At 43.7% G+C, this 144,179-nt stretch overlaps 3 protein-coding genes and 1 pseudogene across 5 annotated transcripts; 2 read left to right on the top strand and 2 right to left on the bottom strand.

The window, feature by feature from the left end:
- Nucleotides 1-9,015: 9,015 nt before the first annotated feature.
- On the top strand, nucleotides 9,016-9,229 carry LOC309972992 (TP53-regulated inhibitor of apoptosis 1-like; annotated as a pseudogene). Its single transcript has one exon. The product of its transcript is annotated as a TP53-regulated inhibitor of apoptosis 1-like (transcript).
- Nucleotides 9,230-10,660: 1,431 nt separating this feature from the next.
- SNRPB (small nuclear ribonucleoprotein polypeptides B and B1) lies at nucleotides 10,661-19,074 on the bottom strand. 2 transcript variants are annotated; one of them, XM_082856672.1, is made up of 7 exons: nucleotides 18,964-19,074; nucleotides 16,568-16,719; nucleotides 14,657-14,768; nucleotides 13,441-13,593; nucleotides 12,066-12,204; nucleotides 11,620-11,745; nucleotides 10,661-10,778 (listed from the first exon to the last, which is right to left on the bottom strand). In XM_082856672.1, exons 1-7 carry the CDS (start codon nucleotides 18,964-18,966, stop codon nucleotides 10,741-10,743), a joined length of 723 nt encoding a protein of 240 aa, XP_082712798.1. In that variant the 5' UTR covers nucleotides 18,967-19,074; the 3' UTR covers nucleotides 10,661-10,740. The 2 variants fall into 2 exon arrangements, with proteins under 2 accessions (XP_082712798.1, XP_082712799.1); XM_082856673.1 differs by having other exon boundaries at nucleotides 10,708-10,922.
- A 9,607-nt stretch (nucleotides 19,075-28,681) lies between these two features.
- ZNF343 (zinc finger protein 343) lies at nucleotides 28,682-43,896 on the bottom strand. The gene is made up of 5 exons (XM_082857286.1): nucleotides 43,785-43,896; nucleotides 42,340-42,405; nucleotides 37,119-37,384; nucleotides 36,885-36,944; nucleotides 28,682-30,660 (listed from the first exon to the last, which is right to left on the bottom strand). The coding sequence occupies exons 3-5, from the start codon at nucleotides 37,300-37,302 to the stop codon at nucleotides 30,590-30,592; spliced, it is 315 nt and encodes a 104-aa protein (XP_082713412.1). The 5' UTR covers nucleotides 37,303-37,384; nucleotides 42,340-42,405; nucleotides 43,785-43,896; the 3' UTR covers nucleotides 28,682-30,589.
- Nucleotides 43,897-61,493: 17,597 nt separating this feature from the next.
- On the top strand, nucleotides 61,494-143,189 carry TMC2 (transmembrane channel like 2; the record flags this gene model as incomplete). The annotated part of the gene is made up of 20 exons (XM_082857810.1): nucleotides 61,494-61,527; nucleotides 62,099-62,146; nucleotides 81,676-81,994; nucleotides 85,004-85,156; nucleotides 94,691-94,781; nucleotides 99,751-99,832; nucleotides 100,235-100,341; nucleotides 105,112-105,210; nucleotides 108,379-108,521; nucleotides 110,752-110,899; nucleotides 116,502-116,690; nucleotides 117,808-117,987; nucleotides 119,431-119,580; nucleotides 122,152-122,280; nucleotides 123,957-124,024; nucleotides 124,844-125,083; nucleotides 133,810-133,935; nucleotides 137,272-137,350; nucleotides 138,180-138,291; nucleotides 143,092-143,189. 20 exons carry the CDS (start codon nucleotides 61,494-61,496, stop codon nucleotides 143,187-143,189), a joined length of 2,595 nt encoding a protein of 864 aa, XP_082713936.1.
- Nucleotides 143,190-144,179: the final 990 nt, after the last annotated feature.

The raw sequence follows: 144,179 nt of genomic DNA, 5'->3' as shown, positions 1-144,179 counted from the left end.
TTCCGTGAGGAAACTTTTTTTTCTCCTTTTTATGAGGTGAAATTCACCTAACATAAAATTAACCACTTTACTTTGACCATTACAACTCAATAGTATTTAGAATATTCACAATGTTGTGCACTGTGCATAGAGAGCTGGTAAGCTCTCTCTAGTTTCAAAACCCTTTTCATCACCACATAAAAACACCACATACCCATTAAGTAACCACTCTCCATTTCCCCCATTCCATCCGCATCCCTTGGTAACCTCTAATCTGCTTTCTGTCTCTATGGTTTTACCTATTCATATAAAAGAATCATATACAGAAGCAACCTAAATGTCCATCAACAGATGAATGGATAAAGATGTGGTATGGGATTTCCCTGGTGGCACAATGGTTAAGAATCCACCTGCCAATGCAGGGGACACAGGTTCAGTCCCTGGCCTGGGAAGATCCCACATGCCGTGGAGCAACTAAGGCCCTTGTGCCACAACTACTGAGCCTGTGCTCTAGAGCCCACATGCCACAACTACTGAAGCCTGCGCACCCTAGAGCCTGTGTGCTGCAACTACTGAGCCCACTTGCCACAACTCCTGAGCCCATGCGCTGCAACTACTGAAGCCCACGTGCTCTAGGGCCTGCATGCCACAACTACTGAGCCTGTGTACTGCAACTACTGAAGCCCGCATGCCTAGAGCCCATGCTCTGCAATAAGAGAGAAGCCACCACAATGAGAAGCCTGTGTGCTACAACAAAGAGTAGCCCCTGCTTGCCACAACTAGAGAAAGCCCGTGCACAGCAACAAAGACCCAATGCAGCCAAAAAAAAAAAAAAAAGATGTGGAATGTATATAGTATATACATTACATATAACATACATACAATATATGTTATATATAACATATATATGTATAAATAATGGAATACTACTCAGCCATAGAAAAAGGAGATTTTGCCATTTGCAACAACATGGATGGACTTGGAAGACATTATGCTAAGTGAAATAAGTCACACAGACAAAGACAAATACTGTATGATATCACTTGTATGTGGAATCTAAAAAATACAACAAACTAGTGAATATAAAAAAAAGAAACAGACTCACTAACAGAGAACAAACTAGTGGTTATAAGTAGGGAGAGGGAAGTGGAGAGGGGCAATAAAGTGGTAAGGAATTAAGAGGTACAAAGTATTAGGTATAAAATAAGATACAAGGATATATTGTACAACACAGGGAATATAACAAATATTTTGTTTTATAATAACTATAGGGAGGAATCAAGATGGTGGTCTGGGAAGACACAGAGTTCATGTCTCCCCACAGCTAGGGTGAACCAGTAGGACCGGCGGGTGACTGAGACAGAAAGAGAAGTGGAGGCCAGACAGGAACCGGCACCCCTGAGGGGTGGCTGAGAGGGTGGAGGGGTTCCCATGCCTGGAGGGACCCTGGGGGGCTTGGATCGGGGGGAAGCGGGCCCAGCGTTTCCCCTGCCCAATCGGCCAGGGAAGCCTGCCCTGCTCTTGGGCTGGGTCCTATGCCCTCAGAGGTCCCCTCCAGGCTGGGTTGGTCCTGGGAGTGTAGAAGGGAGGCTGGGACAGAACAGGAGAGGCAGACGGGAGGGGCCCTCCATGACCAGAGGAGCAGGAAAGGAGCAGAGGGCTTCTGCCCCACCCACTGGGCACAGGTAACCTGCTGAGTTCCCAGGGCAGTCCCCCACCCTCCAAAGCCCCCTACGGGCCTTGTGGGTCCTGGGGCATAGGAGGGAGGCCGGGGAAGTCAGGAGAGGCAGGCGACAGGGGCTCTCCAGGATGGGAGGAGCAGGAGAGGAGCGAGGGCATTTTCACTGCCCACTCGAGCCCAGGAAGCCTGCTGGGCTCCAAGGTGGGGCCCCCTGCCTGCCCTTCTGAGACCAGAGGTGGGGGGCACACCTGGGCCTATTCTGTTCTGTTGAGCCTAAGCCCCACCCTCCACAAACCTCCAACCTTTTTCAGCCCTGTGGGTACTAAGCATAGGCCCTGTGCTCCACAGCCAAGGCCTTTTCCACCATTTTTTTTCTCCTCCTCTTTTCTACTATTGTGGTTCTGATTTACCTCCTGATTGTTGTTTCATCTATATCTTTATTTTTATTTTTCTAACATAGCTGTTAGTTTCCTAGCCTAATCTTATTTTTACTTTGTTATTTTTCTCCTTTTTTTTTCTTTTGGCCACCCAGCACAGCTTGCGTGATCTTGGTTCACGAGCTGGGGGTCAGGTCAAAGTTCCCGCAGTGGGAGCACCAACTCCAAGCCACTGGACTAACAGAGAACCTCAGACGCCAGGGAATATTCATCGGTGTGAGGTCTCCCAGAGGTTCTCATCTCAGCACCAAGACCCAGCTGTACCCAACATCCTACAAACAGCAGTGCTGGAAGCCTCAGGTCAAACAACCAGTAAGACACAATCCCACTCATAAAAAAAAAAGACGGCAAAAAAATATGTCACAGATGAAGCAGCAAGGTAAAAACCTACAAGACCAAATAAATGAAGAGGAAATAGGCAATCTACCTGAAAAATAATTCAGAGTAATGATAATACAGAATCTCGGAAATAGTATGGAGGCATAGATTGAGAAAATACAAGAAATATTTAACAAAGATCTGGAAAAACTGAAAAACAAATAAACAGATGAACAACATAATAACTGAAATGAAAAATACACTAGAAGGAATCAATAACAGAATAACTGAGGCAGAAGAACGAATAAGTGAACTGGAAGACAAAATGGTGGAAATAACTGCCAAGGAGCAGAATAAAGAAAAAAGAATGAGAAGGATTGAAGACAATCTCAGAGACCTCTGGGACAACACTAAACACACCATCATTCGAATTATAGAGGTCCCAGAAGAAGAAGAAGAGAAAAAGAAAAGGTCTGAGAAAATATTTGCAGAGATTATAGTGGAAAACTTCCCTAACATGGGAAAGGAAATAGCCACCCAAGTCCAGGAAGCACAGAGAGTCCCATACAGGATAAATCCAAGAAGAAACACACCAAGACACATATTAATCAAACTACTAAAAATTAAATTCAAAGAAAAAATATTAAAAGCATCAAGGGAAAAGCAAAAAATAACATACAAAGGAATCCCCATAAGGTTATCAGCTGATTTATCAGCAGAAACTCTGCAGGCCAGAAGGGAGTGGAAGGATATACTTAAAGTAATGAAAGAGAAAAACCTACAACCAAGATTACTCTACCTGGCAAGGATCTCATTCAGATTCGACAGAGAAATCAAAAGCTTTTCAGACAAGCAAAAGCTAAGAGAATTCAGCACCACCAAACCAGCTTTACAACCAATGCTAAAGAAACTTCTCTAGGCGGGAAACACAAGAGAAGAAAAACACCCACGAAAACAAACCCAAAATAATTAAGAAAATGGTAATAGGAACATACAAATCAATAATAAGCTAGAATGTAAATGGATTAAATGCCCCAACCAAAAGACACAGACTGGCTGAATGGACACAAAAGCAAGACCCATACATATGCTGTCTATAAGAGACCCACTTCAGACCTAGGGACACATACAGACTGAAAGTGAAGGGATGGAAAAACATTCCACGCAAATGGAAATCAAAAGAAAGCTGGAGTAGCAATGCTCGTATCAGATAAAATAGACTTTAAAATAAAGACTGTTACAGGAGATAAGGACATTACGTAATGATCAAGGGTTCAATCCAAGAAGATATAACAATTATAAGTGTTTATGCACCCAACATAGGAGCACCTCAATACATAAGGCAAATGCTAACAACCATGAAAGGGGAAATCGACAGTAACACAATAACAATAGGGGACGTTAACCCCCCACTTACACTAATGGACAGATCATCCAAACAGAAAATAAATAAGGAAACACAATCTTCAAATGACACAATTGACCAGAGAGATTTAATTGATATTTATCAACATTCCACCCGAAAGTGGCAGAATACACTTTCTTCTCAAGTGCACAAGGAACATTCTCCAGGATAGATCACATCTCGGGTCACAAAGCAAGCCTCGGAAAATTTAAGAAAATTGAAATTGTCATACTCATCATACTCAATGGTGAAAAACTGAAAGCATTTCCACTATGATCAGGAACAAGACAAGGATGTCCACTCTCGCCACTCTTATTCAACATAGTTTTGGAAGCCCTAGCCATGGCAATCAGAGAAGAAAAAGAGATAAAAGGAATACAAATTGGAAAAGAAGAGGTAAAACTGTCACTGTTTGCCTCTGACATGATACTATACATAGAAAATCCTGAAGATGCTACCAGAAAACTACTAAAACTAATCAATGAATTTGGTAAAGTTGCAGGATACAAAATTAATACACAGAAATCTCTGGCATTCCTATACACTAACAATGAAAAATCAGAAAGAGAAATTAAGGAAACAATCCCATTTACCATCGCAACAAAAAGAATAAAATACCTAGGAATAAACCTACTAAGTTGACAAAAGATTTATTATCGGAAAACTATAAAACACTGATGAAAGAAATCAAAGATGACATAAACAGATGGAGAAATATACCATGTTCTTGGATTGTAAGAATCAATATTGTGAAAATGACAATACTACCCAAAGCAATCTGCACATTCAATGCAATCCCTATCAAACTACCAATGGCATTCTTCACAGAATTAGAACAAAAAATTTTACAATTCGTATGGAAACAAAAAAGACCCCGAATAGCCAAAGCAATCTTGAGAAAGAAAAACGGAGCTGGAGAAATCAGGCTCCCCGACTTCAAACTATACTGCAAAGCTACAGTAATCAAGACAGTATGGTACTGGCACAAAAACAGAAATATAGATCAATGGTACAGGATAGAAAGCCCAGAGATAAACCCACGCACATATGGTCACCTAATTTATGACAGAGGAGGCAAAAACATACAACGGAGGAAAGACAGCCTCTTCAATAAGTGGTGCTGGGAAAACTGAACAGCTACATGTAAAAAAAAGAAATTAGAACACTAACACCATACACAAAAATAAACTCCAAAGACCTAAATGTAAGACGAGACACTATAAAACTCTTAGAGGAAAACATAGGAAAAGCACTCCTTTACATAAACCACAGCAAGATCTTTTTTGACCCACCTCCTAGAGTAATGGAAATAAAAACAAAAATAAACAAACAGGACCTAATGAAACTTAAAAGCTTTTGCACAGCAAAGGAAACCATAAACAAGATGAAAAGACAACCCTCAGAATGGGAGAAAATATTTGCAAAAGAAACAACGGACAAAGGATTAATCTCCAAAATATACATACAGCTCATGGAGCTCAATATCAAAAAAACAAACAATTCAATTAAAAAGTGGGCAGAAGACCTCAATAGACATTTCACCAAAGATGACATACAGATGTCCAAGAGACACATGAATAGATGCTCAACATCACTAATTATTAGAGAAATGTAAATCAAAACTACAATGAGGTATCACTTCACACTGGTCAGAATGGCTGTTATCAAAAAATCTAGAAACAATAAATGCTGCAAAGGGTATGATGAAAAAGGAACCCTCCTGCACTGTTGGTGGGTATGTAAATTGATACAACCACTATGGAGAACAGTATGGAGGTTCCTTAAAAAACTAAAAATAGAACTATCATATGACCCAGCAATCCCACTACTGGTCATACACCCTGAGAAAACCATAATTCAAAAAGAGACATGTACCACAATGTTCATTGCAGCACTATTTACAATAGCCAGGACATGGTAGCAACCTAAATGTCCATCAACAGATGAATGGATAAAGAAGATGTGGCACATATATACAATGGAATATTACTCAGCCATAAAAAGAAACGAAATTGAGTTATTTGTAGGGAGGTGGATGGACCTAGAGCCTGTCATACAGAGTGAAGTAAGTCAGAAAGAGAAAAACAAATACTGTATGCTAACACATGTATATGGAATCTAAAAAAAAAAAAAAAAAAAAAGGTATTGATGAACCTAACAGCAGGGCAGGAATAAAGACGTAGACATGGAGAATGGACTTGAGGACACAGCAGGGGAGGGAGAAGCTGTGGCGAAGTGAGAGTAGCATCAACATATATACACTACCGAATGTAAAATAGTTAACTAGTGGGAAGCAGCAGCATAGCACAAGGAGATCAGCTCAGTGCTTTGCGACAACCTAGAGACATGGGATAGGGAGGGTGGGAGGGAGGCTCAAGAGGGAGGGGATATGGGGATATATGTATGCATATGGCTGACTCACTTTGTTGTACAACAGAAACTAACACAGTATTATGAAGCAATTATACTCTAATAAAGAGCTATTTTTAAAAAATAACTATAAATGCAGTATAACCTTTAAAAACTGTGAATCACTACATTGTACACCTGTAACTTATATATTGTATATCAACTATACTTCAATTAAAAAAAAAAGCAATCATATGTGCCCTTTTGTGTCTGGTTTCTTTTACTTAGCAGAATATTTTCAAGGTTCATCCAAGTAGTAGCTGGTATCAATACTTCATTCCTTTTATGGCTGAATAATATTCCATTGAATTTATAGGCCACAATTTATCTATCCATTCATGCACTGATGGACAGTTGGGTTGTTTCCACCTTTTGCTTGTTATGAACACTGCTATAAACATTCGTGTACAAGTTTCTGTGTAGACATATATTTTCATTTCTCTTGGATATATACTTAGCAGTAGGATTGTTGGCTCATATGGTAATTCTGTTTATCTTTTTGAGGAACTGCCAAACCATTTTACACAGTGGCTGCAACATTTTACATTCTCACCAGCAATGCACAATTCCTGTGCATCCTTGCCAACTTTTTTCCCCATTAAACCATCCTAGTGGGTTGAAGTGGTATCTCATTGTGGGTTTGATTTGAATTTAATGACCAATGATGTTGAACAGTTTTTCATGTGTCATCCGTATCTTCTTTGAAGAACTGTGTATTCAATTCCTTTGCTGACATTTTAATTGGGCTGTTTACCTTTCTATTGCTGAGTTGTATAAGTTCTTTATATAGTCTGAATATTAAACCCAAATCAGATATATGATTTGTAAATATTTTCTCCCATTCTGTAAGTTACCTTTTCACACTCTTGATAATGTCCTTTGATGCAATTTCTAATTTTGATGAAGTCCATTTTTTTTGTTTCTTGTGCTTTTGGTGTCAAATCTAAGAACCTATCACCAAACCCAAGCCCATCAAGACTTACTTATTTTCTTCTGGTAATTTATAGTTTTAGTTCTTATAGATTGTTGATCCATTTTGAGTTAATGAGTGATATATGAAGTGAGCTGGGTGTCCAACTTCATTCTTTTGTATGTGGTTTTCCAGTTGTCTTAGCACCACTTGTGGAACAGACTATCCTTTTCCCAGTGAGAGGTCGTGGCACTTTTGTGGCCACATATACAAGGGCTTATTTCTGGACTCCCAATTCCATTCCATTGGTCTATGTCTATCCTTATGCCATACCAGTTTTGATTACTCAAGCTTTGTACTAAGTTTTGAAATCAGGAAGTGTGAGACATCAAGATTGTTCTTGCCATTCAGGACCCCTTGAACCTTCAAAGAATTTGAGGATGAGCTTCTCCACTTCTGCCAAAAAAAAAAGAGCCATTGGAATTTTGATAGGGATTGCATTTAATCTATAGAGCACTTTGGGAAATACTGCCATTTTAACAAAATTGTCTTCCAAACTATGAACACGGTATGTTTTACCATTTATTTAGGTTTTCTTTCAGGATGTTTGTAATTTTATTTTTTTCATATATTTATTATCTATTTTTGGCTGTGTTGGGTCTTTGTTGCTGCGCATGGGCTTTCTCTAGTTGCAGTGACCAGGGGCTACTCTTCATTGCAGTGCACAGACTTCTCATTGAGGTGGCTTCTCTTGTTGCGGAGCACGGGCTTCAGTAGTTATGGCTTGCGGGCTCTAGAGCACAAGCTCAGTAGTTGTGGCACACAGGCTTAGTTGCTCCACGGCATGTGGGATCTTCCCAGACCAGGGCTCAAACCCATGTCCCCTGCACTGGCAGGCAGACTCTTAACCACTGTACCACCAGCGAAGTCCCTGTAACTTTCAGTGTACAAATATTTCACCACCTTGTTTAAATTGATTCCCAAGTATTTTATTCTTTTGGCTGCTGTTGTAAATGGAATTAAAAAATTTTTTTCAGATTGTTGCTGGTGTATAGAAATAGTTGATTTGTGTGCAATCTCATACCCTGCAATTTTGCTGAATTTACTTATCAGCTCTAGGAGCTTTCTTATGGATTCTTTGGGATTTTCTATATATAGGATTTTATCTGTGAAGTTTTACTTCTTCCTTCCCAATCTGGCTTTTTTCTTCCTTAATTGCTCTGCTAGACCTTCCAGTATAATTGTGAATAGCAGTGGTGAAAGTGGACACCCTTGTCTTATTCCTAATCTTAAAGGTAGTTTTCAGCCTTTCACCATTATGCTTGCTGTGTTTTTTTCATAAATCCCTGTATCATGTTTATAAATTTCCCTTCTATTCCTAACGAGCGTTAGAATTTTACCAAATGTCTTCTGCATCTACTGAGATTATATGGCTTTCTTCTTGTCGTATTAGCTTGGCATATTTGATTTTTATGGTGAACCACCTTAATATCCCTGGAGATACACCTCCATACTACAACACTAGTCTCTTCTTTTTCATTAAGGTCTCCTTTGCATTTAGAATGGTCCCCCTGCAAGGCAGTAATTTTTAAAGTATCCACTTTATTTCTGTATCCTTTAAGCCTGATGTACTACTAGAGTACTGCTTAGTGATCTATCAACTAAAGACAGACTTTGGGTGAAAGAAGTCATGGATACCCCACAAATCAAAAATTGGATTAGACTACACGTATGCATATGACCCCAGGAGAAAGTTATACCAAAACTGTTCCTCTTCCAATAGGATTAATTTCCATTTTTAGTATTTCCTTCATACTTTGTTGTAGAAAAATATGATAATCTCAAGTACTGCTCAACTGCTGTGGATGCTGACACCATGAACAGCGTAAGGGAGGCTTGCACTGACACGAAGCACAAGTGTGACCAGTGCTTCAATTGCTGGTTTGCCGAGAAGTTCCTCAATGGGGACCCATGCACCGACCTCTTCAAGCACTCAGCAGTGAGTTCAGAAAGCAATAAAGGAGGAGATTCCTATTGAAGGACTGGAGGTTCATGGGCATGGCAAAGAAAAGACTGAAAGTTCTTCTTGACCTTGACAGTCACCTTGAAAATGGACTCCTCATATCAGGAAATTGAGGACTCTGGATCATGTCAATTAAAGCTGTGAAGATAGCATGGATTTGATAAATTTAGGAGGGAGGAGTTTCCTTTCCTCCTTGGTATTTTCCTCTCACTTGTAGAAAATGATGAACCATCACTCTGAGATTTCTGGCTTTGGCATCTCAGCACACTAAATAATGGGATTATTTGGGATTATGGTTGCAATATTTGGCCTGGGATCAGGTTTTTGTTGTTGTCTGTTTGTTTGTTTTGCCGTACACAGGCCTCTCACTGTTGTGGCCTCTCCCGTTGCGGAGCACAGGCTCCAGACGCGCAGGCTCAGCGGCCATGGCTCATGGACCCAGCCGCTCCGTGGCATGTGGGATCTTCCCGGACCAGGGCACGAACCCATGTCCCCTGCATCGGCAGGTGGCCTCTCAACCACTGTGCCACCAGGGAAGCCCTGGGATCAGTTTTAAATATATCTTGTATGTAAATGCTGATAAGCTCGTCAGGATGACCAAGGTTGCCTAACCTCTTGGGCTATGCTTCAAAGGACATTCCGTACACTGTACTGGGGTTACTGTTCATGGAAGCAACTGGTTAGGATCTCTCTTTTCTCTCAGGGAGCTAATGCTCTAGAAAATCAATGCTTGGGAGCACAGTTTTATTTTTATATAGTAACTTAATTGTTAAGATTGCTGATGGACTGGGTGAGCCAAGAGAAAGACAGCTTTTAACAGTTGCCTACCTTAACAAGAGGTGTCAGATCTTATGTTAAGATGTGAAAACTTCAAGAACAGTGTGGTGAACACCATTTCAGAGCTCATGGTGTAGTTCAGGAATTAAGATCCTTGTAGTAGCTAAGGAGGAAGATCCTAAATGGCAAAGATGTGTTGTTGCCACCTTTCAACTTAAGTCAATGAATTAAGTCAACCTGTATATGATAAAAACACCAAAATGAGGCATCTGGTTAAATGTTGGGGGGGGTTGCTTTATCTGCCTTGCTTACCCACCCTGCCCTGTAATGCCTTTAATCATGAAGATGGAATAAACTGTAACATTTAGTTTCTAAAAAATAAAATAAAGTACTGCTCAAGAAGTTATCTAGATTAGTGCCTTCCAAAGAGGACATACCAATCACAACAGGGTACGAATGTTTATATCAACAAAATGATCTTTGCCAGTTTGACAAGTGAAATGTCTTCTTGTAGTTCAATTTTGTAATTCTCTTGGATGAGGCTGTGCATCTCTATACATGAATATAGTACTTTACAAGGGAAGCAGCTACAATTAGGGCTAAATTTTTTCAAGGCAACGCTTCGTATTAAGCACCCAGCATATCAAAGGTTTTTCTGAAAATAAACAAACATACCAGGTGCATTTATAATATTCTCTTAAGAGTTTATTATAAACTAGTGTCACAGGCCACAAGGAAGTAAAAGGACTATGTACAGCCTTACGGGAAACAGGCAGGGAGCTGAGGAGGGCCAAGATGAGTCTAGGGCCTTGGTGGGCGCATTCCCGGGGGAGGGGGCCCTGTAAGGGAAACCAGACAATCCGGTGAGACTCCGCGAACAACGGCTTAACAAACAAACAGGTGTGGTAACGTGGCCCTGGGGAATCGGGCCCACGCCTCTGTGGAGCTACTTCCATAACTCTGTGGCCAAGGTCAAAGAAGGCCTGAAGTAAGAGTAAGAAGTTTAGTCAGTGCCTGATCTGCAACTTGAATCCCCACCCTACCCCAGCCTCCCACACCCTGCAGTTATCAAATGATCAGAGGGGGACTCCTCTGGGGCTAACTGGGCTCCTTATGCTTATAAAGCTCATAAATGGAAAACCCGAATTAGAGACACAGTGGTCAGCAGGTTTGGCCGTGGGTTAACTTAGAGGCCACTATGGCTTGGTGGAAAGAACACTGGTCTGGACACTGAGCTCTCTGGGCCTGTTTCCTCATCTATAAAATGAGAGAGCTGATCTACTTCAGCATTTCTCAAACTGGAATTAAACAGATACACATAATAGTGTAGCAAAGCACAGAGCCCCTCCTTAATTACTAGACACTCCCAAACCAAAGGGCATAAGACCTTTGTTGGTCATGCAACAAAATGCATTATTTTACAGTGACCTGAGAATACTGCCCTGGACACTGAGCCCTGTGTACAGGGCTGCTCTCACTGTTCTAAGAGGGAGGTAAGGTCAATTTAAGAAATGCTTGTTCCCTCTTTCCTTTCTGGACAAAACTGTCCTCTAAGAGTTCACTTCCTGAGGCTTAAGGCCTAAAAGCCCAAAGGTACGGTCAAAATCCAATCTTCCCTCCATTGCCCATCCCAACATGGCTCTAGAGAAGGAAGTCAACGCAACTGCTGAAGGCACTTACCTCGCATCCCTGGGGGAGGGGGCCGCATGCCTGGTGGGGGCATGCCCATTGGAGTGCCTCGTCCAGGGGGAATCCCCATTGGGGGACCCATGGGAGGTCTCATACCAGGAGGTGGGCCCATCATGCCTGCAAGAGAAAAGCCCCAAGAATATAGCTCAAGTGTCTGTCTTGAAAAGGTAGCAGGAAACATACAAAACTGTCCACCAAGTTTTGAGACAGAAGGACCATTCCACCCTCCCAGCCCCTCCTAGCAAACCAGGACTTGAGCCAAAGAAGTGAGGCTCTTGCCCAGATAGTTCCACAGTCAGTCAGCCAAGCTGGATCTCAGAGTAATCCTGCTTAATTACACAAACTCATCATCAGTTTCAGTCAAGGTTATGTCTCATCATAAATCCAGCTAAGGCATCTTCTATCAATTAGCAAGGTTCTCCTCATGGGCTTCTCACCTGGAGGGGGTGCCCCTCGGCCCATAGGTGGGGGAGGACCCGCACGGCCAGGTGGGTACTGGGTTGGGGCCCCTGCAATACTGGCTGTGGCAGCAGCTGCAGCTGCTGCAACAGTGCCTCTTCCTTGTGGGGTCATCACCTAAGAGGACACAGGAGAGAAGTTAGGCAGAACAGTACAGTGCAATGCGGTGTCCCACTCTCCTCCCCAACTTGGTAAAGAAACAGCAGACACCAAATCCCCTAAGCTACAACTCGTGGCATCAGACTTCCTATTTAAAACTATCTGCCAGGGACTTCCCTGGTGGTGCAGTGGTTCAGAATCCACCTGCCAACGCAGGGGACATGGGTTCGATCCCTGGTCTGGGGAGATCCCACACATGCCGTGGAGCAACTAAGCCCATGCACAGCTACTGAGCCTGCACTCTAGAGCCCGTGCACCACAACTACTGAAGCCCGTGCACCTAGAGCCCGTGCTCCGCAACAAGAGAAGCCACCGCAGTGAGAAGCCCGCACACCACAACAAAGAGTAATTCCTGCTCGCCGCAACTAGAGAAAGCCTGCGCGCAGCAATGAAGACCCAACGCAGCCAAAAGTAAATAAGTAAATTTTTAAAAATAATAATAAATATATAAGTAAATAAAAAATAAAACTATCTGTCAGAGAAGATCAAGCTTGAATGCTCAATTCCCATTTTCGAGGCCTAAGTTAAGTATGCCCAATACAAATTAGATAAGGCACTTGCATTTTCAAGACTGATAATAGGTTGCAAGAGCTGTAGTACAGCTGACCTTGAACATGGATTTAAGTGCCAGGGTCTCCTTATCCGCAGATTTTTCTCAATACATACTACAGTACTACACACAATCTTGGTCGAATCCTTGGATACAGAGCGCCAACTGTAAAGTTATATGCAGATTTTCAACTAAACAGTTGGCATTCCTAACCCCTGCATTGTTCAAGGGTCAAGAATTCAAATGCTGTCATGGAAACACTTTGTTCCAATTCAGTTGGCCAAAATACTTTTTATACATCTCTTTACTTTTTTTGCCCATTTTTTGGCCACACCTCACAGCATGTGGGATCTTAGTTCCACGACCTGGGATTGAACCCATGCCCCCTTGCAGTGGAAGCGCAGAGTCCTAACCACTGGACCACCAGGGAAATCCCCTGCATCTTTAATAGTATCAACATTATTTTGTAATAGCAAGTTTTCCTTTTTGCTTGACTCTGGGACCATATGTGAAACACAGTGAAATACTGACAGCCTGACAATCATAAGTTGATTGATCACTCTGGACTCTTCCCAAACTGTGGACCCTCACTCTATCCTATATTTTAACCACCAGACGTTGGTACCCCTTCCCCAACTCCTCACCTGTTGGGATGGCCCACCAACCCCACGGACCGGCCCAGCAAGTCCTGCAGGGGCCTGGGGCATGGGAACACCAGCTGGGATTCCTCTGCCAGCAGCTCTGCCAATCCCTGGGCCCCCAGCAGCTCCAGCAAGTGGCACTCGTGCAATGCCAGTCTGAAAAATAAAGATACATGTTAAAATGCTTGTGGCCTAGAGATTTTTTTTTTTTTTCCGGTACGCAGGCCTCTCATTGCTGCGGCCCCTCCCGTTGAGGAGCACAGGCTCCGGACGCGCAGGCCCAGCGGCCATGGCTCACGGGCCCAGCCGCTCCGCGGCATGTGGGATCTTCCTGGACCGGGACACGAACCCATGTCCCCTGCGCTGGCAGGCGGACTCTCAACCACTGCGCCACCAGGGAAGCCCATGACTTTTTAAAAGTGTACAGCAACTGGAAAAATGTTTACAATATTAAGCGAAAAAGCAGAATGATATATTACATACCTATTACATGTTAAGTAAAAAAAAAAAAACATGTGGACAAAAATTAAAACAAGGTAAGAGGATTATTCCTTTAACAAACAATATATTAAAATGTAAAAGGGAAAAAAAATTTGGTTAGATCCTCTAAAGCCTCTTCCATCTCTAAAGGTAGGCTGATGTTAATGAACCAAGACTGCCTGGAATCAAATGCCAGTATCACCGCTTTCTAGCTGTGACACCTTGTGCAAGTTACTAATCCTCATTCTGTATTATCTATAAAGTGGGAATCATTTATCTCAAAAGACTGTTATAAGGATTAAATCACATACTGAAGGTACCACAGAGCTTGGCACATAGCAGATGCTTAATAAACATTAACTATTATTCTATAACTGTACAAAAAGTACATATGTATTCTACTGTTTGGAGTTATGACTTTTTATGGTCACTAAACTGTCATCACATTAAGAATTGACCCGGATGGCCTTAGATGCCTCTTCTGTTGACTCACTATGTCCATCAACTAAAGAAGAAGGGAGGGCTTTCAAGTTAGAAACACTCAAATTCTAGTTCCCTACTTCTTACTTGCAAGGTAACCTCTTTAAGATTCTGGTTTATTATCTGTAAATGGGGGACAGAAACCAGAGGATGCCTGTGAGTACTGCAATGAAAAAGAGAACCCCACACAAAGCCTGGCTCAGGTGGGACCTCCCTTGCACAAGGTTCCTGGCCTTGCACTGGCTCTCTGCTGACTTACATCTTTGGGAGGTGGTCCCTCTACTGTCATTGAGACCAGGTTCTCCCCTCGAAGTAGCACCAGACCAAGGACTCGCTTTTCTTCTCTCTCCGCTTGTTTTGAGTTCTTTGGTCTAAAGACAGGTTTAGGAGAAGGAACAAAAAAGCAAGCATTAGAAAAAGGGTAAAGTTCAAGTTCACCTACCTAAGGACACTCCAAGATTTGTTTTACACTATATCTACTGACAAATGGTACATAAACTTTCCCTAAGACAGCTCCTCTGGACAGTCTTCACAGGCTGAACTTGTAACCCCTTAGGTGGTTGTCTCCCGTGCCAATAGGATGCACAGACCAAGAGACAGGGTAAGAGTCAAGAAAGCCCAGCCCTGGCTCACTCATGTAGCCACTGTGAAAGCCTTTCCTCAGTCATCTCTTCTTTGCTATTACCCTTTTCCTCCCTCTAGCTTAATGCCTCACCAGTGCCAGAAGGCAGCCGAAACAATTCCTCAGTCAACTGAATCCCACTCATTCCACTTACATGCAGTATCCTTCTAGTACCAATTCAACCCCACAGGCCTGTAACTCCACCCCTCACCTCACATTAGAAATAGAAGTTATAAAGGAAAAGGTTAAGAGTTAACTACATAGAAATTACACCTTTGTCCTCAAAGAACAAAAAACAGAAATCTCCAAACAGCAACAACCAGAGAAGTATGAACAAAATATAAATGAATGTAAACCAGGAAAAATAACCGCAAGAAGATGGGGAAAGGAAAGGAAAGCCACAGCCAATATCCTAAAAATAAATACAAAATACCCTAATTTTTTAAAATAACTTAAAGGTTTTATTTTAGTGATATTTTATATTATATTAACAGTAGTTTTCTGTGGGTGCCATTTTTTCCTTTTTTTGACTTACCTATATCTTCTTATTTAATAAAAGCATGTATTGCCCTTTCACAATTTAAAAAAAAAACCCTTTCTGGGTATTTTAAGTTTTTTCTCACATACTTTTATGTACTTTTAATAAATATTTTCTAATAGACACTTTTTAATTATCAGAATAAAGTTAGTTTCATTTAAAAATACAGAAGAGAACAATTTGGAATAGTTCTACACTGATCTGTTGGTCACTGTCTAATGTGTACCTGGCACTCAGCCATCTCTACCACATTTTCTGTGCTGTATTTCTTGACCTCATGCCACAAAGAAAACAACTGTCCCAAAGAGAATCAAAGGGAATTCACAGCCACTGGCAACATACTATGGATGCTGCACGTGACAAAAGAGAGCTGGATGATCATGGAAGTCACGTAACTTCTCTGGGCCTCAAGATGCCTTGAATGTAAAATAGGATGAAATGCAAGACCACATCTTTTAATAGCCTAGAAGCTTAAGATCTGTGAGTCCTAAGACAAGGGAATTACCTAATAACTTATGGAATTGTATTCTCCAATTGTTTCTATAAATGCCAACAAAAAATCACTGGCCCCAAACCCACAAGGGGAGCTGAGCACTTACCCTGAAGAGGGTCAGAGGCTTCTTAAAGCAGTTTCAGACCAGGCTGCACTGGGAGAGCCCTTTAGGCTACAGCTTTACAAATAGGCAATGAGGCCAGAAAATCAAGCTCTCCCCCCTTACACACCTGTGGGGAGAACATGAGAGCCCTTTACCCCAGTACTCAGGGGCACGCAAAGTCAGAGAAACAAAAAGCCTAGCAGCCCTCCTTACAATTTGTACTCTGCTAGAAGTAGAGAGCAAGACTAAGGAAAGAGATGTCTTAGTGTCCAATATCCCCATTTTAATCTGCCCTGTAAAACAGGAAAGTAAACCAAGAGGAACTAGCTAGCTACATCACCGCCTGTCACTTGGCCCGCCCACCCAAACCACTTCCCATCCACCCAATCCCTCCCCCCACAGCCCACTCCTCACTTGATCTTCCTGAACTCATCACAGTCACAGAGGATCAAATTCATATGCTTGTCAAAAGCTTTAAAGGTGCCAATGAAGATACGGCCATCTTGCAGGATGCACCTCATCCTGTAGTCGATGTGCTGCAGCATCTTGCTGCTCTTGCCCACGGTCTGCAAGGAGAAATCAGGAAGAATGGGACTCAGCTCTTTTAGACCCACATAGCCCTGGTCCTTCCTTAAAACTTCTGCTGCAGCCTTCTTTTCCATGTCTGTCTTTCTCAGTAGTCTCAGCTCTGTCTTCCAGCCACAGACCTTTCCTGGGAATTCTCTCACATCACCCTGTTTTCAATCCTGAGCTGTTATTCTTCCTTCCCTTAAAATCATCTTTCTCGTATTACAATTGCCTTTGTCTATGCTGTGTATGTTTCAGGGGTGAGAGGGTAAGGTGGCTCCAAACTAATGAAACCCGAGTATATCAGAGATTAGCCATCTGCCATTGTGTAGATTATAGGTGCTGTCGAACACCAACATCTCATTAAAAAGACTGGGTAAAAGAGCTGGAATGGGACTGGCACTAAGAATCCAATCAATGAAGAGCTTGTTATCAGAAAGGAGCTGATCAGCTTGGAAGCGAGAATGGAATCCCCCAAATCAATAATTTGTTAGTGTGTCTCCAAGACTACCTTTAGGAGAGAAAAACTTTCTGGTGCTCAGAGTGCTAATGAGTTTGAACACATAATGAGAATATATAACCTGACATACTCCTTAATTAACCCAACAACCTATTCTGCTTTATAGCCTGGCTTCCAATGTAGTTTTGGTAAAATAGAGAGACTATATAGCCCTCACAATGAGAATGTCAAGTGCCCTTGGCAGTTACACTTCTCTCTAGAAATAAAGGACCTGGCATTTGCTTTGTTTCATCAGCCTCCTATCAGTCTGACTGGTATAGGCCAATCCTAACTCATGCAAGGGCCTTCTAAGTACCAGGCACTGTGCTTACTATTGATCTCTGTGAGCTTGGACGAGCACAGGTGCTCTGAACCTACAAATGCATGGATTGGAATCTCGACTCCTGCCACCCTGGAGACCCAAGTTATGTGGTTCAGTCTCTTTCAGATGACCATTTTAACCCAATTGTAATCACAGCTTCTAACCACATGGTCTGAACATTTATGGTAACATTTATTGGTCCATCTGTCTTGTACAGCTAATTCTTACTGGGTGCTCACTGGCAGGCACTGCCATAAACACTATTCTCTCACTTAATCTTTAACATCAGATTTTACAGATGAGGCCACTGAGGCTTTAAGAGGTTAAGCTGTGTTGGATGTTAGTCAGCCTGAATCCAGTGCCTACTCTTCTAACCAATTCTCCAAACAATACCCTACTAGGTTTCCCTGCTTCCAATTCACCCAATATATAACAGCTACCGAACAGAGTTATCTTTCTAAACACAACTAAGTTCATGTCATTTTGCTGGTTAAAATCCTTCAGTGGCATCCCTCATCACCAACAAAATTAAGTAGCATGTAAAGCCATTAATAACCAGACTCCTGCCAATTCCTCCCACCTCATTCTTCCTTTTCCCCTCCAGGAACTTTCAATGGTGCTACCCTTCATGCTTTGTTCTGGCAATCCTCCGGATCTACACTATTCCCTCCCATTTTCGCTGGGAAAACGCCTGACAATCTTTCAGGACTCTGCTCCAGAAAGCCTTCCTACCCCGCCCCCCGCCGTTACTTTTACTTAATGCTGAATTACCATTCCGAATTATACTATCCATGTCCCCAAATAGAGACTGAACTCGGTGAAGTAAACATTTCATTGTGCAGCCCTAGGGCCTGAAAAGTCAGACATACTCAAACATACATATATGCTGAACAAACGAGTTGAACTTTTCCTCCACTCGTTCATCCTCCGTTCACTCCTCCCCATCTACTAGAACCAAGACTCTAGTTTCAGACACAAGCCCTTCCACCTCTTTCCGCAACTCCTTCTCGGACTCTCACCCGCCTTCACAAGTCTGAGTCTCTCACCGGGTCTTCCCAGTAACCCTGCGGCGCTAGTACCTGCTCCGACACCCCAGACACACACACACTCATGCTGCAAAGTTTACTCAGCGCCTACGGGATCCCAAGCACTATGGTCACAGCGGCGTGGAGGACCGCAACGCAGTTCTAACCTCTCCTGCACCGAGCGACCCTGGCCTCGGACCCTCATTTCCAGCCTTCCCCTCCCCCACCCCGCCGAGCGACCAAGGTCCGGGTCTTCCCTGTCCCGACTGAGGGGCCGCGGCGGCCGGGGCCTTCACCGCCCGGAGCGGCCAACCCACGGCTTCCTTCGCGGTTAGTCGCGCTCCCCACTCCACAACAGACTCGGGAGCTCCCGCGCCGCCAGCCTGTGCCTCCTCACCATGGTGGCGGTTCTGATGGCTCCGATTCCCGCCGGATTCGCCTCCGCAGAGGCCTAGAAGCCCGCCACTAGCTCGCTTCCCGCCGCCGCTACCGGAAACGCGACCGCGGGCAAAATGGGGTAAGGTAGAAGGCTGCTTCCGGTCCCGGAGCCAGTCCCTTGAGTTCCGGCCGAGGTGCTGAGCCGTGAGCTTAGAATGGGGCGGGGCTTCGGCGGGGTTGGGGGCGGTGCTAGCGTTAAACTGAATCGCAGAGGCTTAGGATCTTCTCTGTTGGACACCTTCCTAGTTTCTGTCGGTACGAGAGCTGCTCCTCTTCACCTTCACCACCCAACCCCCCGCGCCCCAGCCCATTAATTCTCGGTCCTCATCTCCCACCACTCTACCCCAGCTCTGTCCTCTACAGCCAGTGTCCCTGCTTTTCCGTGAACTTAGTCGACCTGCTTCAGCTCCTTTGCATTTGCTGTTGCCTCTGCCTAGAATGCTAGTCGTCCAGGTATGTGCACGGCTCACGCCCTCACCTTCACGACTTAAGCTCAAATATTTTCCCACTGAGGACTTTCCTTGTCGTCCTGTTTAAAACTGCAATCTTCCCACCCATCCCTGTTTTATTTTTCTCCTTAACATTGATTGCTAACATACCATATATGTTATTTTATTATCCCTCCCCATTAGAATGTAAGTTCGAAGGGTATAGATTTTTCTTTGTGTATTATTCATTGCTGTAGTACCTAGAAGAACACTGCTTAGCACAAAACAAGGGCTTAATAAATATCTGATGAACGAATTTATCAATCCCATCCAGTCCCATGACTTTTGAATGCTACCTATATGATCGGGTTTTTCAAATTTATCCCTCTAGGACTTCCCTGGTGGCGCAGTGGTTGAGAGTCCGCCTGCCGATGCAGGAGACACAGGTTCGTGCCCTGGTCTGGGAAGATCCCATATGCCGCGGAGCAGCTGGGCCCGTGAGCCATGGCCGCTGAGCCTGCGCGTCCAGAGCCTGTGCTCCGCAACGGGAGAGGCCACAACAGTGAGAGGCCCGCGTACCGCAAAAAAAAAACAAACAAAAAAAATTTATTCCTCTGACCCTGGGCTCTTCATTTAACTCTTGGCCTTTAGTATCCATATACATGGATGTCTAATAGGTATACTAAATTTAATACGTTGAAAACTGAATTCTTGCTTCTATTCACTCTTCTTCCTAAAACCACTTCTTACCAGTGTTCCCCATCTCAGAAGTTTCTTGGTTTAAAAAACAAAACAACAGGGCTTCCCTGGTGACACAGTGGTTAAGAATCCGCCTGCCAACGCAGGGGACATGCGTTTGAGCCCTGGTCCGGGAAGATCCCACATGCCACGGAGCAACTAAGCCCGTGCGCCACAACTACTGAGCCTGTGCTCTAGAGCCTGGAAGCCACACTACTGAGCCTGCACTCTAGAGCCTGGGAGCCACAACTACCGAGCCCATGTGCCACAACTACTGAAGGCCACATGCCTAGAGCCCGTGCTCTGCAACAAGAGAAGCCACCGCAGTGAGAAGCCTGCGCACTGCAACAAAAGGGTAGCCCCTGCTCACTGCAACTAGAGAAAGCCAACACACAGCAACGAAAATCCAGGGCAGCCAAAAAATAATTAATTTTTAAAAAAAAAACAAAACTTGGCAGCATCCTTGACTCCTCTCTTTGAGGAATTCCTCATCCCTGATTCAAAATGTCTTGAATCAGATTGTAGTCACCTGCTCCACTTCTACTATGCTAGTCCTAGGCACCATCATCTCTGTCTTGCATCACTGAACAAAGCCGTAACTGGTCTCTTTGCTTCCTCTCTTGCTCTCACAGCAGCCAGAGGGATCCTTCTATAATGTACTGAGATTATATCAGATGATGTCATCACCCTGCTCTCCACCTCCCAATAACTTCCCAGCACACGTTGGAATAAAATCCAGCCCTGAATCTCTCTCTCTGCATCTAACTTCATCTCCCTCAACATTCCCCTCATTCACCATCTTCCAGCCACACTAGTCTCCTTCCTGTTCCTCAAATCCAGCAAGGATATCTTCCACCTCAGGGCTTTTTAATCCTCACACCAGACCTAAAATGCACATTCTGTCACCCTGTTTCTGTCAACCCGTAGATGAAGAGATGGAGGATCAAAGAGATGGATTATCTTGTCCAAGGTGGCAGAGTCGACAGTCAGAATAGGAATATGGTGCCATTTGTCTCCTCAGTGGCTCCAAAGTTACCCTGCCTCCTAACATTATCACTTATGCACCCACTTAAAAATTACTTATTTAGCACCTACTAAGGCTATGCACTGTTACTGGGATCTAAAGTCCCTTCCCTGAAGGAATTTATGTTCTAGTAAGAAAGGCAGACAATAAACCAAACAAATAAGTATACAAGGTAACATTAGAGTGACATGAAAAAATAAATAAAGTAGGGTAGGGGAACTGAGAGTGATGGGTTGCAAGTTTGGCTAGATGGTCAGAGAAAGCCTCTCTGAGGAGTGGCATGTGAGCAGAGACCTCAGTCAAGTGAAGGACATTCCAAACATTTCATATAAAGGGAATCATGTAATATGTGATCTTTTGTAACTGCCTTCTTTCACTTAGCATAATGTTCTCAAGGGTCATCCACGCTGTGGCATGTATCAGTACTTCACTTCTTTTCATGGCTGAATAATATTCCATTGTATGGATAGACCACTTTTGTTTATCCATTCATCAGCTGACAGACATTTGGGTTGTTTCCACCTTTGGCTATTATGAATGAGGCTGCTATAAACATGCATGTATGCTTTCTTGTGATTATATGCTTTCATTTCTCTTGCATGTATACCTAGGAATGGGTCATATGGGTCATATTGCTGGGTCGCATGGTAACTTTAATCATTTGAGGAACTGCCAGACTGTTTTCCAAAGGGGCTGCACCATTTTACATTCCCACCAGCAGTGTATGCGAGTTCTGATTTCTCCATGTCTTCACCAATGTTTGTTACTATGTGACTTTCAGATTCAAGCTATCCTAGTGTGTGTGAAGTGGTATCTATCTCAAAGTTTTGATTTGCATTATTACCCTGATGACTAATGATGTCCAGCATCTTTTCATGTACTTATTGGCCATCTGTGTATCATCCTTGCATTGTCTTTTATTATTGAGTTGTGAGAGTTCTTTATGTATTCTAGGTATAAGTCCCTTATCAGATATATGATTTATAAACATTTGCTTTCATTCTGTGAGTTGTCTTTTCACTTTACAGTGTCCTGCACAATAGTTTTTAATTTTGATGAAGTCCAATTTATCTTTTTTCTTTCATTCCTCAGGCTTTTGGTGCCATATCTAACAATCTTTTACCAAATCCAAGATCATGAAGATTTAACCCTATGTTTTCTTATAATAGTTCTACAGTTTTCATTCTTACATTTAGATCTTTGATACATTTTCAGTTATATTTTGTACATGACATAAGGCAAGAGTCAAACTTTATTCTTTGGCAAGAAGATATACAGTTGTCCCAGCACCATTTGTTGAAAAGACTATTCTTTCCCCCACTGAATGGTCTTGGCACCTTGAGGAAATCAGTGGACCATAGACACATGATTTTATTTCTTATCTCTCAATTCTATTCCTTTGATCTATATGTCTTTCCTTATGTCAGTACCATTGCTTTGTAGTAAGTTTTGAAATCAGAAAATGTGAGTCCTCCTAATTTGTTTTTCTTTTTCAAGATTGTTTTGGCATTCTGCATCCCTTGAAAATTCCATATTAATTTTAGAATCAGCTTGTCTATTTCCACAGATCAGGAAAAGGGGGCCATGAATTCCAGAGCTGGGGGTTAAACAAGCTATTCATTTGGCCTTTGTTTGGTAAAGTATTCCCAAGTTTCAGTCTAGATCAGGGATTTGCAAACATTTTCTGTTAGGAGTCAGATAGTATTTTAGGGTTTTGGGCCATATGGTCTCTAATGCAATTACTCAACCCAACCATTGTAGTATGAAAGCAGCTATAGACAATATGTAACAATGTGTGGCTGTGCTATGATAAAACTTTATTTATGAACACAAATATGTGTCACAAAATATTATTCTTCTTTTGATTCTTTCCAATGATTTAAAATGTAAGAAGCATTCTTAGCTTGCAGGCCTTAAAAAAACAGGTGGCAGGCCAGATTTGGCCTTCAGGCTGCATTTTGCCATCCCCTGGTTTAGACCATTAAGTTTGTGTCTGGGTTCAGGGCCATTGCCCCAGCTAGTATTAATAGTAATTTTGACGTGCATTATTTCTTTGGTTTATCTCTGGGTTCACTGAATAACTGCAGTCAGAAGTTTGCATCTTTGCCCTCATATAAAAACTGTACACATTCACATCTGTATCAACGTGAGTCCAGTGAGGAGACAGAAACCACACAGTAACTTAAATGGGAAATTTAGCAGGAAGAATTACTTTGCAATGATAGAAAAGTAACTGTAAATATTAAAAGAAAACCCTCAGCTAAGGGAGAGTACCTAAAGAAGGATAAACCTAGAAGGAGGTTTCCCTCCCCAAGGTTTGGGTTCAGCCCTCGCTAGAGAAGGTGTGGTTTCAGCCCACTGGATGGTGAAGTTGGTAGGAAGGGCCAGAACTTTGCACAGGCCAGAGCTGGTCTGCAGTCGCCAGGCAAGTAGGAATATCCCTGTGGAGCACAGGCAAGCCAAGGCTGGTTGGCAGGTACACAAAGGGAGCCCAACATGCACAGACAGTCAGGGTGTTGATGTTGACACAAAGCCTGGACCATACAGTATCTGTGTCTGAAGGGCCGCAGCAAACAAACCTCTGGGGCCAAGTCAGCCAAGACTGATGGGTGGGTGAGCAAAAGAGGTCAAGGTACTGCTATAGGTGCTGCTAGAAATGGAGGCTGAAAAGCTGCAAAAACCTAGTGCACTTAGGTGCACAGCTTAGGCTGGGGCAGCTATGGATGGCTGCTGGGGCCCTGGTGCACATGCATGTGGAGCTAAGGAGAGGGTCTGGGGAGCAACAATCAGGCTTGGGAGGCTCTGAGCCTCTGCACAGGATGAAGGACCAAGGTGGCCCCAGGGTGTGTCCCCATGGTGCTGAAGAGAGGGTACAGGAGCAGCAACCTGGGCTGGAGCACAGGCCTGTGCTGTTGGGGCTCCTGAGCCACCATCACCTGGGTGGAGAGCTGGAGAAAACACAGGGTGGCCAATCGGTTGAGAAAGCTGTGTCCCTGCTGGCATTTAGCACAAGAGAAAAGTGCACTGGCCGAGAAACAGGGGAAAAGGGTACTCTCTAGGAGCCTGGTGGAAGAGCCACCTACACCAGGAGAGAGGACCCCTTCCTCCAGCAATGTTGTTCCAGAACAGCCCACTACTGATGTACCTCATGACAGCTGACAAAGGAAAAATATATAAAGGGCCCAGATCCGTTTTCACAGATCAGGCAACAAAAGGTGAATTTGGAGCTAAGACAATATATTGATTAAGTGACACCACTCCACATACACCCAAACATATTCTACCATACAGGTCAGCAGAATGCAGGCCTCAGAGGGAAACGATGGTAGCCTCTAAAGAAGGAACTACTCTCATGATAAACATAGATAAGACGTTGGCTTTCTGCTTGGATTCTTGGAGTGATGAGCACTTTTTATCTTTTGCAAATGTTTCTACTGTTGGAAAGCTGTGTTTGCGGGGTGCTTTTAAATTCTACATCCAGGCGATCACCAAGTGCTTTGAAGACAAACCCTACAAAGCCTATCTTCTCTTTCAGTCCACAGAACTATTACCATAGTTGTCCTGTAAATTTTGCCTGGACAAGTGCAAGACTTCTGACCTCCCAGATTTACCCTGGTCTCAGTGCTATTCATCATACCTTTCTCTTAAGTTTTCTCTCAGATTCCCCACATCATCTCTTCCAGGTCTTCAACACCCAAATAATTCCTGTACCAATATATTAAGCAGAAAATCTGATCTCAAATGTTTTCACAATTTTATTAGGCACACCTCCAATATTGCAAAATTTACTTACTCTAAGATTTTTACAAGTTGAACCCCTCTATCAAAAGACAAGGAAGCCTCTTTTAGTGGCAGTGTTTATTAGACCTAGGGGAAGGTCGGGGTCTTGCTGCTTTTACCCAAGGTTATTATAATACACAAAAGAGAGGCAGCTCAGACAAAAACTATGATAAGTAGCATTAAACTTCATAAAATTAAGCTCTCTCCACCCCCCAGACAAAAAAATAGCTTTCTAGTTCCCAGAAGAAGTAGGAAGTAGGGAAAAGGGGAAATGATGACTAGTAGCAGCAAGGATTCTGTAAAACCAGCTCTACCTTAGAACTTAGTAAGCAAGGTAAGCTGGGCCCCACACTGTGGTCTACATTAGAAGCAGACAAGCCTGTCCCTGTGTGTAATCTGGCTTTGTGAGATTTTCCAATCCTCAGCTGTTGCCTCAACACTCAGACAGAGAAGGAATGCTTTTATCCTTTTTAGAGCACTGATGGCTGGAACTCTAGAAATCTGGTTTCATTTTTTTTAGGATTCTAGAATGTCATATTTCAACCTGTCCTAAACTTCTCTTTGAAGGGCAGTTGAGGGGCTTCCCTGGTGGCGCAGTGGTTAAGAATCTGCCTGCCAATGCAGGGGACACTGGTTCAAGCCCTGGTCTGGAAAGATCCCACATGCTGTGGAGCAACTAAGCCCATATGCCACAACTACTGAGCCTGCGTTCTAGAGCCCGCGAGCCACAACTACTGAAGCCCGCGCGCCTAGAACCCATGGTCCACAAGAGAAGCCACTGCAATGAGAAGCCCGTGCACCGCAACGAAGAGTAGCCTCCACTCGCCACAACTAGAGAAAGCCCGCACAACAAAGACCTAACACAGCCAAAAATAAATAAATAAAATAAATTTATTTAAAAAATAATAATAATTAAAAATTTTTTTAAAAAAATGGCAGTTGAGTTTTTGGCTATTCTCCAAAATGATAATGAAGTTAAAATTAATGAATAGGGTACAGAGCTAGATAAAAATAATCTTTATATAAGAATATGGATTTTTATCCTTTATATATGTCATGCTTAATTAGGAGGAAATAAAGGATAACATGGTATTTTCATTAGGAGAAAGATTATGCAATGAGAAAATCTCATGTTTTGCCAAGAATCCTTTACTATCTGTTTTCTTTTAGAAAAAAATTAATAAAAAATTTATACATGCTTACTTTGAATATATGAGAAATGTATGTACAGATATTTAAAAGTCAGATTAGAGCTTGTGTGTATAAATTAGGTCACTTTAAATCTAACCCACTGTACCTAATTTCACAGCCAGGGGCTGTCAGATTGCCAGCCATCTTGAAAGTCCCCCCAACCCAGATCCTCTCTGTGACCCACAGGTGGCCCTCACATGGATTCATCACACAAGGTGCCGCCAAATCATCGCATTTTTACACGTTCTTTTGTCAGATTATGGAGTTTCCACACCATTGTGTTATTGGGTCAGATGTTCCCATATCAAAACTGATGTTCATTTTTCATAATCTACTGCCAAGTTTTTCAGAAAACTAAGCAAAACTCAACATGAAAAAGACAGTTCTAAAACTGAACACGGGGAAGAATGCTGGAGGGTTCTGAAGTCAAGGTCATGGCTCAAAACGGGGCAGGACATTTGGATCATTAAATGAAAAGGCCCAAACGAGGTGTAGCTCAAGGCTTTCTAGAGTGGGGTCAAGTGAGGAGGCCAGGAAGGATGTAGGAAGCAACTTGAGTTTGAGCTCCCCAGTTCCCCAAAGCACCCCCACCCAATCGAGGCTTGACCCCCTCATTAGTATAGGACCTGCCTGGACACTGCAGGCCTCTGAGTTTGAGGCCACTGACCTCCTCTCGGAAATAAGCTCTTATTGTAAGTCTGAGCTCCTCCTCCCTGGGGGCAGAAAGGAAAATCCTAGGGAGTGGGGATGTGTACCTTCCTTTCTTTGGAGGGAGAGCTCACCTCACACACCCCTGTTCTGCTTCCTGCTGGGATGGAATACAGGAGCTGGTTCCAGTGGCCCTTCCTAGAGATAAAGGACAGAGTAGCAGCAGTCTGGGGAAGCCCCTTTCCAGGCTTGGAAAGATAACCCCATACCCCTCTCCCTTTGCTGGGCTAGGACTGACAGTCCTTTCCCTGGAACACGTCTGAGGTCACTACAAGTTATAAGGGACTTCAGTTAAAAAGAATCTGCATCATTTTCTTTCCTCCCACCCTTCCTTCCCAAAGGTGCGTGCTGGTTTGTTCACATGTTTCTCTCCCAATGGCAGGACACAGGGAGGGGTCTTGGGGTCATCTGGAACATAGAGGGCCTATCCCTCTTCAGACCCTAGAGACTGCATACCCATAAACACTTTTCCTTCTGTGGCTTCCAGTTCTGACCCAAAGCAAATTGTTGATGTTATAGGGGCAGTTCCAGCAAAGAAACATGACGGGAAATGTGGCAAAGGGTGGGGACCCACGCTCCCGGCACTCACATCCTCTCCACCAGAGCTGACTCAGGACCCACTGGAAAGCTGACTTCATGGCCTTTGGACTCTCTTTTACTGCCCCCCCTCTTTGATAGTGCAACAAAATCAGCCTGTGCTTTTTCTGATTTTCAAAGCCTGATATCCATTTTGTGGATCTGGCAAACTCCAACTGAGCAAACAAATTTGCTAGAGCTGAGGCCAACCCTCTCCAGTAAAGAGTTCTGGCTTAGGACATAGAAGTCAGAGCCAGGGCATGCAGAGTTGTCAAAAATCTGGGCAATCTGGGCTCTGAGGGAGGAAGACTAGGAAAGGGTGTGATTAAAGGCCAGGTCCTTGGGCTGAAAAACAAGGGCAGGGGTATGACCAGGTTATCTTGGACCAGTTAGTGGAGGGATGATGTGGGTGTCATTAGCAGGACTAGACCCTAGGATTGGAGGGATGAGGGGACGTGGCATTGGAGCTGTGTTTAGGGTTTTTTTTGTTTTGTTTTCTTGGCTGCCCCACGTGGCTTGCAGGATTAGGGCCCAGGGATTGAACCCCAGCCCTCAGCAGTGAAAACACAGAGTCCTAACCACTGGACCACCAGGGAATTCCCCAGGGGTCTTTAGACTTATGATCTGATACCAAAGTAGCTAAGAGACCCAAAACAATGATTCATGACTGGAGAACAGTTTGGGCGTGGTTAAAGGACCTGACTCTGGAATCTGGAAGGAAAAACAATGCTTCAGTGGTAGAGAAGGATACAGCAGAGACCTGAATAGAGACTAGAAGGAAGAGACAGAAGTCAGGGAAGGGAGCTTTCACGGAAGCCAAAGGGAGTGATCAGTCAGAAGAGGCAAGCCAGCCCCCAGAGACCCGGGAAATTCCCTTGCTTCAGTAGGCATGTCTCCAGAACCTACATCATCCTCCCCATGCAACGAATCAGATCCTCCAATAAATCTACTAGGTTGATTGGGACTTATTTTTTCTCAAGGGTTGAATTCATGCAGAAATCCAGGTTGTGAAATTTAATTCCTTTCCAGACAGATGAATGACTAAGGTACATAGCCTGAGCTTATTGAACAATTTATGAGAACAGAAAGACATGAAAACATGGGAAAAAATGGGTGTTTGAAAATAAAACAAATTGATTATTCTTACTTAAATAAAGCCTTCTACTTTTTTATTCCATCTGATTACAAAAAGTGGAAAAAACATGTTTATTAAGTTGTTACTGCCATCTTCACTCTCAAAAAGAGTATGGGGACGGGTGGGGGTCAAGACTTCTGAAACCCCCCCAGGAGGTGAGTGAGGTAGTGATCTGTGAGGAGGGGTGTCAGAATAAGGCTCCGCCCACAACCCCACCCACATAGGACTCCCTGAGTGTCCTCGGCTGCACCAGGTGTAACTTATTGCTAAATCTTCCCAGTCTCCCTCCCTGCCTTGTAAAGTTTCTCCCTCAAAAGCTGTTCTCTGATGCATCCTGAGGTGTCCTTACCCATTCTCCCCGCACACACAGAGCTTCTATTCTGTATGCTCTGGGGTTTGTTGAGGAGCGACTTTTAGCCAAAGCCTCGTCCACACTCCTTGTGTGCTTATGATATCTTAGGGTGGATTCCCTGGAGAGACAATGAGGCAGAGAATTGAGTGGCTTATCGGGGAATGAGGACAGGATTGGGCAGAGGAAGAAGCTGACCTGCAATGTGTTTGAGATCATTCAGTTTCATGGGGACCTTGGGATCTGGGATGACCCTGTGGAGTTGTCCCAGCAGAGTCCAGCTAGGGTTTTATCTCCCCGTATCAATCAGTCGTTGGCCAGGAGGCATCCCTTGGGAAGTGCAGCTCCCTGTGGCTGAGAGCAAGTCTAGTGAGGAATTCATCTCTGCAGCTATCAGCAGCAGTTGGCTGGAGCAGCCCCACAGTATCCCCACATAAGGATTCTCCCTACAGTGTGTGAAGAAAGCTGACTGATCACAAGAGCCTTGCCCACACTCCCTGCAAACACACAGCTCCTCCCTGAGTGAGCCATCTGGAGCCCTCCTGTCAGTTCTTTTCCCAATGCCTGTCAGCACTCCCTGAACACGTGACGCTTCTCCTGAGTCGGCCACTGGATGTTCCATAAATGCTGACTTATTGCTAAAGCTTCCCCACAGTCCCTACACACACAATACTTCCCACCTAAGTGCGTCCTCTTTGAGCACTGAGGGTTGACAGCTACCCGCACTCTGCACGCATAAGGCTCCTGCCCTGAATGTGCCTCACTGCCTGATGAGGGTCAACACATCTCTGAAGCTTCACTCACACCCCACACACACATACAGACTACTCCCCGCATGTCTCTCTGGCGTAAGAAGAGGTTCGACTAATTGCTAAAGTCCTGCCCAGGACCCCTGCATACACAAGACTTCTCCTCTCAGTGTGTCCTCTGGTGTCTTATGAAACTTGACTTGTTGCTAAAGCCTCGCCCACACTCCCTGCAAACATAATACTTCTCCCCTGAGTGTGTCCTCTGGTGCACAAGGAGGAATGATTTCTGGCTAAAGCCCCGCCCACACTCCTTGCACATGTAAGGCTTCTTCACTGAGTGTGTCCTCCGGTGATTAATAAGGGTTGACACCTGGCTGAAACCTCGGCCACACTCACTATACACATAAGCCTTCTCCATTGAGTGTGTCCAATGGTGTCTGATGAGGTTCGACTTATCTTTAAAGCCTCGCCCACACTCCCTGCAGACATAGGGCTTCTCCCCTAAGAGGATGGTCTGGTTTGTAATGCAGTTTGATTTGGGGCTACAGTCTAGTTCACGTTCTTGACAGTTGACTGCTCCAGAGCTTGAGGTTTCTAATTCCTTCATTTCTTTGTCTGCTTACAAAGGGTTTACCCTTTGGGCTGCGCTGGGCTCTATTTCTACCACTGCGCTGCCTTCTCCAGGACTTGCTGACTGTTCTCAGGGTGGGCTGGGCAATGCACATAAGGGCCGTCTCTCCTCTGTCCTCGAGCACCAGAGTCTGGAGTCACCTTCTTTCTCTTGGCCTTCTGTGTTTTCACTCCAGCAGCTGTGAGCAGAATACTGCTGCCCCCGATGCCCCAGGCCAGAATCCCCCAGATGGAAGTGATTTTCTACACACACACCCGGGAAGATCTGCAGCGTGTGTTAGCTGAGGAACCGCTGACAGAAAAAGGCCAGCAGGCAGCAAGAACAGGGGTAGATCTCTGGCTTTGGTTCTGCTGGAGAGAGAAGGTTTTCAGTTAGAGAAGCCCTAAGTAGGGCTGCTGGGCCGTTCTGCCTTGTCTTAGGACAGAGTGTCTTACTGCCACAACTGTAATTTACAATATACATACAACACAATTTGTTTCCCACCAATAATTCCTTTACATTCCACTTCTACACATTCCATTTTCTATTGCAATCCAGAAAATCCATAACAAAAGCATCTTCTATATGTCAGTCAGACCAGGAACCTTTTTGCTCTGCAAGTAGCCTCAACTACCCTTAGACTTTTCCTCTGACTAAATCATCTAAGTCTATATCACATTGATATAGACTATCCACAACTCTGTTCTACTTGGAGGTAACAGTCTCTATGACCTATGTGGAAACCTCTTTCATGCCTTTTCTATTACAAAATAGAAGGCTGATATACAAAAAAGTCACTAGGTCTGGAAGGCTTTCAAATGTAGGAAACAGTATATGAAACAGTGGTTAAAGAGACTGTATATGAAATAAATCTGAATTTCCAGTTGTCCACCCACAAACAAACACTAAAAATTTCTAAGTACTAGGTTCTCTACTAAAGTACTGTGGATTCAGCAGTGGACAGAAAGACATGCTCCATGATTTCAGGATTCTGGTACTTTGTGCCCAAACTAATCCCATTATAGTGACATCAGACGTGGCTATGGGATTTGCTTTGGCCAACAAAGGTTAGTGAAAAGTTAGTGCTTCTTCCAAACAAGTTTTAAGAGGCACAGTATGGTTCTATCATTGCTGTTTTCCCTCTTCCTTAAGAATCCCACGACCCAGATAGAGGCTGTTCCTTTTGCCTAGATCCCAGAGCCAGTAGAGCTGAACCAATAGAGCTGTCTACCTGAACTGTAGACAGTAGATATTAAGTAAGAAATGAACATTTGCAAAGTTTGGGGTTGTTTGTTATCACAGCATTACCTAGCCTAAACTAACTGAAATATTTCCCCTATGAAAGCTTTAAAGATTATTTCAGGGAGTACCTTTGAAGAAGAGACATCATAACATGAACATGTGAAGAACTAGAGAAAGAGAGACTGGTTTAGGAGGAAAAATAGGATGATCTCAATTTATCTCAATTATCTCAAATAAGTTTGAGAATAAACTTGTGCTGTCTTGTAACCAAACAGAAATATGAAGATAAAGCACAGGTGAGACAATGACAAAGAAAATGGATTCATTATAATAGGTGATGGGTAAAATTGGTGAAGTTCACAAACTGTTCAAGGGTGTGAATACTGACATAGAAAAAAAGAGAATGTGACACTAGTCCTATGGACCCTTACAGTCCAAAGAAAAGAAAAAAGTAAGAGAAAAGCCCACAAGAGACATAAGAGGCAGGAGAACTGCAGGATATTGTGGTGCTGAGCAAGACAAAGGACACAACTTCAAGAAATGCAAGTGGGATCCAGGCATTCAATATCAAGACTAATCTGAACAAGGTCATTTTGATATTTTCCTTGGAACCGTTAAACATATTAACACAGAGAAGGAAGATAATATGACAAGAGAAAAATAAAAACAACATCTAGTTAGACTGACTAGCTAAGGCCAAATCAAAACACACAGAACCAGACTGAAACAGATGAATCCACACTTAATTAGATGGAGCTCAAACTAGATGAAATCAGATCAAAACATGTCAAAGAAGATGAAAATGAAAAAAGTAAACCTGATTAATCCATATCAGGGAAATAGCTATGCCATTTAAGGAAACACCTGAAGAAACTCCTGCCTAAAACTAGTTTGTGTCGCCAAAAATGTGATTTTTCTCTACCTGCTTTATCTAGAACTACAGGAATATCTAGAACCACGCTATCCAATATGGTAGCCACCAGCTGTATGCTTCCTGAGCACTTCAGATGTGGCTGGTCTGAGCGAAAATGTGTTCTAAGTATAAAATAACAACCAGATTTTGAACACTTAGTACAAAAATAGAGAGTAAAATATCTAATTAATTTTTATATTGATTATATGTTGACATGAAAATATTTTGATATATTGGGTTAAATAAGATATTATTAAAATTAATTTCACCCATTTACTTCTACTTTTTTAAATGTGGTTACTAGGAAATTTAAAATTACCCACATGGCTCACATTATATTTCTACTGGACAGCACTGATTTAGAACAAGGGGTGGGAAAACTATGGCCCACAAGCTAAATCTGGCCCTCTATTTCTGCACAGTCTACAAACTAAGAATGACTTTTAAATTTTTAAATAGTTGGAAAAAAATCAAAAGAACAATAATACTTCATGATACATTAAAATTACATGAAATCCAAAATTCAGTGTCCACAAAAGTCTTACTAGAACACAGCTATACTCATTCATTTACCTGTTGTCTATGGCTACTTTAGCCCTACAAGGGCAGAGTTGAGAGTGGTTACAGAAACCATATCACCCACAAAACCTAAAATAGTTACTTTCTAGCCCTTTACAGAAAAAGTTGGCCAACCCCCGATCCAGAGAAATATCACAATCAAAAGTATTTATCAACCTAGATTTAAAGAATCGATGTCAGTTTTTAAATAAATGAAAAAAAATGGCTTATGAAACTCAAAAGCCATACAAACTTTGATATTTAATGTTAACTTCTGTCTTAGAAGGCATTTCTCACTGCTCTCCCCTTGCATACTGTGCCTCCACTGTAGTTCCTTATATCCAGCAGGCACCCCAATTCCTTAGGGCCTTAGCACCGATGAGGCCCTCCACCTGAAATGCTCTTATCCTAGATACCTAGAGTTCTAACTCCCTTTGGTCAAATGTTACCTTCTTGGTGATTTCAAATACCCAGTTTCAAAATTCAGCCAGCCACACTCTCACACTTAATACTCCTTTATCCAGTTCTATTTTATTATTATTTTTTACTATGTAGTGCTTATCACCTTCTAACATACCATATTATAATATCCCTATATATGTAATAACAAAAATGGAGTATACCCTTTAAAAATTGTGAATCACTACGTTGTACACCTGAAACTTATGTAATATTGTAAATCAACTATCCCTCAATAAAAAAGAAAATTAAACATATGCAAAAATTTTTAAATAATAATAATGTCCCTGAATATGAAGCTTTTTGTTAGCTGCCTCCCTACGTAGAAAGTAATTCCCCATGGGCAGAGATTACCACTTCATTCACTAACATGTTCTAAGTGTCTAGAACATTTTCTGCCATATGGGAGGTGGTCAGTAAATCTCCACTGAATTAATGAAGGAAAGAACACTGTCTCACCAATGAGAGCAGATTCCTATAATTCTCCAGCAACACTTCTCTGTATAGGTCCCTCTGCTCAGAGCTCAGTCTCTTCCATTCTGCCTCTGTGAAGACCACAGCCACATCCCTGAATGTAACTGGTACCTATAAACAAGCAATAAATTAAGGGACATACAGCAAGTCCCCATCAGTCCTCCCACTATGAGGAACATAGCTGGTGGCCCTGGAGAGTCTGGATATGCAAGAAGTTGATCTAATTCTTTTCAGAGTACATGGTTCTCTGTATCAAGTTCTTCTGGGCATTATTACTACGGCTTTGTGTTAAAATCTGAGGAGCACATAACTGATGCATAAAGCTCATTCCTGGCCCTCGGACGCTTTTGATTTCTTTGGAGAAATGATTTGTGAATCAATTTGAAAACCTAAAGCAGTGCTCAATGACCCTGAGGAATGGAGGAATTCTGAGATGAAGAGTAGGGCATGCGCTGGAGAAGAAAAAAAGCATCATGTACACAAGGCTTGTGCTGGGCATTAGGGAATAGAGACGATTTAGAGGAGAAAATGAAAGAAAACTTCAACCATAGAGAAAAGCAGGAGTGAAAAGATGGAGCCTGGAATAAGCATTTTTGAAGAGTTCAGGTTATACTAAATGGGATCTGCAAAATCTGTCTTTGCCTGGTATTTTAACCTTTTTAAAATAAAGCCCTTAATGCTTCACTCAGCACGTAGAGCAGTACAGGTGTACCTCATTTTACTGCACTTTGCTTTATTGCCCTTCATAGACGTCAAGTTTTCTACCATTGAAGGTTCGTGGCAACCCCACGTCAAACAAGTCTATTGGCGCCATTTTTCCAACAGCATTTGCTCACCACGTGTCTCTGTGTCAGATTTTGGTAATTCTCACATTTCAAATGTTTTTATTATTATTATATTTGTTACAGTGATCTGTGATGAATGATCTTTGATGTTACTACTGCAACTTGCTGAAGGCTCAGAGGATGATTAGCATTTTTTAGCAATAAAGTGTTTTTTAAAGATTTTTTTTGATGTGGACCATTTTTAAAGTCTTTATTGAATTTGTTACAATAATGCTTCTGTTTTATGTTTTTGGTTTTTTGGCTGTGAGGCATGTGGGATCTTAGCTCCTTGACCAGGGATCGAACCTGTACCCCCTGCAATGGAAGGCGAAGTCTTAACCACTGGACCTCCAGGGTCCAATAAAGTATTTTTTAATTAAGGTATGTATATTGTTTTTTCACACATAATGCTATTGAACACATAACAGACTACAGTATAGTGTAAACATAACTTTTATATTCACTGAGAAACCAAAAATTTCATGTGTCTCACTTTACTGTGATATTCACTGTACCATGGTGGTCTGGAACCAAACCCACAATATCTCCAAGTTCTGCCTAGACTTCAATAAGCTTCCTGGAATGAAAGCAGGGCATTTAGCTTACTTTGCTTCCTAGCCCCAACCCCACTGGACATTCTCTAGGAGTATAACTTTGTGTCCACAGTGTATCAATGAATGAACAACTCATAACCAATAGGGGAAGATGAATTTACAATCCAGTGAGATTATAATTTAACTCATAGAACTGAAAAGTTGTTTTCATTTTACAGACCAGGAAAATTTATTTAGGCTTTCTCTCATTCTTAAATTCATATATTCTTTCTTTCCCTTTCCCTCCTTCTCCCTCCCCTTATCTATATAATTTTTCTTTGAATATTGGACATTTTAGGTAAAATATTGTAGCAACTCTGGATACCAACCCTGCCGTCTTCCTAGGTTGTGGCTGTCTGCTTGTTCATTTGTTTTGAGACCTGTCTGGATTAGTTCGATGAAGGTTATTTCCCTGAAGCAGTGGCTCCTCAGAGGGTGCAGCCTTGAGCAAACACACAGTCACCCAGACCTTCCCCCTCCTGACAGAGGGCTCTCTGTGTGTCTCTCCTTGACTTCCCCGTTAAGCTTCCAGCAGGTCTGCCTCTATTGGTATCACACCCGACTGTTAGCCTCCACTATTGGTTGCTGATTGCTCTACTGTTTTCAACAATGTCCTGGAGTATAAATGGCTCCATAGTCTGATCCAATTAAAGTTAGATCCTTTTGCAGGGGTAATTTTGAGGCCAGTATTTGAGACTTACTCCGACCCGTAGGAGAGCTCCTCTCAGCAATTTCTTTCCCTGCTTTCTCTGTTAAACTTCCAGGTGATGTGCCATTTCCCTTGTTGCTATCACAGGCTTCTCAGTTTCCTCTTAATTGCTCACCACCAAAATCTCCACTGTTTTCAACAACACCCTAAGACTTCAACTTCCCTGCTCAGTTCCACACAAAGCCAGTCCCCTTAGGGAGCGCTGTAGAGCTCTCTGTTCCTATGGCCTGCCTCCCACCAGGGCAGGACCTCTGCACCACTACTCAGAGGTGGCACAGGACTGGCAGACCGCTTCGCTCAGTGTGACACTCCTGCTCTAACAGTGGGGCACTGGGCAGGGGTGGCAGCTCCTTTTCTTCTCAGCATGCTTCTCCTAGCACAGGATCTCTGTCTGCCCTATGAGCAAGATGGGGAGAAGGCAATAAGGTCCCTCCTGATTCTTGACCACCTGTGCCTGAGACAGAGCTTCCATCATACAAATAGGGTCATCATACAAATAGAGATAGAAAATGCCAGACTTCTTGGCCATACTTGCCTGCCACACTGAGCTGGGGGGAATAAGAATTGCTGGTAGCTTGCCCCTCCCAGGGAAAAAGACTGGGAACTGGGGGAAGAAAGTCCCATCTTCTTAGCTGTACCCATTTGGAGTACAGCTTCCATTACACTGAGCTGAAGGGTGACCAGGAGGGAGCACGTTGTGGGACAAATGCCACAGACTCTTGCTGATTTAGTAGATTTTCTTGAATAAATGTTTCGCTACTTGCCACATGTCCTTAAGAGCAATTTTGAGAGACTTTAAATAAACGTAACCCCAACTCACCAGTATTTTGGACTTTTCCCTCCTTTTCTTGAAGCCAGTCAGTCTTGTGAGAAGGCAAACCTAGAGAAGGAAAAAGAAGCTATGAGAAACCGGGGCTCCCATGGTGCTGCCAGAGCAGCTCCTCCGCGACTTGTGAAGAGGAAGTCGCCACTTGCCTGTGATCACAAGGCATTCGCAGTAAACCTGGAGCCCTGCTCCCCCTCTTCACCTCTCTGGACCCTCAACAGCACTCACCTTTTGCCTTGTGATTCTGAGTCGGTGTCTTCACAGTTTCCGCAACTTCCCTGTTCTCCAAAGGCAACATCTCCTCCCAGTCCCGCTCTCTCCAGGCAGAAGGATCAGGCAACATCATGGCCCCAGAGTCAGCCCCGTGTTCGCCTTGAAATTCTGCCAGGAGGCCTGGTAGAAATGATTTCATCTCAAGATCAATTTCTGCTGCCTGGTGTGATTCCTCCAAAACTTACTTATAAAAGCCCAACTTGTTGCCATGCAGCCGGGACCTGTGGGACAGAGAAGCAATTTGACATTGCTGGGACCCTTACTGTGGGCCCTATGCCTGTGCCTCTTCAGCAGGGATCCTGTCCTCTCACACAATATACATAGAGTCTCAGTCCACAAGGTTCCTTGCATTTTTTTTTACCTCATTCCTTTCTAGCCTGTAGGCCCTTTGTGGTAGATATCATCAACATTCCCAATTATTTGTTTCTCTGTATAATTCTCTGCCCCTGACGTCGGGCTTGGTCTCATGACTTGCCCTGGACAAGGAAATGTGACTGAAAGTGACAGTGCCACTTGTAAGCACTGCGTTATTCCACCATCTCTCATGTTCTGAGAACAGAGGAAAGGTAAACCTACTCTAAAAGAAAAAAAAAAAAACGGGGTACTTCCCTGACAGTCCAGTGGTTAAGACTCCACACTTCCACAGCAGCGGGCGCACGTTCAATCCCTGATGGGGGAACTAAGATCCCGCAAGCCACAGGGCATGGCCAAAAAAAACCACACATAAAATCCAAAAGCCAGTAAGGAAGTGGTGGGTATATTTTATTACATATCAATTAAAAGGTTCAGTTTAACAAGGACCCCTTTAGGAAAGGTGGGGGGTGGGGAGCAGGGTTTAATATGTGTGTTTAATCTTTGATTGTCTTTTCATAAAAAATACTGCCGGATAAACAACAAGGTCCTACTGTATAGCATGGGAACTATATTCAAAATCCTGTGATAAACCATAATGGAAAAGAATATGAAAAAGAACAGATATATGTATAACTGAATCACTTTACTGTACAGCAGAAATTAACACAACATTGTAAATCAACTGGACTTCAAAAAAATTTTTTTAAATACTGGAGGTATATATAGAAAAATAATAAAAATGATTATCTATGGGAAATAAACCTATCTTTGTTTGCAGTCATGACTGTATCCTAGAATCCAAAAGTCCAAATAAAAACTAGAAGTTGTAGCAGCTCATACAACTCAATATCAAAAAATCGCAGCTCATACAACTCAATATCGAAAAAAACAACTCAATTAAAAAATGGGGGGACTTCCCCGGTGACGCATTTGTTAAGAGTCTGCCTGGCAATGCAATGGACGCGGGTTCAAGCCCTGGTCTGGGAAGATCCCACATGCCAGGTAGCAACTAAGCCCGCGAGCCACAACTACTGAGACTGCATGCCACAACTATTGAAGCCTGTGCACCTAGAGCCCGTGCTCTGCAAAAAGAGAAGCCACCGCAATGAGAAGCCCACACACCGCAACGAAGAGTAGGCCCCGCTCTCCACAACTAGAAAAAGCCCACACACAGCAACGAAGACCCAACGTAGCCAAAAATTAATTAATTAATTAATTTTTAAAAAGAAAAAAGGGCAGAAATCTGCAGAGACATGGATGGACTGAGAGACTGTCACACAGAGTGAAGTCAGAAAGAGAAAAACAAATATCGTACAATATCACTTATATGTGGACTGTAGAAAAATGATAGAGATGAACTTATTTGCAAAGCAGAAAGAGAGTCAAAGATGTAGAGAACAAACTTACGGTTACCAACGGGGGAAAGGAAGGTAGGTTGAATTGGGAGATTGAGATTGACATGTATAGACTACTATGTATAAAATAGATCACTAATTTGAGAACCTGCTGTATAGCACAGGGAACTCTACTCAATGCTCTGTGGTGACCCAGATGGGAAGGAAATCTGAAAAAGAGTGGATATATGTATACGTGTAACTGATTCACTTTGCTGTACAGCAGAAACTAATACAACATTGTAAAGCAACTATACTCCGATAAAAATTAATTTTAAAAAAAGGGAAGATGTTTAGTGAAGACTGATACACAGTATGGCACCTAGAGACCTCAAATTTTCAGTATACACAGAACATGGACTGGATAAGAAGCATTGCCACCAATGAATATACAATTCTGCTTTCCAACTTTTTACCAACACTAGGAATTATCTAACTTTTTAATCTTTGCTAATCGAATACATTAAAAATATCCACTTTTTGGAAGATAAAATAAAATAAAATATAAAAAAATGAGCAGAAGATGTGAATAGACATTTTTCCAAAGAGGACATGAAGATGGCCAACAGGCACATGAAAAGATGCTCAACATCACTAACCATCAGAGAAATGCAAATTAAAACTACAGTGAGATATCACCTCACACCTATCAGAATGGCCATCATCAAAAAAAACACAAATAACAAGTGTTGGTGAGAACTGTTGATGGGAATGTAAATTGGTGCGCCCACTGTGGAAAACAGCATGGAGGTTCCTCAAAACACTAAAAATAGAAGTATTATATGATCCAGCAATTCCACTCCGGGTATACACCTAAAGAAAACAAAGACACTAATTTGAAAAGATACATGCACCCCAATGTTTACAGAAGCATTATTTACAACAGCCAAGATATGGAAACAACCTAAATGTCCATCAACAGATGAACGGATAAAGATGTGGTATACATGTACTACAATGGAATATTACTCAGCCATAAAAAGAATGAAATTTTGCCATTTGCAACAACATGGATGGACCTGGAGAGTACTATGCTTAACGAAATAAGTCAGAGAGAGAAAGTTTGTACCCAACATCTCCTCATTTCCCCTATCTGCAGCTCCTGGCAATCACCACTGTACTCTCTGCTTCCCTGAGTTCAGCTTTTTAAAATTCCACATATAAGTAAGATCACACAGTATTTGTCTTTCTCTGTCTGACTTATTTTACTAAGCATAATACCCTCCAGGGAATATAGCCAATATTTTATAATAACTGTAATGGAGTATAATTTTTAAAAATTGTGGATAACTATGTTGTATACCTGAAACCTATATAATATTATAAATCAACTATACCTCAATTAAAAAAAACTAGAAGTAGTAAGTTAATTTAAATTCAGCAAGGTGGCTGGACATGAGACATACAAACATCAATTGTATTTTTAAATACTAGTCAGAAACAACTGGAGAGTTACATTTTAAAAACATTTCCAAAAATATCAAGAACATAAAATGTATAGGAATGAATTTGAAGAGATGTGCAAACATTCTACACTGAGAACTACAAAATGTTACTTTGAGAAATTAAAAACCTAAATAAATAGAGATATATACTTAGTTTGTGGGCTGGAAAACTCAGTGCTCTTGAGACGTCGATTCTAACCAAACTGATCTACAGATTCAACACAATTCCAATCAAAATCCCACAAGACTTATTTTTGTTGAAAACATCTAGCTGATTCAAAAAAATATTTGGAAATGAAAAGGACCTTGAATAGCTAGAATAACCCTGTAAAAGAAGACTTATGATAAATGGTTTCAAGACTTAGTATAGGGACTTCCCTGGTGGCGCAGTAGTTAAGAATCCACCTGCCAATGCAAGGACAGGGGTTTGATCCCTGGTCCGGGAAGATCCCACATGCCCCAGAACAACTAAGCCCATGCACCACAACTTCTGAGCCTGCGCTCTAGAGCCCACAAGCCACAACTGCTGAGCCCGTGTGCCACAACTACTGAAGGCCACGCACCTTAGAGCCCGTGCGCCACAACTACCGAAGGCCATGTGCCTAGAGCCCATGCTCCGCAACAGGAGAAGCCACTGCAATGAGAAGCCCGCACGCCACAACAAATAGTAGTCCCTGCTCACTGCAAACTACAGAAAGCCCGTGCGCAGCAACACAGACCCAACGCAGCTAAAAATAAATTAAAAATTTTTTTAAAAATATAAAAAAACAGACTTAGTATAAAGCTGAAGCTATCAAGACAGTGTGACATTGATTAAATTAACAGAAGAGACTGTCCAGAAATAAACCCACACTTACACAGTCAATGATTTTCAACAAAGGCACCAAAGCAATACAATGGTAAAAGGAGAGTCGATTCAACAGATGGTGCTATAAACAAGTACTATGTCAAACCTCAAAACCTCAAACCATACACAAAAAAAATACATCAAAATGGATCATAAACATAAATGTAAACGCTAAAACTTTAAGCTTCTAGGAAAAAAAAATCATAGGAGAATACCATCATGACTTTGGTGTAGGCAAAGAATTCTGAAACAGGACACAAATTCCAGTTGTTGGAGGTGATGGTTACACGGGAGTACATGTCTGTCAAAATCCATTGAAACATATACTTCAGATCTGTGTAGTTGGTTGTATACAAATTATACCTCAGTTTTTTTAAAAAGGGTAAATTTAAGTCCTTCTCAGTTAAGGACACATAATGAAACATTTATAAGTGAAATGATACGATGTCTAGAATTAGCTTTAAAATAATTCTGCAAAAAAAGGTGGGGGTCAGGGGTGGTATATGAAACAACCTTGAACACGAATTGATTATTGTTGATGCTGGACGATGGATTTGTAGTTTCTATGTGAAAAGTTAACCACCAAAAAAAAAAGGCATTAATTATGTAATTTTGTTCTTATGTTTTAACTTAGAAGAAAGCCCTCTGGCAGCAGTTACATGCTCCAAAGATGTGTTGTAGAAATTAACAGTGCAACTCTTATCCGTCACATGTAACAAAGAGAGGAATCATATGTGAGCGTAGGTTTGTTCAAATAAGTCAGTGCTGAGGGAATAAAATATTACAGAGATTGTAAAGCCCAGTGCCTGGCACAGAACAACTCCCAATAAGTGGTAGTTACCATCATTTTTTATTTTACAACAGCTGACACAGTCTTGGGAATCCAGCAGCCAGGATGAAATGTTGCTAGGGCAAGGACGGTGGTAACCTGAATGAGAGCACTTGTCTGGGGTAATATTCCCTGTTAAAGGCCTTTGCCCTTAAATCAGCCCTGGTATCCTACAGAAACAAGCAGGTCCTCTGAGCCTCAAATGGAACACTGCAGGGCACAAAACGTCAGGATGAGCAAAGGAAATTTGCCCAAAGTCTGGAGAACAGAAGACACTGCAGAAACATGGAAGGTGAGTGGTATCCACCTGCAAGAAGTCCTCTCGTTCTCTATACAGTCCTCTCTGGGCAAGCAGGGATGTGAGAAGGTGAACCTGAGGATGAAACAGGCAGTGTGAGCTTCAGGACTGTCTCTTGGCCCCCAGATACCAAGCTAAAAATCCCCAAGCTTAAAATAAGGGGTGCTCCTCTTCTTTAAAAAAAACAGCCTCAGATCTGTCAAAGAAGAATGTGGACAGCTTCCTGGGGACAGAGTCATGTGTGGGCATCAAAATACAGCCTGTCCTGATATGCTATTAAATAGGAAAATCATCCTTTGTTACTAATAATAATTAACACTTACTAAACTCTTACTATACACCACAGACAATTCCAGGCACTGTACAACTTTTGTCTCCCAAAGGCCCGGAGTTAGGTCTTCTGATAAACTGAAGTGACAGAGCTAGAAAGTGCCTAGATTTGATCTCTAGCTGTGGAGTGCCATGGCCTTAGCCTGTTGGATGAGTTGTAATGTCAGTGATGGTCAACCCCTACCGGGTGTGACAGTTCTCAAAGCATATCCAAAGACAAGTTGAGGAGATGTATATGAAACAGGATTGTCTGTGAATTAATGAATGTTGAATCTGGTGATACGTCCATGTGAGTTTACTGTACTATTCTACTGCGTGGATTTAAAACTTGACCTTACCCAAAAATTAAAGTCCTGATACCTGGGCTTCACCAGATCCCAGAAGTGATTTGGACAGTTGGCCAGCAGCCCTCAGAGGTCCCCACACTACCTAATCTGGGTAAGTCCCAAACTAGAGGTCTGAACCCCAACACATGAGGGAAAAGCATTCTAAGAGAGGGAGAATTAGCCAAACAAGCCACTTACATTACAACCAAATCTGGGATCTTTGTCATAAAGCAGAGTGGGCCCCGGGATGAGGACAAGAGATCCCAGAGAAGCAGACCTGCCTGCACTCAAAAAACTGCCTAGATGCAGGCCCCAGCGGTGCAGTGCACCATCACTGTAGGATGTCTGCCTCAGGCCCCAAACCTCCCCATTTTCTAAAAACCCAAGGAACTCCAGAGCCAAGACACTCCACCACCCCTTACGGATATTTTGCCCACGTCGAACTCACCTCCACCCACCCCCAACAAGCCAACGCAGAGCAGGGCCTGAGATGCTCTCTCCTCCACCCCACCTCCGCCCAATCACCACTGGGTCATATTCAGCCCCATCAAAAACAAAACTTGACATTCACGATCAGTCCTGGGTTCCCACAACCGTTCAGGGATGCGGGACGCATGTAAATGCTCTCAGGCCAAACAACACCCAGGGACACATGGCCCAAGCCGTGCCCCCAGCCCCCATCACAAGGGATGTCTATTTGGCCCTGGCTGAACACACCCCTACACCCCAAATAAACGCCGGGGATGCGCACTGGAGCTGCCCCCTACTCGTAAATTGTTTGGCCCAGAATATACCCACCCCGTTTCCAAGAAAGAAATTTGAGTTCCAGGTCTCTCGCCCCAGCCGAGGAGTGAAGTTCCGCGTAACGCCCCGCAATTCAGGGATTCGCAGCTAGAGGAGTCACCCCATTTCCCCGCCACAAACGCGCACCTCGAGCCGCGCCCCCTCCTCCAAGCACGAAACCGCCCGAACCCGCCGGCCTGGGCCGCCGCACTCCCCCAGCAGCCGCACTCCTCCCCAGCTCCCAACCCTAGGCCCTGCCCGGCCTATCCCCACCCTACTGCAGCAGGGGAGGGACACCGTGGGGCCACGGGCCCGGCAGGCCTCGCTCTCCAAAGTGGACCCGACCGCTCAACCCGCCCTCGGCCGCTCAACTACACCAGAACTACAGTTCCCAGAATCCTCGCGGACTCCCTTCCCGCTGGCCGTCCCAGGAGCCGCTTGGATGGACCGCGCGGTTAATTTACCACGACAGTGGCTATGTAGTGACAGCCTACCCGTCTCTGTTTATAAAATACCCATGCATAAACAGGTAGTGGTTCCCGAATGAAATCTCTGTTCCCTCTGCCTGTTCGCTTGAAAGAGTCCCCAGAAGCCTCTGCGGCCGCTTCCGTGACGGCTTCCAGGTCCACACCCTCGGCGCTCAGGGTCACCCGGAGAAGGCAGTTCCGGTTGGCTTGTGGAGGCTCCGGCTTCCGGTTGCGAGCGTCTCAGGTGGTTTTTCCTCTCGTGACCAGGCTAAATTCCCTGGGCTTAGGCTCTAAAATATGCATGCCACCTTCCGCGAGCACCATCTAAGTTTGGCTCTGTGCTGTTCGCTCACCCCTGTGTTCATTGCCATTTTACTTGTGGGGGGCGGGGGAGTTGGCGGTTGGAAAACGGACTGCGGAGGTAAAGCGGACTCCCAAAGTCTCTGTTGATCCCTTACACTCAACTCCGGCGCTCTCCTTGCCGTGTAGTCACTTTCCCCTCGTCCAGGTCCTCAGGGTTAGTGACAAGCTTACATCCAGTTCCTAGAGGATGGAAGTGATCTCGGGTGGCCTCGGCCTGTGGTGGTTTGAAGCAGCATCTCAGTTCCCAGACCAGAGATTGAAGCTGCGCGCCGTGGCATTGAGAGCACGGAATCCTAACTGCTGGACCACGAGGGCCAGTGGCTAGTGACAAGGCCCTGGATCGTCTGCTTTGTAGAAGTGGATTTCAGCAAAGAGATGGAAAGTAATGAAACAAAGTGTTTATTAGGAGGAAAAAAAGTACATGTGGGTAGACACACGGGCAGGCTCAGAGAAAGTAGCACCTTTGGGGTAGTTTAAATCACTTACGTGGGGCATTTCTTCTGGGTTTCCTCTGGCCCATCGTCTTGCTTTGCCTGGCTCTGAGTCCACATTTGATCTGACTCAGGGCCCCCCACTTTGGGCCGTTGTGTCTTTTAGCCAAAATAGAGTACAGCCCTAGGGTTTCTGGAAAGAAGAACATATTATGGTCTGGCCCCCCCTCCATTCTCTGACTGCTGAGGAACCTTTCTGTGCATGTGTAGTTTGAGAGGTCTCCTTGACCTCAAGAATGAGAAATACATGTTCTCTTTATCTTTTATCCAAGCAGAACTCAGCTTCTCCTTGCTCCTGCCATTATCTTTATCTTGGAGTGTCTGTCCACAGGGGAAGGATTCCAGCTGCTCAGCCTGGGGCCCATCTGTCGCCTGCCTCAGAAGCCTCACTCAGGCTGGAGTCTGGCTCTTTGGCTTTTTACCAGAGATCCTCTTTAAGGGCTAAGCTGGTACCTTCAACTGGCAACACGCCAATTGGGATTCGGCAAAGCAGACCAAGTTCAATTCATAGGAAGAGCGTTTAAATTGTAATGGTAACTGAAAATTAGCTTTCACTGTTATCATTTCCTTGAGAAACCTATTTGTAAATCATGTGCCCCTTTGATATGTATGTAAATCTTTTTAAAGGCTAAGAAGTATGTTGTTTTTCTTAAAGGCCTGACAGCCATCTCTGAAATAAACCATTAAGGAAGATATTGCCCTATGTTCCCATCATGTGGGAATTTAGCTTCAATGCCTAGCTCAAAACTATAACTACCTCTTTGTCATAGAGTTAGAAGTTGTTTTTTTTTTCTTTCAAATAAAAGTAATTAGTGTTCTCAGAGGGACAGCAGTGAGCAATGTCTTGAAGCAGGATCTTATTTCCCTGCCCAGGAATTGAACCTGAGTAGCCTGGATGAAAACCTGGAGTCCTAGTTGCTAGTCCACCAGGGGCTAGAGGCAAGATGCAAAGTTGCCCTGGCTCTTGACCCATTGTAACAAGAATGTTTCAAGGAGGCAAAAACTGTAAAAACAGGTACAAAGTTTATTATTAGAAGCACAGCACAGGACTTCCCTGGTGGCACAGTGGTTAAGAATCTGCCTGCCAATGCAGAGGACACCGGTTCGAGCCCTGGTCCGGGAAGACCCCACATGCCAGGGAGCAACTAAGCCTGTGCACCACACTACTGAGCCTGCGCCCTAGAGCCCTCAAGCCACAACTACTGAGCCCACGTGCCACAACTACTGAAGCTCATGCACCTAGACCCCACGCACCGCAACGAAGAGTAGCCCCCACTCACCACAACTAGAGAAAGCCCACACGAAGCAACAAAGACCCAATACAGCCAAAAATAAATAAATTTATTAAAAAAAAAAAAGAAGCACAACACATGGGAGAGCTCACAGAAAACAGTTTATTTATTTAAGACAGAAGCAAGGCAGAAGTACACACCCGAAGAGAAAGGGTGTGGGCATCCTCCTTAATGAGGAGGAGTGCAGTAAAGAGGTGATTGAGTCATTTATACAGGGCAGTTCTTCTGGGTCTTTGTTTTCCTCTGGCCAATTATCTTGCTTCTTTTCCCACATCTGACCTGCCCTAGGACCTTCCCCAAATATGTGTGTGCCTCCTTTTGCCAAGATGGATTCCAGCACAAAGGCTAGTGGGCGGTCTGACAACACCTATTATGGGATGACACCCCCTCCATTTTTGACCCCCAAGGAGCCTTCCTGCACGTGTACAGTTGGTGAGGTTTCCTTGACCTCAGAGTGGTTGTCTTATCTCTTTACTATAGCAGAGCTCAGCTCCTGCCACTAACTTTGTCCTTGGAGTGTCTAGGGAAAACAAAGCTCCAATTTATTCCACTTGACAAATTCCAGCTGCTCAGCCCAGGGACCCATCTATCTCCTACCTCATCGGCACAGGTGGCTACCCCCAATTACCAGGTGAATTTAGTATGAACTGTGAAAAAAAATGTACAGTAAACAAAGTTGTCAAATCCTCTTATAAGAGGACAAATTACCATTAACCTTGAGAACATGTTTGTAATGGGTTGTAACCACTCAACTATATAAAAATTGGGATTTCTCTCTTTGCAATCTCAGAAGATTGCCTATGATGCATTTCACAGTCTGGTTTAACACTTATTCAATAATAAAACTTTTCTTTCTTTTCTACATTTACGGAGAGAACTATCTGGGTTGGCAGGCAATTTTATTCTTAATTTTCTCCAACACCATCTCTTCTTCCACCCTCTCATTTCTCTTCACCTTCCAGACATTATTACTAAACTCAGGGCCAGGGCTTACCACTCGAAAATCAATACCCTAGAGGCAAGTGTTTGTAGAAACAGAAAACATGGCTTTTAATCAGAAAGCTGGCAATTTGGGGAGAAGGTGGACTCATCCCAAAACCACCTTCAAAGATTCTGCTTGGCCGTGAAAGTTTTAAAAGGGAAAAGGGGAAATAATCTCAGTTAATCATTGAGATAGGGGATCAAACTGTCACCATCTCCCACTACATGCAGACTTGTCAACTCCTCGTGCTTTCTTTAGATGATATCTTGTTCAAACAGTTTGTTTGCAAGATTGCTGAAGGGGAAGCTAGGGAAGAGATCTGGTCATCTGTTAATTACTTATTCTTCATTTCTACTTCTTTGATCTATGGAAAGAACCAACAGTTTAGGCAAGGCGTTTTGTGATCAAAAGGTTTGAAAGGTGTGCTTGGGCCAGAGGTGAGTAGAGCATGCAGTGCCTGGTTTACGGTTACTTACAATATAACTTTGCTAAAGTGACAAGACAAAAAGGGCCTCCTGCAGAAAGCTCTTTCCCGTAAAGATCTCTTTCCTGCAAAAGCTGCTTCCAGTATCAGCCTTCTAAGACTTCTAAGGCTTAGTTCCAGATCAAAGGTAAGGGCACAATGCAGAAGTCCAATGTCCAAGTCTAAGTTCAGATATTAAATCCTGCAAAAACCAGGCTACCAGGCTGAATGAAGCTTGATTTCATTTGTACTTTCAACTAACTGTGCTCTAACTCATCCTAATCGGATACCATTGAGAAGAGTACATCTGAACTTGCATAGTCCTAATGATAAATAGGAAGCTTCATTTGTAATGTACGAGTGGTATTGAACTTGACTTCATATAAAATGTCTTGATTTGCTCTCACTATAAAAAGTTAGCTTTGGGAAGTGTGGTAGTTAATTTTATGTGTCAACTTGGAGGGTGTTTTTGGATGAGATTAACATTTAACTTAGTGAACTTTGAGTAAGCAGATTGCCTTCCATAATGTGGGTGGGCCTCATCCAATCAGTGGAAGGCCCGGCCTCCCAGAGCAAGAGGAAAATCTCCAGCAGACTGCCTTCAGACTGGAACTGCACCATTGGCTCTTCTGGGTCTCTAGCCAGCCGGCTCACACTGCAGGTTTTGGACTTGCCAGCCTCCATAATTGTGTGAGCCTATTTCTTACAATAAACCTCCATCTATACAAATACACACACACACAAACACATACACACACACTATTGGTTCTGTTTCTCTGGAGAACTCAGACTAATACAGGAAGAATGATAGATTCTGAGCTTGTTTGACATAAAGAGCTTAGTTTCATCTAAACATGCTCTAACTCATAATGAGATATTTCATTTCAAATGTTCCTGAACCTGAACCTTAGTTGAAGGTGTGGTTTTTCTGCCTGTTTTCAACGATCTACTTAGTTTCAGATAGATTTTTATCTAAATCACCATAGGAAGTTATCTTAGATATGAATGTACGATTCTGACATTGTTGTCACTTAAGCTGCTTACATTCTTTCTAATTTGTTGTAAGTAACAAAAACAAGGAAAGTAAGAGAACAACATGTAACTGTGAGCTTATTTCCTCTAAAACTTGCTTAGATTCATGTAATTTGGCTGTAAATCATTTATATTTGCACTATGTCACCATTTCACACTTCAGAAGAGAGGAATATCTGGTTCTTTGCTTGTATACAAATATACTGCTTGGTTGCACAGTTTCATCTATATTTCCACTAACTTACCATTATAAGTTAAGTACTTTTGAAGACTAAGTCTGCCTCTGAACTAGGTTTCACTAATACTGCTTAGATGCACATTACTCTAATGTAATTTGAGATTGTGTTTGTGTCATATATGTATTTCTGAGCTAGTTTATATATATATATATAATTTATATATCACTTATGAAGCTTATAAATTTTAATTATAATGGATGAGTGATTTTGAGCTTGATTGCACATGAACTAGCTAATTTATTTTTTTAATTTTTTAAAAAATATTTATTTATTCATTTATTTTGGCTGTGCCAGGTCCTAGTTGTGGCACATGGGATCTTAGTTGCGGCATGCAGACTTCTTAGTTGCAGCATGCATGCGGGATCTAGTTCCCCAACCTGGGATTGAACCTGGGCCCCCTGCATTGTAAGCATGGAGCCTTACCCACCAGGGAAGTCCCTACACTGGCTAATTTAGACCAGCTACACTCTAACTCCTTAAGAAGTTACAGTTTCTCTTGAGAACAGTGTCTGAGTTTCAGCTTGTTTTTATTAATATGCTGCTTAATTTTGACTAAATACACTCTAACTCACTTTAAGGAGAAGGGGACCCAGCAGGAGACCCAGCTGGGAAGATTGTCGGTTGGCTCTGGCTAGGGGGACATATGTAACCTCTGAAGCAAAATATAGGGGAATCACTGGCAGCACAAGTTGGCACTTAGACTCTGGATCTTAAATGGAGACTCAGCCTCTGGAAGAGGGATTGGGACTTAGGCTCTGGAGCCAGCAGTGGGTTCTCATCCTCTGGAAAGAAAGCAGGGGCACGGCCTCTCATGTGAGAGGTAGGTACTGCCTATGGAGCCAAAATCCAGACTCAGCCTCTAGAGAGGGGAGTGTGGACCTAACCTTTGAGGAGAGCTCTGAAGACTTAGCTTTTGGATCGAGAAGCAGAGACTTAGACTCTGGTGAGGGAAGCAGGATGTAGTCTCTGTGGCACCAGGTGACTGCTGCAGCCAAAACTGGGACCCATCAGCCTCTGTAAGGGGTCTTGTGGACCTAGCCAGTGGGGTGTGTGGTGGAAACTTAGCCTCTGGTTGGAGAAGTGGGGTCTTTAGCTTCTGGTGTGAGGAGTGGGGTCTTAGCCTCTGAAATTGGAGATTAGGACTTCGTTTCTGGAGCCGAAATATGGACTCAGCCTCTGGAGGGGGAAGTAGGGACATAGTTACTGGTGGTCTCAGTCAAATCAGCTTCGGTCTGTCATGAGGAAAAGAGGGGTCTTTGTGCCAGGCCTGAGGAGCTCCCCCTAGCGATTGAGGAAAGCGGAAAATTTTGAGATGCATGTGTTTTCTGAGCTTGTTTGCATATGTAAAATTTACAAAGTACTTCTGAAGCTGTTTGAAATGAATGAATGATTTCGAGCTTGATTTCACATAAACTCTTAAATACACTCTAAGTTACCCTAAGAAGGTCCTTTTGGGAACACTTGAGTCTGTATTTGTTTTAATATCAACTGTTACATATGGATATCTCTAAGGAGGAATAAGAAGTTTCATTTGAAATGAATGCGTGATTTTGAGCTTGATTTCACCTAAAATGCTTAGTATTGACTATATTTACTCTAATTCCTCACAAGGTAAATTAAAGAATAATGACATATTCCCTAATACTGCTTAGATTTATCTAAATTGGTCCTAACTCATTCTTATTTGCTCTCTCTAACCATTAGAAGTTTCCTTAGAGGGGAATGTCTGATTCTTAGCTTGTTAACAAACATACTGTTTGTTTGCAAACATACTGCTTATTTGTACAAATAGTTTCGTTTCATCTTTATTTTCACTAACAACATAATGCACTTTTGATTTACTTTACATATAAGTGTGTGATTAACACTGTTTTCACTTAACCTACTTAATTTGCTCTAATTTGCACAAAGATAGTACTTTTGAGGTGACGGTGTGTTTCTGAGCTTATTTGCACATAAAAAAATTTATATAGGACTTTATAAAGATCATACATTTTATTTTAAATGAGTGCTTTTAAGTTTGACTTCACACAAACGCAATTTGTTCTAATTTCCCATGCCCGGTTAGGTTTAGGAATACTTCTTAGATGTATCTTAATTTGCTCTAACTTGCAATAAGATCTTTTAGTTTGAAATGTTTCTGAGCTAATTTGCATTTCTGAGCTAATGTGCTTCTAGCTCACTATAAGAAATCAATATAGCTTAGTTTTCATTTTAACTAAACTGCTTGGTTACATTTGTATACGCTCTAATTCACAAGAAGTTACTTTTGAGATCAAAGATCTGAGCCTCTTTTAATTATACTGCTTAGATTTATGTAAAGTTGTTCTAATTCTTACCTTGGCAAGGAACGCGTGATTTCGAATTTGTTTGCACATATAACAAACACTGGTAGAGTCTCCCGGCGCCAAGGCCCACTAAGGCTCGCTTTGCCCCTGCAGAGGCTCTTTCTGGTTCTGGCCCCAGCCTGTCCCGGGGTTGCCGCAAAGGCCAAGTCCCGGATTGGCCGGCAGGGGGCGTCCGACCTCCGCCAGGACCCAGGCGCAATTTCTCCGGTCCGCTGGGGTGGGAGAGCTGCCGGAACCGCAGGGGGAGCCGAGGGCCCTTTGCGGAGAATGCGAGGCCTTTCAGCCCCTCCCCCGGCTTCCCCCGGGGCCACGGAGTAGCGGCCTCCCAAACCTGGTCCCTTCCTGGCCCCTGTTCTAAGGATGGAGAGCGCCGGGTTTGACCTGGGAACCTCCCGGGGAGTCCGCGGAGCTCTCAGGGCCTTTTAGGGGACATCCTGCGCACAGCTGGTCCCAGAGGCCAAGTCCCCCGGTCCCGATTTAGACACTGAGTCTCCGTCCCAAAGTCCACCTGGATCCCCGGTAACCACTCCCTATGCTTAGTCCCCGCTCTCCCTCCAGCGGCTAGGGTCCCTCTGTTCCCTCAGGACTCCCGAATTGTTCACCCCAGAACCTGAATTTGGAACTTTTGACCCAAGGTCTAAGTCCTGATCTTCAGCTCCAGAGACTAAGATCTATGCCACCCTCCCCCAACCCCACCCCCAGAGGCTAAGTGCCAATGGCCACCGACCCTGTCCCCACTTTTTGCCTTGGTGGCCTCCCTGTCCCAACTTTTACAAGCCCGACCAAACAGCCAGGAGGGGACCACCTGGTGGTGAGCCCTCTGCAAGGTGCCAAGGGGTGGGAGTGGGCCGTGTTCCTGAACAAAGGGGAGACGAAACCCCAAACAAGGCTCAACCTTTGTGCAAACTGGCTCTGCTCCCTCCCTCCTTCTGGACTTGGGGCACACGTGGCTCACAGAACTTTCACCAGGAAAGGGTTACCACAGAGCAAGTGTAAACTATAATGACAGTCAGCACCAAATTAGAAAAACTTAATGAAGCAGTCACCTCCGAAAACCAGAAACAAATGTGTGAATGTACTAAAAACCACTGAATTGTACACTTTAAACGGGTGCATTTTTTGGTAAAGCTGTTATTTTTTGATAAAGCTGATATTAAAAAACAAACAAACAAACAAAAAGTTAGAACCTTAGACCCCAGTTCCTCTCCCCGACTCCTGAAGAAGATTCAGCATTGACTCTGGAGAGGCTGACAAAATGAGAAGCTCTGTACTGAAGGCAAGATGAGGCACACAGAAGATAGGAGAATTGAGAAAAACCCACATACTGAAGAGTGGGACTCTCGGCCTCCTCTTCCTCAGCTTCGCAAACACTGGCGGCCAAGGTTGTTTTCCTCAGGCGGGAGATGGGAATATTTCTCTCTGGGAAAGAAAAGGCACACAGACGCTGAGTGGGTGTTTCTTATCCCTGCCTCATCAGCCTAAACAGTGACTCTCAACCCCATGGCATTTTTGCCCCCAGGGGACACTTGGCAGTATCTGGAGACCCTGTTGGTCGTTTCACCTGAGGAGGGGGCTGGGGGTTAATGGGTATCTAATGGATAGGGGCCAGGGACCTGCTTAACATCTTCAAGTCACAGGACAGCTCCCACAAAATGAATTATCTGGTCCTAAATGTCAATAATGCTCGGGTTGAGAAACCCTGTCCTAAAGTGAGGCCCCCCATCAGCAAGGCTTGCCCATGGGCAGAAAGCTTCCACATGGCTTTTCAGTACCTCAAGGTTAAATATAAACAGATAGCCAAGAACCCCACACAATAAAAACAAACATCAAAAGAGTGAGGACTCATGAGAGTTTACCCAAATCACTGAGGCAGGTAGGTAGTATCCCTGACAGATACATGCATCTCAACGAGTGAAGCCCCCTGCACCCTTTCTGGTTCCTTCCCATGGTCCATGCTCACCAAGCAGCATTCCAACCACATGGCTGGGAGTTCCCCAGGGATCTTAAACCATGGGGAATATACAGCTCAGTAAAGGTCTTTTTCTCCACCCCGCTCTGTGCATGATCAACTTGACAGTCTAGTTTATCAGATGAGAGGCATCGTGCCAGGAAGATTGAACTCTAGAAACAACATGGCAGGCGGCATTCAAAAACTTGGGGGAGCGGGGCAGGGCACAAGCAGCCAAGAAGCTTCAAGCTGTTAAGTTGTCCCTGTTTGGGATTTCCTGCCCAGGGCTCTGCTACAACCACACCTGGTTATCCGCAAGCTGCTGATGACAGGCGATTGCACACTGTGTCCTGGGTTTAGTGCTGCTCTGGGGGATGCAGGAGAAGCCACCCTGCTCCCAGAGCCACATGGCCCCGAGGGAGCACAGCACAGGCCAGAGGTGGGCAGCAGCGGAGTGAATTTGACCTCTCTGCCGCCGTGGTAAAGAGCACTGCAGCAGGTGCATCAAGGAGCAGAGGAAAGGGCCCCCAGTCTGTGCTCTGCTAAAAGTGGGGCTGTGAGCGAGGGGACCCCTCTGAACTCTTCAGGGCTTCAGGGTGTTCCTGTTATAGCCACCTTACTCCCTCTATCCCCAAAGCACCCTTATAGGACTCGTAGCAGAATTACCTCCACCAAACAGATGAAGAAATGGAGTATCCTGTTTATGTCCTATATATATATAATGGGGACTGAAGAGGGATTTGTCACCTGTCTGATTCAGGTGACATCTGTAAATGGCTTGCTTGTGAGGAGCATTCCACTTATTAATTGTCCTTATCCCCTACGGGCAGAAGTAACAGGGCCTCGGAGTTCTGGCTCCCAGCTCTCTGCCTGACTGATTCCTGGGGTGGAGGGGAAAGAAGCAGGCACATGAAGCCCATGGCCCCGTCCACCGCCTGGCTGCAGTATTCTTCGTGGGCCATGGGTCATGCCCAGCCAGGTCTCTTGATCTGTTCGGCTTCTATCTGGCCAGAATCATCCTCTCCCTGGGAGTAGTGCTCCCTGAGGTCCCAAATATCTGGGTGTGGGTCTCCCTTCCTGACTAAGAGCCCAGAATGGCAGACACAACACAGCAGATCTTTGCGAACACTTTCAGGGCTCTGCACGACCCTCAGTACTGATCTAGGAAAGTTGAGGAACCAAGAACCTGCCCAAAGGAGCCTTAGAATCAGCCTGTTCTTAATACATGCCCCCGAGCTTGCAGGGAAACATGGCTGCTGTCCAGATCTCTATGGTCCCGCTGCTACCCTGCACCACAAACTTCCCCACAGGGAGCTCTTTGGTGCACCTTAGAAGCTGGAAGGTAAGCATCCGGCCACCGGCCAGCTCACCTTATCCAGGGAGGGCGTTCCCTCCTGTCACTGGATCCTCTCCACTGTGCTGGTTTACAACATCCTGTGAGGGACACTGGATGTCTGTAAGCAGATACCCATAGCTAATTATATAGAGGTATGTTTTTTTAATTGGGGAGCTAAATTAACAAGGTGATCCAAGAAGTTTCCCCATTAATGAGGGGTTTTGAGACAAAAGGACCATCAGATTTGGATGCCTATGACTGTTGTTGAAATCGCACATCATTTTTTTGTCATTTTGTTGGATTTTAGGATTTTGTTTTCTCAGATCGAGCCACACCCATGAAAGAGAATTACTACAGAGCTTACCACCCTTAACCTTAGCAATAGAAATATTCACCATCGTGATAAAATACCACTCCAACATTATTACTCTTCAGAGCAATGTTTATTTATGTTGGGTTGAATGTCCGATAAATGTAACTCAAGTATTAATTAGCTAGATCCTGTGTTGAGCGAATGAAAAAAAAGAAAAAGAATATTTTATGAAAAGTTAAAAGATGTGTTTTTGCACCCCCTGATTTGGTCTCACTGTCCTCAAAGTAGGTTGCTTTTCTTAAAACTTGCAAATATGTGAAATCAAGAGATTTCACCTTATAGTCATGGTGAAATCACCACAAAGAAAAGGCAACTCTTGAGGCAAAACTCAAGGGCAAAAGAGAGAAGGAATCCTCCCAGAGGCTCGAAGGATCTCCTCAGACACCAGCCTCCACGTGACGATTCGGGGTGCAGTTCCTTCCCGTGGTTGGAGTGTTGACCTCTGCCTTGCTGCGTCTCCCCAGGTAAGGAGCAGAGCTTGTCTTCTTACAGGGCTTCTTGGGATGGTATCAGGTACACCACCTCCTCATCCTCTGAAGAAACCTGCAACCTAGGCCAGTGGAGTTGTGTGCCTGAGTCCTCGTGTACCCACCGTCCTGGAGAAGTGGCAAAGATGCAAGGAGAATATAAGCCAGAATCAGACATCTGGCAAAATGCTGACCATCCCAAGTGGGCTCAGAATCTCCACAGGAAAGGAGTATAAAGAATGTGGACAGCAGTGTAACTATAATACCCAAGCCAGAAACCTGGAAACATCTTCCACAGCCATGGCTGCCCCACCTGCCCTGCAACTACCAGAGACCACCAGGCAGGATGCCTATTCTCTCCTGCTGGTGGCTGGAGTTGGATATTGTTTTCAGACACTGCATATCCAATGCCTGCATTTCCTCAAGGATGGCAAAACTTTTAGAATTAAGTGACACAGCGTCAGAGGTTATATGACTCACCTGCTTCTAACCCTCTGTCTGAGAGGCTTGTGTCCTTGATCAAAGCCCTTCAGGGTGCTGTATCCTTGAAATATGATTGCCAGTCTCCTCCACAGTCTGCCCAGCCTGCCCATCAGACTCACCTTCCTCCTGGCCTCACCTCACACTTACCCAGCAACACCACCGAAGGACACGTGGCAGACTTCTTGCCCTGTCCTTGCTGTCACCTCAGCCCAAGATACTTTCCTCACGTTTAAAACTCAATTCAGCACGCTGCTTCCTGGGGGGGTCCCCTGATCCCTCCCCACAAACAAGACAGGGTACCTCCTTTTTTCTAGCATTGTGGAGGGTCAAGGGCTGCCTCACGCTTGCGGGAACACAAGGGAGGGAGAGAGATTCAAGTCGCCAAGTGTGGCCAGTGCAATCAAAGAGTTGTGGCAAGTGGGTTGGGGGTGACACCGAGCAGGGCCTGTGGGGCTCCTGGGCACAAAGCCCTTCTGTGTCCCCCACTTCTTTGATTACAGGAAAGAGGCTTCATTCAGTCTCCATGACCTTCCCTGAGTTCCAACGAGCAGATTCAAACAGTTGTTAATTAGGGAAGGGAGGGGATGTGAGACCAGGGAGGAACAAACAGTCAAGAGAAACAACAGTGCAGCCTTGGGACAGGGTCCTGGTGCCCCATCAGGGGAGACACACAATATCTGTGAGCTGTTTCCCAGATACTGACACCCCCACCAGGTGAGAGACGTTAACGGTTAACAAAGGTGTGCTGCCCACATCCATGTAGACCCCAGAAGGGTTGGAACCAGAAGGTTGATGATGCTGACTCTCACTTACCTCACCACCAGCCAATCAGAATAATGTCCACGAGCTGATCACGCCCTCTTTGAACCATTACTATAAAATTTCTCACTACCCTCTCCAAGTGGGGACATGCAGTTTTGAGGGCATTAGCCCGCTGTGGCCCCCTTTGCCTGGCAAAGCAATAAAGCTATTCTTTTCTACTTCACCCAAAATTCTGTCTCCGAGATTTAATTTAGCATCAGGGTACAGAGGCTGGATTCAGCTTCAGGGACTGGTTTGGATGGATGCAAATGACCAAAACTTGTGGGTGTGGCTGACCACCTGGGAAGGAGCACTCTGGGTGCTTCCGATGATGAGCCTTCTGTGTCTGTGAAGCTTTCAGAAATAGGCACCAGAATGAACTCTCCCCAAAGCCAGTGTGGTGTGAGTGAAAAGAGCAGCTTAAAGAGGGAGTGAGCTCCCCAACCCTGGAGGTATTGGACTAATGCCCGCAAGAACTCCTCTGTCCTCTAGCAGGAGGAAGACAAGGAGAAATCAATATGGTGGGACATGAAGCCCATGCAGCGGAAGCAGCAGGAGGTGGACTGCAGGTGACGCCAAGACTCCCTGGTGTGGCTCCACCTGCTCTAACAAGGTTCTCCCCTGCTTGGGAAGAATGCTACCCACAGCCTAAGAAACATCACTTCAAAGTGGAGAAGCCACTCTGACTGGGATCGGCTGCAGATTTTTGCAAGAGCTGTTCTTGGACTCTGGCTTGGGTTGAGTCCAAGTGCTTCCCTGCTGACAGGTGAGCAGTTTCTTGGCTAACCTGGCACTGGCCTTGGGATCTTCCTATAACAAGGAAGAGATAAGCCCTCTTTGCACAGTTGCCGAGGGCACAGAGGGGCATGGATAGAGAACATGGAGTGAGGGGAGGTAAACAAGGCCCAGTAGGGCCCAGAGCTTGAAGCAGGCACCTCCCATGTGTGGGCAGTGGGACACGCTCTCCATCTACTGGAGTTCTCTGGCCTGTGCAAGCTCCTTTACCTGCCTTCATCCATTTATCCCTCACAAGTCCCAGAAGGGGTCTTCTTATCCCCATTTTTCAGATGAGGAAACAGAGGCTCAGGAAGGATAAATAACATGTGTAAGTGATCTTGGAGAGACAGCAATGAGCGGTGGCTTGAAGTGAGATCTTAGTCCCCTGCCCAGGAATTGGACCTGGGCAGCCTGGATGAAAACCAGGAATCCTAGCCACTAGTCCACCAGGGGCTAGAGGCTAGAAGCAAAATTCCCCTGGCCCTTGCCCCCACTGAAAAATGCATTTCTCAAGGAGGCAAAAACTGTAAAAACAGGTATAAAGTTTATTATTAGAGATACAGCACAAGTGGGAGAGCACACAGAGAAACTGTTTAGTTAAGACAGAAGCAAGGCAGAGATGCACACCTGCAGCGAAAGGGTGTGGGCGTCGTCCTCCCTAACTAGGAGGAGCGCAGTAAAGAGGCGATTAAGTCATTCATACAGGGCAGTTCTTCTGGATCTTTGTTTACCTTTGGCCAATTATCTGGTTTCTGTTTCCACACCTGCCTTGCCCTAGGACCCTCCCCAACATGTGTGCACAACTTTTTTCCAAGATGGATTACAGCCTAGAGGCCTATGGGACGGCCTTGGTATCACCTATTCTGGGGTGGTGTCCCCTCCTTCTTAATCCCTGAGGAGCCTTCCTGCACATGTGCAATGTCTCCCTTGCCCCAAGGATGGGAAATATGTGACCTCTTGATCCTTTACTCAAACAGGGTTTAGCTCCTCTCTGTTCCTGCCATGACTGTTATCTTAAAGTGTCCTCAGGAGACAAAGCCTGGCTCTCTGCCCTGTTTCCCATCCAAGTACTAACCAGGCCCGACCCTGCTTAGCTTCCAAGATCAGGCGAGATCGGATGCATTCAGGGTGGTATGGCCGTAGACTAAAAGTTATGTTTTATGCGGCAGACATAATGAGGACTTCAAGCCCAGAGGCAGCATCTCAAGTAACCCTGAGAAAATTGCTCCGAGGAGGCGGGGTGGGGGAGGGGGGTGTGCCAGAATATATAGGAGTTTTGCAACAAAGGTCAGGTAGTCTGAGCATCAAAAGATTATTGTTAATTAAAGAAAACCAGGTATCTCAAGTGAAGGAATTTAGTGCTTTTCTATGTAAGGGAAGATGCAAGAGTCTGGGCTCACTGAAATCATTCCTTTGATATGCACCTCAGCTATCTGGGGCCAGTATCCTGGGTTTTCTCATGCTGAGTTCCCTCAGGCTCACTGTTGGGAGTGGCTGCAGTCTGATGGCTGCTAGATGGCAGGTATTCTTTGTTTCTTTCCTGAGTTCCCTCAGGACTCACGAGCTCAGCGTTGGAGGGCTACAATCACTGATGACTGTGACATCCTTTGTTTATTGATATGGCAGGCAATATTTTATTTCTCAGAGTGGTGCTGGGAAAACTGGACAGCTACATGTAAAAGAATGAAATTAGAACTTTCTCTAACACCACATGCAAAAATAAACTCAAAATGGATTAAAGATCTAAATATAAGACCAGAAACCATAAAACTCCTAGTGGAAAACATAGGCAGAACACTCTGACATAAATCATAGCAATATTTTTTTAGATCTGTCTCTTAAAGCAGAGGAAATAAGAAAAAAAAACCAACTAAACAAATGGGACCTAATTAAGCTTAAAACCTTTGCACAGCAAAGGAAACCATCAACAAAATGAAAAGACAAACTACAGAATGGGAGAAAATATTTCCAAATGATATGACTGATAAGGGGTTAATATCCAAAATATATAAACTGCTCATACAACTCAACAACAACAACAAAACAAATAACTTGATTAAAAAATGGACAGAAGACCTGAACAGACATGTTTCCAAAGAGGACATGCAGATGGCCAACAGGCACATGAAAAGATGCTCAGCATCACTAATCCTCAGGGAAATGCAAATCAAATCACCATGAGATATCACTTCACACCTGTCAAAATGGGTATCATCAAAAGAATACAAACAACAAACGTTGGCAAGGATGTGGAAAAAAGGGAACCCTCATACACTGTTGGTGAGAATGTAAACTGGTGCAGCCACTGTGGAAAACAGTATGGAGGTTTCTCAAAAAACTAAAAATAAAACTACCATATGACCCAGCAATTCCACTCCTGGGTATTTATCTTAAAGAAACAAAAACACTAATTCAAAAAGGTACATGCACCCCAATGTCCATCACAGCATTATTTACAACTGCCAAGATATGAAAGTAACCTAAGTGTCCAACAACAGATGAATGGATAAAGAAGATATGGTATATATATATACAACGAATACTACTCAGCCGTAAAACAAATGAAATTTTGCCATTTGCAGCAACATGGATGGACTTGGAGGGATGCTAAGTGAAATAAGTCAAACAGAAATATATATAAGTCAGATATATGATATCGCTTATATGTGGAATCTAAAAAACACAACAAATGTGAATATAACAGAAAAAGAAACAGACTCACAGATATAGAGAACAAATTAGTGGTTACCAGTGTGGAGCGGGAAGTGGGGAGGGGCAATATAAGGGTAGGAGATTAAGCAGTACAAACTACTGTATATAAAATGAGCTACAAGGAAATATTGTACAACACAGGGAATATAGCCAATATTTTACAATAACTGTAAGTGGAGCATAACCTTTAAAATTGTGAATCAGTGTATTGTGCACCTGTAACATATAATATTGTACATCAACTATATTTCAATTAAAAAAAGAAAAGAAAATGTCCGTGACTCCTACTGGGGACAAAATCACACATTTTTTGAGGGAAATGCTAAATTTCAGTTAAAGGCTAGGAAACATGAAGACGTAATGTTTTCCCCCATTCCTGTTCACAGACCCACAAAATTCCATTCATGACGCTCAGAGTGCCAGGGAACCCAGGTTAAGAACAGGGGATGCTGAGGGCTGTGATTACCTTTCAGACCGTTCCTCTGAAAGCCTGGTCATGGTTTTCAATGCAGCCAAATCTGCCTTTTCTGAAACCAGGCAGCAGTGGGAAGAGCTGGCGAGTGAGCAGGTATAGTGGGAGCAGGAACAGTTCATCAAAGTGGGCTCAGGACTCCTGTATCAGGATTCAGACCAGGACTCATGTGAATGCCCAGTGGTAGCCCTGGGAATCTGTATTTTAAATAGAAGCCCTGATGATAACTTTCACAAACATCCTAGAATTTCCCTGGTGCCTGTCCCAACCAGTGACTCAAGATAGAAGGAAAAAACCCTGGGATGATCCTCACACCTCCCCTGGCTGGAGTGCAAGTGGCAGCATTGCCGGGACATGAGCCAGCAGCTTCTGGCCCCTCCAGGGCCCCTCCATGTGTAAGTGATGCCTGAAACGTGAGGCCACACCGCCCCTTTGCCGGGAAACCTGAGCGGAGGAGTGTGCAGCTGGATTGAAGGGCTGGGAACTCACCGCCTCCTGCCCTGTCTCTCTCCCAAACTTCACCCGCCTCCACATTCAATCTCAAACAAGCCAAGGAGCACTGGCTGCCAGGAAAGGAGGCCGGCCACCATGAGGGCCTCAAAACACCCTGGGCCGACGGTGTGCGTGGATGAGCGAGCCTTGTGAGCCAGCCTGGGCGCCAAGCGAGCCCTGCAGACCATGAGCTGCCAGCTAAAGGGCCTTGGGGAGGAAGGTGAGTTTATCCTCATCTCTGCCCACTCCCAGGTTTCCTGGGCAGCAGGGGATGGGGAAGCAGACAGCGCCTTTGAGGCACAGGGACACAGGTTCGAGTGCAGGGCCTGCCGCTTGCTGGCTGAGCAGCCTCAGTCTGGTTATCCAAGCTCTCCCTGCCTCATCTATGAAATGAAGGCAGCCATGGCCCCGTTGCAGGGCTGTTGGGGGGATTAAAAACGACCTGTCCTGTGCCTGCGTTAACACTGAGCGACAGAAGCCATCAGAGCCCGCGGGGCTCTTTCAGCCGCCCCTGTCTTGGTTAGAGCCACCTTTCCTTAGCAATCCCTTCCACAGATTTCTCTGTCTATCTGTCTGTCTGGGGTTGTGGAGATATTCTGACCTCATGATTTTCCAGGGTGTCAAAGAAATGTCAGGACTGGGAACTCTGGAGCTTGTTGAGTTAGATAGCTGGAGCCTGGTTCCCTCTGAGGTGCTGTAAACCCTCTGAGGGTCCCCACAGTGAGATGGGGCAGTGCAGGGAAGGGGACTTTCCAGAGGTCAGTGGGTCATCCCTGTTGTATCTCTTACAGGAGGAGGTGGCGCGAGGGGGCGGGCGAAGAGCAGCTCTCCCGGCACAGGTGAGATGGGGTGAGGTGTCCTGGGGAGCCCCAAGGCCCAGCCAGCCACCAGCCTTCTCTTCCATGCTCCTGCTTCCCTCCCTCCCTCCCTTTCACCGTAAGGAGCCTCCCAATAACTGGGGAGAAGGCTGGGTGCTGCTCGGCCACAGGAGTCAGGGGAGAGGCCCAGAGTTAGTGACGCTGAGCTGAGCCTCAGGGAGCAGTGAACACTCACCAGCCTGGGAGGCCGGGCCTCCGTCCCAGGCAGCTGCTAGGAGGGGGAGTCAGAGCTCACACGCAGGCCGCCTGACTGCAGAGGGCACACCCTTACCCTCCACAAAATACCAGCAGTGGTGGGTCACCTCCGCATCGGGAATGCAGACGCAGCTCCTCTGTGAGCCAGTGAAGGCTTCACCTGGAGGGGGCGACCTGCTCCACAAGGAGCTGAAGAGCCAGCAGAAGTAACGGGGGAAGACTCTCCACTGCCAGGAGGGCAGGAGCCACATGAACGGGTCGGGCATCTTGCACTTCAGGTCAGGAGACATGTGGTTATGGTGCCCTTCTCTCCTCCTCGCATCCCAGGCAGGGCCCTGCTTATAGGTGAGGAAGCAGAATCTCAGGAGGTGATGGACTTCTTGGTGGGGGTGGGGGTGCTGGGAGAGATCCTCTTACCTCATTCTGAGAGGGGCTAGTCCTGGCCCCATGCTGGCACACGGTACGTGGAGGAGCTGGCCCCAGGATCCATCCCATCTGCCTCCTGTGCCCGGCCCTTCCTCTTGCACCTACTGCTCCCCCACTGCCAGGGTCCTGAGCCCTTGGTGAAGCAGCTCCGTGATGCAGGGGGTGGGGGGGCACCCAAGAGCGAGATGTGCAGGGGAGCCAGGGCTCTTGGGCAGGCGGGAGGAGCCATGGAGGCACCACTGACATCTCAACACTCCTTCCTAAGCCCAGAGCTGCCCCATGGCCCTCCTCCCCACCCCACCTGCCTCTGCATCCAGTCCTCACATCTCTCCAGAGTCTTGGGAGTGAGTGTGAGAAAGTGCACGGTGCTCAGTGGGGCTGGACCTGTCCTCAAGGAGGGTCAGCTCCCTTGATGACACTGTGTGTAAGATGCTCGGGTCTGGTCCTCCACATTCCATTTCCCTGCTGTCTTCCAGTTGCTGTCCCGTCTGCACCCATCCTGACTCCCCCTCCGCCACCCCTGAAGGGGTGGGCCTTGTGGGGGTCACCTGTGGGCGAATGGTCCTTGAGCAGGACTGAAATGGAAAGTTATTTTGCCAAAAACACATACCTTTTTCTACTGAAATATGCCACGTACACACCCCTCCCCACCCTTGCCATCTTCTCTTCTGCATAGAAAAGAGGAAGTGATTCAAAATTTTAACTTCACGGACCCAAATGGTCAAGGGATGCAGTGAAGTTCAATAATGGGAATCTGTTAAATGAACTGGAACACAATTACATAAAGATTTCCATTTTAAATCTCCTGTGGAGTCACCTCTGAGGGACCTAAATCCTATACCTTCAGCTTATGTTCTACAAGAAGGAAAAAAATGTCTGAGAATACAAAGTTTGTTTCTCAAAATAATTACAATTTTTTATTCTATTAGTTGAAAAGGAGGATCAGAATTCTCCCTCCTCTTGTATCATTTAGTGAACATACTTAACTGTTAAGAGTTGGAGGGTGAGCCAGACCCACTGTGTCTTCCAGCTTCTCTATTTTCCTTTCAGCCTATTTTTTGCTCTGAATTTTCTGACTTGAGTCAGGTGGATAAACGTGAGGAAGCCTTTAAGTGTAAACGAGTGCATTCGGGGCTTGGAAGTCTTCCTAATGTGACAGCTGCCTTCCTAGCTCCTAAATTATGCATTACGTGGAGTCTATTGAAAACTGACTATGAAAGAAAAACTAAAAAAGCAGCTTGCTTTCTGTGTAAAAGAGGTTGGGGAAGATTGAAAGACAAATTCTGGCTTGCTTTCCACATTCCACATGAATTCCATTCAGCTGGGAAATGAGATTACAACAGGAATTACAGCTTGGAAAAAATATGTAAACCACCAAGTTACATCTACGGTGCTTGGAAGAATGCCTGGTACAGTTCATTACCAAAGAGAAAACTGTTTCTTAGCTGACTGAGGATACACAGTTCAGAAGAGGATACAAACGTATATTGACTTTCTTACTCAGTCTTGTCAAGCAATATGGAACTGGTCTTTGATGACCATGAGACCCTTCTCCTTAATCCCTTGCCCACCCTCTCTGTTCCTCTGCCCTCTCTGAGAGCCTAGCTCAGTTCTAGAGCTCTTCCCTGGGATCACAGCTGTGGTGGCACACACTTTTTCACACTTGCTCCCATGTCTTTGGAGGAAGTAGATTTGTTTCTGGCCAAAGCCTTTCAGACCATGGGAAAGAGCATCTGTAGGACAAACCCATCTTTCATGGCTAATACTGAACAGCTTCTTAACTTGGATGAGTTACTATCACACTTAAATAATTTGTTGTTACATTGTCTTACCAAAACACTCTTCCCATAGAAGGTGAGAAGGAGAAGACATTACGGTAGGAGCAGGTGAAGAAAACCTACCCTGCCACACATGAGATCACCTGTCTTTGAGTCTGTAACTAGCACTCAGTACTTTTCAGTGTACTTACACCAGGTGTCTCATCAGACCCTGCAGTCATTGCAGCAATTGGAAACCAAGTTCCAAAGACATGGAGATTGTTAATGGTGGAGTCAGACCCTTGCTTGATGCCTCTTCTTGCCTTCACAACAAGTGAAGCAACCACAGCAAACATGCTCATGGGGTCTGCCCCACAGTGACTGGGAACCACTGTTCCCACCCTCAACAGCCTCTTCAATGCTGCTAGCATCATCCTTTGATGCAGATCACATCCGGTCGATGCTCCAGTATTACACTCTCTCCCTCCAGATTTCCCCCGGCTCCCCAAGGGTATGCACTGCTCTCTGGGCAACTTCCTCTCTCCATGCTCCCTGCCCCAGCACCAACCATACCCGAGACTCAACTCTGCCCTGGTCACCCATGCCCCAGACCTCTTGGCATTTTCACTGGAGTCCTTCAAGCCCCCGTTTACTTTGCCCAGAATCCCCCCACCTCACTATCACCACTACCCCTCTCTATCTCAATCCCTTTCTTCTCTTGTCAAACTCATGTTCATCCTTTAAGACTCAGAGGAAACATCAGTTCTTCGTGAAGCATTTCCAACCATCCCAACCATAATTCATCACTCTCCCTCTGTAGTTCCAAGATCTTTTTTTCTTTAGTCCACCTTTCATTCCTTCTTTAAAAAAAAAAATACGTTTATCTAAGTTATTGTCAAGAGCTGGCTCCCTAAATATCACCAACAGGCCTGTTGATAAGACAAAGCCGATTTATTGCTTACAGCAAGCAAAGTCTTGACAATATCTCAGAGAGGGGAAGGTAAGTCAGAATTTATTAAGAAATGAACGTTTGATTTAGGATAGGACTTCCAAAGTGACAGCTTGATTAGGATTGGGTAAGAATCACAATATAACAATCCACAATAAACAGCAAGGCCAGGATTTTGAAGCAAAGCATTGAAAAAAATCTTAGGAAGCAAATTAGAGTCTGTTATGCTTTCCACTGCAGAGCTGATGGGTCTTTGGGAAAATTCTGTAATGAGCAATCAAGCCATTTGCTGGTCAGGAGTTTCCTGGAAAAATAAAGTCATGCTAACGAAGATAGAGGCATAGCACAACATCATCTTCATATAGACACTAATGTGTAGTTGGGCTTCTCCATGTCCAGGCTGAATGTGGGGAAATGGCTTCAGTTCTCAGTTTGTCTTTCTGGTCATTCTTCATCCTGAGCTGAAGGACTGACCATCAATATCTGAGAGTATCAATTCAGATCTTCACTGCTGTTTGAGGTGTCATAATTGCATGTCAATTGTCTGCTGAAAAGTTGTTCTGCTGGTGGTCCTTTCAACCTGTGTATCAGGTTTTCCAGTTCTTTTTGAGGGATGACCCTTTGCTGGATCATTTGACGCACAGCAGCTGTGTAATAGAATTCAAAACTCTGGAGATCACACATCTGAACACGGGAATGCAGAAAAATACTAAGAGGATTATGACCAGAGTTTATATAGCCCACTTTTCAGCCAGGAGCCAAGAGTGCCCAGACTGAACAAGAACACAGATCTCATGCCCAAACTGATGTGTCCACAGAACTACATATGGGGTCATTAGACATATAACCCAGATTTATGATATCTTCATTTACTACCTGGATCTTTTTAGTAATGTTAAAGATCTCTGAGAGGTCTGCAGGAATGTGAGTACAATATTCTTCCCCTGAAACAGCTCATATTACCCTTGAGAGGTCAATACTATATCTAAAGCAGCTCTGTTCTAACCTCTAAGGAGATATATTCTACGGCCTTCGTGGCATTGCCTGAGTCCTGCTGCTTTTTTCTCTCAATCATAAGGTTCACCCTACTATCTGGGCCTCTTGTAAAGTATAAAATGAAGAGTACTGAGGAGAGAAGAAAGAAATCCAGAATTCCCCTAGAGTAGTTAGGGTTTCAGTTCTGGAATCAGGGCCAGTTTTTCTCCTTTTTCACTGAAACTATCAGCTGATCTCTTTTTCTTAGAGGACAAACCAATGGGCCAAAATGGAGCCTGGGTAATGTCAAAGGCAATCTTGAGAGTCAGTATTAGTATACCAACGTAATAAGGTCCTGTCCAATTTGTGGGTAGTAGCCAGCAGGTTTCTGTGCCAGATTCAATACCAGTCATTGAGGGCCACCCAGTGACCTGGTTTTGGCCAACTGATTTCTTACAAGGAACTGGGACCAAGGGAAGCTGGTTGGCTCCCAAGGCTCCTTTTCGCCAGTTCATGGGTGAATTGTAGCTGGGAATTAGTCATTCCAAGGAGTGATTAAGGATGCAAACAGCAATATTAGAAACAGGGATTATAAGTAACACAGTTAAAAGTAGCCTTAAGTGAGTGAGAGGATAGAAGATAGGTAAAAGAATAGAAAACAGAGGAATACAGATCGTAAACTAACAATCTGTGGTCTTGTTCTGTGGATCTTGGGCTCAGCTGTATACATCCGAAGGCTGTCTGCTTCAGGGTGGCTCCTAAGAACCCTCAGCCTGAGGTCACCATTAGGGAGAATCTTCCAGTAATTTGAGGATGGTTTATGTCTCTTTAGTTGAAGGACATGAATTCAAGAACCAACCTGCTTAAGCATTTCACTGCTTTGCTAGTTGTTAACAGTACCTGACAGAGTCCTTCCAGTCAGGGTTCTGAGACAGTCCTTTGATGAAGACAAAAACTCTGGCCTACAGCTGAGGTTTCAAGGAAGCTTTGGGGTAAAACAAATAGTATCTGTAGGTAACAGGAACTTCAAATGGCTGTGGTTAACTTATTACTGATAGCTGTCAAAAGTGAAATATTTCATGACGGTAATGAAATTGACAAGGAAATTTAGTTGTTTCTGTAGCACACAAAACAAACACAATTAAGGCAATCTAAAAGTTTTGAACAGAATGTCTATAATAGTTAAGCATGTCTTTATAGACAATGAACATTATATCAGATTTATAAAGATGGTTAAACAGATAAAGATATCTTGAGGTATAAAACAATTTTAAAAAGACATATACATAATATACCAAAATATACTAAGCATGTAAGAAAAATATATCAAGACTATATCAAGTAAAGAGATTCGGTAGATCTGGAGTAGGTCCTAAGTATGCATATGTTAATAAAACTCCATAGGTAAGTTTGATGTTCGTCTCCAGTTGAACAGCACTGGCCTTAAAAATGCTAGATTCAAATTTTAAAAGATTGTTATCAAATAAACATTTTAAATGATAACTGAATTATGACTGATAATTATAGCGTTGCCTAACATGAGAAAATCATCATCAGGACTCTGATAAATAGAAACCAATCCTGGCAGCAAAGGCATTGAAAAATCTCTAGGAGCAAGCCCATAGAGCATACAATTGCTGAAATATTTAACATTTGACCTATACCAGTTTAACCTAGAAAAGGCTAAGCATCTCTTCTGATTTGACACCACTTCCCATGAAACTCCAACAGTAACATATCAAATAACCCTAACTGCTTCTGGCACCTTTCTTTTTTAAGAGATGGAAAAACAAATCTTTGTGACTTCCCAGGGCCCTCTAGGAAATCACAAAGAAAGTTTTAGATACAAAAGATATTCTGAAAGTTATTTTACTTCATTTTACACTTACGAGTCAATCTTAGAAACAAAAATGAAATCAAAATTTTTCAGATTCAATGGGAATTCCCTGGCGATCCAGTGGTTAGGACTTGGCGCTTTCACTGTGGTGGCCTGGGTTCAATCCCTGGTTGGGGAACTGAGATCCAGCAAGCCATGCAGCACGGCCAAAAAAAAAAAAAAGCTTTCAGATTTGAACACAAGATAGGATCATGGATGCCTTAGAAACAATATTTGGCTACTCATTTGAAAGTGACAAAAAAAACTTTGAAAAATATACTTAGAGGGTAACATGATCACCTACCAAGAACCTTAGCACTTCATAAGTGAGGGAGCTTTGTTTTCCTAAATAATCAAAGCCATAATAAAGCCAACACAAAGAATTATTGTGGGAAGACTCAGAATCTTTGCTATATAGTCAGATAAAGGATGGGGGGGTGCTTTATATCGTAAATGAAGGCAACTAACAGTAAACTAGAAAAATAAATAGAAACAAGCCCATCAAAACTGAGCAGATTTTGTTAGGATTTTAACAGGTTTCATAGCTTCTCAGACTCATTATTTACTCACCTATAATCCAAGGCTAGTAAAATTCCCTTTCCATGAACCTTCTGCTATTTTCTATATCCATTCAGGTTTTGTCCTTCACCATGCTCCATTCACTCTGCAACAGCCTGTCATTTCATTTTAGGGCAAACCTATTCCTTCTCCCTTAACAAAAACACATTTTTTACTTTGCATACAAAGTTGTGCCTTTCTGTCAAGACTAATCATAGTAGAGTCTCACTGAATTATAAGCGTTAACTGAAGGAACTTCTATCTCACAGAATAAGCTGGGAAGATGGATAATTGTCAGCTGTCACACATCAGCATTTTAGACTAGCAGAACTCATGAGTACACATAACACAACTTTCTGCAAACAAACACAACCCACACATAATTTTTCAAAGGGACAGAAATGTACATGTTCATTTACAGACGCAAAGATATTACTTCTAGGTAGCATATTTTTTAAAAAGAAGCAAAAGGATACAAACTTAAAATCTTGCTTAGTAATCAATGTTTCAGAATTTCATCTTACTTAGAAATGATCTAGGCATCCAATGAATACCATTAACTCAATTTAGTATCAGTCCAAAGTTTCAAGATACCTATAAATCTTGGAAATTAATCTTGCAGCTGGAATACTATAAAACATAAATCTATTGAAATCAAATGTTCAGAATGATGAATCAATTTAATTAAGCACAAATTTATGTATTTCATAATCTTAAACTTTAAGTAGAAGTATCACTAGCATATTTAATCAATGAACCTATATAAGTTTAGGATACCTAAGTAGAATAAAAGTATAATCTTGTGTTGTATTTAATGCTGAAAAATCAAAGAAGGCATGTTTCTTTTTATTAAACCAGACATAATAAACTAGTTCATTTGCCAAATTTTTACCAAATTTCTACGATTTTTTGGAATATTTAATTTATATAAACACATTGATATCTTATAAACAAATCAAATGAGCTCCTTTAATCTTTAGAGAAACTTCTCCTTTAGATGTCCCTTGGAGCATCTCATTGATCAATGATTTCATTTTTTAATAGATTTTATCTTTTAGAATAACTTTAGATTTACAGGAAAATTGCACAGAATATACAGAGTTCCCATATATAATCTTCCTTCCTCCTCTCACCCCAGCTTTCCCTATTATTAACATCTTGCATTAGTGTGTTATATTTGTTACAATTGATGAACCAATATTGATGCATTATTATCAACTAAAGTCTACAGTTTACGTTAGGGTTCACTCCTTGTGTTGTACATTCTATGGGTTTTTTTCCTTTTTTTTAAATTGAAGTATAAAAAAATCTATGGGTTTTAACAAATCCACCGTTACAGTATCATACAGAATGATGTGCCTTAAAAATGTCCCTCCTCTTTCCCCTGCCCTCCTGGCAACCACTGATCTTTTATCATCGCCATAGTTTTCCCTTTTCCAGAATGTCATATGGTTGCAATCATACAGTATGTAGCCTTTTCAATCTGTCTTCTTTCAGTTAGGAATATGATAGGAATATGAATTGAAGGTTCCTCCATGTTTTTGTGGGTTTTCTTGGCCGCGCTGCATTGCATGCGGGACAGATCCCCCACCAGGGACCAAACCCACGCCCCCTGGAGTGGAAGCGTGGAGTCTTAACCACTGGACCGCCAGGGAGGTCTCAGTTCCGCCACGTTTTTTCATGGCTTGATAACTCATTTCATTTTAACACTGAGTAATATTCCACTGTCTGTATGTATCACAGTTTGTTTATGCAGTCACCCATTGAAGGATATCTTGGTTGCTTCCAATTTTTGGCAAATATAAAGCTGATATAAACATTTTTAGGTATTTTGTGTGGACCTAAGTTTTCAATTCATTTGGGTAAACATCTAGGAGTACAATTGCTGCATCATAGGGTAAACCTACGTTGAGCATTTTAAGAAACTGCCAAACTGTCTTCCAAAGTGGCTGTACCATTTTGTATTCCTATTAGAAATAAATGATAGTTGTGGCCGTTCTACATCCTCACCAGCAATTGGTGCTGTTAGTCTACTGAATTTTAGTCATTCTGGTAGCTGTGTAGTAGTATCTTCTTGTTTTAATTTGCAGTTCCCTGATGACATGTGATAACATTTTTTTCATATGCTTATCTCCCATCTGTATATTTTCTTTGGTTAAGTATCTGTTCAGGTATTTTGTCCACTTTTTTTATTGAGTTTTTCTTACTGTTGAGTTTTAATAGTTCTTTGTATATTTGTGTACAAATTCTTTGTTGAATATGTGTTTTACAAATATTTTCTTCCAGCATATGGCTTGTATTTTCATTTTCTTCTTAACAGTGTCTTTTTTTTTTTTTTTTTTTTTTGCAGTACGCGGGCTTCTCACTGCTGTGGCCTCTCCTGTTGCGGAGCACAGGCTCCGGACGCGCATGCTCAGCGGCCATGGCTCACGGGCCCAGCCGCTCCGCGGCATGTGGGATCTTCCCAGACCGGGGCACGAACCCGTGTCCCCTGCATCGGCAGGTGGACTCTCAACCACTGTGCCACCAGGGAAGCCCCTTAACAGTGTCTTTTGCAGAGCAGAACTTTTAAATTTTAATAAAGTCCAACTTATCAAATTTTTCTTTCACAGATCATGCTTTAGGTGTTTTATCTAAAAAGTCTTTCAAAACTCAAGATCACTTAGATTTTCTCTTATGTTACCTACTAGGAGTTTTATAGTTTTGCATTTTGCATTTAGATCTATGATTCATTTTGAGTTTATTTTTGTGAAAGGTATAAGGTCTGTGTCTAGATTTTTTTTTCTTGACATATGATGTGATGTTCAGTTGTTCCAGTACCATTTTGGGAATTGCCTTTCCTCCTTTGTCAAAGATCAGTTGGCTATATTTGTGTGAGTCTATTCCTGGGCTCTCTATTCTGGTCCATTGATCTATTGTCTATTCTTTCACTGATATCACACTGCCTTGTTACTGTAGCTTTACAGTAAGTCTTGAAGTTGGGTAGTATCAGTCCTTCAACCTTGTTCTTCTCTTATGTAGGCTATTCTGGATCTTTTGCTATTCCATATAAACTTTAGAATAAATGTATCAAAATTCACAAAATGACTCATTGATATTTTGATTGGGACTGTGTTGAATCTATTGATGAAATTGGGAAGAGCTGACATCTCAGTAATATTGAGGCTTCTTATCCATGAACATAAAATAGCTCTCCATTTATTCAGATATTTGATTTCTTTCATCAGAGTTTTGTAGTTTTCCTCATATAGACCTTATATAGTTTGTTAGATTTATACCTAAGTTTTCATTTTTTGGTACTAATATAAATGATGTTTTGTTTTTAATTTCAATTCCAATTTTCTCATTGCTGGTATATAGGACTTTGGCACATTAAATTCTTTTTTTAAAGCAGCAATAAATATTTATCATCACATACAGTTTCTGTGGGTCAGAAATCTGAGGATGGTTAGTGATGTGGTTCTGACCCCCTGATCTCTCAAGAGGGAGTGGGTGAGATTGTGGCTGGAGCTGCAGTCTCATCTGAAGGCTTGGCTAGGGCTGGAGTATCTGCTCCAGTCACATGGCTGTTGGCAAGATGATGCTGGCCAATGGCAGGAGGCCTCAGTTCCTCCCCACATCGACGTCCTCCTAGAGTTGTTTGAGCATTCTCACAACATGGTGGCCGGCTTCCCTCAGAGCAAATGAGCCGGTTGCTTGGGGGTTCCTCCCATCTTCCTGGGCATCAAGGTCCCCCACCAGCGTCCAGCAGGCACCCTAGTTGTGGGGAGATGCAAACTCCACGTCTTCCCACACAGCCATCTTGACTCGCCCCCGCACCACCCGCCCCGGCACATTTGCTTTGCATTCTGCAGCCTTGCTATAATCACATTTTAGTTCTAGGAAGGTTTTTTGTGGATTCATTGAGATTTTCTACATAGATAATAATATAATCTGTAAACAAAGACAGTTTTATTTCTTCCTTTCCAATCAGTATACCTTTTATTTCTTTTTCTTGTTTTATTGCATTAGCTGGGACTTCCAGTAAAATGTTGAATACATAAGAGGGAACATCCACATCTTGTTCCCAATCTGAGGGGGAAAGTATATAGTTTCTTACCATTAACTGTGATATTAGCTGTAGGTTTTTTGTAAAAATTCTTTATCAGGTTGAGGAAGTTCCCATCTACTTTTAGTTTGCCGAGAGGTTTTATTATGAATAGGTGTTGTATTTTTTCAAATGCTTTTTCTGAATCTATTGATATGATCATATTATATTTTGTCATTATCATGTTGGTATGATGGATTATATTAATTGATTTTCTAATATTGAATCAGTCTTGCATACCTGGAATAAATCCCACTTGGTTGTGGTATGTTATTCTTCATATATATATTTTTGTTTTGTTTTGTTTTGTTTCTTTTGCCATGCCATGCAGCTCGTGGGATCTCAGTTCCCTGACCATGGATTGAACCCTGGCCATGGCAGTGAAAGCCTGGAATCCTAACTACTAGGCCACCAGGGAACTCTCAATTTGCTAATGTTTTATTGAGGATGTTGACATCTATGTTCATGAGGGATATTGATCTGTAATTTTCCTTCTGTGTAATATTTTTGTATAGTTTTGGTATTAGGGTAATGCAAGCTTCATAAAATGAGTTGGGAAGTATTCCCTAATAGAAATTTTATGGAAGAGATTGTAAAGAAATTATATTTTTTCTTTAAACATTTGGTGGAATTCACTAGTGAAACCATCTGGGCCTGGTTTTGGGTTTGTTTGGTTGGTTTTTGGCTTGGGTTCTTTTTGTTTGTTTGTTTGTTTAAGATTAATTGTTGATTCAATTTCTTAAATAGATATAGGCCTATTCAAATTACCTATTTTTTCTTGTATGAGTTTTGGTAAATTGTGTCTTTCTAGGAATGTCTATTTCATCCAAGCTGTCAGATTTATAAGCATCAAGTTTTTCATAATATTCCTTTACTACCCTTTTAAAGTCCATGTGATAATAGTGATAGCTACTCTTTCATTTCTGATATTAGAAATTTGTGTTTTCTCACTTTTCTCCTTGATTTTCCAGACTAGAGGTTTATCAATATTATTGCTCTTTAAAAAAAAAAAAAAAAAGCTTTTGGTTTCATATTTTCTCCATTGCTTTCCTGTTTTAATTTTCATTGATGTTCTAATTTTCATTATTTCTTTTCTTCTGCTTAGTTTGGATTTAATTTGCTCTTCTAGTTTCACAAGGTGGAAGCTTAGATTATAGATTTTTAAGTGTCTTCTAATGTAGGTATTCAGTACTACAATTTCTCTCTAAGCACTCCTTTTGCTGCATCCACAAATTTTGATAAGTTTTATTTTCATTTAAATTTAATTCAAAGTATTTTAAAATTTCTCTTGAGACTTCTTCTTTGTTCCATGTGTTATTTAAAAATGTGTTCCATCTTCAAATATTTTGGTATTTTCCAGTTATTTTTCTGTTACAGATTTCTAGTTTAATTCCATTGTGATCTGACCTCATACTTTGAATAATTTCTATTCTTTTAAATTTGTTAACATATGTTTATGGGCCAGAATGTTGTCTATCTCGGTGAATGTTCCACATGAGCTCAAGAAGAATGTATGTTCTGCTGTTGTTGGATGAAGTGTTTATAAATGTCAATTAGATCCAGTTGATTGATGGTGCTGTTCAGTTCAATTATGTCCTTACTGATTTTCTGCCTACTGTATCTTTCAATTACTGATAGAGGTGTGTTGAAGTCTCCAACTATAGTAGTGGATTTGTCCATTTATCCTTGCAGTTTTATCAGATTTTGCTTCACATATTTTGGTGCTCTGTTGTTAGGTGCAAACATATGAGAGATTATTTTGTCTTCTTGGAGAAATGACCTCTTTATCATTATGTAATACCCTACTTTATCCCAGGTAATTTTCCTTGCTTTGAAATCTGTTTGTCTGAAATTAGTACAGTTACTCTAGCTTTCTTTTGTTCAGTGTTAGCATGATATTTTTTTCTCCATCCCTTTACTTCTAGTTTATATGTGTCTTTATATTTAAAGTAGATTTCTTGTAGACAACATATAGTTGTCTTTTTTTATCCACTTTGACAATCTCTGTCTTTAATTGCTTCATTTAGACTATTGACATTTAAAGTGATTATTGATATAGTTGGATTAATATTTGCCATATTTTTTGCTGATTCTATTCACTGCGCTTGTTTTTTGTTCCTATTCTTGTCTTCCACTCTTGTTCTGTGTTTTGATTGAGCATTTTATATGATTCCAATTTCTCTCTTTTTTTAGCATATTATACTAAATACTACATTTTTCACTTTTTTTAGCACTAGAGTTTGCAGTATACATTAACAACTAAGCCAAGTCCACTTTCAAGTAACACTATACCTCTTCATGGGTAGTGCAGGTACTTTATAACAGAGTCTTCCCAATTCCTCCTTCCCATCCTTTTAACATTGCTGTCATTCATTTCACTTATCCATTAGCTATAGTCATCTAATATGTTGTTGCTATTATTATTTTAAAACTCTTATCTGTTAGATTAAAAGTAAGAAACATAAAAGATTTTATACATCATTTGTTTGTTCGTTCTTGAATGCTCTTTCTTTACGTATATCCAAGTTTCTGACCTACATCATTTTCCTTCTCTCTGAAGAACTTATCATTTCTTTTTTTTTTTTTGCACTTATCATTTCTTTCAAGGCAAGTCTGGTCAATTTTTGTTTGTCTCAGAAAGTCTTTATTTCTCCTTTATGTTTGAAGAATAATTTTGCTGGATACAAAGTTCTAGACCATGGGGTGTTTTTTTTTTTCCTTTCAGCACTTTAAAATATTCCACTTCACTCTCTTCTTGCTTGTGTGGTTTTTGAAGAGAAATCATATAATTCTTATCCTTGTTTCTCTAGAGGTAAAATGAGTTTTTTTCTTCCCCCTTCTGGCTTCTTTCAAGATTTTTTCTCTGTCTTTGATTCTTTGTAATTTTAATACAATATACTAGGTGGAGATTTTTTGACATTTGTCCTTGTTGGTGTTCTCTGAGCTTCCTGGATCTGTGGTTTGGTGGCTGTCATTGATTTTAGACAATTTTCAACCATTATTACTTCAAATATTTCTTCTATTCCTTTCTCTCTTTCTTCTCCTTCTGGTATCCCCCATTACTCTATGTTACACATTTTGTAATTGTCTCACAGTTCTTTGGATGTTTTGTTCTATCTTTTTATCCTTTTTTCTATTTGCTTTTCAGTTTGGGAAGTTTCTATTCACATATCTTCCACTCTTCTGATTCTTAACTTGACTATGATCAGTCTACTAATGAGCCCGTCAAAGGCATTCTTCATTTCTGTTACAGTGTTTTTGGTTTCTATCATTTCCTTTCAATTCTTCTCTAGAGTTTCAATCTCTCTGCTTACACTACCCATCTGTTTTTGTATGTTGTCCACCTTTTCCATTAGATCTGTTAGCATATTAATCATAGTTATTTTAAATTCTTTGTCTGATAATTCCAGAACCTCTGCCATATCCAAGTCTGGTTCTGATGTTTGCTCTGTCTCTTCAAACTGTGTTTTTTATCTCTTAGTATGCCTTGTAATTGTTTGCTGAGAGAAACATGATGTACTGGGTTAACGGAACTGAGGTAAATAGGCCTTTAGTATGTTGTTTTATGTTTGTCTGGCTAAGTGTTAGGCCATGTTCATTGTTCACTGTAGCTGTAGGTGTCAGAGGACTCAATTTCCTTTAGTGTCCTTGTTCTTGTCTCTCCTGTTGTTTTGAGTTTCCCTAGGAACTCCTTTTTTTTTTTTGAGTCTGAGCCTTGCAGTTTTTTCTGTTGTCATCCCCTGTCATTATACTGGAGTCTTGTTTATGTGGTGGTGAAGTATGGGGCAAGGGAAATGCTATAATCCTATGACTAGATTTCAGTCTTTAGTGAGCCTGTGCCTCTAGGCTGTGACCTTCACAAGAGCTTCTCAGCCTTCTCCCCCCAGCCTTTGGTGACACAAGAAGTCTAAAGGTGGCTGGAGTGGGGGTATTTCCATTCCTCCAGGTCAATAAAGCTGGTAAACTCTGGTCAGTTAGGCTCACTCTGGTAAAATAATTTCCCTGGAGCATAGGTGTAAAGGAAAAACTCTGTTTTTTTTCTTTCCCACATAGGGAAAAACCCAATTCTTCCCTACTGTGAGTTTCTTCCCTATGTGTCTCCTTTACTACTCACACAGAACACTTCACTTCTGATATTTCTTGTCACCAAATGTATGGAAGTTTTCCCTTACAACAGTGTGACACTAGCTGGGTGTCCCACAGTATAAGTCAATTCTGACACTACTTACACAGACCCCACAGGCTTATTTCCCCAAGACTGAAACCTACCCCCAGTTCAGATACCAATCACAAGCCCAGATCCTTCTGACCAACCAGCTATAGATCCAAGGTCCCAAAGACCCCCTCCTTGGGTTCAATTAATTTGCTAGAGTGGCTCACAGAACTCAGAGAAATATTTATTTACATTTACCAGTTTATTAAAGGATATAATAAAGGATACAGAGTAATAGCAGATGAAGAGATACATGACGGAAGGTCTGGGAGTTGGAGTGTGTCACCCTCCCAGTATGTGGATGTGTTTATCCAACAAGAAGCTCTCCCAACCCACTGTTATTGGGATTTTATAGAGACTTCCTCACATAGGCATCATCAATTCTTAACTTCATTTCTAGCCCCTCTCCCCCATCTTGAGGTTGGGGGTGGGGCAGGGCTGACAATTGCAAGCTTCTAATCATGGGTTGGTCTTTCTGGTGACCAGTCCCCATCCAGCCATTCAGGAGCCCATCAGAATCACCTCATTAGAAGAATAGATGTTCCTAGTGCTCTTAGGATTTTACAAAGATTTTAGGACCTCTGTGCCTGGAACTGGGGACACAGACCAATAGATATTTCTATTATCTCACGGCAGGCCTTTGTTAAAGAGAACAGGACAATCTGGGTTACTTTTCATATTTTAAAATGAGTACTTTCCCCTCCCCCTGCTGGAAGCACCATGGATTTTCCTCCAGTCTTCACGGTGAGAACCTGCTAGTGCTCCCAGGAGGTAAAATTCACGAAAGTGTGCCCCCTCCTCCAAAGACTGGGCCCCATAGTTTTTAACTCTCAAGCTAGCACACAATAAGCCTCCAGCATTTCATCAATTACAGTTTGTATTCCTACCAGTAATAGCCATGCTTTTTATCTTCTATATTCTGATCCTTTGGCACCTTGAGGCTTTGTTGACCCTGGAAGGACAGCCCTCCCAGTTTTAGCTAATTCTTAGAGATAGCAAACAGCTCACCTGCAAGCTTTCCTTTCGTATGCAAACCAACCAACCCAGGTTTATAACCTCAATCTTTATCAAGCTCATACTCTGGGCCTCTATCCACCCGCCCTATTCACCCCAGGGCCTGGTATCAGAACAACTAGGGAATGCCCCTATGCTCCAGGGCCCACTGAAATTATTCAAATTAGCCAATCCTAAACCTGCTTACCCTGCCTCACCCCTTCCTTTCCTTAGAAACCATAATAAAGGCTCTTGCCCACATTTTTCCTCTCTGCCTTGCTACTGACTGAACATTGTGCTTCCTCATGTGGCCCTATGTGACACGGTGTTGCTTGGGATCTGTAAGTCCAAAAACCTCTTCCTCCATGACAGTCATTTCCATGTCTGAGTATCTTACCATACCTAATTAAAGTAAGTCCTGAATACTCTCCCTTTAAGCATTATAAGCACTGGCTCCCATGGAGGGCTTCTGCTCAAGGTAAGCTATGATTCTCTGCCTCTCCAGTTTGCGGACAGTAGCTTGCCCTACAAACTCAATTTTCTGATGGATCTAAAAAGAATTGTTTTTCAGTTTGTTCAGCTTTTTTCTTGTTAGTAGGATGGAGCTCTTTACACATTGGAGTGAAACCCAGAAGTCCAATCATTTCATTTTTTACCTATTTTCTCTATCTTCTTAGCCAAGGCAGAACAATTCTTTTTCCAGTATCCTTTATGATTACAGTTTCTTGAAGTATCTTTATCAAGAAACTCCCTCCATTGGGGTTTGAATACTGAATGGGACCTTTACAAAAGCACAAAACTGACCATGTCACCTCTGCTTAAAACTTTTCTGGCATCCTTCCTACCCACTCACTACCTAACCCTGCCCTATACCCACTCGCTGCACACACACACTCTATTTTCACTCTAGGTCTTAGCTTAGAAGTTTCTTCCTCCAGAATATCTTCCTCAGGTCTGGGTGAAGCCCACCACTGTGCTTCTTGGATTCTACCAGTATCCTAGTTTGAGATCCAAGAGGAGAACTCTGGATAGTTTATCTTTGAACCACAGAGCAAATTCTGTTTGCTAAACCCAGCATGCTCCCCTTACATCACACTTGTATAGATATTATCTCAGTTGGATTTACCTACCACACTTTGAGATAGATGCCTATAGATAAATCAGGTCCCCTGGAAGCAGAGCCTGAGATGGGGATTCTTGTGCATGTGATTTATTGAGGGCAGCTCTCAGGAGACAAGGAGTAAGGGAAGCAGGACAGATCAAGGGAAGGAGCTGAGCAAAGCTGTGTGTTCAGCTGGGGTCTAGCCTCTGCCTGATCCCACAGGGAGCTCTGGAGAGTGAATGAACCACAGACTTGCTCTGCCTGGAGGCCAGAGGACTGGACTTTTTGTACCCCATATCAGTTAGCAATTGGCTGTCAGCTGACTTGAGGAGAGGGGAGGGATGTAAACTCCCAGACATTTCCCAAGATGGTTTCCATCAACCACGGGTCCCTTGGGAAGGGAGAAGCTGTGAACTGTAAGAGCCAACATGCATAGCAGCTAAGGGACAATGCCACGGCCAGACAATGGAGATCTGGGTAGACCACCCACAGCACACCCACGAGAAAACTGACTCAGAGAGAACAAGAAACCTGCCCAGTGTTACCGGGGTAACAACCAGCAGAACAAGGTTTCAGGCCCACATATCCAGACTCTGAATCCCCAGCTTACACTGCCCAAATCCACCAGCGACCAGCTTTGGTTGCTGTTTCACGGGGTGGCTTGCTTCTCAGAATGTAAAGCTCAAGGGTCAGGGAGCAGCGAGGAAAACTCTCTGTGGCTGCTACATTGCATGCACAACCTTGAGAGGCTGGAAAAGGGGTGGACAGAGGCAAGAATTTGACAACCTGGGACTCCTTGTCCTGGACTCCATCACTGATGGGACTGTTGCTGGGGCTGTTGGGTGACGAAACTCCACTCTGCCCTGCCCTGCCCAAAGTTGGGGCTCTCACAGCTCTGTTGGGAAAATCTGCCTAGTGGTGGCAGAAAAGCCTGGATGGGGAGCCACTGTGAAAAGTGAGAACCTGTGCTCTGCAGACAGATCAGGTTCCGGGTGATGCCCACTTAGAGCACAAAAATGGCAAGGCAGGCTGGAGGTGGGAGGGAAGGAGGAGGGCCTTTGCTGAGTACCCCTCATGAGTCAGACCCTTTATTCCTGTTTTAAATTAACCTAACTATTCCTGTTTTAACCTAACCTAACTATGTAGTGGCTACTAGAGCCGTTTCACAGGTGAGGAACCTGAGGTGCAGAAAAGTTAAGTAATTTATCTGTGGTCACAGAGATAAGTAAATGATAGAACTGATATTTTCGGGCTGACTGGCCTAGCTCCAAACCTGTGTTCTTTATACAAGTAAAAAGATCTTGACCGGGCTTCCCTGATGGCTCAGTGGTTGAGAGTCCGCCTGCCGATGCAGGGGACACGGGTTCGTGCCCCGGTCCGGGAAGATCCCACATGCTGTGGAGCGGCTGGGTCCGTGAGCCATGGCCGCTGAGCCTGCGCGTCCGGAGCCTGTGCTCCACAACGGGAGAGCCCACAGCAGTGAGAGGCCCGCATACGCAAAAAAAAAAAAGATCTTATTTCCGGATAAGAATATCAGGGTAATGACATCCATTCTCAGAAGTCAGTCATTGTGTCATGTTCATTAACAAGCTGATGGAGTAGTAACATTCCCATGTTAGAGATGAGCTGAGACTCAGAGAGGTTAAGTGGCTGGCTCAAAGACACCCTGCTAGTAAGTGGTGGAGAGGTTGCTTATTAATACCAGAACCTCATTACAATTTTTCCTGCATTTAATGTGTAACTGCCCAGCTGGGATAGCTGTGCTTACACTAGGTGTTGGGCAAGCTGTTGGGGAAAGTTCACACTTGAGAGTAGATTCTGCTCAGCCAGGCCATTTGCCAGTGCTATAAAGTCATGGTTTAAAATAACAGCAACAACGTGGGAGCAGCGCTGAGACACAGGATCGGAACCGACTCCGCTGCTCTCACCACCACCACCACCCCCCGTCCCTTCCCTCATGCCAGGTGGGGCACATGAGGGGACAGCCCTTGGAGAATGGAGCCAGCAGGCCCTCCGCGTCTCAGTCTTCCAGCCTTACCAAACAGAGGCTTACGCTTGGCCTTGGCCCTGGGCGTCAGGAGAGGACTGAGCTCTGACCCAAGGGACTGCACCCCCAAGCAGAGAAAGGCATGTGTCTGGGTCTCTAGCTGAGGTTTAGGTGAGAGTGTGGGAGTGCCAGCCGGTCAGAGGAGGGAGACATTAGCTTTCAGCCGAGACCAGAGGCTCTGTCTGAAAGAGGTGGCTTTTGGAACCAATAAGGTCCAGGAAGCATCTTGTACATCTGATTTCTCACAGCTGGGGACACTTTCCTGGGGTCGAGGCCCGTGAGGCCAGAACTGTTCATTCCCTGCCCCTGCAGGTGACAGGTCCGGGAGGAGACCCTCGAGGAAGCGGACTCACAAAGCCGAGAACGTGCCAGGCAGGCGCCGAGCCCCGCCTGGACAGAAGGAGCGGGCCGGGGGCAGCCCGGGGTCGGGGTCTCCCCGGAGGAAGCAGGCAGAGCGCAGGGGACGCAGAGAGCAGCTGGGGGAACCGGAGCGAGGCTCGGCACAGAAGACCTGCGGAGGAAGGAGGAAGAGGGACGGGAGAGCTTCCCTCAGGGAGCACCGAGCACCTCCAAAGAAGGAAAAGGAGGTGCCGAGGAAGGAGGAGATGTGGAAGCAGCTGAAGAAACACAGGTGTGTTGTGACCGGGCTTCAGGCGCGCTTCAGTCCGCGCTCTCCCTCTCCTTCCAGCCCTGCTTCCTCCCTTGATAAGGGCCAGGTGTCGTCTTCCCCCCTCATTCTCTCCCATAAACGGGCGGCCCCTGCTCTCTTTTCTTAGTCCCTGCCTTTGCCCCTGCCAAGCTCTTCGCGGTTGGGGGCGGAACCGGGATGAGGGTCACAGCCATCCCAGGTTGAGGGGCCACTGCACACTCTCGACTCAAAGCCCTCCTGGAGCACAGGTGCAAGTGGAGCTCTGAGTGGGGAGATGATATGGCAGCACGGTGAGAAAAGATCCCAATTCTCAATTTCAGCTGGTGACTCACCACAGCTCTTGATGAGGAGCTGAGAGAAATTAACAAAATTGGATTTAGGAGTCATTCCAGGGCTTAAGCACACCATTTCCTAAGGTGACCTGTGTCCTCTTCTGTGAAATGTGGCTTTGATCTAGAACTTCAAAAGTTCTACCAGCTCTGAAATTCTAGGATTTGGGGGTTTGGTTTACTTGCTGTGTTTCCTTTGTTCCATTAGCATCTGCATACGGGGGTTAGTGGATAGAGCCAGTTTATGGAATCAGCAAGTTGGGATTTTAGTTTCATTTTTTGCTACCAATTTTGATGGGACATCTCCCGCTCTTTGCCTCCCTCTTCCACTTTACTTTGCATCACTTCTCAGGATGTTTTAAGAATCCCCATTGATAATGGGCTGGGAGGCTTTGGAAACAGAGATACCAGGACTGTGGCAAAGAGCTGATGCTCCTTCCAATGGTTTCTAATAAACCTTCCTTGCCCACACCCTCACTCAGGTGTTCCACTGTACATCTCCAACTTTACAGAGGAAATTAAGGCCCACAACAAGGGCCACTGATTTCTTCTGTCACCCCTGCCAGCCATCCCTGGCTCAGTTAGGGCTTTTGTCTACTGTCTGGTTGTCCGTAGACCTGAGCTAACAGGGTAAAGGGTGCATGGTGTCCTTAGCAACTTAGAGAGAACTTGAATGCATCATTGACGGGCCCCAGAGTGTCCGGAACTTTAGAAGGAGGCGGTCCCATCCTGTCTGGGTGGCAGATGCAAAGTAAGGGATGCAGACAAGGACCCATTTGTGCCATTTTCAGCTGAGTGCCATGGCAGGGCATAGAGAGATGAAAAATATCCAGTCCTGTTGCTCAGAAACTGACGGTCTAGCAGGGGAGGTAGGACATGGGCATCAGCTATCACAACACAAAGCAGAAGGCAGTATGTATGCAAGAAAGGATTAGATGAAGAGCATGTTGCTGGGAGGCTGTGGTTCCTCCATGAGGAAGGTAAATATTTCGTTAAGACTTTAAAGCCCGGGTGGAATTTGAACAAGCAATGACTGAATGTCTCACCCCCCTACCACCACCCAAACTGAGGGAACAACTTATGCAAAGACTCAAAGGCAGATATCCTGGGGGGCGGGGGGGGGGTGAGATAAGGCAAAATGTCCCTGTGCTCTAGGCTTTCCAGCATTTAAGAGCTAGGGTCCCCCCGCTTCTCCACCTTATTCCTGTGACCTCTCCTTGCTCCTTAGGAGTTGATCAGAAGCTAAACTCACAGAGGCAAACTGGTCTCTAAAACCTGTGGTAACCCAAGCCCACATCCTGATATTTCCATTTATCAAACGTGCTAAAAAGGCTGCACAGGCAGAACACTTCTCCAGCCCCTCCCTCACCCCCTGTCAGCTGCGGCCATCTCAGCTGAGAGTCACTGTTTTCATGAGTGAAGGAGGCTGTGAGTAGCACAGACAAGAACTTGGATTTTGTGGCAGATGAGCACACAGTCTTGTCTGTGAGCTGGTGAGGGTCATCACACCCTCCAGCTGGAAGGCCTCTGCAGTTGTGCTGTCCCATACAATAGCCACTAGCCACATGCTAGGCATTTGAAATGTGGCTGGTGTGACTGAGGAACTGAATTTTTAATTCAATTTAATTTTAATCTGATGTTAATACCACTGAGTTAAAAAATTTACTGAACTTGGACAAACAGATGTAGTTTTGTTTTTTGTGGGTTTTTTTGCGGTACGCGGGGCTCTCACTGTTGTGGCCTCTCCCATTGCGGAGCACAGGCTCCGGACGCGCAGGCTCAGCGGCCATGGCTCACGGGCCCAGCCGCTCCGCAGCATGTGGGATCTTCCTGGACCGAGGCACGAACCCATGTCCCCTGCATCGGCAGGCGGACTCTCAACCACTGCACCACCAGGGAAGCCCCAGATGTAGTTTTGAAGTTGATTTAACTTTGAAGCCAAAGCATTTCTTCTGAAAAAAAAAAAGACAAACTAATTTTGTCAGTGCAGATGTGAACATCAAAGGAAAATGATATTATGTTACTTTATTCATTTACAAGGAAACTTTTAAGTATGTCTAAAAATTTGGATATGTAAATCTACTTTTTCAACTAAATTTTATGAAATCCAAGTACAGATTAAATATGTTCAATGAAAATTTTGTGCCTGAATTGACATCCGTGGTGAGTACAAGATGAACCCTGGGTTTTGAAGACAGTACAAAAAGAATGTAAAATGTCTCATTAATAATTTTTACACCGATTACATTACTGTAATTATAAATTATAAATTTTTCATATACTGGTTAAATGAAATGTATTATTAAAATTAATATGTCCATGTCCGTTTATCATATTAATATAGCTACTAGAAAACTTAACGTTACAATACATGGTTCACATTATATTCCCATTGGGCAGCCCTGCACGAGCAAGGGTGTGCAGCGTGGGGGGGACTCAGGGGCATGGAGCTTGAGGAGGCAGCCCGCGAGGGGTCCTGGGCTCCAGGAGGAGAAGTGGCCTCCTCTGCCAGGTGGGGAGAGTCGCGGAGGGCTCTGAGAGGGGCAGGCCTGTGTGGGCGGGAGCTGGGGGCATCTTGGGTGGGCCCCTCATATCCCACAGTGCCCCTGAGGACCCTGGCCTCCTCCTCACTCCCCTCTGCTCCACCCCGCCTCTGCTCCAGGTCATCCTCCTTGGCCTCCAGCACCTCCGGTGGGGAGTCTCTGTCTGAGGAGGAACTGGCCCGGATTCTGGAGCAGGTGGAAGACAAGAAGAAGCTCATCGCCACCATGCGGACCAAGCCCTGGCCCATGGCGAGGAAGCTGGCGGGGCTCAGGTGAGCAGTGGTGGTCGACCAGGGCCCTCCCCGTCCAGAAGGCTCAGCTCCTCTGATGGGCGCAGGAGTCCCTTCCTCCTCTCCACTCCAAGGGGGCTCAACAAGAAGGGGGGTTCACCCTCCCACCCTGCTTTGGTCATGTCATCCCCAGCACTCAACTGGCCATCGGGCCCTGCTGTTGGCCAGCACCGAGCAGGGCCTGGCGGAAGCCAAGGAGGATCGTGGCCCTCCAGCTACGCACCCCCCTCCACTGTCAGGTCACCTCTCTGTCCCGTGCCCCATCTGGTGGCTTCCGCACCTCCCTCACAACCAAAAAGACACGCCTTCCTTGGGGGTGGGGGGGACTTTCCATGACCCCCATCTCAACAAGTTCAGACCTCTTTTGTGTTCCCTAAGCACTAGAATCTCTCCCCGTGTCACACACTCTCCCTTACAGTGTGGAGAGCAGGCGGAGGGGCTGTCTTAGCTACACTTGTGTCCAAATGCCTAACACAGGGCCAAGCTTGCAGTGAGGTTCCATGAATATTGCGTGGCCTGGTGCCCACGCCCCTGACTCCTATTTGCAACTCGGCTATTTCCCTGGTTTCCATATGACGAGCCAGCCCACCATGCATTTTATGGCTCTTGACTCTCTGCTGAAGTTTTGAGAGAAGGGCAGGACATTTTTCCTGAAAAAATCCCATTCAGTGTTACCATCTTCCTCCAAGTCCCACCTCGGTCTTTCTGCCACAAGACTGGAATGACTCCCTCCTTCCCTCTGTGTAAGAAGCCATTTTCCCTGGTTCCTCTCACACCTGATTTTCCTCATTGCTCAAGTCAAATGCCTCGCCCCTTATCACATAGAACAGGTTGGCAGACATTTTTTTTTTTTTTTTTTTTTTTTGCTGTACGCAGGCCTCTCACTGTTGTGGCCTCTCCCGTTGTGGAGCACAGGCTCCGGACGTGCAGGCTCAGCGGCCATGGCTCGCGGGCCCAGCCGCTCCGCGGCATGTGGGATATTCCCGGACCGGGGCACGAACCCGTGTCCCCTGCATCGGCAGGCGGACTCTCAACCACTGCACCACCAGGGAAGCCCTGGCAGACATATTTTGACGTTCAGCCTCACTGTGTCTCGGAGGCACAGCAAAGATGCTGGCTGTGCAAACCCTGACTAGGAAGGAGCCTGGTAAACAGAGCTTACTCCACTGTTTTGCAAATTATTACGTTGTCTACAACTCAGCTGCAGGAAGAAATGCCTCCCTGCGGTGCCTCCAGGCCAGTGCTGACCAACAGAACTTTCTGGGATGATGGAAATATTCTAAATCTGCGCTAATAGAGTAGCCTTCAGTCACATGAAACTAGTGAGCGCTTGAAAAGTAGTCAGTGCAATTGAGAAACTGAATTTCTGTTTTATTTTAATTTATTTAAATTTAAGTCATCACAGGTGAATGATGGCGACAGTTTGGGCAGTAGCTACAGCTTCATGCAGCAGGCTGTCTGCCTTCCCACCTCCCTTTTTCTGAGTCTCTTCTCCCTGCTCCCCCAGAGCCGAGTTCTTCCTCCTTCCATCTGTCAGTCTAACAGAACCTCACTCCAACTCAGGTGTCACCGGAACACATCTTTTATTAACAGTGGAAAAAGAGCAATGTTGATGCTTGTGGAAATGAGATCTCCAGCTGGCTGGAAGTCTCAGGGACCATGAAAATCCCTGAGGGCCATTCAGCTGCCCTGAGGAGAAGTCTGCATCTCCTCCAGGCCTGGGGGCAGAGTTCCTGCTCTTGGTGGGGGTGCGAAGTGGCTAAGGCCCTAGAAGCTGAAAAGACTTGTCTCTCCCACTGGAGCAGGTCTCCCCTCCTTCTCCCTCTTGCAAGACTCCTTATCCCAGGCTCAGGCTCTCCAGCCTCTGGGTCTCAGCTCCATTGGTGCCTCTGCCCTCCCACCTGGCTAGTTCCCACACTCTGAGACTCAGGCCAGGTGTCCCCTCTGCAGGGAAGTCCCCATTGCCCTTCCCTGCATTCAGGCTGAGTTAGTTACGGCCTCTCTGACCCCTAAGGCCCTCACTTGACTGGATGCTCTTATTTGCAGAGCTGTTTTTTATTAATCTTTTAATATTCTTTTTTTAATATATATTGCCAACATTTGCTGGGTGCTCCCTATGTGCCAGGCACTGTTCTGAGCGCTGGGTGTGTAACAATTCATTTAATCTTCATAATCACCCTTTGATGTAAGTACCATTATTATTGCCCCCATTTTACTGATGAGCAAACTGAGACACAGAGCAATCTAGTAATTTGTCCAAGGCTAAACAGTGAGTTTAGTGGTCTGGCCAGAATTTGAACTCAGGAATTCTGCCTCCAGAACTTGCACTCTTAAATTGTAACTGCTTCTCTAGGATTACTAGACATTCTAGAATACACCCCTTTGCCTCCTGTATGATTTCCTCTTCTGACAGTAAAGTCTTCAATTGCAGATCTGCAGATAACATGTCCAGACTACATCTTTTTTTAGAAGCAATGGTGTGGGGACCCCAGTCTCTGGCCCACTCAGGCAGCTGGCATAGTTGTTGTAGACAATCAAAGAAGGATGGCAAGGCATAAAGAGCAACAGCAGTGAATTGGGGCAAGCCTGCCTTCACACCTCTACCATATCTGTGTGGTTTGACTGGCTATTCAATCCCCTCAGGCTGGATTCCTTCCCTTAACCTCTCTGAGCCTCACAGCTGGCTTTTGTAAAGTAGGAATAATAATATCTACCTGCAGAGTTGTTCTGACAAATAAAAAATATTTAAGTACCCAGCATATAATATGCAGTTAATAGATAGTAATTATTGCTATTAAAGCTTGAACATCTTGTTCCAGACACTGTGCTGAACCCTGAGAGATGAGGATGGGGAACAAAGATGAATCAGAGAGGACATTATTAACGCACATCATTAATAATGACACGAGGCAGGCTGTGATGTTGGCAAAAGAGTTTCTAGTGCTCATGAGTCAGGGATGTTTGCTTTAATCATAGAATTAATCAGGTATGTCACTCAGCTTTGTCAGAAACCTAATGTGTTAGAAAATTACCCAAAGTGAGATCTGAAGAATTCCACTTCTAGGAAGATGGAGTAGATATACTTCTCCATAGTCTTCCCACTAAGTACAACTGAAACCATGGATATTATGTGTAAAGCAAACATAAGAGACTCAGAAAGGTGGAGAGAAGAAAGGCAGACTGGCTAAGGACCTCAGGGTCAAATGAATGACAGAGCATTGAGTTCCAATTTTCCTTTTTGCCTGTATATCCAGACTGGATATTGGAGAAGCTGGCTGCCCCCAAACACTGACAGTCACACACAAAAGCACCTCAAGAAAAGTCTGCTGTCTCCAGCCAAAGGACCAGAAAAGGGACAGCCTGGCAAGACAGAAGACTTGTAAACAATAACAAACCTACTCCAGCCAAACATCATAAACAAATGAGCAGCTGTAGCCCCAGCCCTGGCAGCAAAAGCCAAGTGGAGAAGCCTACATTTCCTCCCTTGCCAGGCTGTAACATGGTGCCCCTAACAGCCCCATCAAATGAGAAGGCCAAGTGAGGAGCAGGGACTCTCATCCCCACTGGGCAGTGTAATGAGCCCTCCCTCTCCCTGGGGTGTCAGTGGAGACTACATGGGGAGTCTGAAATTTCACCACCACCTGGAAGTAACAAGGCATCTCTTCAAGCCAGGAGGATATGAGTGGAAGGCTTGTGGGAGCCTGAACTCCCATCCCTGCTCAGCAGTAACAAGGAGCTCCAGCCCAGCCCCAGGTATAAAAGGAGGCCAAGTGAATAATCTGGACTTCCACCTAGAAGTAAGCAGGCAGCATCCCCCTTCACCTACTGGAGCAGTGTCAGAGGAGGCCTGCTAAAACACAAGATTTAAATAAGATCCAGAGTCTCATAACATAGTATCTCAAATTCCAGGCTTCAGTTGAAAACTCAGTCATCATACCAAGAACGAGGAAGATCTCAAACTTGAGTGATAAAAGGTAATCAACAGATGCTAACATCAAGAGGACATATATGTTAGAATTATCTGACAAAGATTTTAAAGAAACCATCATAAAAATGTTTCAGTGAGCAATTATGAACACATGAAACAAATGAAGAAATAGAAAGTCTCAGAAAATGAATAGAGGATATAAAGAAGAACAAGTGGAAATTTTAGAAGTGGAAAATATAGTAACTAAAGTTTTTTAAAACTCAATGAATGGGCTCAACAGCAGAATGGAGAGAACTGAGTAGAGAATCAGTGAAAGTGAAGGTAGAACAAGACAAATCAACCTGAACAATAGAGAGAAAATGGTCTGGGGAAAAAAGTGAACAGAGCCTCAGGGACATGTAGGATTATTATAAATGATCTAACATTAGTGTCTCCTCCAAATCCCTAGATGATGAAAGAAGAAAATAGAGTCTCAAAAGAAGAGAAAGAGGGTGGAACTGAAAAAGTCTTCAAAGATATAATGACTGAAAATTTCTCAAATTTGGCAAAACTTACAGATTCAAGAAGCTAAACAAAACCCCAACAAGATAAATCCAGAGTAATCCATGCCAATACACATCATGGTCAAACTTCTGAACACTTATAAGAGTCAGAGAGAAACAATGCATTACTATAAAGGACAAACAATTAGAATGACAGCAAATTTCTCATCAGAAACTATAGAGGACAGAGGAGGTGACATAAAGATTCTTCAAGTGCTAAATGAAAAGAATTGTCGGGGCTTCCCTGGTGGCGCAGTGGTTGAGAGTCTGCCTGCCGATGCAGGGGACATGGGTTCGTGCCCCAGTCCGGGAAGATCCCACATGCCGCAGAGCAGCTGGGACTGTGAGCCATGGCCGCTGAGCCTGCGCGTCCGGAGCCTGTGCTCCGCAATGGAGAGGCCACAACAGTGAGAGGCCCGCGTACCGCAAAACAAAAACAAAACAAAACAAAGAATAAAGGAGAAATCAAGACATTCTGAGATGAAGGAAAACTAAAAGAATATGTCACCAGCAGACCTACCATAAAGTATAACTAAAGGAAGTTCTCTAAACATAAAGGAAATGGTAAAAGAAGGAATCTTGGAACATCAGGAAGGAAGAACATGGTGAGAGCAAAAATCTTGGAAAATACCATGGATTTTCCTTCTCCTCTTGATTTTTAAAATTATGTTTGACAGTTGAAGTAAAAATTAAAACACCACCTAGGGCTCCCCTGGTGGCGTAGTGGTTGAGAGTCCGCCTGCCAATTCAGGGGACACGGGTTCGTGCCCTGGTCCGGGAAGATCCCACATGCCGCGAGCGGCTGGGCCCGTGAGCCATGGCCGCTGAGTCTGCGCGCCCGGAGCCTGTGCTCCGCGATGGGAGAGGCCACAACAGTGAGAAGCCCACGTAATGCAAAAAAAAAAAAAAAGATAGCAGGAGAAACTATGTAAATACCAGACAAAGTCAATTTCAGAATAAAGAAAATTACCAAGGACATAGAGGGACACTACATAATGATAAAAGGGTCAATCCACCAAGCAAACAGGACAATCCTAAATGTATATGCACCAAAGAGATCAGTGGTTTGGATTCTACAGAGTATTAATTTTCCAGTGCTACATAATAAATTACCCCAAAACTTAGTAGTTTAAAACAATAATAAACATTTATTATCTCCTGTTGGTCAGTAATTCAGGAGCAGCTTAGCTGGTCAGTTATGACTTGGAGTCTCTCATAAGGTTGAGTCAAGGTGTTGGTCAGGGCTTCAGGCTTCAGATGACTGGGGCTGGTGAATCCACTTCCAAGGTTGCTCACACAAATGGATGGCAAGTTGGTTCTGTTTGTTAGTAAGGGCCTCAGTTTCTCTCCATACAGGCCTCTCCACAGGCTGCTTCACTGTCCTCATAACATGGCAGCCGGCTTCCCACTGAAGAGGGGGATTTCAAGGGGGAAGTCACAATACCTTTTATGTCCTAGTCTCAGAAGTCATAAACTGTCACTTCTACCACCTTCTATTCATTGGAAGCACATCACTAAGTCTGCCCTGCATTCGAGTGGAGGAGAATTCAATTCCTTTTTTTTTTGGCTGCGCCGCTTGGCTTGTGAGATCTTAGTTCCCCCACCAGGTATTGAACCCAGGCCCTCAGCAGTGAACACGCAGAGTCCTAACCACTGAACAGCCAGGGAACTCCCCAGTTCTACATTTTAAAGGGAGGAATGTCAAATAATTTGCTGACATAGTTTAAAACCACCACATATGGGAAGCCAGGCATGCTTGGTTAAACTCAACTGCCCTTAAATTGATTCAGTGACACCTCTAGAACAGATGCCATCACCTGACTCATCTGAATTTCCACTTAGAGTGAGCTCAGCCTCTGTTTGATCTTTGTCTCCATAACTGAAAAATAAAAACTGCTTAGGGACAAAGGGAGACACCAAACCAACATAGCCCAGATCACCTTCAACCTCTTGACCACCTCCAACCTGTAGCCACCTCCCTTTGGCCACCTGTATTCCCTACCTTTGTCTGGTTGTCTTCTGGATTTCAGGCTGGCTGATACATTCTCCCAACGTTCTGCACGGGACGGCAAAGCTCTGTAAGGATGCCATCAAATGCGGGCTGCCCTGTGTCTATTTATACCTCTGCATCTCAAAATTAAGTGTGATTTTGAATCTGAACTCCTTCACCAGGGGATAGTTTTTGGAAATATGTAGTCTCTGAGAGATGCTTTGGATCAACTTCAGAGTATTCTCATTGTGGAAGGCGGCATTGCTGTGCCCCTTGTCCAGACCCCTGGGGAACAGAAGTCTCCTCACAGCAGCCCCCTGGGCTAGGAAAGAATCCTATCAGCTGCCCACTCCAGGAGCTGCTGTTTCCCCAGAAGGAGAAGGGTGACTGCCTGATAAATGAAATTGCTGTGCTTACATGGCATGCATCCACACGTTTAAGTCTCATAACATTGTCCCCATTTCTAGATGAGAACTGCCACCCTGAGAGGCACAGAATCCTGCCTGGCTCTCTCTGGCACTAAAGCCACACAATACACCCCTTCTCTCCCAGCAGTAATTGCTGGCCACCCTGACTGTGTCTTCCAAACTGTTATTTGGGCCCTTTTATCAACAAGGAGGGTCTTTCTAGGGCAATGTGAGGGGCTGCTGAAGTGCTGTCTTCTGCTGTGGATGGCTGCCCAGGAGAGCCTTGCCTCAATGGCTTCCTCCTCTCCTGAGTGTTGGAGGGACCTGAGGGGTTGCTAATCACCTGCCAAAAGTGACCTTGAGATCCAGGCCCCTAGAAGTTTCCACAAAGCAAAGGATCTCTCTTCTTTTGCCTTTTTACTTCATTTACCACACACCATCTGGTTTGAGGAAAAGGAGAGATGAGCTTGCAGAAAGTTCCCCATTTGAAAGGAGGGGACAGAAGCACCCTACAGAAGTAAGATTTGCAGAACTGTTAGGGGAATAAAAAAGAAGAAGTAAGATTTTCAGGGAATTAATTCCCTGGCGGTCCAGTGGTTAGGCCTCCACACTTTCACTGCCGAGGGTGCGGGTTCAATCCCTGGTTGGGGAACTAAGGTCCTGCAAGCCATGTGGCACAGCCAAAACAAAAAAAAAAGTAAGATGTGCAAAACTGTTGGAGGGGAGGGGAAGAAGTAAGATTTGCAACAGTTGGGAAGTGCAGTGCAAGAGCCAGTATTTCCATAAACCAACTACTATCTCTAGTAAGAAGAACACTGATCACGTATGACATGTTTAAAGGGGTTTGCTGTAAAAATGTTAGTTGTGATTATTTATATACTTTCAGTGGATCCAAAAAAGCTTGCTGTGTCCATCAGAACTGTTAGACCAGTTGTTCTCTTTGCAGTGAATTGTCCTCAGAATTTGCACCCAGCGCTGGGCAGGGCCCTCTGTTCTCCTGAGGGCCCTCTGGGCATCTGGACACAGTCTGGACATTGAGAAGAGAAGCATTTGGTGCCAGGCTCAATGGCGCAGGCATGAGTTGGCCTTTACTTTTGAGAATTTTTATCAGAAGTCTTCAAATCTTACTAGTTATCACATTTAAATTCACAAACCTCAAATGCTTAGGAGTCTCTACCCACTCATAAGATATAGGAAGAGGACAAAAATATGAATTTCATGAAAACATTCTTTGGTGTCTTGGAGTCATTGGTAGTCACAGATAACTCACTGCCAGAATGAGCGCTGCCTAGGGAGAAAACAGGGGCTGACCCCATAAAGGAGTCTTAATCCCATACAATCCAGCTTTTGACCCTGGACTCAGAAGCTAGACAGTTGGCCTCATTAACATTAGGACATCATTGAGACATCCTAATAAAACCAACCTTGGAGTTAACCCCAGGTTAGAATGTAACTTTAACAGGTGTCTACTACCTGCATTTGCACTTTGGAGGTGGTTTAGGTTGTGTTGCCAGCAGGGGGCGCTGTAACAACAGCAGTCAGACACACAGGACCCAATGTTTTCTTCCACCCACCCTGAGATGGACTTCATTCTTATCTACTTGTGTGGGTTTATCCAGTGTTTCCTGATAAACTGTTTCTGTGGGGGGATGGATGGGGGAACCCTGATTTGGAGCACTTGCTGAATCCCATAGTCTAAATACTCCCACCATGGCCGATTTCAAGCTACCAACAGTTTAATAATTTGTTGGCCAAGTTCCAGAATATTTAACAATTGGTTCTCAGAAGCCAGCCCTCACCAGCTCCAGCACACCACCGAGAATATTTAACAGACAAACAAATCCATGTGTTTCCCGTGCCGTCTTCCTTGGATGTTCACTCACCCATCCAGCGTTCATTCACTCCACAAATACCTACTGAATGCTGTACTGGTTTTTTTATTGCTGCTCTAACAAATTACTACAAGCTTAATAGTTTAAGACAATACTCATTTATTAGGTCACAATTCTGTTGGTCAGAAGTCCAACATGGTGTGGCTGGATTCTCTGCTCAGGGTTTCACCAGGTTAAAATCAAGGTATCAGCGGGGCTGTGGTTCCCTCCCACCTGGGACTTGAGGTCCTCTTCCAGGTTCCCTGATTTTGATAGAAATTCATTTTCTTCTCTTGCTTTCCAGTGTGGCATCCTCCAGAGGGGCCCCAGCAACAGAGGGTGGAGAATTCTCTTGCTTCTAATTTCTCTGATTTCCCCTTTTGCTGCATCTCTCTCTGACTCTTCTGCCTTCCTCTTCTTTTTCTAAGGGTTCACATGATTATATTGGGCCCTTCCAGACATGCAAGGTAATCTCCCTGGTTTCAAGTCAGTAATCTTAATTACATCTGCAGAATCCTTTGTGCCATTCACCAAGGGGCAAAGGTCATGAGAGCCAAAATTCTGCCTACTGGTGCCTACCATGTTCCAATCACTATTCTTGGCATTTGGGAAACTTCAGTGGACAAAACAGACAAAATGCCCTGCCTTCGTGGAACTTACATTCTAACTAGGGATATAAAACACTTAAGGCTTTCAGCCACATATACACCCTCATAGTTCAGATTTCTTTTGCTTGGGCGTTAATTGAATTTCTGCCTTTTTCCCCCCCGCTAACCAGGGAGGCCCAAGAATTTGTGGAGAAGTATGAAGGAGCCTTGGGAAAGGGGAAAGGCAAGCGACTCTACGCCTATAGGATGCTGATGGCTAAGGTGTGTGGTGCAGAGGCGCAAACCTGTGGGGGGACTTGCTCAACTCCTGAATCTGGGTGACCAATCACAGTGCCTGCCTAGCTTCACCATTTGTGTCCACCTCCCCCAGAATCCTGAACGTGAGGTCCAGTCAACCATTCCAATTTATCCAAGAATGGAAACCAACCGTATCCTGTCCATTTCTCTCTACTTATCTGTGAGGGCTTCAGTATACTTGAGACTTGTTTCCTCTCCAGTGAAGAACTAAACTCACAGAATTAATGATGTTGAATCCACTGGGATCTTATTTTCCAAACCCCCAAATCAAGACTTTGATTTGGTGGAGACCCAGAGGGCCATGGTGTAATCAGGGTCATACAGAAGGACAACAGTAGTGTCGACGGGGCATTGGGGGCAGCTCTGGTTTATTGAGTTATGCCGTAACCTGAGCTTCTGATTCAGGCTAGGGTAATGATCTCTAATTGGATATTTAATGTGGAACTTATGGAAGTATTCTTCCTTTACCTACTGATCTGAAAAACTATCATTTTCATCCACTTAATTCTTGTATAGGACCTTTTTTGGAGCTTTTATTTGAATTCATCATTTCAGCTATTGATTAACTCTAATGGCTCATAGGGCTTCCTCCTTTTACCTTTCTTTCTCAGAAATGTTTTGGCCAGTCTTGCCTATGTTTCCATATGCATTTTGTTTTGTTTTCTTTGCATTCTTTTTTTCCACATGCATTTTTAAAATTACTTTGCCAAGTTCCAGTATAGCCCATTGAGATTTTGATTGGAAATTTTTTTAAATCCTTGATTTAATTTGGGAAGATTTATCTGTACAATATTTAGTCTTTACATCTAAGAATACCATACATTTCTCGAGCCTTATTTTTACAACCTTCAGCAAAGTTTGTCATTTTCTTCATATAGATCTTTTCCATGTCATATGTTATTTCTACAAAATTTATGTTTTGGTTGCTTTTGTGAATAGAATCATTTTTCCATTTATTTAATAACTAGAGATATCTGGTATGTAGGAAAACTACGTATTTGAATATTAATTTTTTTTTTCTTTTTTTTTGCGTCATGCGGGCCTCTCACTGCTGCGGCCTCTCCCGTTGCGGAGCACAGGCTCCAGACGCGCAGGCTCAGCGGCCATGGCTCACGGGCCCAGCCGCTCTGCGGCACGTGGGATCTTCCCGGACCGGGGCACGAACCTGTGTCCCCTGCATTGGCAGGCGGACTCTCAACCACTGTGCCACCAGGGAAGTCCTTGAATATTAATTTTTTAATCTGGTTCCCCTGTTGTGCTCCCTTATTAGTTCTAATCATTTTCATCTGATTGTGTATGTAAAGGTGTTTTTCTTGGGTTCTTCTAAATCATTCCTGTCCTAAAGTGTGGGTTAGCAATCCTAGAATAGTTTCAATTGATGATGGTGATAGTGGGTCTCTTTGCTTTTCCATTACTTTAATGAAAATGGCTCTACTGTTTCACACTAAGTTGATGGGAGTTGTTGCCTTGAAATAGATTTTCTTTCTCCCAATAAGAAATTATCCTTTTATTTCTAGTTTAATGACTTCCATTTTATTGGAAATAGATGTTAGATTTTATTAAATACCTTTCCTTCTGTTCATAAACTTACTTTTATCAGGCACATCTGATTTTTCAAGTATTTTATTTATAATTTTTACATAACTTTTCATAAGATTGATTTGAATTTATGTGTGTACATACGTGCACGTACACTATCTTGGCATATTTTAATATTAGGGCTGCACTTGCTTTATAATATTAAACGAATAGCATCACCTCCTTTTTATGCTGTAAATCAATTTGTACAGCTCATTCATTTTTTTGGAAATTTGAAAGATGACACCCTTAAAACTGTATGGATCAGGAAGCATTTTATAGAATAGCTTGATAATTTTTTAATGTTTTTCCAATTGGTATAGTCAAGTTTTAACTTTTTCTTGGGGCCATTTTGATATTTTATATTCTTCCCCAAATTTGATCATTTCATTAAGATTTTCATATGTATTAACAGAAAGTTGCATATAGGTAGTCCCATAATTTTTGTCATTACATTTTACATATGTTGAGTTTTAATCTCTTTTATTCCTAATTTTGTTTTTTTCTTCCTTTTCAGTTATAGTTGCCTGACAACTATCTATGGGTCGTTTATTAATTTTATCTAAAAACCATTTACCACTTAACAACTGCACACTCAAAACTTTTTTCCCAATTAAGGAATGTGTTCTTCACATATACCTGATAAATGGTCTATTCAATCGTGTTTCTAATCAAACAGTTCTAGCTTCTTTGTTAGCAGAAGGATGGCTGCCAACTCTCCATTCTTTGTATTTACTTTCCTTCATGGTTTTTAATTCTTTGCTTTCTCTCTCTTTGCATTCTCAAAAATTTCTCAGGTTTATTCTCAATATCATTGGATCAATTTTCTTCTGTCTCAAAGTGTAATGTTTATTTTCATTCTATTACTGAACTTTTAGCAACCTTGTAATCAATCCTTCCATACTTCACCTGTAACCTTTTTTTTTTTTTCTCCCCCGGCCACACCATGCAGCTTGCAGGATCTTAGTTCCCCAACCAAATGCAGAGTCTTAACCACTGGACCGCCAGGGATTTCCCCTCCTGTATTCTTTTTTTTAACTCTCTAAGTGCTAACCTGTACTCTAGAAGCCATATTTTTTGTATCCTACTAAGAATATTGAGCCATCTCTCAAAATTTAATTATGTATCCTGGAGGAAATTCTTTCCAAAAATTTCAAAGAATGGCATCACTTTTTCCTTGTTTTGACGTACTAATTCTCAGGCTTCACTGGTTGTCTTTAGTTATTCAGATCCAGATTTCATCCATGGACAGGATGTGCCTGTGTCTTGTTCGACCACTGTTTGAAATCTGTTTTCCTATATACAGCTGACTAGCAGGATGACATGCACAGCTAGTAACCCAGTCTGAGGACGGCAGCTACCAAATCACACAGCTCTGAGGAAGGGAGTTGGGGGTCTTCTCCCGCCCACGCCCAAGCTCAGTTTTCTGATTCTCTAAACCAATGAAGGAAAGAGCTTCAATGCAGAGCTTCTTCCAGGCCTCTCTCTGCCTCTGCCCCCCGCCCCCAGGCATCATCTTTTCAGGCCAAGATGCCCACAGCCTTGAGGGGCTGTCAGGTGGTTGCCAAGTGATCAACTGGCAGGCTATGTCTCCAGGGGCCTCACTTGACAACATTCATTACTCCATTGGTCCTCTGCCTTGCAAGGCTATATTTTATACTGATTTTATCAGCACCCTGACAGGGGATCTGTCTCTCGGGGGAGGACTAACATTAATAAAGCTTATGAGACTGATATATAAAACCAGATACCAGATTACTAATCTACAAGGAGGAATAACTGGTGCAAGAAATGAAAAAAAAATTTTTTTTCTTTTGCATTACGCGGGCCTCTCACTGTTGTGGCCTCTCCCATTGTGGAGCACAGACTCTGGACGCGCAGGCTCAGTGGCCATGGCTCATGGGCCCAGCCGCTCCGCGGCATGTGGGATCTTCCCAGACCGGGGCACGAACCCGTGTCCCCTGCATCGGCAGGCGGACTCTCACCCACTGTGCCACCAGGGAAGCCCAGTGCCTTTTATTTTTGATAGTACAGTTAGTTATATGGGAAACTAAACCATAATCCCAATTCCAATCTATTAATTTGCAATGAAAAAAATTACTGCCATAGAAATCAAAATATTCACAGCCCAGATGATGTGCAAATGCTTTCCTTAGAGACAGACCTAGATAAGAAGCCAAATAAGCCAAAGATGGTTTTTGAGCACAGAATCAGAACTAGGGAAGAGAGAGGAAGCAATGGGGTTGGGGTGTCCATGTCCACCATCTGCCATTCCCCACATCCCTTAATCTGTGGGATCTGTCTTAGGGAGATCTTTGCCGTTATTATCAACCTGTCTTTTGCTTATGAACCCCTCTTCTCCTTGACATCTGTGAACATTTCCCTCTTCTGACAGGTGGTTTCCTTCCTTATACAGTAATTATCCAATCATGATATAGTCAAAGCCTTCAGGTTTGGAAGCTCGTCTGATTCCTTCAGGTAAAATTTCCCTTTTATCCTTTAGCGAATTTACAAAGGAAAATCTCATTTCCTTCATGAATAAGTTCTTTTGAGACCTTTGTAATAATAGAAACTGATCTGAGGATTTTCTCCCTACCTCCTCTTTGCCTGCTGTTTTCTATGAGGTGTTTTTGGTTTTTTTTCATTCCAAATGGATTTATTTCCAGGGGGTGGGGATGTTGGAGAGAAGCCCCTTGAAGAGTTGACAAACCTTCACGCAGCCGGCAGACAGACAGCTATTCAAGTTTCTGATTGGTACAAAGTGTCGGAGCTGGAATAGACCATGGAAAGGGGCATAATGCCTTCCCAACTACTTTTAGGAAAAAAAAAAAAAAAACAGGCTGCTGTTTCACTAGGAGAAGAATGGGAAGCCACGGGCTGAGATCTCTTTACCACTTCCACCAGCCTTGTAGTTTAGCAACAGTTCCTATCAGATTAAGGCACTTGGCTGTCTGCCAAATGTAGGTATGAGAGTTATGAAATTTCTTTTTTCTCTTGAATTTTTGGTTTAAGATGAAGGAAGTTGTATCAGAGTTTGCTAAGCCAATTTGATTCCCCAAATCATAAATTATACACAGACTTTCTAAGTTCATATGTAAAGTGTCCAAACCTGAAATTTTATCAGCACTATAGACAAATGCAAAGTATTGTGTTGCCCTTGCTTCTCTCTGACTCACACCTGACTTTGGAAAGTGAAGATGTGCACATCCACCTCTGACAGCCTAGGCTCAACAGCTCCAACATGGCAGCCTCACCCACATGTCAACATGTCAACATCTACATGCACCTCCATCTTCCCCTCCAGGCCCAAAGGCAGCGTGTTAATGAACTGAGGGTGTTGCCTGTTTAATTTCAGAAATGGGTCAAGTTTAAAAGAGACTTTGATAATTTCAAGACTCAATGTATTCCCTGGGAAATGAAGATCAAGGACATTGAAAGTGAGTATTTTGGTGTCATTGTTTTTAGTTCATTTGCTGAAGGGTTTTCCAAGGGTTTGGACTGTGTTCTTGACTAACTGATTAGGTTATGTTATAGGTTCTGTTGTACTAGGAAAAAGATGAAAGCAGAAACTAACACACCATTGTAAAGCAATTATACTCCAATAAAGATGTTAAAAAAAAAGAAAAAAGAAAAGAAAAAACTTTGAACTTTGGACTAGTCAGACCAAAATTTAAGATGTGCTTCTTCTCATCGGTTAGGCCCTTTTTTTCATCTAGAAAAAGAAAAGGGATGTATATTCCACAGACTGACATGAAAATTGAATCCATCACACACATAAAGTCCTCCTTTACGTTAATGTCCTTCTGCAACACTTACATCTACCATCTTTCTCTCTTCAGGTCACTTTGGTTCTTCAGTGGCATCATATTTCATCTTTCTCCGATGGATGTATGGAGTTAACCTCGTCCTTTTTGGTTTAATATTTGGTCTAGTCATAATCCCAGAGGTAAGAAAAGAACTGCTTACAACTTCAGATAGTGTTGAGGCTTATCATGAGAGCCATCTTTATTTATATAAATCAAATACTCTGTTTTACAAAGAATCCGTCATTCATTTTAAATTCTGTGCTCACATCATTTGCCCAGATAGCCAAGTACAAAGAATGGAACCAAATACTTCCATTTCTGAATTAACAGGTGGACCCTACATTTTTCTACCTTTCATTTTACTTTAAAATTAGTGGAGAATTAATATCTCAGTGAGGTTTTTTTCTCTTTCACCTTGAAAAAAAAAGAGATAGAGTGCATTATATCATAATTTATTACCCCAAAGAAACCCTGCATTTGAATAGCACTCCTCACTGTTCTCCCAGATAAAATCTTATTATGGGTGTAGGTAGATCCTTACCTATAGCTTAGTAATTGAGAGACAAGAAAGGAACAAGTGACCTGTACAAATTTACACAGTAAATTTGTGGTGAATGAGATTCCAGGTTTCCAGAGTGTTGGCCTGGGGCCTTTTCCAGGGGTGCCTGTGGTCCATTAGCGCTTAGCACAGTAATTGCTACAGTCCTGCCTGAACCGTTTGGTGCTTGTGCTGGGTACACAAGTGGATTTACTTTTACAGCCTACAGGGTAATGATATTTATGCATTTAGTATTTTTTCCTTTCAGGTTTATTAATTGGCTCTATGATAGGTTACTGATTCCTACTTTATTACAAATGATTCCATGAGAATATTAGAGTCAACTCTATCTGTAGTCACATCTTTGGGAAACTTTCCTGAACATCTATTTTTCACAAAATTAAAAGACTTCCATGGAATGTGAATTAAATCAGATTAGTTAGAAGAAGTTGAGGGTTTATTATAATAGTACTTGGTAGCAAAGGAGTGTTATATTATTGATAAAACCATTGAATTCTTTTCTACATTACCCAAAGAGTGTACTTACAATTAGGTCATTAACTAACCTTTATACTCCTTTATGTGCACACCTGGAAATCAAGGATTATGAGTCAGTCCACTTTGTCCTATATATATTCTTAAACCATTGTCACTCTCCAATACAGAGATAAAGATTTTATTTTATTTTGTTAAAAGATTCCATATGAACATTTTTTTAAATTTTTATTTATTTTTGGCTGCGTTGGGTCTTCGTTGCTGGACGCAGGCTTTCTCTAGTTGCAGCGAGCGGGGGCTACTTCATTGCGTTGCGCGGACTGCTCATTGCGGTGGCTTCTCTTGTTGTGGAGCACGGGCTCTAGGCATGCGGGCTTCAGTAGTTGCAGCACGCAGGCCCTAGAGTGCACGGGCTTTGGCAGTTGCAGGCTGCAGTCTCAGTAGTTGTGGTGCACGGGGTCTAGGGTGCGCGAGCTTCAGTAGTTGTGGCTTATGGGCTGTAGAGCGCAGGCAGTAGTTGTGGCACGTGGGCTTAGTTGCTCCACGGCATGTAGGATCTTCCCGGATCAGGGATTGAACCTGTGTCCCCTGCACTGGCAGGTGGATTCTTAACCACTGCACCACCAGGGAAGTCCCCAGAGATAAAGATTTTAAACCTTCTGGCAAATGTGTACAAATGCTCTTGAAAACAAATCTGGTTCTCCCCAGTATTGTCAGAAGTTAAATAGAAGTTTTACTTCTCCCCTCCATAGCCAAGGAGGAGACAGTTTTCCCCAGTAGTTACTGGGGAAATTTACTCTCACAGACTCTTTGCTTTCTTCCTGGGAGTTTTTGATTCCAAATAGATTTATTTCCATGAGAACAGATTACATTTAAATGCTGTAGGCCTATGAGACATCACTAGAATTTTGCTATACAGTGGTCCAGAAAGGCAGTGTTTTGGGAAAGGTGAATAATTTTTAAAACACTGAGGTTTTATTTTTCCTCAAAGAAAATATTACATTTTATATAATTTATATAAATTGATATAATTTATAAATATTTCCTATCAAGGGGACATTTGTTTGAAACAATGAAAATTTAGTGATTGTTGCATTCCAATGAAGCAGCCAAGACCTGAACTGTTCAGGAAAGAACACCTTGATTTGATTGGCAGGTGTTTGGGAAGCCGTCTTGGAGTAGGTTGGGAGAAAGAAGAGAAAGAGAGAGACAGGGAAAGAGTAGAACAGACAAGACTTGATGATAGGTTGGATAACAGCAGTTGAGAATGTGGGGTATCCTAAGATGCCCTCTTAATTAGGATAGTGGGAAATTGGCTTCATGGGAATCTGACACATCCAAATTCACTGCAGGTAGAGTAGAGGAGATGACCTGTTTGTTCAAGGACACGGCTAACTTCAGGGCCCAAAGGTTTTAAGCCTAAACCTAATGATCAGATATTCCTATGGCTCATGGCTGTTTTAAGGCTAACCACAGTGACTCAGAGGGTCTAGGAATAAGAATATTAGAAGTGCTCAAATGTTAGACAACTTTAACAGAATTTTTCCTCATACTCATCTTCTTTTGCCACAAATCCTTGATACATTTTAATGGAATCAAACTTCTCTGAATGCTTGAGTGAATCTTGTTCAGCTTTAGTGACAACTGCCGGCAGATCCCAGAATGCCTTCATGGTCCCAGGAGTGCCCTCAGTTATGCTGCAGGAGCTCGCTATCAAGGCCTTGCTACACGATGAGCTCATGTATTTCTTGTCTTAACATGGGCTGCATATGAAAATCACTTGGGGAGTTTTTTTTTAAATATGAAGTCCAATCAATTGAATCTGAATCTCTGAGAAGGTGGCTCTGGCGTCCCTATTTTAAAAGTTCCTATGGTAGGCAGGCATCTGAGATTGCCGCCAGTGATCCTCTTCTCCTGGTAGCATGCCCTTGTATAATCAATCCCCTCCACCTGAGTAAAGCCTAGACCTTGTGGCATGCTTTTAACAAATAGAATATAACCAAAGTGACAGGCTGTCACTTACATGATTAGGTTATAAATGACTGTGACTTCCATGTGGCATTTTTTCTTGGTTCCCTTCTTGGCTCGCATGCTTTGATGAAGCAACCTGCCAGACTGGAGAGGCCCACTGGAACAGAACTCAGTGTGGCCTTTGGACAAGAGCCAGCAAGGAACTGAGGCCCTCAGTCCAACAGCCCATGAGGAACTAAATCTTGCCGACAATTACGAGAGTGCATCTGGAATCAGATCCTCCCCCACCAGGCCTTCAGATGAGACCAAAGCCCTGGCAGACACCTTGACTGAAGCCTGTGAAAGACCCTGAAGCAAAGGACCCAGCTAAGCCCATCCCAGGTTCCTGACCTGCAGAAACGAGGAGATAGTTTTATGGTAATTTTACACAAAAATAGATGACAAATACAGCTCCCCAAGTGGTCCTAATATGCAGCCAGGGTGTACATTGCTGGTGTACCTTAATTAATTTAATTAAATAATTTAAAATATCTTGTAAGTTCTGCTCTAGGGTTCACATAGGCAGCACTCAGTCAGTAAGCCTCATATGGGTACTTCCTCTAAAAATAACTATTAAAACTTTCAGATATATGGAAAGGTATAAAGAATGAGCCCATTTGCCTGCCACTAAGTTTAAAAATAAAAAATTACACACACACTAGAGTCCTCCATCTACTTCTCCCCAATTATGTTACCCACATAACTCTCACAAGTAATCACTCTCCTGAACTTTCCATTTCAACTTACATTTTAAAATGTATTGGCTTAAAGTTAAATAACATAGTTTCTTTTTTTTTAAATCACTCATGTATCTGAAGTTATATTCCCTTTTGCATGATAGTGTAATTTTTTCCTCTCTCATTTACATTTGTTGATTCTCTGACATGTTGCATGCCGCAGCTAGGGATTCCGTGTGCTGCAACTAAAGATCCCACATGTGGTAACGAAGATCCTGCATGCCACAGCTAACACCCAGAGCAGCCAAATAAATAAATATTTAAAAAATATATATATGACTGAATAAACAGGAAAGCACATTCGTGGAAGGGAAAACTTAATATCATAAAAAAGATCAATCCTTCCTAAATCAATATGTAAATTTAATACAATCCTTATTTTTTAAATAATTAAGGCTGTGAATCAAGTCATATATATAAAGGGGTATTAATAACAGAATTATGTACACATGAAGAACTAGAAATACTCTAATTAGTCCAACAGTAGGGGATTTGTAAGTAAGGTTATGGTACATACATGTGATTAGATATTTTAAAGTCATTTTATTTTGAAAAACACCATATGCCATAGGGAATTGGTCATAAAATAATATTAAGCTAGATAATCAAGCTAAAACATATATAAAACTCAGAAACTCTGAAAGGAAATACATGAATATTTAACAGTCATTATCTTTGGGATGTGAAGGTGACAGGTAATTTTTTAAACATTCTTCTATACTTTTTCACATTTTCTACAATGAGTATGTAATACTTTTAATTACTTTTTTTTTTTTTTGCGGTACGAGGGCCTCTCACTGTTGTGGCCTCTCCCGTTGCGGAGCACAGGCTCTGGACACGCAGGCTCAGCGGCCATGGCTCACGGACCCAGCCGCTCTGCGGCACGTGGGATCTTCCCGGACCGGGGCACGAACCCGTGTCCCCTGCATGGGCAGGCGGACTCTCAACCACTGCACCACCAGGGAAGCCCGAGTATGTAATACTTTTAAAATCAGGAAAGTGATTAATGTTATTTAAAGGAAAAAGAATGGATATTCCTGCTCTGAGAAGAGATTTAACCCACTATGTGCACATCTCCGTGTGTTTGTATCTTCTCCACGTGTAATTGTGTCGTTCTGTCCCAACACAAGGTGCTGATGGGCATGCCCTATGGAAGTATACCCAGAAAGACAGTGCCTCGGGCTGAGGAAGAAAAAGCCATGGATTTTTCCGTCCTTTGGGATTTTGAGGTACCAACATGACAATGCACTTCCATTTTGTGACTGTGGATAAGTGTGAAGTGTTTAATTATTGGAAAGCCAGTGCTTTAACCAAATGGGATCCTAGCACTGTGCAAAATGAGCTAGCCAACCATGTCCTCCTAGACCCCCTTCGTGGGTCCTTTTATCACACACTCTGATAAACGTGACTTCCCCATGAGGCCACTGGTCCCCGCATTCTGCCAGATCTATGTAAGGTGATATTACACGATGGTTTTATCTCGGCATAACCACAGTAAGACCCCCGGGCTATTGCCAGTCCAGCCTTTCCCCAACCTTCACGTGACATCTTCAACTGAATATCCTACCTGCTTCTCAAGTCCAACAACTATCCAACCAAACCTACATCACTTTTTCCCATCTCATTTATTGGAACCACTGTTCATCCAGTCATTCAAGTCTGAAACCTGAAAGTCATCCCACATTTCCTCTCCTCACCACCACCCCTCACATCAAATCACTCACTAAATCTGAGCCTATCTACTAAACGTTTCTTAAACCAGTCTCCTTTTCTCCATCCCTCGCACCTCTCCTCAAACCTCACTGTTCCAGGGCCACTATCAGAATCTGCTACCTCTCCTCCCTGCCTTGGCTTGTCTCCTCAAATCTCCATTCCCTCTGCTGCCAGGTGACCTTTCTAAAATGTAAACCTGACCCTGTCACTCCCCACCTCCGATATTCATTTATTCCCACTCCCAGATGGAATAAAGCCGAGTGTTCTGAATTGGGTTTACAAAAGAATTGTTCATGACCTGGCTGCCCTCTACCTCTCCAGTCCCAGTCCCATGTCTGTCTAAGACCTCACACTTCATGCCTCAATATTATCAACTTTCAGGGAAGTCCAGTGCCTCCCTGCCTTTGCTCACGATCCTATGCCTGGAACATCCCTCCCTCTTTTTGGAATCCTTATACCCCCGTGCCTCTGGGGGCCTTGGTCTGCAGCTCCAAGGAGTTCCAGAGGCAGGAGGACTGGCTGTGGTGGTTCAAGCAACACATCTTGCTGCTGCCATCCTTCACTCTCATAGTCAGATTCAAGACACCTCAGAAATGTGTGAAAGTAAGTTGGAGTATTTTTCTAAGTTATTTGGAACAGGGGTGTTCCAAATAACTACTATACCGCTAAGAATTACTACTACCACTATATGCTACTACTAAGAATTTCCTTTATTCTTTATTTCACCCAAGGGCCGCTGTTGAAATGTCCTATCCACTCAAAACCAACAATTTATTCAGCAACAATCCCATGTTGTATTTGTTGTTGTTGCCAAGGATAAATTTTTATTTTTCAAGTAAAAATTAAAATTTTGGAAAACATATCCATCACCATGACAGTGGCAGTTTCTCAGTAGTTAAATACTTTTCTGATGAGATCAATGGAGATATTAACAGTGTGATTTTTTTTATATTGTATAAGAAATGTGTCAACATTTGGCATATGTTCACAACTCAATGAACCATTACTTTCCAGATGACCAATACATGATGTTACAAAATCATGTGTGAGTAAAAGATCCCACATCTTGATAGTAAAAGATAGAGCAATAGATTTTTTAAAACTATATTTTGAGATAATTTTAGACTTACAAAACAGTTACATAAATAGTACAGAGAGTTCCCATATACCCTTCACCCATTCACCTTATGATAACATCTCATATACCCACAGAACAATTATCAAAACTAAGAAATTAATCTTGATACAATATTATTAACTAAAATATAGTATTTATTTGTATTTCACCAGTTTTTCCACTAATGTTCTTTTTCTATCCCAGGACCCAACTCACAATCTCACATTGATTTAATTGTCACATCTCCTTACTCTCCTCCGATCTGTGACTGTTCTCTGTCTTTCAGTGACCTTGACACTTTTGAATAGTGCTGGTCAGTTGTTTGCCCCTGAATTTGGGTTTGTCTGATGTTCTCTCATGATTGTGTTAAGCTTATGCATTGTTGGGGAGGTAGCGTGCCTTTCTCAGAGTGTCAAATCAGGGTTACATTATGTTGACCACTTGGTTAAAGTGATATCTGCCAGAATTTGGGCTTCCCTGGTGGTGCAGTGGTTGAGGGTCCGCCTGCCGATGCAGGGGACACGGGTTCGTGCTCTGGTCCGGGAAGATCCCACGTGCCGCGGAGCGGCTGGGCCCATGAGCCATGGCCTCTGAGCCTGCGCGTCCGGAGCCTGTGCTCCACAACGGGAGAGGCCACAACAGTGAGAGGCCCGTGTACCACAAAAAAAAAAAAAAATAGTGATATCTGCCAGAATTCTCTGCTGTAAAGTTAGTATTTTTCCCTTTTTAATTACTTAGTATTTGGGGGAGAGCAATGGATCTTAAGGTATGAAAAAGTTCATTATGTGATTCATATTCCACATTGCAACTAACCTTTAAGAAATAACTATTTAGTTATTGGGTTGAGGTATGATATCGAAGAAGAAATAGCCCCAAGTATATGAAAAAATACTATTAAAATTTGGCTCCCCTGTCCAACTACATATCTGTGTGAGGCCAGAATAATCCCGTTTTATATTCAGCAAAGACATAAAAGAAGTGCTAAAATTATAAATTAATTTTACACCTAAATAATTATACCTAAAAAGTGTGCTAATTACACGTAAAGCCAATTATACCAAAAACCAAAATGAAACTTGAAGCTCAGTTTAGATTGTGAGCCTTATCACATAGTTTTCTTTAGAAGTTTTGAAATACTGAGAAAGTTCACGGACTCCCTTCTAGTTCCAGAGTGTTAAATTAAGACCCTGAGCACTGGGTGGGGGTTGGAGGGGGAATTTGCAGCCGTGTGTGCATGTGCACACAGACACACAGACACACACACACACACACCCCTTATCCCTAATTCGTCCTGAATGTTAACAACACTCTCCTCCCCGTGCTGTGTCTCCATGCACTCTGTGTAACGGAGAAATAGACAGGAGAAAGACGAGGGGAGACGTGGAGACAGGCATAGACTCTGGGGCAACTGGGGGAGTGAAGGGAAGAACAGGAACATCGAGAACCCTTCCTTCCTCCCCTCCGGCTCCCGTCACACCCGAGAAAGAAACCCCAGGTCGATGGAAGCGTCCGATGACGGTCACATTGAGCTTACAAACCCAGAGCATTTGGCTTTGCTGCCCCACAGGGCTACATCAAGTATTCCGCTCTCTTCTACGGCTACTACAACAACCAGAGGACCATCGGGTGGTTGAGGTACAGGTTACCCATGGCTTACTTCATGGTGGGGGTCAGCGTGTTCGGCTACAGCCTGATGATCGTCATTAGATCGTAAGTATGACTGTGTCATTTACAGGCTTTTAATTTTCTTCCCAGAAACAGCCCACTCCTGTGGCCACACTGTGCCTACTTACCTTCTTGTTGGGGATTTAGAGAGAAAACAAGGAAACAAATAAAGCAAATGCAGATTGTCATATGGGGTATAAAAGACATAGACAGGGTAATGTGGGAAGTTCTGGGAAATGGGATAGACAAGTCCTTTAGAGGAGGCTGGGCACAGCACTTTAGACAAAGCAAGAGTATGTGCAAAGGCCCTGAGGCAGCAAATATCCTACTGAGTCCCCAAAACTGTCAAAAAAAACAGTGTGGCTTGAAAGGGAACATGTACCCTAATTAAGGAGAGGCTGGAGAAGTTTCCAAGGCCTGTTTCTGTTTTCCCCAGAGCCTAGCATCCTCAGAAAAACCCTCTGCTTCTCTGTCTAGCTGGCATGTGAGAACTGAGCTGGTGCCTACAAAGATACAATGAGGCTAAACCAGTGTATATGGCAGTGAGTAACCTTGGTGTCCTCTCCAGCCCCAACTCTACTTGTCTCTGTGGTCAGAAATGGCTTTTTAATATGTCTGTGCCTCTTAATTCATGTTCTCTGAAGAAAAACTTTGGCCCAGCCCATGAACTGCCTTCTTCTAAGTCAGAGGACCCCAGTTAGCACAGGCTGTGCAGGGTGGGGACACAGTCTGTGCACAGACCTGACCACCAGGCCCACTCACCCTTCAGCAGAGCCACAAGAGAAGAACAGGGCCGCTGTGTGTCCACAGGAAACAGAGCACCCTTGAAGCCCGGCTAGAACCCCTGGAAAGCGGAAAGCAATGTGCGGGCCCAGCTGGGTTTTCTATCTCATCGTCTCAGGGGAAAATGCTGCTGTTTACAAGAGCCTGCCTGGCACAAGACGGTGACCACTAGGTGACATGTGGCTGCCCAGCTCTATCAAACAAAAGGAAAAAAAAAAGGAGACAGGCGAGACAGGCTTGGTTTTATTCTTAGCCTTCATATTGCTATGTTTTTCCCTGTCAGATTTAAGGATATGGAATGTTTCTCTGTTGAACCAAAAAATTAGCTAAGGCAACCAGGCCCCTGGAACTGCAAATCCCAAAAGCCCAACACATCAGATAGAGTCAAAGAGGGGCAACCCCACCCCCATTGTATCTGATGGGACCCCTGCCTGGGATTCCATGGTTCCCACGGGGCTGATCTCCAGGAAGCACAAAGAGAGTGATACCAACCAGGGCTCTTGGCTTCCTTAATCAGTAGAAATTGACTAGAGGCCAGATGAGAAATTCAGGCAAGCCTTTCCTGGGGCCGCTGCTGCAGCAGTGGAGGAGCAAGAACAAACAGCAGGTTCCCTTGCTTGCTCACCGAGGGGGGCAAAGCTTGTTTCTTATATGGGGTGAAGGTAGGGGCGTGTCCAGGGCTCAGGCCAGAGGTGTGGCTTAGGTGTTTTGCCCACCCCTTAGGTGGTGTGTGCAGGCATGCTCAGTACTCTGCTTTTGCTCCCAATGCCCTGTTTTTGCTCCTGGCTCTTCATAAATGGCAGTTGGGTTTTTTTTGGTTTTTGTTTTGTTTTTTTGTATCTTTTGGGTCCAGAATTTGCCCCAACTGAGCATGCACACAGTTATTTTTAGTCCCATATAGTTTCTTTGTATTTTGTAGCTCAAGGAGAGGTGTGTCCAGCACTGCAGCAAAGGGTCCCAGGTCCCAGGCCTGTCTCAGAGGATGAGGACAGGTAGGAGGAAATAGGGGGCTATCAAGGCAGGTCCAAGGTACTTTCCTCCGAGCTTGCTTAAGAAAAAGATGTGCGTATTATCTGGTTGTAGTACTAACCGCCTCAGGGCTTATTGAATTTTACATCAGAAAAATATGATTTTTATCCAAGAAAACAGATGAATTAGAAGGGGATATTCTCTGTGAGAATGAAGAGTTCTAAAACATTTGCAGGTGAGTCAAGCTGCAAGACATCAGATGTCAGGGTAGAAAACATGGTTAGTGTTTTCTGTACCCTGCAGACTCCTTGTTACGCAGTTGACACCATGTGTGCTCGCAGGGGACTCTGAATTTGGGGGGAAGGTGCTCTGGCTATCGGTAGCCTGATTCAAATCCATCTTGGCTCTTTCCCTTCACTGGATATCTGCCACCTGTGCCCAAGACTAGCTTAGGCCAGGTTTCCTTTGGGCTGACACAGTAGACACAGGGGCAGACATAACAACAGCAGTGTGCACCCTACAGGATGGCCGGCAACACCCAGGGCAGCACGAACGACGGGGAGAGCGATAACTTCACATTCAGCTTCAAGATGTTCACCAGCTGGGACTACCTGATCGGGAATTCAGAGACGGCCGACAACAAATACGCCTCCATCACCATCAGCTTCAAGGTAGTCGCTTCAGGGCCATTCCCACTTCCCGGGGGAACTTTGAGTCCCTCCTGTCATTGGCAGACTTCTCCCAGCTGGGGCATGGGAAATAAGATCCCTGATTAATTTGTGGTAAGAGCTTTACCAGAAGTGGGAGCATAGCTCTCAAGCCTTCAAGAAAGAATGTTCATGGCTGGTACCCACCATCTGTTTCTTAACATGGCAGAGAATCATGGAGCTGGTCCCTGGTTCCGCCTCTTTCCTCATGGAACTGCTTTCTGCTGGAGGAAGTGAAAGGACACACTTGGGGCAGCCGTTCTCAACATTTACACATGTTTGCATAATCTAAGGAGCATTAAAAATCTTCTGGGCCCCACCCCTAGAGATTCTGGTGTAATTGGTCTGGGGTGGGGTCCTGGCATTGTTTTTTTTGTTTTGTTTTGTTTTGTTTTGTTGCGGTACGCGGGCCTCTCACTGTTGTGGCCTCTCCCGTTGCGGAGCACAGGCTCAGCGGCCATGGCTCACGGGCCCAGCTGCTCTGCGGCATGTGGGATCTTCCCGGACCGGGGCACGAACCCTTGTCCCCTGCATCGGCAGGTGGACTCTCAACCACTGCGCCACCAGGGAAGCCCCTGGCATTGGTTTTTTAAAAAATCCCCCAAGAACACCCACAAAGAGTTGAGAACCCGGTTTGGGGGTGTGGGAATAAAGGAATCAATTAAGTGTACAACTCCACACTTAATTATCTATTAATTTGTTCACAAGAGAGATATGAGGTGGCCTACAGAATATAGAACGAAAACAAGCCTGAGGTGAGCAGATGAATGAAGGCAGAAGCAGTGCACATCTCACTTTTCCCGCCATGACTGTAAAAACCATTCAGAGTTCTTATTTATTTATTTATTTATAACATCTTTATTGGAGTATAATTGCTTTACAATGGTGTGTTAGTTTCTGCTTTATAACAAAATGAATCAGCTATACATATACATATATCCCCATATCTCCTCCCTCTTGCCTCTCCCTCCCACCCTCCCTATCCCACCCCCCTAGGTGGTCACAAAGCACCGAACTGATCTCCCTGTGCTATGTGGCTGCTTCCCACTAGCTATCTATTTTACGTTTGGTAATGTATATATGTCCATGCCACTCTCTCACTTCGTCCCAGCTTATCCTTTCCCCTCCCCTTGTCCTCAAGTCCATTCTCTACGTCTGCGTCTTTATTCCTGTCCTGCCCCTAGGTTCATTAGAACCTTTTTTTTTTTTTATATATTCCATGTATATGTGTTAGTATACAGCATTTGTTTTTCTCTTTGTGACTTACTTCACTCTGTATGACAGACTCTAGGTCCATCCACCTCACTACAAATAGAGTTCTTTTTTTTTAATTGAAGTATATTTGATTTACAATGTTGTGTTAATTTCTGTTGTACAGCAAAGTGATTCCATTATACATATATATTCATTTTCATATTCTTTTCCTAGGTTACTACAAGTTATTGAATATAGTTCCCTGTGCTATACAGTAGGACCTTGTTGTTTGTCTATTTTGTATATAGTAGTTTGCATCTGCTAATCCCAAACTCCTAATTTACCCCCCCCTTTCTCCTTTAGTAACCATAAGTTTGTTTTCTATGTCTACGAGTCTGTTTCTGTTTTGTAAATAAGTTCATTTGTGTCATATTTTAGATACCACATATCAGTGATATCATATGGTATTTGTCTTTCTGTTTCTGCCTTACGTCACTTAGCATGATGATCTCTAGGTCCATCCATTATTTCATTCTTTTATATGGCTGGGTAATATTACATTGTGTGTGTGTGTGCGTGTGTGTACGCCACATCTTCTTTATCCATTCATCTGTCAATGTACTCTTAGACTGCTTCCATGTCTTGGTGCTTATAAATAGTGCTGCAATGAACATTGGGGGTGCATATATCTTTTCAAATTAGAATTTTTGTCTTTTCCAGATATATGCCCAGGAGTGGGATTGCTGGATCATGTGGTAACTCTATGTTTAGTTTTACTATTCTCCACAGTGGCTGCAGTTCCCACCAACAGCATAGGAGGGTTCCCTTTTCTCCACACCCTCTCCAGCATTTATTATTTGTAGACCTTTTAATGATGGCCATTCTGACAGGTGTGAGGTGATACCTCATTGTAGTTCTGATTTGCATTTCTCTGATAATTAGCATGTTGAGCATCTTTTCAGGTGCCTGGTGGCCATCTGTATGTTTTCTTAAAAACCATTCAAAGTTCTTGATAGTCCTCAGAAAAAAAGATAAATAAAGTTCTTGATAGTCCAGTGCTTCTCCTGTCTGATCAGTCAGACTTTTTTACCCCAGGACCTTGCAGAGGTCAGATCTACACCGCAACGGTGCTTGGTTGTCTTGCCTTCTTCTCTCTCTTCTCCCTGGCCCTTCTGGGAGGAGAAGTGGGCTGCTGCCCACTGATACCAATCGTTGCCTACAGAAGACAGGTACACCCACCAGGGACAGGGCTTGGGTTCAGCAACTCACTACATGGGTTTCATGAGCCCCAGAGTCAGCTTGGCAGTGGGTAGAGCAGGGAGCGGGCTCAGTTCTCCTTCTCCTTCTTCTCAGCAATGCGAAGCCTGTGGTGGAGCATCCAAGGGCAGGGTAGGGGTCAACAAGGGCTTTGACCCTTCCTTTGGGACCACTAGAGAGAGATAAAGAAGGTCAATGCCTGTGAAGCACTTTGAACATATGGGAAGGAGAAGGCTTTCCCTCTGAGTCTGTTAAAAACCACTTATATAACAGGACACATGTCGTGAGAACTGTGTACGTTAATGTATACTAACTACCTGATGAGTTAGTTGAAACTGAACCCGAACACAATAACTGTTAATTGATTGAAAAATCTCCTTCCTTCTCCCAAGGCAATAGAAATAAAAACAAAAATAAACAAATGGCACCTAATCAAACTTACAAGCTTTTGCACAGCAATGAAAACCATAAACAAAACAAAAAGACAACCTACAGAATGGGAGAAAATATTTGCAAATGATGCAACCGACAAGGGCTGAATTTCCAAAATATACAAACAGTGCATACAACTCAACAGCAAAAAAACAAACAACCCTATCCAGAAATGGGCAGAAGACCTAAATAGACATTTCTCCAAAGAAGACATACAGATGGCCAATAGGCACATGAAAAGATGCTCAACATCACTAATTATTAGAGAAATGCAAATCAAAACTACAATGAAGTACCACCTCACACGAGGTGGAAAAAAGGGAGAAAAGGGAACCTTCCTACACTGTTACTGGGAATGTAAGTTGGTGCAGCCACTTTAAAAACAGTATGGACGTTCCTCAGAAAACTAAAAATAGAATTACCATATGAGCCAGCAATCCCACTCCTGTGCATGTATCCAGACAAAACTGTAATTCAAAAAAGATACATGCACCCCTATGTTCATAGCAGCACTATTCACAGCAGCCAAGACATGGAAACAACCTAAATGTCCATTGATAGATGAATGGATAAAGAAGATGTGGTACAATGGAATACTACTCAGCCATATAAAAGAACAAAATAATGCCATTTGCAGCAACATGAATGCAACTAGAGATTATCATATTAAATGAAGTAAGTCAGAAAGAGAAAGACAAACACCATATGATATCACTTACATGTGGAATCTAAAAAATGACACAAATGAACCTATCTAGGAAACAGAAAGAGACTCATGGACATAGAGAACAGACTTGTGGTTGCCAAGGGGGAGGGAGGTGGGGGAGGAATGGGAGTGGGAGGTTGGGGTTAGCAGATGGACGCTTTTATATATAGAATGGATAAACAACAAGGTCCTACCATATAGCACAGAGAGCTATATTCAATATCCTATGATAAACCATAATGGAAAAAGAATATTTTTTTAAAGAATGTATATATATATATATATATATATATATATATATATATATATATATATATATATAACTGAATCACTTTGCTGTACAGTAGTAATTAACACAACATTGTAAATCAACTACACTTCAATTAAAAAAAAATCTCCCAGGTACTTTGGTGTCGGGGAGACCTCATTTTCCATCCTGGCTCTGCCATGTACTAATTGTGTCTTTCTATGAAAAACTTACTAATGCAGGATACAAGGTTAATAATAAAAAATCTATTGTATTTTTATACACTAGCAGCAAATAATTAGAAAATAATTTAATTCCATTTTCAATAAAATGACATAAAGTACAAAAAATTCCAAGGAATATAGATTTAACAACAACAACAAAAAATGTGTGACTGCCTACACCAAAAAGTACAAAACATTGCTGAAAGGAATTAAGAAACTCTAAATAAATGGAAAAATATACCATGCCCATGGATTAGAACAGAGGTCAGCAAACTATGGCCCAGGGTCCAAATCCAGCCTGCTGCCTTTTTTTTTTTTTTTTTTTTTTGCGGTACGCGGGCCTCTCACTGCTGTGGCCTCTCCCGCTGCGGAGCACAGGCTCCGGCCGCGCAGGCTCAGCGGCCATGGCTCATGGACCCAGCCGCTCCGCGGCATGTGGGATCCTCCCGGACCGGGACATGAACCCATGTCCCCCCAATCGGCAGGCGGACTCTTAACCACTGCGCCACCAGGGAAGCCCTGCCTCTTTTTGTAAATAAGATTTTATTGAGACAAAGTCATGCTCATTTATTTATGTATTATCTATAGATGCTTTCATGCTACAGAGACATAGTTGAGTAGCTATGAGAGAGACCACGTGGCTTGCAAAACCAAAAATATTTGCTATCTGGTTTTCTAATAGAAAAAAACTTGGCCAGAACTTTTTAATTAAAAAAGCCAGCCCCCTGGGCTTCCCTGGTGGCGCAAGGGAATATAATTGACATACAGCACTGTATTAGTTTAAGGTGTACCGCATAATGCTTTGACTTACATACATCATGAAATTATTACCACAATAAGTTTAGTGAACATCCATCATCTCGTATAGATACAAAATTAAAGAAATAGAAAAAAAAATTTTTCCTTGTGATGAGAATTCCGGATTTACTCTAACAACTTTCATATATAACATACAGCAGTGTTAATTATATTTAACATGTACCTTACATTCCTAGTACTTATTTATCTTGTAACTAGAAGTTTGTATCTTTTGATTGCCTTCCTCCAGTTCTCCCTCCATCCACCCCATCCCACACCTCTGGTAACCACAAATCTGATCTCTTTTTCTATAAGTTTGTTTGTTTGTTTGTTTGTTTGTTGAGTATAATTGACTTACAACACTATGTTAGTTCCTGTTATACAGCAGAGTGATATTTCTCTACAATTCAAAATGACCACCATGGTAAGTCTAGTTATAATATATCACCCTACAAAGATATTACATAGTCATTAATTATATTTCCCACTTTGTACATTTCATACTCGTGACATTTATTTTTCACCTGGAAGTTTGTACCTCTTAATCTCCCTCACCTATTCAAAATATATTTTCTTAAAGAAAAGAATTATCCATATACCACCCCCTCTGAATTCTTTCATTTCTGGAAATATAGAAAGTAGTAATCTCAAGGAACCCAACAACAGTGGTTTCTTGTTATTATTCACATCTCATTTTCACACATCAAGGAATCAATAGTGGATGAACAAGAGAGTAACAAAGAAGAAAATGTCCATCTGACAAGATTTCTCCGTGTCCTGGCCAACTTTCTCATCATCTGCTGTTTGTGTGGAAGTGGGTACCTCATTTACTTTGTGGTGAAACGATCCCAAGAATTCTCCAAAATGCAGAATGTCAGCTGGTATGAAAGAAATGAGGTGAGGAGGGCATCTCTGCTGAAGTGAATATTTCAGGAAAATACTGAAATTACCCTGGTTCCTATGCCATTCAGCTGAATTATTGAATTCTGGACTATAGGACTAATTTTAAAAAGTGAAATTACATCGCTTATAAATCAATTGTCTAGTAATGCATAGGTGTGATTCTGGGCTTCCTCTTCTGTTCCATTGGTCTATTTGTCTATTCTTGCACTAATAACACACTGATAAACTATGGCTTTATAGTATGTCTTGATATCTGACAGAGTGAGTTCTCTCATCAAGATCCACAATAACACACATTAAGATTTTATTGCGCTTGCATTGAATCCATAAATCTCTCCTGGGAATTTGACATCTGTGGTAGTTGGCAAAAATAGCTACAAATTCTTCCCATCCTTGTATCCACATTTTTTTGCAATGTGGTTTTCTAGTTCCTCCCATGAAGAGGTGAAATCTGTTTCCCCATCCCTTGCCTTAGTCAGTGAAACAGTAGCAGCAATGATACAAGCAGACTTGAAAAGTGCTTGTATTTTGGAACTTGCTCTCTTGGGAACCTGAGACCTCCACCATGTGAATGATGCCCAGCTAGCCTCCTAAATGATGAGCGGCACATGGCCCAATTATCTCATCACCTTAGGTGACAGCAAATCCACCACCAGATGTGTGAATGAAGCTGACCCCAAAGGCCACACCCTGTACCACATCCCTCTACTGTTGGTTCTGTTCTGTGATCTGAGTTTCTGGTCTTCCATGCTCCTGAGATGAGGAGATTCTTACCTAGCTCATGGCTTTTACAGAACACAAAGCACTGTCCCATATGTTAATTCATTTACTTCTCAAAGATAGTTTGCTATTTTTATCAATGCTAATAACAGCAATCATGGTGACAACCAGTCACAGAGCAGTTAGGACCTGTGGAACATACACTGACTGCTCAGGGCTTGTTGGTGCCTTCGCCAGGGTCATATAGCAAGTTGTGGAGACCCCGGGGCATTTCCAGAGGCAGAGGAGGGGGCAAAAAGGAGATGGAGATGCATGGCCCTGGGGGTGTAGAGATGGTGGAGAAGCAAGTGATATTGATGACAAAACTAACCCAGCTCTCCCAATTTCTCAGGTAGAAATTGTGATGTCCCTGCTTGGGATGTTTTGTCCCCCTCTGTTTGAAACCATTGCTGCCCTGGAGAATTACCACCCACGCATTGGACTGAAGTGGCAGCTGGGACGCATCTTTGCACTCTTCCTGGGAAACCTCTACACGTTTCTTTTGGCCCTGATGGATGACGTCCACCTGAAGGTAAAGACCACAAACATCCCCCCAATTCCTAGTGCCCACCAAATTTCTTTTTTAAATATAATAATTTCCTTGTGCATAATTTATATCAATTTAAAATTTTTTGGAAAGGTCAGAAAAGTAAAATGAAGAAAAATATCACCAGATTCCTATGACCCAATTGTTAACATTTTGCTTCAGTTCTTTACTGTCTTTTTCTTAGGCTTTTTCACATCATCTGCATGTCATTTGGTACCCTTAATATTTTATCTGCAGGCTTTCCCGTATTGTTTCTTAGCTGCCATAAATGTTTACCAGCCCAGTATGTGCCCACTGAGATGATAAGTCATGGTTGAGTTAACCTTTCATCACTGCTCACCAGGTGGTTATAGCGTACCCACCAAGCCAGGCCCTGGGGGTACAGCAGAGAGCAAGACACGGTCCTGTTCCAGGGGAGACAGACTCATTCATCGAAGCATGCTGGGGCAGGTGCTTCAGTGGGAGCAAGCCCCGGGCAGTGTGGCAGTACACAGGAGGGGCTGCAAACCCCACCGTGGGGGATCTTAGCAGACCTTGGAAAAAGCAGAGGGAACAGCTCATGCACACAGGGAACTATGAGTTAGCTGCACAATAGAGTGGAGGGGAAGAAGTGAAAAGTGAAATTGGGGGAAGGGCCAGATTATGATGCTCCTCTTTCCCACACGTCCCTCCTCATGAACTTTTTCCTGAGGTTAACAGGAAGCTACTGGAAGTTTCTCAGCATTGAAGTGACTGGATCTGACCGTTGCCTACTCTCCACCTTCATTTCTTGCTTCCCTCCTACCCTAGTAAACTCCTTCACCCTCCTGAGCCTCACATTTCCTCCACGGGGCAAAATTCTCTCTTGCCTCTCTCTCCATCCTTCTCCCCGTGTTTGACTAGTTGACTAATCCTCCTGCGGTGTGGCTCAGATGTCACTGCCCCCAGGAAGGGCCCTGTTGTCTGATGTGGATTTCCTCAGTCCCCAAAGAAAATTTCCCACAGCTCTTATCACTCTGGTCTGTAATTGTCTGTTCATCTCTGTCACTTACTAGACAGTGAACTTTCTGAGGAAAGCTCCGTTCACTCCTGTGTCACTCCTGTTCACTCTTGTGTCACCATTGCCTTATAGGCCCAGAATAGACCCTGAATAAATTAATCTCAAAAGAACAATGAGTAACTGAATGGATGGACAAATGGATGAAGGGACAGATGACTAATAACAGAGAAGAAAACTTCCTGGAAAAGACCCAAGGACTTTAGCCAGTTGCCCCCCTCTCCTCTATAGATTGAAAGGCTGGGAGGGCATTTCTGGAGAGACCTGTTGAGGGGTAGGGCAGGGGCTAGATGGTAGGGTTGTGGCATATGCTGGCTCTATTTGTTGTTCCTGTAGAAACATTGGACCTTCCCTGGCTCCTTCCAACCCCACATCTCCATCTTCCATTCTAGCTTTCTAACGAAGAGACAATAAAGAACATCACTCACTGGACTCTGTTTCACTACTACAACTCCTCGGGTTGGAACGAGAGCGTCCCCCGGCCACCCCTACACCCTGCAGATGTGCCCCGGGGTTCTTGCTGGGAGACAGCTGTGGGCATTGTGAGTAGTTACGCTCTCCTGAAAAGATGATCCCTGTTCTCAGTTCTTTGTTGTCCCTTCTTTTTTTTTTTTTTTAATGATACATCATAGGCTTTATTAATGGTAAATGTTTGCATTCATTTTTAAAAGCTTAGCTCTTGCTAAGCATTTTTAAGCAAAAGCTAATAAACGAGAATCATTTGCCATACAAAAACTATATTCACAAACAAGACTTTAATCAAGTGAAAACTAAAAAACACTGGAAAAAATACAAAACACTGCTGAGTCGATTAAACTGCCTTCTATCGCTAAATATATTTAGAATGACACAAGCATATTGAACAGAAAATCAATTTTGTGGACTCAGTCTAAGTAAGACCAGCGTTAAGAGTGTCATGCAATTCACGATTTTCTTTGAAAAAAAAATTTTTTTAAACCAAATCACTTTGTTGTCCCTTCTTGATGTTTCCATTTTTTTTTTTTTTTTTTTTTTTTTTTGCGGTACGTGGGCCTCTCACTGTTGTGGCCTCTCCCGTTGCGGAGCACAGGCTCCGGACACGCAGGCTCAGCGGCCATGGCTCACAGGCCCAGCCGCTCCGCGGCATGTGGGATCTTCCCGGACCGGGGCACGAACCCGCATCTCCTGCATCGGCAAGTGGACTCTCAACCACTGCGCCACCAGGGAAGCCCAATGTTTCCATTTTTAAGCCACCAAAATGTCAAGCTAGCATTTCTTAGGAAAGTTCCACCTTTTCACATTATCTTTTTTTCAGTGTCCCAAACATTTCTCTCTGTGCTTCATCTAGCAGTCTAATACCACTTGGATTTATTTGGAGTTTTACTGCAGATTTCACTGAAAGCCTGAGGTTCTCCACCTGGAAATCATGAATACAACTCCTAAAAGTTGTATACAAGATTTTGTGTGTATATGCATCTGTGCATTTTTTCTGTAAAGAGAATTAAAGGTTTTCATTAGATTGTCAAAAATTAACAACGACCATTTCCCCTTATCCACTTTCACTACTGTTCCTGCAGCTTACACAGTATGGACTTCAAAGGCTAGTGTTCTTTGCCTTCCTAGGCAGAAACTTGAAGTATTCACAGGTAACACAGGGATCAGCTGCCTTCTCTTCCTCAACTCCATCTCTTTGCATGGGGTTTCTATTCACCTGCCACCCCTGAAGAATCCATGCCCATAGAGCATTGGACAACAGTGTTTTTAACGGAGGTTGATGAAGTCCCATAGAGGAGAGGATTATATCACACACTTCATCAAACACTGCCTACAAGTCCACCAGCAGATATTTTCCTGAGGCAGGGTTTCCTTTCCATGAGATCCTGGGGGCTTTTTCTCCCTGCTTCCTTCACAGAAGGCTCAGACTCATGACTTCTCATCTCCTCCAGTCTAAATTCCCCCATTCTCTTCAAATCGTCCTCATCTTTAATATGTAGAGCAGCTCACATTTCTAAACCCATCACAGTGTGTAACAGAGAAAACCTTCAAGTCAGTGAAACCTACCCTCTTTAGAAGACAAAAGAGAGTTCGTTACCTATATGATTCCTTTGGAATATTCTGCTATAGAATTTCTCTTTTCCTTCCCCACATCTTGGAAGGCATCTCTCTTGCCCTCCTCCCTGAATGCCCATCACTGATTAAAACTTGTTTCCTTCTAAGTTTGTTGGTAATGATGGGTTTGAGGCATAATGTCCTGCTCACCTATGTCCACCACCACCTTCACCCCAGGCCCCAGAGCATCACCTTGCATAGACGTGGAGACCTGATACAAGTCAGTTTGTGTTTTACTTAAGAGTAAGAGTCTGAATTCTTGTTAAGGAAAAACGCTGAAAACTCATCAGCTGTTCATCCAGCAAGCATTTATTAATCATCTTGGAAGATACAAAAATGAATAGAGCAGACCCTGTGTCCCCTGGGAACTCCAAGTCTATTAGATGTCTTAAAGATTGTGATGAAGTCGGGTAGATCTTTCCAACTTTTCAAAAAAAATTAATAAATTATATGTACTCTACACATCAAAGAAAACTTTGTTCCTTTGCTTTTGGCTCTCTTCTATGTGCCTCTGTGAAAAACCTACATTATTTTCTCTACATACCCCCCCCAAAAAAATCCAGTTAGCAAGAGGTGAAGAAAACCAGCTGCTGTCCCCGGGGACAGTGGTCAGATTCAGTCTTAGCTGTGGCAGCTGGCACTTCAGAGCAGATGGGGGAAGCAAGGAGTGAGCCTTCAGATCCTACATCTATGCAATAGTGCTGATAACTACCAAATACTGGGTATTGCCAACTGCCAGGCAATTTGCATACATAATCACTAACTTTCCCAGTAACCCTGCAAGGTTAATGTATCAACTTCAAAAGGTTCAGAGACTATTCCAAAGCAATGAATTAGTAACTTGTAGAGCTGGAACCTATAGTAAGCATTTTTCAAAGCATGGGGTCTTTTATCTGCACCACCATTAATCAGAGGGTCACAGAGAAGAATAAGAGTGGGTGGGGGAGCGTTGGCATGCAGTCAGTTGGGAGAAGCAGGCATGGTCAAACCCTGACCATCCCCTTTCTCTATGTTCCTCCTTGCAGGAATTCATGAGGCTGACAGTGTCGGACATGCTGGTAACGTGTATCACCATCCTGCTGGGGGACTTCCTGCGGGCTTGCTTTGTCCGGTTCATGAACTACTGCTGGTGCTGGGACCTGGAGGCTGGATTTGTAGGTCACCACTTCATGGACATTGTGCAGAAAGGCATTCCAATCATCCTTTCTGATACAGTCAGATGCATTCTGTGCATTTATTTAGATGCTTAATGACAGTCTCTACTCTGTGAAGTAGTATTTCATTTTTTCTAAGCAGGACATAAAATCCAGTAGATAAAAAGTATTTTTTGGTGTTTTTTTTTTTTTTGCGTTACGCGGGCCTCTCACTGTTGTGGCCTCTCCCGTTGCGGAGCACAGGCTCCGGACGCGCAGGCTCAGCGGCCATGGCTCACGGGCCCAGCCACTCCGCGGCATGTGGGTTCTTCCTGGACCGGGGCACGAACCCGTGTCCCCTGCATCGGCAGGCGGACTCTCAACCACTGCGCCACCCGGGAAGCCCTAAAAAGTATTTTTAATATTTTCAAATGTTAAATTTTAAATTCCCAAGATTTAACCCTCCTATATTTGGATTCTGCATGTTTCTTCCTTTAATCCACGCTCACCTGACTTTCCTTCTCTCTCTCCTCACTTTGTTTTCCTCCTTCTCTGATTCTTGTCACTTTTTATCTCCATTTCTGGAAGACAAATTGGGAAGCAGGTTTCAGGTGGCCTCACAAGGACACCGACTACTCCCTAATGCTCACACACTTTATGTTCTTTCAAACAGTTGACAAATTTCCAAAACTCTGAAAATCAGAGTCAGGTTGAAAATCTGCATCTGGCTGAGGTGGTTCCTTTCCATGAAAAAGAAGATGACAGTGGGGTTTCCTTGGTGGTGCAGTGGTTAAGAATCTGCCTACCAATGCAGGGGCCATGGGTTCGATCCCTAGTCCGGGAAGATCCCACATACCATGAAGCAACTAAGCCCGTACACCACAACTACTGAGCCTGCGCTCTAGAGCCCGCGAGCCACAACTACTGAAGCGTGTGCGCCTAGAGCCCATGCTTCGTAACAAGAGAAGCCACCACAATGAGAAGCCCGTGCACTGCAACGAAGAGTAGTCCCTGCTCACCACAACTAGAGAGAAAGCCTACGTGCAGCAGCAAAGACCCAATGCAGCCAAAAATTAATTAATTAATTAATTTTAAAAAATGATGAGAAGGAGAAAAGAGAATTGGAGGATTTATTTTGTTTTTAAAGCTTTCTTTACATTTGACTCCTCATTTAATTATTTGCATTTTGTTATTTATTTGATTTACTCCTTGCTTATAATTTCAAGTTACATTTCTGATTAGAACATTGATAAAATGTTCTCTTGGGGCCTCCCAAGAACACACTGTCAGCCTGCAGGCCATGAAAAGTAAAAATCCTCTCTCTGTTTTTTTTTTTTTTTAGTTTGGCTATGCTGCACAGCTTGCGGGATCTTAATATCCCAACCAGGGATTGAACCCAGACCCCTGCAGTGGAAGTGTGGAGTCCTAACCACTTCACTGCCATGGAATTCCCAAAAAATTCTCATTATTTTCATTGGAGAAGACATTGAAGAAAGTTTCAAGTTTGAGAACTTCAAAACTCTTTTTTAAAAGTTGAAAACATGTTAAAGAAATAGAAATCTGAATCTAAGGTTCCTCCCTGGTCACCAGAGCAGGCTCTTTGGGGTGGAGTGGCTTGGTCAGTTGACCGGTAGGGGGGTCTGGCTGACACGACCTAACAGACTTTCTCTCTCTCTCCTCTCTCTCTCTCCCTCCAGCCCTCATATGCTGAGTTTGATATTAGTGGAAATGTGCTTGGTTTGATCTTCAACCAAGGAATGATCTGGTGAGTTATCAATTTCCTCTGGTGATCACCTCATTTGGGGAGTCAAAAAGCTGGAATCCCAGGCTTTGCCTCTCAACCAGCTAGAGAGAGGCTAGACAAATCATCTGGCCTCTCTGAGCTCCCTTCTTTTGCTTGAACAGGACTAGAGGAGAACCAGGACAATGTCTGGCCTACCCACTTGCTACCATATATGTAGAGAGGGGAGAGAAGAGCTAGGGAGAGAGAAGGAAAAAAAAGGAAGAGGGAGGAAAGAGGGAGGAGAGAGGGAAGAAGAAAAAAGGAAAAAGTCGGGTGGGAAAGAAAGAAGAGAAGGAAAGGGAGGGAGGGAGAAGGAAGGGGAGGAAAGGAAAGAGAGGAGGGAGGGAGATAAATGAACTGAGGAACTTCCCTCTGAGAAGGAGTTAGAGGAGGCTGCCTGACTTCAGCCAAAGGCTTTCAAAGGCTCATAGCAAGCCAATATCCAATTCTTTTAAGTTAAGGACTTCAAATACTTTTCTGAGCAGCAGTGCTGTTTCATGGACACCATGGAGAAACAGACAAGGGGCCATGTAATTTGCTCCATGCCTGGCGGTGGGGCAGTGGTAAAATCCTGGCCAGAACCCAAGCCAGGAATGCTCAGAGAGTCCCTGTCCTGAGGAATGGATGGCTATGGCTTGGTGATAAATGTCCTGGTTAAATGGGAGGCCCCTTCCCTTGGGACCTACAGAGAAAGCAACAAGGCCTCCTGCCCCTAGCCCATCAGTCCCGTTTCCTTGTGTCGTCCTTCCCCGGCCTCTTCTGCTGTCGAGCCAACCAGGTGTGCGGTCTCTGCCCTTCCAGGATGGGCTCCTTCTATGCCCCAGGACTGGTGGGCATCAACGTGCTGCGCCTGCTGACCTCCATGTACTTCCAGTGCTGGGCAGTGATGAGCAGCAACGTCCCCCACGAACGCGTGTTCAAAGCCTCCCGATCCAACAACTTCTACATGGGCCTCTTGCTGCTGGTGCTTTTCCTCAGCCTCCTGCCGGTGGCCTACACCGTCATGTCCCTTCCACCCTCCTTTGACTGCGGGCCGTTCAGGTGCACAGCCTCAGTTGCAGGGGAGCACCTCCTCTCCCAGGGCAGTCTGCTCAGAGATCTCAGGCTCAGAATTCCAGTTCTGGTGTCACGTCAGCCTGCGAAAGGCCATGGAGCTTTGGGAAAATCATTAATGCTGTTCAACAGAGCTTTCTGCAGGATGGAGGTGTTCTATGTCTGTGCCATCCAATATGGTAGCCACCATGTGGCTGTTGAGCACTTGAAATGAGGACCAAGAAATTGAATTGCTAATTTTATTTCATTTAAATTAATTTTAATTTAAATAACCACCAGTGGCTAATGGCTACCATATTGGACAGCACAGCTCTAACCTTTTAACATATGGATAACCTACTGCCCTGGATTACCTTGCCGTAGGATGAGTAACGGGGCATTCTGAAAATGAAATGACCGTACATTTACAAGTCCCATTCAAATGTGAAGCCGCTACTGAGACTCTTGACAGGGTCCTCATGCTCTACAGAGCACTGTAGGCTCAAGGTATAAGCCAGACTAGTTTCAGAGACTGGACATTGTATATAAAGAGATAAACAACTATGTAAGGAGGTAGATGGAGAGAGAATGGGCATCTACTGCTCAATTTCCAAATGCGACACCCTCTGAAAACAAAGCCCTTTCTTTTCTGCATAAAAAGGGATTCTGTGGTTCAAGAGTTTGGGACATGCTGCCCCTTTTATCTGCCACCTCCTCGCTTAGAAATGCACAATGCACACTCCTTTATTCAAGGCTCTGAAGAAACGTGCAGTGAGAGACCATGTGCAAGCCGGTGCTTCCGTCCCTGCTGACCACAGACCCTTGCTCCATGGAACACCATCTAGGGCAGGGAGGAGGGTGAGCCTAGTAAGGTGCCCACCTTGCACTTGCACAACCCCGAGGGCAGTACCTTCTTAAACTGTGCACCCCAGGGCCTCACCCGCCTCATTCCAGTCCCAACCCTGCCTACTAATGTGGATCAACACGCTTTGGGAAATGCTGAACTGACACTTCTCAGTTTATAACAGACTGACCTTGATAAAGCCCTGTGCTTGGTGCCCCACAGCAAGGGCTGTGGGAGCTCAGAGGAGTCGTTAGCAGGAGAGCTCACAGCAAAGTGTGATGGGGCCGAGCGGGGGTCCAGATAGAAGGAAAGGGGGGCTGGATCCAGAGTGGAGGATCATGCTGAGTGGCAGGAGGCCTGGGCACCAGGCTGAGGGACAACCACATGGCAGAAGTGGCAGAAGCTTCTTTAGGCTTCTTCCTGAGCAATGTTTGGAGGGCTGGGCTCTGGGTGCAAAGGTTCAGCCAGTGCCCCTTTGCCCAGACCACCCACCTGTTCCAGGCAGGAGGCCAGTGAGTAGGCCCGTGTCGTGTCTGGCCCTCGCCACCTGCCCCACTCTTGCTTCATCTGCTCCCTGAGGCCCTGACAGCTGACACCCAGATAGCAGAGGAAAGGACCCACGAGTGGAGCCCAGGAGGACACGTGGCTGCCACCTCCTTCCTGTCACTCTTCTGATCAAAACCCACCAACAGGGCTTCCCTGGTGGCGCAGTGGTTGAGAGTCCGCCTGCCGATGCAGGGGACACGGGTTTATGTCCCGGTCCAGGAAGATCCCACATGCCGCGGAGCGACTAGGCCCGTGAGCCATGGCCACTGAGCCTGCGTGTCTGGAGCCTGTGCTCCGCAATGGGAGAGGCCACAACAGTGAGAGGCCCGCGTACAGAAAAACAAAACAAAAAAAACACCAACAGCGAGAACATTCATCCCTCAAGCATTTTCACAGCTGTCCTCTCACTTGCTTCTGAATTTTACTCAATGGTCACCTTTTCAGGCCTTCCCTGGAGACCCTAACTGAAGTCACACACACACACACACACACACACACACACACACACACGCACGCACGTCTTGTCATCACTTCTGTTTATCACATCTCTTTACCAACATCTAGCATGCCATTCTTTTTGTTTTTTCACCTCGTTTGCTGTCCGTCTCCCCCACCAGACCATAAGCTCCATGCAGGTGTGATTTTTTTTTTCTTCCTTTCTCCCTGCTTTACACCCAGTGTCTAGGAGAAAATTTATGGTCAGTGCTTGAACCAGACCCTTTACCTGGGAGAAATTCACTTTTAGGGTTGGGGCCAGATCCAGGCAGGCAAGATAAATGAGTGAGATGGGCAGCATTGTAGAGTGTATAGTTAAAAGTAAGGGTTGGTAAACTACATCCCATGGACCAAATCCAGACCACCTGTTTTTGTAAATAAAGTTTTATTAGGACACAACCTCACTCATTTGCTTACATATAATCTATGGCTGCTCTCTAACTACAACAGTAGAATTTGAGTAGTTCTAACAGAGGCCATCTGGCTCACAAAGCCTAAAATCTTTTTTGGAGAAAAATTGCCGCCACTCCTGATTTAGAGCATAGACTCTAGAGCTGGCTCTGTCGTTTGCCAGCTGGGTCATCTTGAGCAAGTTACACAGCAGATTCATTGCCTCTGAGATGGAAAATTTCACAAGCTTTGTTAATTTGTTCAGCTATGCCTTCTTCTCCTCTGTATATAGTTTGGCCATTATCAGTTGTAGCACATCACAGCAGATTCCACTTTATTTCAGTTGTTGCTGTGAGGGTCTAGTGTGCTGTTATCTGTAAAGTACTTGGAGGAGTGTGCTAACCCATAGTAGGGCATATATACGAATTTGTTAAGCTTGAGCCCTGCCTGAATTCGGGGTAGCTGGCACTCATAACAATGCTATGAGGTGGGAAGCATTATCTACACCAGGGATCAGCTAACTTTTTTCTTTTAGAACCTGATAGTACATATTTTAGGCTTTGAGGATCAAGAGACAAAATCAAGACTATTATGTAGGTACTTATATAACAGGAGAGAAACAAATGCCCACAAAGTTTTTACTGGCAAAATTCAAAATATGATCATAATAATAGAGTATAATTTTTTGTAATACAGGACTACCAATGAGAAGAATGGAATTCGTTTGAGGGGAAGGAGGTGATATTTCACATAATAGAGGTTCAGAGTTACTATTCTGTATCATCAAAAATCAGTTGTCCTGCCCAGATAGCCATCGTTGCTGCCAGATCAATTTTTGTGCCAGGCATGGCAACACATCTACCACCATAGAAAAAAATTTGCTATAAAGCTTTATTACTGCCAAGCCATCGGACTGCTGTGCAGTAGGGCAAGTCAGGATATTCAGTTTCTATTTCTGATAAAAATTCACAGATATGAAAATGATTAAGTCATGAGAGCAAATGAAGTTTACCATTGACACTATTGACTCAATTGTACATGATAGATTCAAATATTTTCTACAAATTACTTACTGATGAATAAGAAAATGAATAACCATAGTGTGCACACACTGAAATTTTCACAAGCTTTGTTAATTTGTTCAGCTCTGACTTCTGCTCTACATATAGTTTGACCATTATCAGTTGTAGCACATCATAGCAGATTCCACTTCATTTCAGTTGTACTGAATTCCATTCCATTCAGTTGTACTAAATTAGTGTTTTCTCAATTTCTTTGAGAAAATTTCACCCATATATGTCCTGCACAGAATATTCATAGGAGTTAATTCTTCAGTCACTTCAGACTTGGCATTAACTCCTCGAATAACAACTAAGCAGTATCAGAAACATCTAGTGACTCATTAAGAGCCAAAGAAAACCACCTGAGATCACTTGCCTTGTGTTTGAATGTCCTCAACTCTTCAAGCAACTGCTCTTGCTGGAAAATCTAAAAGTCTTAAGTATATTTTCTCTGAATACATTCCTTCAGCTCCTACAATTTAATTACTTCATCACTGGTAAATGAGGACCATGATTTTGGAAACTAGAGGAAAGGGTATCCTTGTTATATAGAGACAGAAAGCTTAGATAAACTATGTCCTTCAGTTGTATGGAAAGCTGAATTTGTAAATGATAAACTTCTATATTTAGCTGAGGATATTTCTTTTTTCCTCTTTTCTTTCTTTTTTTTTTTGGTTGCACCGTGTGGCATGTGGGATCTTAATTCCCCGACCAGGGATTGAACCCACGCCCCCTACAGTGGAAACACAGAGTCTTAACCACTAGACCGCCAGGGAAGTCCACAGCTGAGGATATTTCTTTTTTTTTTTTTTTGAAGATCAATCTTAGTAAAAACTTTTTTCTCTTTTTTTTTAATTGAAGTATAGTTGATTTACAATGTTGTGCTAATTTCTGCTGTACAGCAAAGTGATTTAGTTATACACATATATACATGTTTTTAATATTCTTTTCCATTATGTTTTTTTTCCAGGAGATTGGATATAGTTCCCTGTGCTATACAGTAAGACCTTGTTGTTTATCCATCCCATATATAATAGTTTGCATCTATTAATCCCAAACTCCCAGTCCATCCCTTCCCCTCCCTCTCTCCCCCTTGGCAACCACAAGTCTGTTCTCTATATCTGTGAGTCTGTTTCTGTTTTGTAGATAAATTCATTTGTGCCATATTTTAGATTCCACATATAAGTGATATCATATATTTATCTTTCTCTTTCTGACTTACTTCACTTAATATGATAATCTCTGGTTGTATCCATGTTGCTGCAGATGTCATTGTTTTGTTCTTTTTAATGGATGAGGAATATTCCATTGTATATATGTACCACATCTTCTTTATCCATTCATCTGTCGATGGACCTTTAGGTTGTTTCCATGTCTTGGCTATTGTGAATAGTGCTTCTATGAATATAGGGGTGCATGTATCTTTTTGAATTATAGTTTTGTCCAGGTATATGCCCAGGAGTGGGATTGCTGGATCATATGGTAGTTCTATTTTTGGTTTTCTGAGGAACCTCCATACTGTTTTCATGGTGGCTGCACCAACTTACATTCCCACCAACAGTGTAAGAGGGTTCCCTTTTCTCCACACTCTCTCCAGCATTTGTTATTTGTAGACTTTTTAATGATGGCCATTCTGACCAGTGTTAGATGGTACCTCATTGTAGTTTTGATTTGCATTTCTCTAATAATTGGTGATATTGAGCATCTTTTCATGTGCTTACTGGCCATTTGTATGTCTTCTTTGGAGAAATGTCTGTTAAGGTTTTCTGCCCATTTTTCAGTTGGGTTGTTTTTTTGTTGTTGTTGAGTTATATGATCTGTTTGTATATTTTGGAGATTATAGCTGAGGATATTTCTAAGTAAAGTGTTGAAGGTGCAGCCTAGTTTCTTCTTGCTGTTTATACTAAAAATGTGAGAAGAAAGAGATAAATTGAGGAAAGAACTGATAAGCAAAAAGGAACAAGGACTTGATGATTTGGGAAATTCTCAGTCTGTCCAGTTTGCAGAAGACTCTAAAAACCGGTCCACTGTTAGGAAAGCATGCTCTAAGGAGAAAGCCAAGGAGGAGGCTGGACAACATTTTGCTAGTGCTTCTGAATGATCTGAATATTCATTCACACAGATGATTCTTTTAAGCATGTAACTCGGATCCTCTCAACCATCTCAGCAGAAGCCAGAAATAGAAATGGAATTATCCAGGAAAGATCTGTGTAGGACCCTCTTGTGTAATGGACTGAATTCCCACAACATACATGGAAGCCCCACCAAGTATTTGAGATTGTTGTATGAGCAGTATCAGAGCTTGGACTGAAAGGGGCAGAGAAGAGACAAAATGAAGGAAAGCTGTTGGACTCCAAATATTCTATAGTCAGTAAACAGGCTGATCAAATCTACTCAGCTGAAAGCTGTGCTACTCTTCAAGAAAAAGGAAGGATGACTCCGAGGCCAGAGTCTTGGGCCTGGAGGGCAGAGCTGCAGGCAGGCACAGAGGGTTGAGCCGAGAGAAAATCATTCTCAGGCCTTTGAAATCTAATGGAATTTGGCTGACTGGACTTCAAAATTGCTGGGAACTGGTGATTCCTTTCTTCCTTCCATTTTCTTCCTTTTGGAATTGGAATATCTATAACTGTTATCCTATGGCTGACCCACCATTGTACTTTGGGAGTAAATAACTGGCTTTCTAGTTTCACAGCTCCACAGATAGAGAGAAATTTTGCCCCAAAATGGATCACACCCCAAGTCTCACCTACACCTGATTTAGATGAGATTTGGGACTTTTGAGTCCATGATATTTAGATGAGATTTTTGGACTCTGAGTTGATGCTGTAATAGGTTGAGACTCTGGGGCATGTAGGGATGGTGGTGAATATATTTTGCAGGTGGAATGAGTGTGAATGTTTGGAGGCCAGAGAGCAGACTGGTGGGCTGAATAATGGCTCCCAAAGATATCCAGGTCCTAATCCCTGGAACCTGTGGATGTTACCTTATACATCAAAATGGTCTTTGCTTATCTGATTAAGGATGTTGAGATGGGGAGATTGTCTGAATTACCCAGATGGGCCCTAAATCACGTGTCCTTATTAGAGGGAGGCAAAGAGATATTTGACTATAGAAGAGCAGTAAGTGATGTGACCTTGAGAGCAGAAAGAGATTTGAAGATTCTATGCTGCTAGCTTTGGAGATAGAGGAAGGGACCATGAGCCAAGGAATGCAGGGAATGAAGCTCTAAAAGTTGAGAAAAAGAAACGATTCTTCCCTAGAGCCTCCCTCTGAAAGGAGAGCAGTCCTGCTGACACCTTGGTTTCAGTCCAGTGAAACCATTTCAGACTTTCTGGCCTCCAGAACTGTAAGAAAATAATTTGTATTGTTTTAAGCCTCCAGTGTGGTAATTGGTTACACAGTAGTCACTGAAAACTAATGCATCATCTAATATGTCATAATTCAATGACAAAATAATCCACATTCTCTTGTGACTTAAGCATCACATTTGAAGTCCACTTTTCCTGTTTTTACAAAATGGGTATGTAGCAGTAATTTAAAAAATAATAGGGATTTCCTGGTGGTCCAGTGGTTAGGACTCTGCACTTTCACTGGCGAGGGTGCGGGTTCAATTCCTGGTGGAGGAACTAAGATCCCGCAAGCTGCAGGGCACAGCCAAATAATACTACTAATGATAAATTAAATGTTATGATGTGGTGATATGCATGGCACTTGAAATGCTGTCATGTTATAACTACATCATTGCAATTTGTAGTGTGCTGTGCAGCAGTACTAAGCATTGAGATGGCCACAGATGTTTGCTAACACAACTACTCATCTCTGCTATTATAGCACAAAAACAACCAGAGACTATACATAAATAAATGAGCGTGGCTGTGTTCCAATAAAACATTTGCAGACACAGAAGTTTGAATTTCATACTTCAATTTTTATGTGTCACAAAATATTATTCTTCTTTTGACATTTTTCCAATTATTTAAAAATGTAAAAGCCATTCTTAGCCCACAGGCCTTATAAAAACAGGTAGCAAGCCAAATTTGGTCCATGGGCCATTGTTTGCTAACCCCTGATTGACACATAAGAGAAAAATGAAGCTTCTAGATGCAACATTTTGGAGGGCACTTATAATTTGACAGCCCCATACTCAATGTTTTATATGAATTCATGTCTATGTCCTCTAAACAATCTGAGACAAATGCTGTTATTATATTTATAATACCATATTGTATATACTATTTTATTATTGTACTATATTATACGGACGAGGAAACCAGGGCAGAGAAATTTTCAGTATCTTGCCCAAAGATATCAAACCTCTGCAGCACTAACCAATAGAACTTTCTATATGAGGGGAAAAAATCCACATCTGCTCCTCAAATATAGTAGCTATTAGTCACATGACTCCTTGAAATGTGTGACTAAGAAACTGAATTTTTAATTTAATTTAATTTAATTTTAATAACCACATTGAAAAGTACAGCTCGGGCTTCCCTGGTGGCGCAGTGGTTGAGAGTCCGCCTGCCGATTCAGGGGACACAGGTTCGTGCCCCGGTCCGGGAAGGTTCCACATGCCGCAGAGCGGCTGGGCCCTTGAGCCATAGCCGCTGAGCCTGCGTGTCCAGATCCTGTGCTCCTCTAAAAGAAAAGTACAGCTCTAGTGGGGAGAGTGAGGGTATGAATACAGGCAGAAAGTGAGTAAGTAAATTGTCCATGGTGTCCCATAGCTAATAAATGGAGGAGAGAGGATTTAAACCAGGAATTTCAAACCATAAATTCCTGTTCTTGGCACCAAAGCTACCAACCAAAAGCCAGGAGCAGACAGTAATCTCTGGGCAGGTATTTGTGGAAGGCAGTCTGCATAATGGTTCTTAGGTATTTGAAGAAAATCAAAATTACTGTTGTGAACAGTCCAAGAGCCTGCCCTAGGCAATACTGGAATTCTCATCTGAAGACTAATTGTAGGTATTTTCAAGTCACCATGAGGCTGTCCATCACATCAGTATCTGGAGAGCTGCCTCCAGGCCCAGGAACCCAGAGGAAGCTCCATGTTCGTCTCGTAGCTACATCACAGGCCATTTTCTCCAATGAGAGTATAGGAGAAAACCCATTTTCATCTTGCCGAGGAAGGTACCAGGCACAGGAGACCGAGGTAGTTTGAGAGGTTGTGAGGCCCCGAGGACTTGAAGCTGGGGAGCCAGGGTGCTGAGGCAGCTCTAAGCCCTCGCCTACAGGGCAGCCCCATGTGGGGGCTTTTTCCACTGCAGTCCCTGTGGAGAAGAGCTCTGTTCTTCCAGGAGAGTAGTCGTGAGTGGCGGCCTGGACCGTCCAGGGTATGGACACAGTTGTTTATGCCGTATGAGCTTCACAGCACGCTATAATGTATTCTCTCCTCTTTCCAGTGGGAAAAACAGAATGTATGACGTCATCCAAGAGACGGTCGAAAACGATTTCCCAACCTTCCTGGGCAAGATTTTTGCTTTCCTCGCCAATCCAGGCCTGATCATTCCAGCCATCCTGCTGATGTTGTAAGTTAGCCAGGGGCCGTGGCTCTGCCTCGTGGAAACCTCCCCGAGACTTCCTTGGCAGGTCCTTCTTTCTTGCCCTCTCAATCTGGATTTCCCAGAAGCAGAGTCTCAGACAAAGACTTAAACGCAATCTAAATCGCAATTGGAGGGAGCAGTGTGTGTAGGGAAGTAAGACAGAGAAGGGACAGGAAGGTGCATTCTTACTACTGGGGTGACTTTAATCCTGCTGGGAGTTCTGGGAAAGTGTGCCTCTGAGTTATCCCGCTCAAGGGTGAGGGATCTGGGGCATCTGTAGACCAGTTCCCATCCATCACTGGTTGAGTGTTGCTGGGAGATGTGGAAGGGAAGAGGTGTTGGTTAATTACCCGGCAGTTTGGGCCAGCTGCCTTCATGGACAGAATGGTTTCCGAGTGTGGGGCGGGGCTGCACTGGCCGCTGTAAGTCTTTCAGTGAGCACACCGAAGATAGGGCCCAAAGCATAAGGTGAGTGCTGGCATTGTCTGCAGCACCCTCCAAAACATCCATTGGAAATATCAAAGACCCCTTCCCCAAGAACGCTGAGGCCTGATGCAGCCTGTCCTTGGCTGGGCCCGCAGGACTTCTCTACAGAGCACCCCGTGCACTAGAGTGTTCGGTGCATTTGTCACCATCCCTCTCACAGACTGAAGATGTGGGTGGGCTTGGCAATATCTGTATCCCCAACACCAGCCCCATGCCTGGGGCGTAGGAAGCAAACAATGAACGCTCAAGGAAGGAGCAAGGCAGGAAATTGTGAAATATTCCTAACGTACAGAAACATACAGACAAGCATGTACAAGATCACAAGATTAAACAGATGTTAACATTTAGCAATATTTGCTTCAGATCAGTCTCTCTTTTTAAAAGAAAGAAATGTTACACTTCAAGCCCCACCCAGTCTTTCTCTCTCCCTCCCTCTCCAAAGGTGACCACTATTTGGATTAGTTTTCATCATTTCCAATCTGGACCATTTAATCACGTGTACGTACTATTGTTTTCTGAGTTCAAAAATTTTTCATGACTCGTTCAGACTACACAGCTTTCCTCACTCACGTTATGTTTGGGGGACTTTTTCATGTGGATACACGAGCACACATTTTCATGGCTCTGTTGTATTCCATTGTGTCACAAAAATAATCAATAAACAATCTGTAATAGGAATAGAAAAGAGTTTTATCTGAGCCAAACTTAGGACTATAGCTCAGAAGACAGCTTCTTAGATAACTCTGAGAAGTTGCTCCAGAGAAGCATGGTTTTCAGCACAATTTTATATCTTGACAGAACAAAGAACATTAAACAAATCAGGAATACATTCTTTCAAGGTTTCAAAAAAGAAAACAGATCAGCACACACACAGCGAGTCAACATGGCCTTGGCATCTGGGAAGCGAATCTTATCATCAAAGGAGGACCAGCATTGGAATCCTAGGAAAGGAGACATTTAATCTTTATTTTTCACATGGACATTCTTTACTTCTGGTCAATGTGCCCTTTTCTTTCATAATTAAAATAGATATAGGAGGTCCCTGGTGGCCTAGTGGTTAGGATTCTGGGCTTTTACTGCCGTGTCTCGGGTTCAATCCCTGGTCAGGGAACTGAGATCCCACAAATCGTGAGGTCACCAAAAAAAAAAAAAAAAAGCAGATGTACAACGTATGCTTGATAGGTCACAAGCAGGCTGCTTTAGTTAGCATAAAATTCAAGTTAGCTCATGTATAAACCAGAATGACTTCCCCATGCCTCAATATGTGAAAATTTCTTTTATCAGTTGTGTGATTAAACCACAGTTTAACCATTTCTCTGCATAGAGATAGGTTGTTTCCACTTTTTGGCTATCTCCTTATATGTCTCCTTGCGTGCATATTACAGTTTTCTCTAAGATAGACTTCTAGAAGTGGTATTGCTGGGTCATAGGTATACGTTTCTTCAATCTTTGAAGATAGTGCTGAATTGCTCTCCAAAATAGGTGTATTTCCTTACATCCTTGACTTCAGACATCCTCTGCTTCTAGTCCCGGCATGAAGGAGGGCTGACATGGTAGTGACAACCACCTGAGGAAATTCTGGAACCCAGACACCAAACCTGACCTTACAGGGCGGCACAGGGAAATGCTAAGCTTGGAAACAGCCTCAGGAGGAACACAGCCACGCAGGAGCATTTTATCTTCTCTGATCTCTGGTTCCTCCCTAACAAATGGGCTGTGAATTAGGAGAGAGGGCAAGGCCTTGTGGGCGCCTTCCCAACAGATGGTGGTCCCTTGCCTGTCATCCTTCTGGCCTCTTGTCGCCCACGGTCCTCTGAGTCTTTGCTTCAGGAAGCTCACGGGACAGCCTCTGACCCATACTCTACCAAAGGCTGCGTGGTTCCTCCCTTCTGCCTGTAAGAGAGCTCGAGGATTCTGCTGAAGTGGCTCCACCTCAGGATCCACCCTGAGGGCAAGGATCAGAAGACCCAAGAAAAGTGACAGATAAGGACAGGCTGTTGGAGCACCCAGTCCAGGAGGCATCCCGGGCTTTTGTGGCCCCTCCTTCTCAGGTGGTACATCCAGGACAAGCCCCAAATCCTAGATCCTGTGAAAGGGAAGCCCAGGCTATAGCCTCAAAGGACACCCAGCCACCCAGTCAGCCAGTGGGGGCTGGACTCTGAAAACCACAAGCCCAGGACAGACATTCCCATCAGGGCACCCTGGGTAGAGGGCCTTTGGGGTCTGTGCAGTTGTGTTTCTAGGCAAGCTTGGAGCAGGTCACTTAGCACCTCTCTCTCCTCTCTCCGCACTTGAAGGCTTTGGCATCAAATGTGGTCTCCGACGAATGCAAATTGATAGGGCGGCCTTGGGCAAGTGACTTAAACTCTCTGCATTCCAGGATGCTGACCTGTAAAGACAGGAGTCATCCTTTCTTCTTCACAGGGTTTCATCAAAACCAGTGAGACGTGGAGTGGGATGCACATGGCACAGAGCCTGACACAGGGCAGGTATCCAGGAAACACAAGCAGCTGTTTCTGCAGACAAGAAACCTGCCTCTCCCCTGCCTCTTCAGGTTCCCCAGAAGAGGACTGATTCCTTTAGTTAACCTTTATTAAACACTCTGAGAACTAGAAATGTGTTCAATAACATAGAGAGAGAACAGGGATGTCCAAGACCTTGTCAATGATGTTAAGTGGAGAACTTAAGATGATGGTAAAACCTCCCTCCACCCTGCCCAGAGGCAAAGCCTGGTCACCTATTCCAGGAAGCCTGCTGTGATTCTTCGGGAAAGGTGTCCAGCTCTTGCCATTTTCCAAGATCACAGTACCCCCGGAGCATGCTTTTCTCTTGCAGCCTGGCCATTTACTACCTGAACTCAGTTTCCAAAAGCCTTTCCCGAGCTAATGCCCAGCTGAGAAAGAAAATCCAAGCGGTGAGTCTGTCGGGCATTTTCATTCAAAAAGATGTTATGTTTTTGGTTTTTGCTAATTTGCTCTTTGAGCCCAGTTGTATTCTTTAAATGGCTTTCCTCTAAACCAAACCCCAAATTATCCGCATGGTAGGAAGCAGCCTTGAGAGACTCAATGACATGCATTTATATTCTGAGGGTATTTGGGAATACATAACAGTAATGACTTAAATTTTGAGCGGTTGCTAAAGAACAGGAGAAACTCAATAGATTAAACCAATGTTCATACACAATAAAACCAGTACCCACAGTAATTCCTACCTATTAAAACTAAAACTAGAAATACTAAAGAAAACAGCATTGTCAGAACAACATAGTGCTTGTGCCCCATGACCTAAGGAGTCTCTTAAGTCCCCTCCACACTGGGGCAGCCTCTCTCAACATCTGCTGACACGCTGACTGCCTCTTCTGCTCTCCCAGCCCCCAACTCCACCTTCTTCACGTGGTAAATGCTCTACACCAACCCTCCCTAAGCCCTGCCTTCCTTGCTTCCTCACCCCCTCTTCTGGAACTAATCTCATCAGCCTCACTGCCAGTTCCCCACCCACACTTCCTCCTGCCCAGGTATAGAAAACCATTGAAATACAGGATTGGCAGAGGTTCTGTCCTCCCCTGGCCAGATGTTCCTTCAAATGCCATGCAAACCTGAGTCCCAGGTGCCCTCTCCAACCAGCGGTGAGGACAAGAACCGGCTATTGAAGGTGGCTGCCCTCTAGATCTCACTATCCTGGGCTCCGAAACTCAAACACTCATTTCCCTGACCAGGATCAACCTTTCATTTTTTTTCCTGCAGCTACGTGAAGTTGAAAAGAGCCACAAATCTTTCAAAGGCAGAGCCACAGCCAGAGATTCAGAGGACACAGCTAAACGCAACTCCAAAAATGCCACCCAGCTCACCAAAGAAGGTAAATTCTATTTCACAATGATTACTTTTACAAGGCCACGTGGGAAAATGTAAAGAGCTAATGCTGTGAAATCAGGTACATCTGGGATTGAAATCAGATTTCTGGCAATTATTAGCTGTATGAAGCTGGGCAAAATAAAACAAGAGTGAATCACAGGCAACCTCGAGGGGTGGTACAAATGAGGTGGGATTATGCATGTGAAGTGCTACACAGACTTCCTGGCACAGAGAACCAATGAAGGTGAGCTGGTAGGAGGAGGAGGAATGTCTGTAAAATGGGGAAATACCAGGGTTGTTTCCCTCATTTCTATCCCCTGAGTCTCTCACATTTTCTATGGTGGTGGTTCTTAGTCATTTCATCTTCGTTTCTGAAGTGACTTTGTCTTCTTCACTCTCATTCCCGAGTCTGTCATTTCCCGTGTCCTATCCTCTTAATATCTGGCTATTTAACCCAATGTAGGAGCATTGGGTTTGTGTCCCATCCAGATCCTTTAAGATGCTCTGAGGTTGGCTGACATGGATCACTGCTGCCAGGGATGGAGGAGGTATTTGTTTTGTGTGTTGTTTTAAGCATTTTCTTTAGGAGGAGAAATAGGGAGATTTGCATCTAGCAGCTGCTGCTCCCACCAGAACCAGTTTGTATTCTCTTAGAGAAAAGAGCAGCACTGGAATAGCTAGGATAACAGGGTGAGAAAAAGCCACACACATTCCAAAAAAGGTGTCACAGAGCTTCAAAGGGGAATAATCACAGACCATCTCTACCTTGGGAGTGAGGAAAGGTCAAATTGAAAGAGACCATCTCTGATCTGATCTCATTTTCCAAGGATTGTCCCTGTGTCAAAATTAAAGTGTCAATATGTGGTAATTTTGACCTTCGATGTGGAAATTGAAAGAGATGCACAAGAAATGGCTGAGAGTTTAGGAGTTAGAATTTTTAGTGCAGAGATTACTTATCATTTATTTGATGCCTTTGTAACATATAGGCATCTCTAGGAAACAGAACCAAGAAGAATTTAAGCACATAGCAGTATTTCCCTGAAGATGAAAATCCTCAGTTCTCAAGCTCCAATAGTGCAGAGAGTGACTGTAGAAGCAGATCCGGAGCAAAAAAGGGCACCTGTGTGTATCCCTAGCAAACACTTGTTGATATTGGAATAGCAATAAGTATTAAAATAAGCCATAAACAAGTGGATGTTACAAAAAGAGGACAAGAGGTCTGTGTCAATGTGGAACCTATTCCTGGTAAGTCTCCAAAATATATGGAAGGCATTTCAAAACTACAGACATTCTTGTCAGCAAGATCAGCTGCAGTCCATCAATAGCTTGGAAGCCTCATTGAGAGATGGAATGCAGAAGAGCGAACGGCTGGCACTTATTGTGGAGCAGAAGAAAGTGTTTTGGGGGGGCTTTTTTGTTTGGGTTTTTTTAATTATTTATTTATTTTGGCTGCGCTGGGTCTTCATTGTGGCATGTAGGATCTTTAGTTGCAGCATGCGGGCTTAGTTGCGGCCTGTGGACTCTTAGTCGCGACATGTGGACTCTTTGTTGCGACATGCAGACTCTTAGTTGCGGCATGTGAACTCTTAATTGCAGCATGCATGCAGGATCTAGTTCCCAGACCAGGGGTTGAACACTGGCCCCCTGCATTTGGAGAGTGGAGTCTTACCCACAGGACCACCAAGGAAGTCCCTGTAGAAGGTGTTTGAATTCACCTAATTTTTCCACACAGGGCAGGAAATGGAATAAATGTGATACTATGTTGTCATATCACCAACAAAAACAAGACAAAAAGATGGAATGGACCTATTTGGACACCGATGGAAGGAAAAAATAGGTTTATAAAACATTTAACATGAGAAAGCAAGAAAGTTACATTGGTTTGACAGTGATCCATTCATGTGCCCATGATCTTGGGTGGCCTCGGCCTGCAGCGGCTTTAAGCAAGGTTTTGGTTCCCGGCCACAGATTAAGGTAGGGTTGCAGCAGTGAGAGTGCAGAATCCTAGCCACTAGACGAATGGTCAGTGATAAGGCCCTGACCCTTCAGCTTTGCAGAAAAGAGTTCCCACAAAGAAGGAAAGTAGTGAAACAAAGTGTTTATTAGGAGGAAAAAGTACAGTACTTGTGGATAGACACACGGGTGGGCTCAGAGAGAGAGTCACGCCCTTGTGGTAATTTAAATCACTTATATGGGGCATTTCTTCTGGGTTTCCTTTGGCCTATCATTTTGATTTGCCTGGTTCTGAGTCTGTATTTGGTATATCTCAGGGTCCTCCCCTGTGTGTGTGAGCATCTCTCAGCCAAGATGGATTCCAGCAAAGAGGCCTATGGGTGGCCTTGACATCGCTCCCCTTTTGACCTCCAAGGAGCTTTCTAGTCAGGAAGGTCTCCTTGACTTCAAGAATGAGAAATATGTGGTCTTTTATCTCTTATCTGGGCAGGACCCAGCCTCCTCTCTTGATCGTCCTGCTATGGATATTTTGGAGTTTCTGTCCATGAGGAATGAACTCCAGCTGCTTACCCTTGGGGGTGGCCCCATCTATCTCCTACCTCACCTACAGTCCCACTGTTCCTGTCCACCTTACCCACTCCCTTCCCCTCCTTTCTCTACTGCTGCTGATCTAAAGTTTGCCCCTCTCCAAATTTGAATTTTTTATTACAGATCTAAAGCTCTTTCTTTCCATTTTATGCTGATTAAGTCAATATTACAGTATATGAAAGGGTTATGTGAACACATCAGTGGGACTAGGGTGTGGGGGAGAGCTGAGGAAGATGGTTAATCTTTCCCTGGAAAACTCCAGTAACCTCTGTTGCTGCCCTCATTTAGCTTCTCTTTCTTGAAGTTAGCACTAGAATGACACTGATGTAACAAACAGGCCAAAAACAGCTAATGGCTCAAACACAATAAAACTTTATTTCTCACTCCATAATGTCCAAATTGGGTGTTTCCACTTGATGACCACTTTCTTCCCAAGTGGTAATGTTAACGTAAGTTTGTGTGCCTGATGCCAAAATATTGGCTCTCTGTGCACTGATGCCAAAAGGAAATATGAAGACAGAGTTTTGGAGGAACGAGAAAGAGTACCTTTATTCTTTGCCAGGCAAAGAGGGAACACAGTGGGCTAGGGCCTCAAGAACTGTGCTCCCCTCCCTGGGGAATAGAGGTTTATATCCCAGGTGTAGGTGGTCAGGCTCAAAGTAATGAAGGTCTTGCATGTTTTTCTTTTCTTCTGCAAATTTACAGCCAAAGCTGGCCTCAGGCAGCTCAGCAACCAGGTCTGGTGTCCCTGAAGTTGTCAAGACATTCTTTTTGAAATGCAGAATGCTACAGGGCAGTGTAGGGGGAGAAGAATGCCAGGTGCAGAGAACAATTCCTATGGAGTCAGCGAGTAATTAGCTTTGTTTAGCTTTGTGAAGGACAAGTCTAGCTACAAGTGTTTGTTAGTAGTAACCGCTAAAGAATAACCAAGATTGCTTAACTCTTTCAGGCCTGTTTATTCTGTTTCCCCAGCCTGTTCATTGTTTCCTTATTTTCCTTGTTTATCAGAAAAGAAAAGTCTCATTTCTATTTAAGTCTTATTTCTATTTTTGCTGCAACATGCCCAACACACAGTGAGGCCAAACAAACTGAAACGTCGGAGTTTGGAGCAGAGAAAGGTTTATTGCAGTGTCATGCAAGGAGACAGGTGGTTCATGCCCTAAAAGTCCCAAGCTCCCCAGAGGGTTTCGACAAAGCATTTTTAAAAGCCACGTGAGGGAAGGGGATCCTAGGGTGTGTGATCAGCTCATGCACAGTTCTCTGATTGGCTGATGGTGAGGAAACAGGGTGGTGTCACAGGGGTTAATGTTATCAGTCCTTAGGCTCCAGGAGGCCTGGGGCTATGTGCTCATGGTCATCAAGTAGTTAACCTCTTCCATTTGGTGGGGTGTTTTCACATCTATAAAACAACTCAGGAAATGTGCATCAAATACTGTTATCTAGGTACTTCAGAGAAGAGCTAAAGCAGAGGATATGGGGGAAAGCCTGTCCCAGGAAGGCCCCATGGGGTCCTGCTCCGTTACAGTGATGTGGGGAACCCTGGCTCTGTCCATCCTGTGATTCTACCTGCATCAAGCGGGGACGGGGAGGAGCCTGGAGGTCACACATGGACATGGTGCCCATCAAAGCCGGGGCTTCAGCCACAGGCCATACCATCCACGATGTAAACTCAGTCTATCTCTATGTCCCTGGAACTGGATTTGGTGAAGAACAAGCCAGTAATTGCCCCCAGCTCAGAGTTGAAGGAGGGAAACAAGTAAGAGAAAGAGCTGGAAATGGATCTGATTAGCAGGAGCACCATTCTGGGGTTGATCCAAACAGTTTCCATAACCCTATTATCATATTTGACCCTGGTAGCCACCTGTGAGGCTGTTATTATTGCTCCAATTTTATTCTCAAGAAAACCAGGCTCACAGAGTCTAGCCTAAGGTCAGCATTCAAAATCTAGTTCTCCAGCCAGCTCCTCCTACACAGCTGTTTATGCCAAGACTAGGCCAAGGTGCACCTAGTTGCCTGAGGGTGATCCGACCATTCTCACATCACTAAATAGGACTGAAAGCTAATGACAGCACAGGGCAGCTCCAGAGAGCTCCAGTTCCACACCAGAAAACTGTAGGGAAATCTCCCACATCCTCATTCTTGTCTTGTTCATTTTGCAGGGACCGCACATCACCCTGCTAGCCCAAGCCAGACCCTGGACCGGAAGGCGCAGGGCTCTAGGGCCTCCAGTTCTGCTGGCAGGACTGTGTCGCCTGCCTCCCAGCACCCCCTGGCGTCAGACCAGACTCTGGCCAAGCCCAGCCTCAGGCTCGTCCTTGGAGGTCAGCCTCTGGAAGGAGTGCTCAGAGACCTCCCCACTGACAGCTGGGACTAATGGAGCAGGGTCCTGGGGCTGATCCTTGGACTCTCACCGGCTCATCTCACCCCCACAAATCGTTCTCTCTTCCTCTCTCTTCTCACACACATGCACATTCTCCCTCTTCTCAGTGAACGTGGGAACCTTGATTACTCAGTCTCAAGCCCTTGTTTGCTACCAAAACAGGAGGACAATGGCTTTATCCACCTTTTAGAAGAGCTGAGCCTTCCCCTCACTAACTGCCCTTCCCTGTATCTTGGCTCAGGCAGCTCTAGACCTTGCACTCACAGCGGTTTCCCTCGGCTCCAGACTTGGGAAGAGGGGGCAGGACCATGACCACCATCATAGACTTTTTGCAAGGAGCCCATGTTGGGACAGGTTTCTGGCAGCCCCATCAACTGGGAGGAAGTTGCAGAGGGACCCACATTCCTGATCACCACCTCTATCCAAAGGAGGTGAGCCAGTGTAAACAAAAGGTTGAAGAAGCCGATGAAAATAAAAGTAAATGAACTAAAGTCCAGCCTTGGTGAGTGGGAAGATGGTGATTCCCCAGAAACTAGCCTGAGGGGAGCTGATGCCATCAAGCACCAAAAATGCACTGGAGCCTCCCTGGCAGCAAGGCAAGGAGAGAGAGCAGTGTGGTTCTCCTTATCTAATTGAAGGAAACAAAATATTTCTCAGGGCATAAAAATCTTTCTCATGCATGAAATTCTAAAAGGAATTTGATTGTTTATTGTAAAGGGACACGGAAGATGGTTTTGGGGGGAGTTTTGCAAAGGGTGCAGTGCAGAGCCTTGTCTCTGGCAATGCTGTGTGTCACATACTGGTTCTGTGCAGAGGTCTCATGGGGGCATCAGCCCTGGAGGCCAGACCGCTGAAGAGGCCTTGCCAGCAAGGGCAAGTATCAACAGGGTGCCAGTAACAACCCAGGACTTCCAGTGGTTACCCTCAGGCTTCCAAGGTTAACCAATATCCCTACACACCCACCACAAACA

The sequence above is a fragment of the Leucopleurus acutus genome (genome assembly GCF_964270905.1).
Source record: "Leucopleurus acutus genome assembly, chromosome: 16".
NCBI lineage: Eukaryota > Metazoa > Chordata > Mammalia > Artiodactyla > Delphinidae > Leucopleurus > Leucopleurus acutus.
This window is presented reverse-complemented; position numbering and strand designations above follow the sequence as displayed.

What these genes read in the sequence shown, in the direction of transcription:
- SNRPB (XM_082856672.1), bottom strand. An exon ending in AGGGACCACCTCCCAAAGAT is followed by an intron (nt 13,594 to 14,656) that starts GTAAGTCAGCAG and finishes TTTATTTTTCAG; the next exon opens with ACTGGCATTGCACGAGTGCC. An exon ending in CCCTCCCCCAGGGATGCGAG is followed by an intron (nt 10,779 to 11,619) that starts GTAAGTGCCTTC and finishes TTTCCCTTACAG; the next exon opens with GGCCCCCTCCCCCGGGAATG.
- ZNF343 (XM_082857286.1), bottom strand. Translation starts at nt 37,302, where the DNA reads ATGAAATCATTTCTACCAGGCCTCCTGGCAGAATTTCAAGGCGAACAC. An exon ending in TCAGAATCACAAGGCAAAAG is followed by an intron (nt 36,945 to 37,118) that starts GTGAGTGCTGTT and finishes TTCCTTCTCTAG; the next exon opens with GTTTGCCTTCTCACAAGACT. An exon ending in GGGAAAAGTCCAAAATACTG is followed by an intron (nt 30,661 to 36,884) that starts GTGAGTTGGGGT and finishes TCTCTCCAGCAG; the next exon opens with AACCAAAGCCAGAGATCTAC.